A 144,179-nucleotide genomic window follows, 5' to 3' on the forward strand; every position below is an offset into this window, starting at 1 on the left:
CCCTCCCGTATATTTACCTTTCCACAGTCTGTTGCCCTCTAAAGCCTGAAGTCATTTCCCTTTGTCCTGTCATTTCTCTGCAAATGTACTGTTCTTGTAGAAGATGCTGTCTGGGTTGGAATTCTAAGCTGCCATTTTGAGTGGCTTTTCAGTAGGTTTCTCCAAGTAATGTGTGCTGCATGAATTAATCCAAGTGTTTTCTCTTGTTGATCCAACTTTTGTTAAGAGTCCCAGCTGAAAACCTAAGATGGGTAGCAGTGATGTTTTGCCTCCCCTACAGATGCAAACTACACAATTCTGAAGGAGGGAGGGAAAATGGTCCAGCAGAGATGCTGGATGCAGTCCCTGAGTTCAAATCCTGCCTCCCCCACCTGCTGGCTGAGTGACTTGGAAAGAGTAACCCATGTTTCATGTTTCTCTTTTCTTTCTCCCGAATGGGGTTCATGTGAGGATCACAAATTAACTTTCATCGAGTGCTTAGAACAGTGTCTGGCACATGGTGAGCCCTATTCCTGGAAATGACTTATCAGGTATCTTGGAGAACATCCATTTTCATGCATGGAGAACTCATTCTTTACAAATGGCTGCACTGAATTTACTATGTGACTGTATCCAGAATTTACTTAACCATCTGGGTGAATGGACATTTAAAATTCATTTGGAAATGTCTTATATTACAAAGACTGATCCAAAGCCATTCATTCATTCATGTGTGCATGTCTCACTCCCAGAATGCACCACACTCTTTTGAGCTAACCGGCCTTTGTGCCTTCTGTCCACCTCTTCCCAGAACATTCTCCACCTACTCTCTGACCACTTGGTTGGTATCTGCAACATCTAGTTTTTGGCTCCAAAATTCCCTCCTTGGAGAAGGCTCCCTGGCCCCCTGATATGGGGCCCGTGAGAAGCTCCCAGGGTTGGTCTCTCCCCTACCATCCTTGCTGTCCTTTCGTTACCACCCTTCTCTACAGACTCTACATGGGGTGGGACATTGGACAAACCTGGTGGCTCACCATGAACCCCGGGGTCTGGCACCAAGCAGGTGCTTACCAACCCTTGTTGGTTACATGGGCTACAATTCCTTTCACTTGTTTAACTTTTTAAAAATTTTTATTTATTTTTTAAAAAGATTTTATCTATTTTTTAAAAGATCTTATTTTTTTTAAGGATTTTATTTGTTTATTTGACAGAGACCGACATAAAAGAGAGAGAGAACACAAGCAGGGGGAGCAGGAGAGGGAGAAGTAGGCTTCCTGGCGAGCAGGGAGCCCGATGCGGGGCTCGATTCCAGGACCCTGGGATCATGACCTGAGCCGAAGGCAGACGCTCAAGGACTAAGCCACCCAGGCACCCCTAAAGATTTTATTGATTTGATAGAACACAACCAGGCAGAGTGGCAGGCAGGAGAGGGAGAGGGAGAAACAGACTTCCCACTGACCAAGGAGCCTGTTGCGGGGCTTGATCCTAGAACCCCGGGATCATGACCTGAGCGGAAGGCAGACGCTTAACTGACTGAGCCACCCAGGCACCCCTCTCTCACTTGTTTTCATATTCTAAATCTTTGAGAGACCTGGATTTTACAAAGTGCACTTTCTTGTGCTCAAGATCTCAGCTGCAAACAGAGAGCTCAAGACAGATAGCAGTTAGCAAGCTCACTTGTCTACCTCTTGCCCTGACCAAGTAACACCAGATGCTCGAGTGTGAACCTCTATGGATTACTTCACTTCATTCACTGTCTTCCTTTAGAAATGAGGGCATTAAGGCTCAGAGAGGGGGAGCAGCTGGTCCAAGGACACACAGTCAGTTAAGGGGTGGGGTGAAATTCAAATTCAGGTCCAGCTCAGGGACCTGGGAAAATTGTCTCTTGGTTACTTCTACGTGGGCCTTTGGGGCTTCAAGGACTTGGTTTGGATAATTGTGAGGCCTCCATGACAGCTCTTGTCCCCAGAAAACCTCCCCCCACCCCAGCCCCGCAACTATAGATCTCTGTCATCTGGCTGGAGAGCTGAGAGTGTTTGGAGTTCAAAGTCTTTTTTGAAATCTGGCCACCAGTGGGGATTTGGGCACCTGTCTGGTCTGCCTGGAGGGGAAGCGGTCTCATCTTCTTGGGACCGAGGATCACTGATAAGCCGCCTGGTCAAAGCATTCTGGGTCTCAGCTGATTGGGACCTTGACTTTCAGGTTCTTGGCTGAAAACCAAGCGGGAAAGGGCAAACCCTGGGCCCAGCAAGAGACAGTGCAAAGGTCACTCAAGCTGACCAGCCACATTATCAGTCTGAAATCTTCCGATAAGCCCTATCACCTGTGGGGAGTTAGTTGTCCCAAACCTGCCCTGGAGGCTGAAGTGTGGTTTTCAAAATCAACAGTACTGGCTGATCTGGGCACACAGGAACTCAGAGAACTGGGAAACTGTTATGAAAACTCAGGGCACTGGGCTAAGAGCATTCGGTGTGTTGATTCCTTTAATTCTGCAGACAAACCACTTTACAAATAGGAAAACTGCAGAGCAGAGAGAGGGGAGTTGAGGAGGAAGGGCTTGGACCCCAGGTTCTGGGGTCCATTTCTGATTTCATCAGTTTGCTCCCATCTCACAAGTCTGATGGGGGACTTACTCTTGTCCCTCAGTGAGGGAGCCAATGCCAGGGACAGCATCTGGTCCCTTACCAGTTGCTGTCCCTGGCAATGGCTCCCTCTCAGAGCCCAGAGGTCCCCCAGATCTGCTTGCCCCACACCTTCATACATCCTCTGGGTTTGTCTATTAAGGAAGGGATATCTTCTTGCCTCTTTCTCAAAGAACTAACCCTTGATCATCTTTCATAGTCCATAGTGCCCTCTTCTGAGAAGCCCTCCCTGATTTCTCCCTGACCCAGTCACCTCTCCTGCCTCTGTCCTTGGGCTGCCTTTTTCACAGCAATAGTTTGGTGGTCAAGGGCTCTGGCTTCGGTCAGGCGGTTCTTGGTTCTTTTTCTCAGTGTGGGACTTCAGGTTAGTCCCCTTTCCATGCCAAGACTCAGTGTCTTTCTCCATTAAACGACCATAGTACCTCTGGTTGCCGTCAGCCTGCAGGAGGTAAGGTACATACAGGGCCTACACAAAGTATTGCATGCCAGAGTTAGCATCAGTCATAGCTGAAGACCTGGTCTTGACATCGAAGGTGTCAGGTGCTCAAGACAGAGGGTAACTGGCCCTTAATAAGCATCCTTGTCCAGCTCAGTCAGGGCCAGGAAAGGCCTGCAGGGCATTCTCTTCACACCCTGCTCCCCCTCCCTAATACACCCGGTTTTTAGCTCCACCTTCTCAGTGCCTTTGCTGGAAGCAACAGGTGCCCTTTGGGATGATGACCCCCTGTGGCTGAATGAGCACCTGCTTTGGGGAGAAGGCAGGGCCTGCAGTTACCATAGCACGACCACATGGGGCATGTGCTGAGCATGTGCTGGGCATGGGGTCGTCACCCTTGAGTTGAGAGAGGGAGGTCTTTTCTCTTTCGAAGGTTCATCCTACCAGTTATTGGTGGAGGACCTGCCAAGTCAGGCACTGTGCCGGGGGATCAGGGTACAAGAGTGAAGAACACAAAAGCCCTGTCTTCATGGAGCTTATCATCTAGTGGAGGGATGAAGGAAACAGACACACAGAATATGTAACACACCAGAGGGAGGTCAGAGGAGAAGGGAAATAAAGGACAAAGGGATATGAGTGACAGGCAGGGCCCAGAGCTCTCCAGACCTCAATGAGCGGTTTCCAGGGGTAAAGGGGAGGGGCACACCTGAGGGCTTTAAAGGAAGTGATGGGTGTGGTCCCTGTTTGTGAACGGACAGTCGCGGCAAGGGCAGAAGCAGGGATCAGCGAGGTTAGTGCGGTGGTCGCCAGCAGAGACATGGAGGCTGGGTTGAGAGACCACAGGGGAGGGACCAGTGGCTTGATCTGGGATGCACGTGCAGCTGAGTCCAGAGGACTCACTGATGGACCGGATGTGGGGGGAGGCTTGGGGCCATTGAGGGGGGGGGAGAGAAGTCCCAGGTGCACGAGCTGCTCAGCTGGGCAACAGGTTCGATGGCTGAGGTGGATGGTGTGGTATCTGCTCTGCTTCCCAGTCCTGGCCCGAGAAGAGTGGACCCAGAAGGGGGGCCACAGCTACCGCCCAGGAACAGGAGCAAAACCCATTTAAGGAAGGAAGACCTCCCTTAATTTGGCCCTGGGAGGGAGAAGTCCTGAAGCAGTGCCCCCCAAACATGCTGGTGGCTAGGGCAGAGAGTGCAAAGCAGCGAACCACCTTTCTGCACCAGCTGCTTCCCCCCGTGAGCTCCAAGTTGGCTTTAAGGGGCTCCCGGTGGGCATGGGAAGGGGCGCTGTGGCCCTGGAGGGCACTTTGGCAATGCCAGCCGAAGCCCTAGAGCTATGCTCCACTGCCACTCCACATGCTTGCTTCTTCCTGTGGCCACCTCCTGAGGAAGTGACCAGATAGACCCCAGACCGTACCTACAGGGTTTGGCACAGTATAGTTTGCAAGACCAAACAAAAACAATACACGTGTGGCCTGGGAGAGAAGAGTTTAAACTGAACTTGGTGAGGCATCATCACCATCACAGTTAACTTGTGTTGTTCACTCAGTGACATATCGTTCCATCAGGGAAGGTCCCATGTTTTCCAATATATCTTTGGCCCACGCAATGCCAGGAGGGTCCCTTACCAACCAACCAATTCTGGGGATGACTCAAAATCCTCCTCCCAGATGAACTGAATGTTTGGTTGGGAACAACTGCCCTGAATTCAGAAGCCCCAGAACCAGCGACTGTAGTTTTTTCTTAAAAAACCTGTGATGGACTTTTCCATCTGAGCCACCCAGAGCAGAAAGCTGGGGCTGAAGACATCCTTGCCTGGGCTGGATCCAGACCAGTGTGAGCTCTGGCTCAGCGGCTGGCAATCCCTCTGACCTTGGGCTAGACACCCGCTGTCTGAACTGCCGTGGCTGACGACAATCAGACCCGCTGCCTTACCTACTTCCCTAGGCGAGGTGGGAATGTGAAGAGCCCTTTGTAAATTCTTCCAGATGATGCAGGTTCTAAGTGGCATTTTTATGATCTCTCTGGGTACGTACTAATTAATGCAGAATGAACGTAAGCAGAGTGTATGCAAACAGGGCCAGGGGTTGGGGGATGGAGTGTACACAGACCCAGGGCACAGAGGTTAAGGGTGCAAGCTCTGGAGGCAGGCAGACAGCACCTCATCACTTACCAGCCATGACCTGGGCTTTAGGGTTTGCATTGCAGTAGCTACTGTTATTATACTCCTTCAGAGCAGCCCATTAAAAAGTACAAAACTCTGCTGTCCTCGTTTTGGTTTTTAATGGTCAAGGTGACAACAATTTACAAAGTTTTTCCAGACCCGCATTTCGTTTCCGTGGTCACCTCTGCCTGCCAGACGTGCCGAGGACCCTGCTGCCCTGGCAGGCCCCTGCCAGTTTGGGATCAGAAACACCAAGCCACATCCCCGTCTCAGGATGGGTACTGGGGGAAACCCCAAGCCCTTCCCTAGCTCTGGGGTTGGGAAGCCGTATTCCTGTCTCACCGCAGGGGTGAAGCAGGAAAGAGCAAGTGTGTGGTGACGAGTGTCTGGGAAGGGGGCTGAGGCACATTATGATTCAAAACCAGGAGACTCTGAGTCAGTGCTGATTCAGTCTGTGGTTCAGCTATTAGGGCGGTGGAAGGACTTCCATCTGAGACCCCTGTGACCCTCCTCTGCCAAACTTGCACAGGAAGCACGCTGCTGGGAGGAGGCCTTTATCAGGGGGAGCTTGTGCCTGTGCTGTGACAGTCGGAGGGCGGCAGGGCAGAGAACTACACACAGGACCTGCACACTAGAGCTGGGGATGCTGCACTTGCCCTCGAAACGGACTCAGCAGGAGCCTCTTGCAAACGCTCACACAGTGGAAGGGGCTCGTGGCACAGGGAAGGCGTCCCTTTGTCACCATCTTATTTGCCCTGTGCCGTGAGTGGAGAGAGTAGGGACATTCGAATTCCCTTCCTCTCCTAGGCCAAGAGCTCTACTCTGCACTCACTTGGGTTGGCAGGAGCTGCTTCCCAATGAGAAAACACCCTATCTTGTCTCCCAGGTACAGATCTATGCACGCGGAGTAAATAAGGCAATGGCAGAACGGCTGAGAGAATCAGGGTGCGAGTAGCCCAGACAGGGGAGGAAAGGGCTGGGGCAGGTGGAGGGCAACAAAATCCCAATTGTCCCAGGTCCAGGGAGCTCGAATTTCCCAGGATTTGAGTGAAAAGAGCACAGGGAAGTATTTATTTTCACCTGAAGGGCTCATGGGCATCTAGATCTAACCTCACACTTCATGCACTCCTGCTGCTGCCCAGCTTGATCCAGTCAAGAGGTTTGTTCTCGTGGGAGCAAGTGGCTACAAAGCCTCTTTCTTCAAGTGCCGGACTCCCTTCCCAACAAAGGGGAACACTCCACTAGTCATCTCAGGGACGGTGGGTGGATGCTAGCGGATGCAGTTGTGGGCCACAAGCCATTTTTAAGCAGCAATCATGGAAGGGAGGCTCCTCCCCACACACCCTGGAAATTAATGTGATTTTTAAAGCAATCAAAGGCGGCTTCAGTGGGAGAGGTTCCGTACAACATGCTGGTGATATTCCTTCAATTTTTTTGGTTATTTTTATTTTTTTCTTTAAAGTCCATTGATCGTTCACAAAAACCCAGGAAATGCAACTAAGGAGAAAACAAATGTCCAACCGAGATCTAAGAACCCAGAGCTACGGAGGAGACGTGGCACTGGACTGCTGGGTGTGTGGGATGGGGGTGGGAGGGGTGGTCCCCGCGGGGCAGCTGGCCGTGGAGGACGCAGGAGGGAGATGAGGCTGCCAGCCAGGCGGGCGGCTATGTTAACCGCTGCACGATGACGGCGTTGAGGAGGTTGGCTTCCTTCAGGGTCTGGCTCTCATCAGCCAGCTCTTTGTTCGGGAAGGTAGTCATGAGGACAAAGCTGGTGGCAGCCATGGCCGGCCGGGCATCCACAATGAAGAGTCGGATGTCGCTGATCCTGGTGGAGCGGGGGTGAGTGGGGAGGTGGGTGAGCAGGGCCCTTCTCTGCTGTCCACAACCCCCGGCCATCCTTCTCCACAGGGCAGCCAAAATACTCACTTGGAAGCACATCAGATCATGTCACTCCCTTGCTTAAAACCTTCACGGCTGCTCCCCGTTTCTTGGGATAAATACCGACCACCTTACTGTGATCCCTGCCTACTTTGATACCACCCTCCTTCCCTTCGTTCTCTATCTTCCTCCTTCTAGATTTTCATCATGCCCGGCTTCCAGCCCACATTCAGGTCCCTCCTCCTAGAGGCTCCTCTTCCTGACCCACCTCCTGTAATCCTAATCACACTCGTGTCACAACTTAGCCCACATGAGACCCCTGTCAGCATGCAAGGACTGTCAAGCCATTCCCTGGGCCCCACATGTGCTTCTGGTTTAGTTGGCCTACGGCTAATGAAATTCAGATAGGACTATTCCAGAAAAAGGAGTTGCCAAATACCTATAATACTAGTTAACAGTCCTTCCCTGCTAATCTCTTCAATCTTTCTGTGCCTCAGTTTCCCCATCTTTAAAATGGGGTTGGCACAGTTTGCTTTAATCCAGCCCAGATGATCTGAAACAGTAGAGCAGGTATTCTAGTATTCTCAAAGGGTGTATCTAGAAGAGACTTTGACAGCCCAGTGGTTTTCAGAGATCCCCTGGAGGTGGGTGGGTAGAGGAAGCCAATTGGAGGGGATGATGGCCCTGTGCCCTCCCCTCCCCCCATCAACCACAGTACTTTTTATTCTTCTGTACTTGGGCTTTACCATGAAATCTTCTGTGAACAAATGCTGTGTGTGCTAAAAAGACCCTGAGAATTCCAATCCCCTAATTTTACAGGCAAGGAATGAGACCCACAGCAGGGAAAAAGCAGTTACTGGCCACACTTAATGCAAGAGCAGGGACTAGAACCAAAGGCTTTTGACCTGCAGACCTTCCCATCCCACTATCGCCTTCGGGGTGGCATGGAGTGCCTGCTGGTGTTCAGGGGGCCCTCCCAGGATAAGCAAGGCCAGACGGCGCAAGGCACCTGTGGCTGTGGTTGAACTTCTGCACCAGCCTCCCGCCGTCGGCGAGCCGTATTTGGATGTTTGTGGTGGGCTGTGACTCGTCAATTGAGACGGAAGAGCTGGCTTTGGCTTCGTTTTCTGCCTGTTGGGCTGGAGAGCTGGTATTCAACACCTGGGGGGCCGTGCTGAGGAAAGAGGAGCATGTCAGGCCGCACACAGGAACAAGGCCCCTGGAGGAAGCAATCCCGCCTCAGAGTTGGCCTGAGCACTTGCTGTATCCAGGACTAGGCTTGCTGCTGCCACCACAGGGAGCGACGGAGACAAGTCTGCCTTCGTGGAACCTACCTACAGGCCCAGCAGGATGCGCTCAAGCCCTGACTCGCTGCTATCTTCCTCACTCCTGAGTAACTGGGGCAAGTGACTCAACCCCTTCTTCCTTGCTGTCCTCAAAGCAGTATGCAAGACAGCCCACAGCAGGACCGGACCGGGCTGAGTTTAAGCCTCAACGAGAGAGGGCAGTCTGCAGTAGAGGGGGCCTGACACAGCCTGGCAGGTGACTGCTGGGATGTAGGGACCAGTCCAGACTCCTTCTCTGTCACAGAATTTTCTGGCCTGCATTCCCTAGACAACCTTACTCGTGTGCATATTTATTCTCCTGTGTCAACTATCAGAAGGGGGCAGAGATTTCCCACAGGCCAACCAAGTACCCCATACCATAGGGATTAGTTACACATTACAAACAGGACGTGGTATCTGCTGCAGTGTTTAGAGCTCAGATCTTAGATCAGCTGGACTGGGGTCTGAATTCACCCATTAGCTATGTGGTGCTGGGCAAGTTACTCAAACTCCTTTAGTTTCAAGAAGGGTAGTAACAAGGATCTTGAACAAGGGTTAAGGCTATGTGCCTTACTCTGTTTTTGTTAGGGATAAAGGGGACAATTACATACAGCACAGACAGATACAAAATGACATATACAATTCTCAGGGTGCCTGAGGGGCTCAGTCAGTTCAGTGTCCTAATTCCTGATTTCTGCTCAGGTCATATCTCAGGGTTGTGGGACTGAGCCTCACGTTGGGTTCCGTGCTCAGTGTGGAGTCTGCTTGTCCCTCTCCCTCTGTTCCTCTCTGATAGTGTGCATGTTCACTCTCAAACAAAATCTTAAAAAACAAAACACCTCCCAATTCTTGACAACTGTTGGGAGGTTTCACTTCTCTTCTGTAAACACCTGTGCATCTCATTTCCCAGACTTTCTCTTAGCAGACACCCTAGCCCAGACCCATGCAGAGAAAAGGCCATGAGATGTCCGCTTGCTTGCTTTCCTAAGTCTCTAATGACATCAGTTTTTAAACCTCTCCTTTCGCCCTGGATCTTTATAAGCTTAAAATAGTACCCATAGCAAATCTAACAGAAAGTGCTTTCCCAAGTGTGTTTTCTGAGATCCAGTCCCTCCATCACCCAGGAAGGTTATAGAGATGCCACATAACAAACTGGCAGCATTGGAAGCCACTTGCATATTAAACGTCTTAAGAGACTGTTCAGTTAAGGCAAACTTACTTGACCACCACATGTTTTGCATGTGGGACTCAAATGTGAGCCAGGGCATACAGAGAAACCACAACACCCCAGACTTCAAGAGATGCTCATGAAGTTCAACATAACCCCTGTAAATGCCTAAGGCTGACTCTGTTTTGCTCGGGATTTCCATGGGCATTAGGCCAACGTCTAATTAGACTGTAGGTGGCCTGTCCCTCAACTGTTCATGTAATAATTCCAAGGACAGAATAGGTACTCAGTGAAGCTACTGCCTGCCAGAAAGGGAACTCTCACATCTTCAGTCATGCCTACAATGAGAGAAGCTATTCCAAGAGAGCCCAGAGTATCCGTATGGGCAAGGGTGGGGAACGCAGGGAAATGGGAATGGTGTTCACTTTGCACATGTGCTGTCTTCGGGGTGGGGTTTGATAGTCACAGCCTCATGACTCATCACAACTGTCCTCTGAGACGGTATGGTCTCCATTTCATGAGTGGGAAAATAGAAGTGCATGCTGTAGGGCAGTTTTTCAACTTTTAAAAACTTACATAACGAACAAGTTTTCTCTCCCTACATTCTGTGTGTTCCTACCAGCCAGGACTTGGTCAAGCTTCACATTCTATGGTTTACTTTAAGAAACAAATACCTACATTAAAATTGCTTTCTCAAACCTGTCCCCTGCTCCCAGAGAATCTGATACACCTCTCACTCATGAGCTAGGGGACCCTCAGCAATTAGTGAACATCTGGGCTCCTACATTCCTTTTCTGTAAAAGGGGAATACTATCCCTATCCCACCTCCATACCTCTTAGGGCAGGCAGTCCACTACATGGCAGCCGTTCCCATGAAGGAGAGTCAGCGTGATGCTGGAGAAACAGCACAGGACCAGCCATCAGCAAGCTGGGCCGAGGTGGAGTATTTCACGCACAGCAGTTCTTTTAATCCTCAACGGTGTATGAGGTAGGAATTCATCATTACTTTTTAGGTGAGGAAACTGAGGCACAATGGGATTAAGTAATGTACACCAGGTCCCAGGGTGATTTTGAGGTGAAGCTAGGACACAAGCCAAGCTACCTGGCTCTTGTCCTGTGCTCTAACACCTGCCATACTCTCCCACCAAGCCCTGGAGTCAGGCAGACCTAGACCTGGACTTATGGAACACTGTCCCAAGACAGTTTGCTCATCAATAACATGGGAGTTAAATGAAATTTCTGGCTGAGATAACAGCTAAAAATAATGCAATGTATCCAGCATAGACTACGAACACAAACAAAGACCTATGTCTATGTAAGAATATCTCAGATGCAATACAGCATGGGAGGTTAAGAGCAGAGACTGGAGGGAACCCATCTCTGCACTAACCAGCAGTGTGACCTTGGGTGCGACCTGACCTCTGCAAGGCTCAGAGTCTTCATCTGTAGCCTAGGGATTGAAACAGGATTAAAGGTGGTAACACATACGAAATGCTTACTCCAATGCTTTGCTAACAGCAGAAAAACACTCTAAAAGCTGATTACTACCATTCCTCAAGGTCCTGCCCCACTTATATTTGTCTACATTCTGGACCCAAATCAGCTGGAGATGCTACTGCCTGGCCATGGGCTGTAACTGAAGGTCACCTAAGGGACACTCCCAACCTACACAGCCCTCAAGGAGGGTGAGGACTGGAGTACGAGGAACCTCCATACCAGATCTTACGGTTCTTATTTGTAGCAAGACACTCAAAAAGTAGTAGGTCCAAATTGCTCTAGTTGTTTACGATAGCCACATGCATTGGTTCAAGGGAATGAAGCCTTGGGTCTGGTGTTTCTGGAGAACTGCTGGCACTTGAGCCATACATCACAAGAAGTGGCTGGGTCATCTGAGGCAGAGAAGGCACTTCACCCAGGGATGGGAATGGTCAGATCAGACATCCGGAAGTTTCTTTACTATCTCCCTGCAAATACCATACAACTCACAGGGCAATAGTGCCTCACCCAGATCGAGAGCCTGAATCACCCAACTGCTCATTTCCTTTGTAGTCAGGAATTACCTGGACACTAAGGTGCTTTGTTGTCACAATTATAAGCGCTGACAACCTTGCCGTCTCTTTACAAAATGACCACTGCAGAAAGAATGGTGAGCAGCAGAAACCCAATCCGGATAGCAGCAAACCCACACCCTCCCAGGGCATTCTTGGTGTTTGCTATTCATAATCAAATAGAGGCAGTCTTTCCTGGACCTTCAGATTAGTTCCCATCCAAACAAACAGACGTAAAACCTAAAACAATGAAGTTTAATACAACTTTAAGAGTTTTCTCAAGTTTTGAACTGAGAACAAGTTATTCATTCAGATAACTGGAGAAAAAACCCAGGACTGACTGAAATTTTTTTTTTTTAATTTGACAGAGAGAGATCACAAATAGGCAGAGAGGCAGGCAGAAAGAGAGAGAGAGACAGAGAGAGAGGAGAAAGCAGGCTCCCTGCGGAGCAGAGAGCCCGACGAGGGACTCGATCCCAGGACCTTGAGATCATGACCTGAGCTGAGGGCAGAGGCTCAACCCACTGCGCCACCCAGGCGCCCTGACTGATTTTTTAGGCAAACCTGAGAACATTTTCTTACTTTTGGCTCTTGATCATTTTAGTTGACAAGATGACAATGTAAAATGATGCGAAATTTATGGGAAAAACTAGAAAAAGCTGTCCATCTGGTTTAGACTGAAAAGCTAAAACCTTACTTAGCTTACAAAACGTCATTTAGCTGTATAAAACATGTCTTTTGCTCATTTTTCATAGAAAGCCAAACTGAAATAAAATGAAAGTGGCACTGGCAAAGAGTATTTATTTAGGCAAAATCAAGCTCTGTCAAACACCTGATTATCAAAATCTGTCTCAACTTGTTGGATTCATCCTCCACACTAATAAAATTATTTATTCCCCTCTTGCTAAAAGAGACATTTTAATTTTGGGGGGCACCTGGGTGGCTTAGCAATCTGCATTCAGCTCAGGTCATTACCTCAGAGTCCTGGGATCGAGCCCCACATCAGGCTCTCTGCTCAGCAGGGAGTCTGCTTCTCCCTTTGACCCTCACCCTGCTCAAGCTCTCTCTCTCTCCTTCAAGTAAATAAAATCTTAAAAAAAAATTTCTAAAAATTTTTTGAGATGTGGAGTCTTGCACAAATAATACAGACTTTCCAGTATTAGCACTTCCCATCAATATCATGAAGACAAACAAGCCCAACTGTACGGTGTTCTGGGTCCTTCCTTACAATAGCTGGTGGGCAAAAATGGATACATCCTTTCTAGAGGTCAATTTGACACCATCTTAAAAATATGAAGACCTTTTGAGCCAGCAATTTTACTTCCAGCCCAAGATTAGAGGGTATACAAAGATTTAATCAGAGATATTCATTGCAATGTGGTTCTTAATACTGGCAACTGCCTAAATGCCTCACAGCGGGGACTGGTTAAACTATAGCACATCCTTAAGATCGGAAGTTATGTTAGCATTAGAAATAAGATTGTAGAAATACATTTACTGGTGTAGGTAGCCATATTAGTTTCATTAAGCAAAACAAGTGATAAAACAGCATTCCCAATTTACACACATACACACCCACACATAATGGACTAGAATGATACTAACTGGATATATCTGGGTATTAGATTGTTTTTATTCTTGATCTGTATTTTCTATTATTTCTTAAAAGATAAATATATTTTATTTTAATAATTAAAAAAGAATTATCTAGTGCTCTACAAAGTTTACAACAGCTGGCAGGGAAGCCACAGACAGGACCACTCCGAGGACAGCTATCTTGGGACTAACCCACAGGCCCAATGTGGTGGACGAAATGAGAGCAGGGTACACTTCCTATTTTGGTCTTGGGAGATTAGCCCATTGGTCTCTAATGTCCTGAGCTATCACCTTAGCTCCTGATAAGACAAAATAGCCAACAGGGAAGCAGGGGAGTCTAGGAGGGCCCAGCTGAAGCTCAAAGGGCACAGCTGCTGGCAGACCACACTCCGATCCCTACAAATGGTGATGAGGTGAGCACGGGCAGTGCCTAGCTCAAGAGCTGTCACGTCTAGATCAGAGAGGGTGCTCACTGTACAGGTGTGGGAAGAAATGCCAGTCAGAAGGCCTGGGTTCCAATCCTGGTTCCACCACATACCAGTCATGCCTCCAAGGATAACCATTAGAGTCCAAGAATCTCAGCACTCCTTCTGTAAAATAATGCTCTAATACTAGCAGGGAGGCTCACTATTCCAAGTGCCTCTTCTGGGCACACCTCTCTCTGAGGAACACTGACTAAGTGACTCCATGGACAGAGCTGAATGGGCCTCTGAGGGAAGGCAGCCCGAGTATGGGTTGGCCAAGGTCTGGTGGGAGAACTCTACCTATCAAAGGCAACAGTGATTTTGACCAATCAGATCCTATCAGGGGTCTGAATGCAAGATGGAGGCAGTGGCAGAGGACACAAGGCTGAAAAAGTCACAGGAAGTGACAGTGAGTATCAGGCAGGGCCAAAGGAGAGATAAGGGCCGCCACAATGGTGGAGCAGCCACCTGCACAGGGCAATAATGTCTCTGAGCTTCCCTGGATCCTGAACAAAGCTGTTGTAATGTTGGCTGGGTGGGAGAGTCCAGGATTTCTCATCCCTCCAAACCCCCATTTCCGGTGACCCAAGAAAACGTGTGTCTGCTTCAGCCAAAAGCCATGAAGGAGATTACTACTGCTGTGAACAGGTTAGATTACTCAATCAAAGCAGCAACATACTGCCCTTCCTGCTTACTGACTGACTGCTCACTGTGGGGCAGCGCTCTGGGCTCCTCAGTTGCTAAGGAAGTAAGGACTCTGATCAGTCCCATTTCATACTTGGGCAAACTGAGATTATACAGTCGAAGGTCCTATGGCTAGAAAGTGAAGAAGAGATTTTAAACTCAGGTCTTTTAACACCAAAGCCCACGGTCTCCATACTCTTCCTCCCATACAAATGAAATGTGCAATGATCTTAATGGTGAAGAGCTGCATGTCAAGTGAGTGAGATGCAGGGTCTGCAGGGGCGGGGAGAGTGACTGGCACGTCCTACTTCTGCCTGTGCTGCTCTTACCTGCCCAGTTTCTGACCCTCTCCAGTGAAGGCTTTGAAGGCTCCCTTTGGCTTCACAAAATCCTCATCTCGATGGTCTTCCATGTCCAAATTCACCTGCCCACCGTGAGCTAACCTCCGCAGCTCTGCTGGCACCTCCCTGCAGGAGAAAAGGCAATGCTGGGGTCCACAGGGAGCAGCATGGGAATGGCAGTGATGCGTGCAAAAGGAGGAGAAACATCCTAGTTCCAAATGTGAAAGTAGCTGGGTCCCACAGGGAGTGGCTACTTCAGTGGCTATTGTCTGCCTCCCACGTGTCTCTCACTTGCTCAAAGTCACAACTGAGACCTCTATCTTATTTGGTCACTTGGTTCTGTCCCAGGCCCAGAAGGGAAAAACAGATACTCAAGGTTTTAGATCTGTAAATCTGTATTTTAACCATGTTAAATCTGCTTAAATATTTTTTTTACTGCTTGGGGCACTTGGGTAGCTCAGTCAGTTGAGAGTCCAACTCTTGATTTTGGACTCATGACCTCAGGGACATGAGAACGAACCCTTCATTGGGCTCTGCACTGAGTGTGAACCTGCTTGAGGTTCTCTCTCCCTCTGCCCCTCCCCATGCTCAGATATGCACACATGTGCGTTCTCTCAAAATAAATAAAATTTTTTAAATATGGGGGAGAGGGCCGCTGGGGTGGCCCTGCCAGTTAAGCATCCAACTCTTGGCTGCAGCTTGGGTTGTGATCTCAGGGTCACGGGATCGAGCCCCACATCAGGATTCGTGCTCAGCGCAGAGTCTGCCTGAGATTCTCTCTGTCTCACTGTCCCTCCCCAATGCACTGCCCCACTCTAAAATCAATCAATCAATCAATCAATCTTTTTACTTCTGAAATAATAAACATTTCGATCAGCCCCTTCTTTTCCATCTCCACAGGGTCCACTCACTGACATGGAACCCAGAGGAGGGCTTCTCTTCTCACCCTCTGCGGATAGACTCCAGAAACTGGGCATTGGATGGGTCTTGGTAGCTTCTGAGTTCACCATTGTCCAGGCTGAACCCACTCTTCCAGAGCTTCAATACTACATGAACCTGTGACAAAAGAAGGTAAGCAGTCCATACCCTATCAGGAAACTGACAAGCATACCAATGCGACCCTGCAAATTAGCAGGTTCTTACTATTTTCCTGTGTCATTATCAAAACACAGACATGCCACACACATGCATGCATGAGAAAATCCAATCAACCACCAAGTATTAACCTAAAAGAAGGTGATATAGCAACAGATTAAGAGCATGGACTTTGATTTAAGCAGCCCTGGGTCTGCATCTCGGTTTTGCACTCACTAGCTAAGTGGTTCTGAGCAAGTGACTAAGTCGAAGCTGTGGCTTATCCATAGGGTTGCCAGTGTGCTTGGCCTGTAGCTCGTGCTCAACTCAACTGCCGCGGCAAATTTACTCATGGGACTATTTTGCAGTTATTACAAAGGCTATCTACAATCTCTGTTAATTCCCCATACATATTCACAGTAAAGGGTCAAGGCTACAAACCAACATATTAGCAGCTGCTGCCTCAGGTGCATACGGTTTTTATTTTCCTCTTGCTTGACTTTATTTTGGAATAAAACCCAAAAATGATTAAAAACAAATACATTATAGAAACTAATGGTTACAAGGCCAAACATCTGTTTACGGCACAATATTAAATTCACAAACCTCACAATTACTGATATAGTATGAGACACTTATTGGAGAGGGGACCCTAAACACAGAGAGAAAAGGACTGAACAGTAGTAAGGAAAATTTTTTCAAAGTTGTGTTCTAGGCCTCCTTGGGTGGACTGAAGCCGAAGTTCTTTAGCCATGTCCACACCACCAGAAAACCCTAGAATCATCCCTCTGCCCAAGGTTCACAGAATGCTCAGGAAACTCCTTCATTTATCCATCTCCTCTGCTCACCCCTTCTCATGAGTGCCCCTGCCCGTCAGATAATCCTCTCCATTCAAGGACCACAGTAACGGCACTGCCTCTTTCCTTTCAGAGGCTGCTGGTACAAATAACATGTGACCAACTGCCTCTGAAAAATGGCAGACTGTCTATGAGCTGCCCCAAGAATGTAAATGCACTCACATCCTGGCCGGAATGCCGCCTCCTTTCTCCTGCCACGTAGGCAGACTCTTCCTCCGGTGCTGCCCCCAGGCGATAGCCACCCCCTGCAAATGGCTACAGAACACAAGTTCATAAACACTTGAGGAGAGGGGCAATGGTGATGGGTCACTCAGATACAATGACATACTTCAAGCTTCTTAACCTACTAAGTGCACTTGCTCTGGTACTGAACTCAGGGCCACAGGGCTAGGCAGTATGGTAGATGAATGAAGTGACCAGGATTGGTGGGAGCGGGGAGGCACTGCTTGGCTAAAGGGAAGAGCTGCTACTAAGCTCTAGTTAATTATGGTCATGCAGGAATCTGGGTGCAAGATAATACCGAAGACTTTCTGACTTTTCCAAAGACGACAGAAATCTAGAATTTATGTAACACAGGTGCTACTAATTTAATTAAAACAAAAAAGGTAAAACACTGAGTAAATCAAGTTGGCCAAATAAAACATGTATATAGGACCTGTTCTAGCCCATAGGCCGAGATTTGAAAACTGCCTCAAATCTTGATTTCATGTTAAAAGGTGAGAGAAACTACACTGCTCTTGCACATGTAAGAGCAAGTGAGCAGTGAAAGACAAAACAAAACAAATTCAGTCACTACTGGAGTGAGAAAGGGCTCCCCCCATCCCCCAAAACCAGAGGCCTATGGCCACAGACAACAACCCTTATGCTCACTCTTGGTTTACTGGTTTCTCCAGGGCTCTTGGTCACTCGCTCCACAGCTACAGCTCCATGTTCCTTGGCACCTTTAAAGAGATCATCCACCAGCTCGTTGGGACTTTTCTTCCTGGGAGGTCCGACAATCTGCTGTCCACTTCTCTCTGAGCCCCCAGCATAAAACCTGCGCAGAAAATACATGTCTAACACTAAACACACTTGGAAAACATGAATAGAGCAGGTGTCAGGCTCTGGGCTAGGTGCTAGGCACACTGAATTAAAGGGTGCAATGTCCATCTTTAAGGAATTTACTGTCTAATTGGGGAAACAGGTTAAGTAGGCAGGCAGGCATAATGCAGTGTGAACAGCAATGCAGGTCAGTAAGGGGTGCTCTGGAGCACTGAGCTGGGGAGGATAATCACGGCTTCCTAGAATATCTTCTGGGCTGAGTCCTGAGGATGAGGATACATTTTATCAGGTGAAGAAACCAGGGAAGGGCATTCCAGGCATGCATGACAACATGCCAGGTCCAAAAATAGTCCCAACTGGGAATTATCCATCCAGTGGCTAGCACCTCTCTAGGAGACAGCAGCTATGGTCACAGGCAGAAGCAGCTACCACTAGCAGCTCTAGGTTAACAGAGGCAGCGGTGTGGTTAGCACGAGCAGCTAGGCTCCGGTGCTGGCTCTGCCGCTGAGTGACCCTGGGCAAACCAGTGCATTGCCCTGTATCTCATTTTCCTTATCTCTGAAATGGGAGGGAAGGACCACATGCCCTACCTACCTGCTCCTTAAGTCAGGGCCATGAGGTTCAAATCAGCAGATGTATGCAAAAGAACAAGCACAGAGTAATGCACACATGTAAGGTGGTGTGATACAGCACCGAGAGCTCACCCAAGCTTCACCTCACCTCGCTATTCTGGTGATACCCTCTGGGGCATTGAGAAGAGGGTACTGAAGAAGGTCAGGGAAAGCCAAATACAAGCCCCAAGATACCCACACCAGGCTCTGCAATGGGCCAAACGTGGCTTGAGATGAAGCTAGCAGTTTTTAATCTGGTTCTAAAAACCAGTACTCATGTAGCCTGGCTAGCCACCTGCTTGTTGCTCCTATTCACTGCTAGGTCAACAGTGTGTCTCCCAGTGGGGAGAGCTGAGAACCTATAAAATTCGTCCCAGCTTTCTATTTCCTGACATTCCCCACTGAATGCAAGGCAAGCCACAGGCCTTGACAAGGACGACAGCACCAATGTCATCAGGTCTGAAATGCTGAGGGGCTGAGGATGTAATCAGGATGTGAAATAAAGGAAGGTCATCACCTGGAGGATGTGACAGGACAGGAAAAGGAGGCAGCGGCCATTTAGAAGTTGGGCATTCACATACTTGATGGCATTGCCTTTCACTCAAGGAATGTAAAACTCTGAACCTTGAATGTATCTAAAAAGAAGGCTGTGAGGCAGTGTAAAGGTCACTATATGGATGAAAACAGAGAACAGAACACATGTAATTTCTCAGCCCGCTTCCCAAAGAGTGACCATCATGAGATAATTAAATTTCCGTAAGGGTTACTATAATGATCGTTAAGAACGTCTGACAGACCGAGGCAGGGCTCGTGGGGAACTCAAAGCTGTGAAATGAGGCTGCAGATGAAGTTCTGCTCAGCGGACTGAAAAGTCTTTATAATGGACTCTCAAAGCCTTGGCTTGTGAACTAAGAGCCTGTGATCAAGTGATTAAAAATATTCATTCCTTCGACCTGCACTTTCATTTCTAGAAACTACCCTAAGAAAATAATCTGAAATGTAACCTAAGATTAATACACAGAGATGTTCACAACAATGATATTTACAGTGGTAAAAAGCCATCAAAAACTTAAATGTTGGACAACCCGTATGATGAATTATTACTGTAGTTGTTGAAAACACTAATGAATCTCAATGGTACAGAGAAATACTGAATAAATAGCATTAATCCAACAAAAACAAGAACAAAATTATTTGACTATCACCATGTAAAATATAATACCAAAGTACATTTATATACAGAGCAAAGACTGAATAGAAATATGCCAAAACATTAACTCTAGTTACTAAAGGGTGTATAACTGTTACATTTTCTCAGTATACTATTCCATCTTCCACAGTGGACACTATTTTTATTATACCATTCCTAATGGTTAAAAACAGACAGACAAATAGTATGTATGTGTTTGCATTGGGGGAATACACACTGATAAGCCTTTAATTGTGTTTATTATGTGATATATTGCCTTTCCAATTAAAAAGAAAAACCTGAAAAAAAAAAACCCTGGAAAGATACACACCCAAAATAACTGATACCTGGTGACCATTGGAAGACCAGGTATTATGAATAACTTTTTTCCTTCTTATTGATTTGTTTCCCTTCCCAAACACTCCTCAACAAATACATCTTATTTTAATAATTAAAAAAAGAAAAACCCAGAATACCCCAAAAGAAAAAAAACAGTAACAGGGGAAAGGGATGACTTCTAAGCTAGAGGGACTGGGAGACTGTTTCTAGAATATAACCCACCCAGACTAGGCCACAGTAGTAATGGCTAATGATAACTGAGCACATTATCCTTCTAGGTCCTTCCAGATGGCTTACACATTATCAAGGACATTCCAGAGACTCACCTCTGGCCCTCTTCCTCTTCCTCCTCCTCGTCTTGGTCATGAATGAGGTCTCTGAAGGATGTCACCCTATTATCGCTGGAGACACAGAAAGGAGCAAAAAGATATCGGGAAGAGTTAAGCAAAAGTAGCCCCATTATCAGCTGCTAAGGAGTTGAGGACACAGGGGTTTAATTTTTTTGGTGGGGTAGAAGAGGATCTACATGAAAGAGGGCTAACCTTTCTATCAAAATAATGTGGAATTTTTCTTCAAGGTAACACAGGACTGCAAAAAATTAGAAAGGGCTATTGTGAAATAAAATGGAGTCTATTTAAGCTCTCCTAGAGGGAGGAAAGAGGAACAGTATGGTGTGTGTACTACTTTAAAAACTGACGGCTGGATAGCTATTTTTATCACTTAATTCTTATTACTTTTTCTTTAACAGATTTTTATTATTTTTAGATAATCTCCACACCCAACATGGGGCTCGAACCTACAATCCTGAGATCAAGAGTTGCATGCTCCACTGACCGAGTCAGTCAGGCATTCCTCTTCATTTAATTTTTAAGTACTGAACTGGACACTAGGTCTAAAAGGTGACCAGACACAGTTCTTATTCTTCAGTTGCTATAGGCTCATGGCCCCTGTTAAATACTGTGCAGTATGGGTTGTGGCAGAGGGAAGCACATGGCACATGTGGGTACAGAATGTCTTGTCCTTTGCGGGGTGGGGATGGGGGAACATCGAGAAAGTTTTCCCAGGAAAATGCAACAGTTGGACTGTGTGCCAAAGAATGAGTGGACTGCCAGTCGTAGAGAAAGGGCGGGAGGCTGGTGGGGGTAAGGGAGCAGCAGGGCACAGCAGGAAAGGGGTATACACACAAACACAAAGTAACACATTCCAGGAAGGGCAAACTATCAACAAGTGAAAATGAAATGAGTATGTGGCTGAGGATATCTCTGCTTCTGCTGCCCATCAGTCAAGAGCAAGTCTTTATTGGCGTTTAGGAAGAAAGCAGAGCTGTGTGGGGGGCTGGAGAGGGCACAGAAGAGTCACCTCTGACATGAAGAGTCACCTTCCTCCTCCGACACTGTTTTAAACTGTCACTTTTTTTCTAGTTTAGATTGTCTTCAAGGAATTCAGAAATCATGAGACATTTTATAAAATGTATTTCTTTTTTTTTTTTTTTTTTTTTAAATGGCTTTATTTTTTTTTTTTAAAGATTTTATTTATTTATTTGTCAGAGAGAGAGAGAGAGCGAGGAGCGATAGAGTGAGCACAGGCAGACAGAGTGGCAGGCAGAGGCAGAGGGAGAAGCAGGCTCCCCGCTGAGCAAGGAGCCCGATGTGGGACTCGATCCCAGGACGCCGGGATCATGACCTGAGCCGAAGGCAGTCGCTTAACCAACTGAGCCACCCAGGCGCCCCATATAAAATGTATTTCTTAGGAGAACAAGTAAGTTCTCTACAATATGGTCGGGGCGGGGGAGAAGAGGATAATATAGGTTTACAGGGGCTAGACTGAGAAGGCTCAAGGAATTATTATTCAAGGAATTATTTTTTACGGAGAAAGCTGCACTTCAATCTTAAAGATTTATATCAAGGAGACAATCAGAGGATGGAACAGGCTTTGAAGTGCCATCAACTAGAAAGGAGAGAACAAAGACCAATTAATGTAGCAAATGCACTGCCTGCTTGAGTTAGCAGAGAGCAACGACCTGGGCATTCCAGATCTCTATGCGACACAGCTCAAAAGGATCCAAGTGACAGATGTGCACTCTGGCCCTGAAAGGCTAATTTCACTCATTCATCTTCCCAGGGGGAGTTTTCCACAGATGTTCAGCCTCGCATCCATGGGTAAAAAGCCCTCTCTCTGTTGTTAAACACCTTTAAATACCATGTGCTTGAACAAACCACTTGTTCTGGCTGCAGATTTGAGTCTTTCTCCAGAAGTTCTCCCATCCAGACTCTGACACTATCTGACACAGACTCTGGTGTCCATATACCTGGTTCTAATTCGGAGTGAGACCACCCGGGGACCTGGGGTATGCTAATGACGTTCTCGAAGTCTTTGTGTTCTTAGGTGCCACTGGGACAATCACAGCACCAACCCCTCAGGCTTCTGTGAGCTGTTGGGGCTCTGATGCCTGGTGCAGCACATTACAAGTGCTTCTCAAAGTGCTAGTCCTCAGACCAAGAGCATCAGCAGTATCTGTGAGACTGAGAAATGCCAGTCCCCAGGCCTGCCTTAGACTCCTGAGTCAGAAACTCTGGGAGGAATGCCCAGCACCCTGCACTTGAGAAGCTCTCCAAGTAATTCTGACACATGGTCAGATCTGAGAGCTGCTCTGGGGCAGTGCTCTGAGATTACCTTATGGCACGGATGACCAGGGGACATCACCAATTTTAGAACACTTTGTCCTTTGTCCTCCACAAAGAGGCAAAATGTCTCAGAAATTTCCATTTTTTCAGCATCGAAACTATCTCCCAGGTACCCTGGCACCCTGAAGTGCACAAAAGTCCTTTGTCAGATCCATTTTTCATAGTGATGGATATGTTGTTCCTGTGCTGTCCAGTATGGAAGTCATAGTCACACGTGACTACTGAGTTTCTGAAATGTGCTTAGGATGAATAACTGAAGGTTTGTTTTATTTAATTTTAACTAATTTAAACAGCCACATGAGGCTATAGGCTCCTACACTGAATAGTACAGTTTTAGAGAATCAGAAAACGGCAGTCCCTGACATCCTAAGAAAGTATAGTTAAGCTGGATGAAAGAAGAAAAGGAAGAAACTCACCGCTACCTCCGGCTCTACCCTGTGCTAGGTACAGGGTGGGAGGTGCTGGACAGGGCGGGTAGCACGTGGCAGAAGCAGCTCTTTATATACAGAGACTTGGGCTTGAATCTGCCATAACAGCAGCTGTGAGTCCCTCAATCTTTCTAAGACCCAGCACCCTACCTACTTCCCAAGTTGTTGAGGCATAACAACCTAGGTAAGAGTATCTGGCAGAACCAGGCAGATGGTGGGTGCTCCTGAAATCCGAGCCCTTCCACTTCCAGGAACTTACAATTTATTGAGGGAGAAAAAATGAAGTTAAGTATCAGAGGAGTTCAAGACAACCCACAAGAGATGTCACCAAGTAGTATGTGGACATGGGTCAAGAAGCAAACGAATTATAGGTGACTAGATTTCTGAGTAACAAGACCATGGCATGCTGCCTATGGGTTGGGGACAACACACTCAAAAGAGAAGGTAGAGACTGAGCTAAACCTGGAAGGACCCATGGGAACTGGACAGAAAAGAGAGCAGGCATGGCCAGTTAGGTGAGAGGCTCAAACAAAAGCAGGAAAACCAAAAATGAGGCAAAATTGAGATATCAACGAAATCAGTTTGGTGGGACTAAAGATCTGAGAGACAAGGAAAAGGGGGTAAGATTAGGATGGCTGGTTCAGGGCCAGCTCTGGAGGACCCTGTATGTCCACGAAGGGAGGCAGTACATCATTCTGGCTGAGAGTTGAATGCTGGAAACAGAAACAGAGCTGCATTTAAATCCCTGTTTTACCAGCTGTGTACCACGGGAAGACACCCAGCTTCAGTATCTTCATCTGTAAAATGGGTAGAGTAACAGTATGCATACATAGGGTTGTAGTGACGACTAAAGACATTTACATGTAAAGGTTTAACCCAGGGTCTGCCACCTGGCAAGTGCTCAATAAATGACAGCTGCAATGACTGAGGAGTTTAGACTATCTTTTAGCAATGGTTAACTTCTTTATGTTCCAAAGACCTTGGAAAATCTGATAAAAGCTATGTATTTTCTTGCCAGAAAAGAAAACATACACACAAAATTCTGCCCACAACTTTAGGTCATTTATAAACCTTCTCCCATCATTCCAGATTCTAGAATCAACGGAGGACCTCACTAACAGAGTGCTGCCCCGCAGCAACAGTAAGGACACGAAACAGCAGTCAAGGACAGGACAGCAGGGGCAGGGTGGGGTGCGAGGCAGTAGGCTAGGTGTCCTGCATGTGGCAGTCCAGTCCCTCAGGGTGGCGGCAGAGACAGGTCGCACACGCAACTCCTCTGAGGGGCTAGTACAAGCGTGGCCTCTCCTGAGAATGCACTCCGTCTTTTCCTTCCGGGCAAGGCCAATGATGTAACAGACTGTGTCCTCCCTCTTCATTTTTCTTGGCTTCACCCAAGCTGAGTACCAGGTCTGAGGCTTACCCGAAGCAACAAAGCAAGGCCTTTAGGCCTGCACATGTGTTCAGTCCTGTTGGCCTTAACAATGAACTCTATTTCCTCGATTCTTTTACTTATAGGTCTATAAGAATGGGGATGATGAAAACCAATGCTGATAACAATAAAAGGACAACGGCTAACATGTGCTGTGTTCTACATGCTTTATAAGTTATAGTCTTTTAATCTTTCATGTTATAGGCACTGCCCATTTACCAGGTGAGGAAAACCGAGGCACTGAGATGTTCAGTAAGCCATTCAAGGACACAGAGCTCCCAAGTAGCAGAGCTGGGATTTGAATGTAGGCAGTTGGGCTCGTAGGCCTACGCTCCAATAAACCACTGCCTTGATAGGGCTTTAAGGCTACTAGTGGAGAGAAGTGCAAACTTGTGACTGATATCAGGCTACATTTCAACTCCCCCCTGCCCCCTCATGTCTGACACACCAATATCCATCCCCACAGTAACCTGGGGTACCTATTAAAGACTCACCCAGGAAATCAGATGGAACATCTCCCTAATAACCATGTTCCCAGTAGTAACAACCAGATGAGCCATCACCCATACCTCGCAGGTCAGTCCCTAATTAATAATTAAAAGATCAACTGCCAACTACCTCTTTTCTCTGGACATGGGAGACAGGGAAAGAAGTTAGGGAGGAACAAAATCTGCGGTTAGTGCTCCTTCTTCAAAGGGCGGAAATGTAATTTAAAGCTTGGATGCCCTTAGAGAGAAACATAATTTACACTCCACTGGCAAAGAAACACTTTATCTGTATTCTGAGGTTGATTTAAAAAACAAACAATTTTTTCTGATGAAAACATAAACCAGAGGGTAGAAAACAAATCAGGCTAGAGCAGAGGGGAGTTGTAGTTCAGACAACTTTGCAGGAAGAGGCCCTGCCTGTCTCCTGGAGGATCAGCACTGTCTCACTTTGCAGATCACAGCAGTGACCTGCCATGGGAACCTTAGGTGGCTGTGACAGGGGATGTAAATTGGATCATAAAGGTTAACTCTGTTTCACCTAATCAATCTGGGGAAGAGTGGGTTACACAGGTTTATTTTCTCTAAGACTATACAGGGTATAAGACTATACAGGCATCCTAAAATATCAATAGAGCCTTTCTAAAGTCATCTAGTCCAATCTTTTACATCTATAGCCGCCAGAAAGGAAGTCCTTTGGTTTCTACTTAAAAACTTCTAGAGACAGAGAGATCACTCCTCACATTCATAAATAAAAGACCCTCAGACATCTTAAAAGCAGGTTCTGTGGTTCCCCCTAGGACAGGGCCGTAAACCACAGTCAGGTAAGAGTCTCCACCGCAGTGTGCTGTGCCTCTCTCTACAGGAGAGGAATATGTCATGCAAGGAACTAGTATCCACCAGTTAATGTAACTTTCTTACTCCAATCCACTGGTCTGTATCCCCACGATTAATCCTCCATTAGGTCAGGAAACTGGTCCTCATCACTGCTGATAGCACACCCAAGTAGCAATAATTGAAGTTGGCCCTTACCTGGGGGCTGTGCCTCTGGACACTGAACTGGGGGTTGCCTGCGAAATGGTCACAATGTCTTCGTCCCCTCCATCCTCATAAAAGCTCGCTAGGGCGATCTGCAACAGAGACGTAGGAGATTCTTAAACAGACTTGGGATTCTTAAATAGGCCTTCATTTAACACATATTGCCTTTGAGTGCAAAAAAGCAAAGTCACGAAGATATGGCTCACACTTAGAAGGTGGTCTCTATCTGGGGACCACAGAAAATGAGATAAAAAGATAGCAAGCATCTCTCTTTTTATCACCTCAAACAAATTCCATCCACTAAGGGAAATAATAGAAGGCAAGAAGGCAGGCTAGGATGGAGACACTCCTCATTCTCATTTTACTAGGAAACGTGATCCAGTAAAAGCAGTGTACATTTATTGAGCATTTATTTATGTGCTACGTTGTTCTGAACATAAATCTACATGTGTTAACTCATTTAATCCTCGAAGAACCACATGTAATTGGTGTTATTGTCTCATTCTATAGCTGATACAGAAACACGGAGAAATTAAGAAAATTCCCAAAGTTAAGCAGATGGTAAAGACTAGAGCCAGGTTCCATCCCAGGCAGTCTGCTCAGGCCCTTACTCTCAGCTTTTATGAGACATCCAGGAGTAAGGAACAGGGAGACTGGTCCAAATTGCTTTGTTTACTTTCTCACTAAGGCCCAGTTTCCTCATCTATGCAACGCAGACACCTGTCCCACCAACCCTGTGCAATGAATGAGAGGATCCAATAACATTCCTGCACAGTCATGCCTCAGCTCTCTACATACAGCAGGTGTACGGGAGTCTTTTGGCCATTTGCGTTTGGTGGTTCTCTCACTGACTTAACAGTTAGGTATTTACAAATCACTTTAAACAAAGAAGTAAGAAGAGCACTAAGGTCTACGGATGAAAAAGATATGGTTCCTGTCCTCAGGATCACCAGCCTTAGAGTAGGCAATGAGCCCCCGAGGGACATAATCAGCCAGTCAGGTATGCCTTCGTGGGATATAAGCAGTCAGCTGGAGGCAGTGTGCTGTCATAGGACACGCACTGAAATCGAGGGGGGCCTACATTCCAGTCCTGGTCCTGGCAGGCAAGTCATGTCACATGCACGAGCCTCAGTTTCCCTACTTGTAGAGTGAAGAGACTGGGACTGAATATCTGGCAACTGTGTAATACTGTGAGCTCCTAGGTTTTCCAGGGCGTGGCTGCATTTTGTATTTCTGCCCTGCACAGGGCTGCACGCTGTGTGTACAGGCATGACACTATACCTCTTTTGCTCTGCGGAAGCAATTTAAATGGTGGAGTCAGCAGACCCAGTTCAAATCCCAACCTCACTATTTACTGGCTGTGGGATCTGGGACACATCACTTGCCTTCTCAGCATCTAACTGCTCACCTATACAGAGGAGCTAGTTTTCTTTACTTCACCGTTGTTAGGATTAAACAAATCATCACCTGGAAAGTGCCTGGCACTTGGTGCTTCAGTGCTCTGGAATCAGAACTGAGTTCTAAGGCTATCTTTTCCAGTCTATAGCTAGTGATGCCTTGAGCAAGTTACTTAACCTCCCTAAACTTCAACGGCAAATTGCAAAGATTAAATAATTTTAAGACACGTAAAGGAGTTAGAATAGCACCTGGCTCATGGGAGGGAATCAAGAAATACTAATCATTGTCATCCACTTAAGACGCAGGCAGACCAAGACCATTTACACAATTCTTTCTACAATTAATTACTGAGTACCCATTATGAGCAGGGAGCTGTTCTGGGCACGGGAGATTCAACAATTTACAAAAATCCCTCCCTCGTGTAGCTCATGTTAATGCCTTAATTAACAAATATTTAATGAATACGTAATACGTGCCAGTACATTGGACGATAAATTCCACGAGCCTCCCATTTTACAGAAGACTTAACCAGGAAAGACGAATAGGCTCCAAGGTTGCGCCACCACCCTGGAGGGAGTCTCCCCCAGGAACAGGGTAGGAGGGGGCGTGGGCCAATGCCTGGGCCGGGGTGCTCCCTCAACCCGCGGCAGGGGCTGCGTGAAGGGAAATAAAGGATCACCTCCTCCCCCGCGCGACTCAACCTTGGACCTGGTCATTCCCGTCGGCCTGGCCCCAGCCGAGCCTCGGCGCGGTCGCCACGCCCCCCCGCTTCCCTCTCCACGCGGGTCGCGGCAGTGCCCAAAGTCTCGCTGGCCCCGCGAGCGGACAAGGCGGAGAGGGGACCCGAAACCCAGCAGAGGAGGGCCCGGCCGGGGCCGGCCCGCGTTTTCCCACGCCCAGCCGAGTTGGCGACGCGTGGCAAGGGGCCTCAGGACCCTGAGGCCTGGGTCGGGCCGCAGCCCGGCGGGATGACTGTGCGCTTCAGCCACCGCGGGCTTGATGCGCCGGACGCCCGCCTCCCGCAGCCCCCGGCCGGCCCGACGCAGCCTGCCCCGCGCCGCTACCTGCAGGTCCCAGCCGGCCGACTCGAGGAAGAAGCGGGCCCGGTCCTCTTCGGCCCCAGTCACCGCCACGAACTCCCTCAGCGCGTCCTGTCGCTCCGCCGCCATCTTCGCTCTGTGCGCCGGCCGAACCGCTCCGGCCACTGCCGCACAGCCTCAGCCCCGCAGCCGCGTTCCGCCCGCCGGTCGACCAGACCCAGCCGAGAGGCGCCCGCCCGCAGGCCCCGCCCCATGCGGTGCCTCACGCAAAGCCCTCCGTGCGGGAAACTCCCCCTGCTCCGCGCCCTCTGGCGGCCACGGTGCGGATCTGCAGCCTAAGGGCGGGGGTGGAAGCCGGGCGGTGGAGAGGCGGAGCCGGTCTTCCTGGCACCTGTGGGATGAAGGATCTCTGGAGGAGTCAGATACGTAATTATTCATTGACTTAGTCCTTCATTTCATTCATTTATTTATTCGTCCATTCACTTCCTTGTTCACAGATTTACTGAATGCGATCAAAGAACCTGGTGCTCTTCCAGGGATGGGGACAGGCAAAGAGCAAAACAAATTCCCTGCCCTCTTGCTCACATTCTAGGGTAAGAAATAGACCTGGAACAACAGGTCCCTCCTCTGCTCTCAACACGAACCCCCGTAGCAGACAAAATCTCCTGGCCTGCAAGACCGATGTGAAATACGCCCGCCCCTCCATCTCATCGCCTAGGCTTCCCTAGGCTTCCCTAAATTCCTCTGCTGCTCCCTACTTGCTGCCAAGCGTGCATTTGCATCAGAGCCTTGCCAGCGGCGGCAATTCCCTTTTTCTTTACCAGTGGGCAAGGTGTTCCCCGGCTTTCTTCAGGCTCCTGCTCCAAGGACACCTTCTGAGACCCAATCCTGTCATTTAGGTCCTCAGCTTCTTTGCTCTCTTGTCTCTTGCCATCCTGCCTGGGATTCTTTTCTCTTCCTCTTCCCTTTGTCAGCTCCTGCACATGCCCTCCCTTCAGTTTAGGTATTCCCTCTTCAAGGAGGCCTTTCTGCATCCCTGGGCTCTCCATCAGATATCCTGTGCATGCCCTGTGACGCCATGTTAAGTGTCACCCTTCCCCAAGGGCCACCATCCCCGTGATAGCAGAGGCTGTGGCTGTCTCCGGCACAATATGGCTTATCAGCACTCACTCTGGACTCAGCCTGGGGTTGGAACCCAAACATGAAGCCGATTACCTTTAGCCTCAGTGTCCTGATGGGTAAATGGAGCCCCTTATAGTACTTCAGAGGGAGGTGTGAGGATCCAGTGTGAACTGTTCAGAGTTACACTTGACACTTACTAAGCCCTCTGCAAATGTTAGTTATCATTTTATCTCCTAGAACCTGCAGTCACTGGTATAAAATATTCACTTAATGATCTTTTGCTGAATTAATGAAGGAGTGAATGGATGAGACCAAGTATCTGAGCAGCCAGATGAGAAATTCAAGGTCACAATCTGAGGACAAGGATACAGGGCAGGTACCTGGCCCCCTGATGAGTGGTGAGCTGACTCTGGGATGTGATCCAATTTCAATAAATAAAACTTGTCCTTTTCCATAAAACAGGTGCCTTCGTGGTGGGGAGAAATGGCCTGAGTCCTCCGACCCATAAACATGCCTTCCCCAAGTGAGGTGGCTGCAGAGACACTGTCCTCAGTATTCATTGTGGATGCAGGCTGGGCTCTCAGGGACAAGCTGGGTGGCGAGGGCGGGCCTCTGCCATCTCTGGGCCTCAGGGCCTGCTTTTCAACAAGGAGGGGAGATGGAAGCTGGGCCAGTCCAGTGTTCACAGCTTCCTCAGATCCACATCCCCCTTTTCATAAAAAACACTTCTATAACCCCTTTGGGACCTTAAATGGAATTCAGATATAATAAAACTGACCTACACATGTTGAAAAAATCCTCATCATGCCCTAACTGGAGAAATAATTTGGGATAAAATGATCTGTATTTCAATTCTCAGGGATAAATATAATGCAAGACGAAATGAGCCATTTAGGGGCTTGCTTCTATGTACAGGCTGTTTTTTGTTTGTTTGTTTGTTTAAGTACGTTCCACACCCAGTGTGGAGCCTAACGTGGGACTTGAACTCACAAACCCTGAGATCAATACCTGAGCTGAGATGAAGAGTCGGACACTTAATTGGACTGAGCCACACAAGCGCCCTTGTACAGGGCTGTTTGATGCATGATTAAAATATTATAAGTGTGTTGCTGTGGGTGACATAATTTTTCAAAATGGTAAGAAAAAAAATCTTGTTAAGTTGTGAACAACACAAAGTTCAGTCTTCCCTCTGGTGACAGTAGTTTCATTCCTGGGAAACTTGGTATATCTTTAAAACCATGCAAAAAAGTACTTTTAGTTCATACGTCAAATGAGTTAGGGTCTAAGTTCGGGTTATTAAAAGCGGGTTTTCAGCTCTGTGAGGTCCTGGAAGGACATGTGGGTGGAGGGATCTTCCTTTGTGATGCTAAGGCGTCAGAACACAACTTGGCAAACCTGGTGGAGTGGAAGAATCACGAAACCTAGATCCCCCGCCAACTCCACTTGTGGGTGTTCACCCCACGTAAATGCTGGCATGCACACACCAGAAGACACGATGACATTGTTTCTGTGGGCGATAGTGAGAGAATGGAACAAGTCAGGTCTCCAGCATCAAGAGAATCACAAATGTGATGGATTGCTACAGGGGCGTTGCCATATGACCATGAAGATGCATGACTTAGAGTTACAGGTAATCAACCTGGAGAAATCTTGAATGTTGAGCCAAAGAACAAGGCAGGCAATGACATGTGGGATAAAGTGCCATTATATAGTACCATCTAGATGGTTTAGAAACGTGTAATATCGTGCTTGACTTAGGCCTGGCACCCCCTCCCCCCACTGCCCCACTCCTGGCCCAGTGACCCAGATGCATTCTGGGCTGTGTGTGTTTTATGGGTCATAGTGGGGTGTACTTGATCAGACCTGGTACCCCCTCTTGCTCCACTCCAACACAGAACCCTCAAGGCTGCCATCGTCAGGGTGGTGGGGTACAGGAAGCCTCTGTCTATCCCTCCCCTTCCTCTTGCTCTAGGCCTTCTCTGCAGGAGCAAGTGGGGGGCCCTGGAGGCCTGAGCAGAGCAATGTGAACAGACCCATCTCTCTCATTAGGAGCTGCCACAGAGGCCAAGCCTGGGGAGGTTCGATGGGGTTTTTCAGGGAAGACGGAGGAGAGGGCAAGAACCATTGGTGGGAAAGGAAGGAGAGAAAGAAGAGGAGCAGGAAAGGAGAAAACAGAACAGGTGGGAAGAAACAGATGCTCTGATTCAGAGAGACTTGGAGGACAGCCACTGACCTCCACAGGTCCAGATCCTAAGACTCAAGCAGGATGAGCCTGTGTTGGGAGCTGTGGCCCAGGGCCCACCCCCTTCTCTGTCTTTGGTGGGTCATCTTGCCTGTGCAGGGCTCTGGGCCTTAAAGCAGGGGAGGGGCTGGACTGAGCAGCTCTGACTCCAGTTCCTCCCCCACTCTTTCAGTCTGTCAATGGCAGGTTTTCCCAAGTGCCCACCAAGGTTCCCTGAGTTACCCATGGTTTGTTTTATCTGCTAGCACCTTCTCCACCTCTTCTGGAGTCTGCTCCCACCTGCACACCCACTGGGGCTGGCACAGTTAATGTCTTACATGTACCAATGCATTCCAGCCTCAAAATGACCTAAGAAGGGAAATGATAATGTCATTACCAGTTTATGGATAAGAAAACCAAGACACTTGGAGAGAACTCACCCAAGAGATGAATAGAGAACAGGAATTTGAGTAGATTCCCAAGATTGTGGATTTTTACCTCTACCATCTATACCCTCTATAGGGGTCTAATATGTGGCAAGCACCTGCTTGGTACTGACACTTCCTGTGCCATGCCAGGCATACTCCTGCCCCAGGGCCTTTGCACTTGCTGTTCATTTTGCCTATTACACTACCTCCCCCCCACCCCGCCGCCATAGCTACAAGTCTCTCTATTCACTCCATTCAGGTCTCTGCTCAAATGTCACTTTACCTGTAAGGACCCTCCTGACCTCCCTAAATAAAATGTATCTCCTCTCCCTTGCTCTGGTAAGTACCCCACTCCCACCCCTTATTATTCCTTTAGCACTCACCACCATGTGACGTGTTACTTATCTATATTTACTGGCTCATTGTCTGTCTTCCCCCAGTAGTAGGGATGCCCTGAGAGAACAGACTTTTCTCTTTAATTCTCAGCACACTGATTAGTGCCTGGCTTATTGTCCGCCTTGAACTACTTTTTATGACTGAGTGGCAGCGGCCAGAATGGTGAAAAGTGAGGCTCCTGCCCTCAGTAAGCTCAAATTCTGGAGGAGACAACTAGCCCTCATGAAGGAAATACCCCATGTTTATTTCAGGTAGCGGTGAGTGCCGGGAAGAACACGTCCGCTGCGTGAGGGCAATGACAGGGATGGAGATGTCATGGTGGACGGAGCCGTCTGGGAGCCCTCATGAAGGACCCAGTTGAGCAGGGACACTTGGATGAGTTAAGGAGTGTGGTGTGGCTAATGCCCAGGTGGGTGTCAGGGCGGAGTCAGTTTACGGGGTGGTAATGGGATATATAATTGGGGAGGGGGTTGGTTTGCAGCGACTGGATTGTGCAAGGCCCTGCAAAGTCCAGGAGGTTTGGGGGGCAAAACAGTTCTTCCAGAGGCTCGGTTCCATATTTCCTTCCCTGCTGTTCATTTCCTGGGGCTGCTGTGACAAACACGCACACACCTGGTGCTTTAGAGCAGCAGAAACTTATTGTCTCATCATTCCAAAGACGAAAAGTCTGAAATCAATATCACTGGGCAGGAGTCAAGATGTCAGGGGGCCCTGCTCCCTCCAGAGGCTCTGTGGAGAAGCTGTTCTGGCTTCTTCCAGCTTCTGGGCGCTCCTGGCTTTCTTTAACTTGTGGCCATATCACTCCCATCTCTGCCTCTGTGGTCATGTTGCTGTCTTTTCCTCCGTGTCAAATCTCCTTCCTGTCTCTTCCTTATCAGGATAATCATGACTGCATTTTGAGCCCACCTGGATAATCCGGGACCCACTCCCATCTCAAGGTCTTTAATTCCAGCTGCAAAGTCCCTTTAGGCCATGTGAGGTCCTGGTCACAGGTTCCAGATATTACGGCGTGGATGTCTTCTGGCAGGAGGCTATCATTCTGATGGCCATTCAATGCTTTAGGCAATTCTCAGGCTAAACTACTGTCCCCCTTGGCTGAGGTTTTGCAAGCTGTTTTTACTGTTGTCGTCATGAAAAACAGCAAGGCTAATGCAGTTCCCCACAGAGCAGGTGCTAGTAAATGATCACATGGAAAGCAAAAAGGGAGCTCACAGATACTGAGTGTACATGGTGCACACAGCACATATGAAGCCCACAGTAAATGAATTGAATTAGTTTTTAGACAATGCAGAGAAGTCCACATTATGATCTGTGTCTGCATTATTATCCATCAGCGTCCAAGACGTGAAGTGACTGACTAGTCACTAGGGGCACACAGGGAGGGAATGGGGACTTCGGGATTGAGAACCAGGCATGTCACATTTCCCCCTGGCTTCTTGGCCCCGGCGCTACTGATGCTTTGGACCAGACAACTCTTTGTTGTGCGGGCTGCCCTGTGCATTTTAGGATGTCTATCTAGCAACATCCCTGACCTCTACTCACTAGACAGTGATAGCCAGTTGTGACACCCCCAAGTTGTGACAACCCCAAAACTGTGACAACCAGAAGTGTCTCTAGACATTACCAAATGTACACTGGGGAGAAAACATCCTCTTCTTGAGCACTACTGTTCTCGCTTATACTCCCTATGGCAGGTGGTGGTACAAAGAGGTGCTCTTTCAGCTGGGAATTGAACTCAGAGCAAGGAAGCAGCTGCCTCTTGCCACCAAGGTAGACATTACTGGTTATCTACTGACATTTGCTCTCTGGTTCCTTTAGTGAAGAATGATGGATGGGCACAGGGCTGCCAGAATAAAGACTACATTTCCCAGCCCTCCTTGCAGCTAGTTGTGACCATGTGACCACATTCCAGCCAATTAGAGGTGATATGGGCAAGCACCCAGCTGTGCCCTTGAAGGGGAGGGTCATACTCCCCTTCCCTGCCTTCCTCCCTAGACTTGCTGCCTGGGATGTGGACCTGGTAGCCACAAGAGGAAGGAATCCCCTATTGCCTGGTCTGTCTATGCTTGATTATTACTAGAGAAATCAATTTTCTTCTGGCTTAAGCCACTGTGATTTAAGAGTTTTGTAAAAGTTGCCAAACCTGTGTTTAACTATTATAGCCACCTAAGTCAGCCATGGTGGGGAAGGAAAGAAGGTGGGAAACGGAGAGAGCAGGATGTAAATGGGGGGGCCTGGGCAGTCTGGCACTGCAAGCTCAGAGATGCTTAGGAGAAACTTCCAGAAAGTTTCTGAGTTGGATCTTGCAGCATGAGAAAATGTGGAGAGGGGAAGACGGGAGCAGCCACTCCAGAAGGGGCTGTAGCAGGAGCAAGGGCCCCGGGAAGAGAGCCAGGCAAAGCCCTGAAGGGCAAGGAGGGCTTGCATGGGCTGCGAAGGGAGACACACACACTAGAAGGGAGCCCAGTCAGTGCCCAGTGGGGAACTTCACCAGGTGAGTGGAAACCAGATGTGGGGATCCTGGAGTTTGGCACGAGACCTGGGGAACATCTGGAGGTTGAGATCAGAGGCAGAGAAATGGCTGGGGAGCTCTAGCCTCTCTCTGACTCAGAGGAGCCACTCTGGGGGTGACCTCTCACCCATGGCCCACGCCCCATGCTAAGGGGGGCCCTTTCCTGCTGGGCCTGGGGTTTTGATGTCTTCTTGCCTGGGCCTCCTCCGGCAGGCAGCCAGAGCCAGCAGGAATGCAGCCAAGATCACTGTCTTCAGCTGTAGGACCACAAGTGTGAGCATAGACAGGAGGTCTGGAGGACACAGGGGAGAGCTCAGGAAGGAGCCTGGGTGAAGCCCCAATAATCCAGACCTCAGTGTCCACACAAGGAAATCTGGCCCAACTGCTATAAACCACGGACCCACATTCTCTCTACACTGAGTGAGGAGATCTAAGACCTCCCCTCCCTCTGTCCCGGATCTGAAGAGGCTTTGACCAATATCCTACCTGTACGCTTAATCATCTTGACAGCATTCCTGACCTCCGACAGTCATAGAAAACTGTGTTCATTTATTGGTTGCTCAGCTCCTCTCCCGAAGAACTTGAGCTAAGCATTTCCTAATTGCCTAATATAATCCTTAAACTTATCTTGCAAGGTAGGATAATAATGTATTGGTACAGATAAGGAGGCAGACTTGGAGAGGGCATATGATTTGCTTAGGGACATGTATGTCAGAGAAGTGTTGGGACCAGGTGGTCTGGCTCCCAAGAATGGCAGGAACAGGGCTAAGCAATAGGGAGCATCCGGGGCTGCTACCCCAAGTCTCACCCCCCAACCCCACCCCAGTCCCAAGCGCCCCTGAGTGTTAAGAGGTGATGTGACATGCATGGCTCTGGGCACTTGGCATGTGTAAATCTTATCAGATCTACATACAACCTTGTGAGGTGGGCTCTCTGATTCTTATCCTTTCTTCCCTCTAGTTCACAGAGCAGGACAATAGCCATTTAAGGATCGAGGCAACCTGCCCACAATCACACAGCTAGAAAGAGGCTCAACCCAGGATGCTTGTCTACAAAGCCATGTTCTCCAGTGCTGTGTTGTGTAGTTTCATGCTGTATCCTTTGCCCTGGCTCACAGGGAGCTCACTTCCTCTCAAGCAAGACTGCCCTCTGAACAGCCAGCACTGGTAGTTAGAGAGTTCTTTCTTTGACTGAGCTTCAACATGGATCTCTGGTTTCCTGGTTCTGCAGTTGAGAAGAAGTCCTGGGACTATTTTCTTGGTGGCAGATGACCCTAGAAGTCAGGGACTTCTATCTACATGCTACATCCTATCTACATGCTCATTGGTGAATTCTGTCTCTTGGGGAGAAGTGCAGTTTGCTGCAAGGAAGGGAGACAGTCTCTCATTCCCATTTCTTTTCTGTCCTGCCACTTCCCGAGCCCCTCTGCTATGACTTGGGGTAATCGAGATGAATCTGCTTGGGATTGAGGGCTAGAAGTCAAACCCTGCAACTATGAGGGACTATAGTTAGACCTGTGGGAGCATCTTTGGGGTAGGGACAATGTCTGATTCATTGCAGGATCTATAAAACCTTGTACAGTGCAAGACAGTGAAGAGAGGAAGTTAAATCATTGATGGTCTATATACAAAGTTTTGTGGAGCCCAGAATGGCAAGAAATTAACTCTGCCTGGGAGAAACAGAAGGTTTCACAGAGGAGGGGCTATTTGTGCTGGGCCTTGAAGGACGAGTAGGAGTTCTCCAGAGAGAGGGAGAAAGAATTCCAGGCAGAGGAAATGGCTTGTGTAAAGGTTGGAGGCTGAGAACAGCTGGCTTATTTGGGATGTGATGGAAAGTTCCTTGTGGAACACCTCCCCCTCACCCCTGATGCCTCCTAAACCACCTGTCTCACCTTTTACTCTTAGCCTGGTGCCCTGTCCAGACAGGTATTGTCCATTGAGTTTCCTCTGAAACTTGACACAGTAGTAGTTGCCTACCTGCTCAGCGGAGGCACCTTGCAGAAGAATGCTAAAATCCCTCCTGGAGGCCTGGACTGCTGTCGTGTTGGGGTGGAAGATACCTTCAAGGTTGTAAATGGCCTCCCGGCTCAGGCCAGCCCCCCGAAACCACCTGATGGGTTCTGGGGGACTATCTCCAAGCACTGCGCTGTTCAGGAATACAGTGTCTCTAGTGGTTGCCAATACCAACCCCTGGGGCTGGATGATCCAGAGGTCTGGGTCTGGGTCCCCGGCTCCTGAAACCAAAGAGAGGGGCCTTGCTGTGTTCTGTTTCTTCCTCCGCTGTCCACTCATGACCTCCCTCATATCTTCCCTCTCTCCCCTCTTCCTTGATTTCTTGACTCAGCGACTCCCTCTGTATCCCGCCATTACTCTCAAGTAGATTCACTCAGTAGAGAAGTTCTCAGTACCTCTTATGTGCTGATGTTAAGACCGGGAAAAATGAAGCTCAGCAGGGCACACAGATACCCTGCTAGGAGGAACAGATACCCTGCTAGGAGGAACAGATACCCTGCTAGGAGGAAGTTCTCAGTCTGGTGGTGGAGATGGTCCAGAAAATCCCCCTGAGGTCGGAAACCCAGATGACTGTAGGACCAAGAGAAGGCTCCTGTCTCAGCTTGGAAGGAGCCCAGGAAGCCCTTCGGACATGCTTGCACCAAGTTAAAATGCACTTTTCCCCTGCCCCCAGCCACCTGCGACAGGTATTCTGCCTGTCAGCAGTCTAGAGTGTAGTTCAGGGTAGTTCCACAAACATCCATTCTTCTAGTTCATCACCCAAATGACCTTCAGCATAGGGATGTCACTTATTCTGCAAGTTAAGCAGTTGAACTATATAGAATTGAAGTGATCGATTTAAGAATATACTCTCATTGAATGGCAGACCCAGGATTTGAGTACCCAGGTCACCGCTGCTGGACTTAGAGATATCATGACTGATAACGTGGGGAGTGCAGTAAATGAAATTATCAGCCCTAGTTCTTGACTGTCCTGGCGGTATGGTGCATTCCTACTCTTGCCAGGGTCTTGAGGTGGGAAGGTTATATATCATGATCTCTTGACTTTGAGCTTAGCCACGTGACTTGCTTTAGCCAATGGGCTGTTAGCGGACATGATGCGATTAGAAGCTAGAAACATGCTTGGGGTGTTAGGACTTGTCCTCTTTGCTCCTGCCATCTCTATGACACAGATGTACTCTGGATAGCTGCAAAAAGACATGGCCCTGGAATGACACGTGGGGCAGAACCCCTCCCACTGCCTGTACACATGTGAGTGCAACACACTTATTTCATGTGCCGCTGGGATTCGTGTGCACAGCATGGCTGTGGGTAAAGGGACGCAGATCAGAACCGGGTGCTTGGACCTGCAGAGCCTGCTACTCAACATTCACAAGCATGGAGGTGCCCTCCTCTGGGACTTTTTCTGATTTCTCACTCAAGTCACTAACCCCTACACAGTGGTAGCTTCCAGCATGCTTGCTGGGGACATTGTGGATATAGATGGAATAGTCACAACCAAGTGGCTCCAGTGTCTGCTGGATCACTGGTGTCACCCCAGGAAAGCAGCCATGTTTGAAGTTACAAATCTCCTGCCGGTGCTGAGGGCTCACCTTGACCCATTTAAGGATGTCATCAGTGTCGGAGTCATCCACCATCCACCACAGTAGGAGTGCCTTACCTTCTGCACCAGCATGGGGCCCTTTGGCTGTAACACCTGCCGCTCACTCCCGTTGCTCCTACAACAGAAGAAGAAAGTCTTTGTGCTGAGCAGGAAGGACCTGGAGCCCTCAGAGCCATTGACCCCATCTAGGCATTAGCTGACCAGGAACAATTGATCAGGATGCTGGAGGGATGTTGTCAGGGGAGGAAAGTGCAAAAGATGGGGAGGTTGGTTGGAGAGACAGAACGGAAGTATTAGATGGAGAACATAAAAATTATAGATGGCACTTAAGTGCCCACCATGTGCCAAGCCCTACATGTATTACCATTTATTCTTCCCAATGCTCCTGTGATGTGGGCAGCCATATTACTATCCTCCCAGATGGTTAGGTAAGTTTCCCAGGATCACTACTTATGGGCTGAATGGCCAAATTCACGGTGGAGTCCTAATCCCCAGTACCTCTGAATGTGGTTGCATTTGCAGACAGGGTCTTTAAAGAGGTAATTCAGTTAAAATGAGAGCACGAGGGTGGACCCCTAATCCGATATGATGGGTATCCTTATAAGTAGAGGAGATGAGGACACAGATACACATAGAGGGAGGCCTGCGTGGAGGCACAGAGAGAAGATAGCAGATGGCTGCCAACCCAGCTGATACCTTCACCTAGACTCCTAGCCTCCAGAAGGAAGAGAAAATACATTCTTGTTGTTCAAACCACTAGTCTGTGGCCCTTTGTTATGGTCACCCAAACTAACACTTTATCCAATAAGAACGGGACAGTCTGTTTCTGGAGCCCCTGCTCTCAGCCCTCAAATATATCACACAAAATGCGTGTGCTGTGGTATTCGGTGTAAACATCCTCCCTGCTTCCTGTGACTTCCTTTTAAAATTTGTAATTTTTGGATTTTCTTGTTTTTTATTTTATTTTTTTTAAAGATTTTATTTATTTATTTGACAGACAGAGATCACAAGTAGGCAGAGAGGCAGGCAGAGAGAGAGAGAGGAGGAAGCAGGCTCCCTGCTGAGCAGAGAGCCCGATGTGGGGCTCGATCCCAGGAACTGGGATCATGAGCGGAGCTGAAGGCAGAGGCTTTAACCCACTGAGCCACCCAGGTGCCCCGGATTTTCTTATTTTTAAGTAATCTCTATGCCCAACATGGGGCTTGAACTCACAACCCTGAGACCAAGAGCCACATGTTCTACAGACTGAGCCACTTAGGTGCCTCCCCCCCCAGCTCCATGAATTCATTTCTTTTAAAGATTTTATTTATTTATTTGACAGACAGAGATCACAGGTGGGCAGGGAGGCAGGCAGAGAGAGAGGGGAAGCAGATAAAAACAGATAACATCCTATTGTGAGGCTTTGACATGTGTTTAAGTAACTTCTGACAACAGTAGAATAAAGACTGGGCGGTGGGGGAGACACTAGAATCCCTTGGAAGGTTTCCTATCCTGTGTGCTTAGCGGTGTGCTGTCATTTAAAGGTAGATGGTGATAAATTATAGACGAATACTGTAAACCTTAAAGCAACCACTAAACAACAAAATGAAGAGTTATAGCTAATAAGCCAATGAAGGAGACAAAATAGCATTATAAAAATATTTGTCAATCAGAAGAAGACAGAAAAAGAGAAGAAAGGGAACAAAGGACAAATAGGAAGGTAATAAGATCTAAACCTAATCCTGTAAAAAGTCATCTCTAATGTAAATGGTTTAAATACACCAAGTAAAAATGAGAGATTGTTGGATTGGATTAAAAAAAGTAAAACCTAACTATCTGTTGCCTACAAGAAAGCACTTTAAATATTGAAGGTGCATGTATGTTAAAAGGTAAATGATGGGAAAAGATATAGCCTATGAATACTAATCAAAGGAAAGCCGGAGTGTCTATCTTAATATCAGGTAAAGTAGATGTCAGAGCAAAGAATATCTCTAGGAAGAAAGAAGTTATTTCACAATGATAAAGGAGCAAATTAATCAAGAAGACTTACAAATCCCAAACATTGTGCACCAGATAACAGGACTTCAAAGTATATGAAACAAAACCCAGAATGGCAGGGGGAATCAGACAAATCCACAGCTATACTTTGAGATATCAATATCCTTCTTTTCACAGTTGATAGAACATGTAGGCAGAAAGTCAGAAAGAACACAGAAGACTTGAAAAGCACTGTCAACTAACTTAGTCTAATTGACATTTGTCGAACACTATGACCCCCAAATAGGAGGACATACAGTTCTTTTCAAGTGCACAAAGAACATTTGCCAACGTGGAGCATATTCTGAGTCATAAAAATGATCTCAACAAGTTAAGAAGAATTCAAGCATACTCTTTAACCACAGTGTAATTAAATTAGGATCAGTAACAGATGCCTAGGAAACCCTGAGATATTCACAAGCTGAATAATATACTTTCCAATAACACATGCATTATAGACAGAATGAAAGGGAAATTAGAAGGTATTTTTATCCAAATGAAAATGAAAACACAATATTAAAATTTGTGGGATGCATCAGGAAATTTATAGCATTTAATGACTATATTAAGAAAAAAGAAAAGACTTAAATAAATGACCATAGTTACTATCTTAAGAAACAAGGAGGGGTACCTGGTTGACTTAGTTGGTTGGGTGCCCAACTCCTGATCTGGGCTTGGGTCGTGATCTCAGGGCCTGGGGGTGGAGTCCTGCATTAGACTCTGTGCTCAGTGTGGGCCTGCCTGGGATTTTCTCTGTCCCTCTCACTCTGCCCCTCCCCAACCACCCACGCTCTTGACTCTTAAAAAAAAAAATAGAAAAGGGAAGAAACAGGAAGAAAAGAGCAAATTAAATTCAAAATAAGTAGAAGAAAGGAAGCCATAAATATCTGTATGAACATCAATAAAGTAAAAAACAAAACAATAGAGAAAAATCAATAAAAATGAAATCTTTGAGAAGATCATTATAATTGATAAACCTGTAGCCATACTGGAAAGAGAGAAAGAGAGACTCAGATTACTAATCAGGAATGAGAGAGGTGACACCAGTACAGACTTCACAGATAAAACCACAATGAGCTATTTCTACACGCCTGTGAGAATGACTAAAATGAAAAAGATTGACCATACCAATGTTGGCGATCATGTAGAGGAAATATCATCTCCATACATAATGACTCATTAATACTGAAGCCTCTGAGGTCCTTGAACCTGACTTTCTGCTATTTGCAACGTGTCCTGTCCTGTGGCTTGGTTGGCCTTTCTCGTTTCCTTTTCCTATTTTATGTCAAATCCCATGACATGCTGGTTGGTGTTGTTTGAAGGTTTTTTTTTGATGTATGACACACATAGGCAAGTGCACAAGTATTACCTGGGGCTCACTGAATTTTTAGACTTTTGGTATCTGTATACACCTGTATAATCACCACCATGAGCCATAGAAGGATCCTTCTTGTTCCTTCCCATTCAATCTCTGTGTAAGGCCTTGACAGTTGTGTGGGGGAAGCAAACTGTGTCCTGCCTCATCTCACAAGGGCACTAATCCCATTCCTCAGGACTACCCCCTCATGACCTTGTTACCTCCCAAAGGCTCCACCTCCTAACACCATCACGCTGAGGGGGGCGTGTATGCTTCAACATAAGAAGTTGAGGGGTACATAGACATTGTGTCCATGGCCAATGGCAGTGCAGTGGGGGTGTGAGCCATCCATGCAGACAGTGGGTGTGTTTTTCCAAGATGTTGGGAGAGGTCATGGAAAAGCTGTGACCACCCATTGACCTGTTAGCTGAGCCTGGGGACTGGGAAGCTACACACCTCCTCCTGTCCTCCAAATAGGAGCTCCATGTGCCTTTCCCACACCCGAAGTCTGCTCCAGGGACATGGCCTGGAAATAGTGATGTGGTGTTAACATTTAGACGGTATATATGACTGAACCCAGTTAAGGGCACTATAGAAATGTTTAAACTTTGGCAGTGGAGGGGGGGATCCATTCCTCTTGCTGCCACCCAAAACAAACCTTGTATGTAAGTTCCTTTTGATTTAGCACGGGGATCCTGCTTAAGATTCTCTCTCCCTCTGCCCCATCCCCTGCCTTTTGTTCTCTCTCTCTCTCTAAATAAATAAATAAATAAATACACAAATAAAACTGCTGTCTATCAGACTGGAGTGGCTGACCTGTTTCTTTGATCTCTCCAGGAGTGGCGGGAGCGGGGGGCAGTGCCTTAGGGAGCCAGTTTTAGATTACATGCAGAAGTTCCCCAGGAGGGCTGTGAACTGACAGTTGTTGCCCCCCCCCCCTTTTTTTTCTGTAATGCAAGTGCCTGACTTAAGCTTTGATGGCCAAGGCATGCATTCCAAGGAGGCATCCACTTCTCAAATAAACACCAGGAGAGCTCCCAGCCCAGTTAAAGAGCCAGGCTTGCCCTGCTGCTGCTCCTTTGTTTCAGAGATCTTGGTTAATTTCTGTAACTGACCATTTGGTCCTCTTGCCTTTTTCTCTTCCCAAGCTTTAAATTTCTGCTACCCTGTTTTAAATTCAGCAATGAAGAGTGAGCCCAGGAAACCCTAGCCCCCTACCTTTGACTCCAATAAAAACAGAACCCCATGCTCATGCACACTCACTCTCTTCCTGTGACCTTGCTGTGTGGACCCAGGTTTCCTGTGTGATTTCCAGGTCTCATAAGTAATAATCCTTTATTTCTTTTTAAAGTTTCCTGATGGTTGTTGCTGAAGGGCATCTTGGAATCATAAGAAGAACCACAGGGCAGGTCCTACCTCAATTGTGGTTATTAATAGGCTCCACCACCAATCCGATTTCTATTACCGTAGACCAGTTTTGCTCGTTCTTGAATTTCATATAAATAGAGTCATACAGTGACTGGTGGTGTCTGGCTTCTTTCATTCATCTCAAAGCTTTGTATGTGTACGTGTGTTCTTTTTTCCGTATTGTGGTAAAAAACAAAACCAAAACTGTAACATTAAGTTCACTTTCTTAACCATTTTTAGGTGTACAGTTCAGTAGTGTTAAGCATATTTAAGTGGTTGTGCAACAGATGACTAGAACTTTTTCATCTTGCAAAACTGAAATTCTATACCTTCAAACACTAATTCCCCCTCCCTTCTCCCTTCAGCCCTTGGCAACTATCTTTCCACTTTCTATCTCTATGATTTTGACTATTTTAGAATACTTAATATAAATGGAATCATATAATATTTGTCCGTTTGTGGCTGGTTTATTTTGCTTAGCGTGATTTCCTCGAGGTTCATGCATATTGTAGCATGTGATGGGATTGCATTCTTCTTAAAGGCTGAATGGGGCGTCCTGGTGGCCCAGTTGGTTAAGCATCTGACTCTTTTTTTTTTAATGATTTCATTTATTTATTTGACAGAGAGAGAGAGAGAGAGAGTGAGAGAGATTACAAGTAGGCAGAGAGGCAGACAGAGAGAGAGGGGGAAGCAGGCTCCCTGCTGAGCAGAGAGCCTGATGTGGGGCTTGATTCCAGGACTCTGAGATCATGACCTGAGCAGAAGATAGAGCCTTAACCCACTGAGTCACCTAGGTGCCCCTGACTCTTTTTTTTTTTTTTTAAGATTTTTATTTATTTATTCGACAGAGAGAGAGCACAAGCAGGGGGAGCAGCAGGCAGAGGGAGAAGCAGGCTCCCCGCTGAGCAAGGAGCCCACAGGACTCAGTCCCAGGACCCTGGAATCATGACCTGAGCCAAAGACAGATGCTTAACTGTCTAAGCTACCCAGGTGTTCCTTTTTTGTTTTTTTGTTTTTTTTTAAGATAGATAGATAGATAGAGCGAGCTCAACAAGCAGGGGGGAGGCGCAGAGGAAGAGGGAGAGAGAGAATTTTAAGCAGGTTCCATGCTCACTGTAGCACCCTATGCAGGGCTCCATCTCAGGACCCTGAGATCATGACCTAAGCTGAAATCAATACCCAACTTTTGTATCAACATGGACAGAACTGGAGGAGATTATGCTGAGTGAAATAAGTCAAGCAGAGAGAGTCAATTATCATATGGTTTCACTTACTTGTGAAACATAAGGAATAACATGGAGGACATTAGGAGAAGGAAAGGAAAAGTAAATTGGGGGAAATCAGAGGGGGAGGTGAAGCATGAGAGACTGTGGACTCTGAGAAACAAACTGAAGGTTTTGGAAGGAGGGGGGTGGGGGGTTGGGTGAGCCTGGTGGTGGGTATTAAGGAGGGCACTGCAAGGAGCACTGGGTGTGGTGCATAAACAATGAATCTTGGAACACTGAAAGAATAAAAAGATTAAAAAAAAAAGTTGGAAACTTAACTGACGGATCCAACCAGGCACCCCAGCATCTGACTCTTGATTTTGCATTTTTTTTCTTTTCTTTTTTTTTAAATTACTTTATTTATTTTTTAAATTAAATTTAATTTTTTCAGTGTTGATTTTGCATTTCTGCTTGGAGGGGCTGACCATCTCTTTTCATATGCTTGTTGGCTATTTGTAGGTCTTCTTCAGAGAGGTGTTTATTTATTCAAATCCTTGCCCATTTTTGATCAGGTTATTTTTGTTGTTGTTGATTTGTGGAGGTTTCTTGTGTGTTCTAGATATTAACCCCTTATAGATACATGACTTGCAAGTATTTTCTCCCATTCCATAGGTCGTCTTTTCTTCATGTTGATGCTTTCTTTGATGCAGTTTTTTTTTTCTTAATGTTAAATAATGTTTTTCTCTAGTAGAAGTTTCTAGTTTTAAGTCATATAGTTAGGTCTTAAATCTATTTTTGGTTAATTTTTGTTATATCTGCCTGATGATTTGATTCTTTTGTCACTGTATAATGACCTTCTTTGTTTCTTGTGACTTTTTTTTTTCCCCTGAAAGTCTATTTTATCTGATATGAGTATGGCCACCCCTTACTGTCTTTAAGTTCCCATTTGCATGGAATATCTTTTTTCTATCCTGTCACTTTAAGCCACCTATATCCTTAGAATTAAAGTGAGTTTTTTTTTTTTAACAACATATAGTTGGAGGGGGTGTGTGGGGGAGAAAGGCAATATATAATAAATAAAGTAAATAAGTAAATCATGCAGTATGTTAGAAAAGTGATCATTCTTATGAAAAAAAAAAAAAAAGGAGGATGAGGAGAGAGGGTGGTGAGAAGGCACGAGGGCCAAGGTAAGGACTTTGGCGTTTTCTGTCAGTGATATGACCACCTATTGCAAGGTTTTGGAGCAGAGGAAGAACAAGATCTGACTATTGTTTTGAAGGGCTCCTCTGCTGGCTACATCGAGAATGGATGGGCTAGGCGAGGGCAGAAGCAGGGAGATCAGTGAGGAGCTAATTGCAGCAATCCAGGAAAGAGGACTGAGGGTGAATTCAGGGAGTGGAGATGGAGAAATGTGGTCGTTTCTGGATACATTTCAAAGCACAGATAACACGGTTTCCTGATAGAAAGGATGTGAGATGAGAGAGGAGAGTCAAGGATGCCTCTTGGATATTTGGCTCAAACACCTGGAGGAGTGAAGTTCCCGTGAACTGAAATAGGGAAGTCTGTGGGTGGGGCAGGCTTTGGGGGGATGAGTAGAAGGTCAGTTTTTAAAAAGGTAAGTGTGAGATGTTTTTGTGTATCCAAGTAGAGCTACAGAGGAAGCAGTTAGATATAATATCTAAGGGAGAGGTCCCAGTTGGAGAATAAAATTTGGGAGATTCAGCTCCGGGAGCTGGATCTTCATTGGACGACATCAGTTATGGAGTCCCACCTCCTGGCCAGTAATTGGCTGAGTAACTGGTCGAGGGACAGACGTTGAGATTTTGACCAATCGGATGTGAAGGGAAGAGTATGGCCGCCTGGGGGTTGGGGGCAGAATTCTTCTAGATTTCTCTGTGCACAGATAGTGGATTTTTAAGAAACCTGTATGGACGAGTCTAATACTTACCGTTATTAAAGCATTGTAGAAAGTATCGGCAGGATATTCAGAGCTCTAGGTTCCGAGAACTGGTTAATATATCCCACTGTCTGAATTTGCCTTCCACATGACTTTTTTTTTTTTTTCCTGCCAAGCCTGAAATCAATTCCATCCGGGAATCTGGGGAAAAATGAGATTTCCAAATGATTTTCATGAAACTCATTATTTTCTCTCTTCCCACTTTTTAATAATGGAGGAGTGTTGGAAAGTTGAGAACAAGGCACACACAGATTTGATGTTTTGTGTAGTTGAGAGAATTAGTGTTTTATGTGTTGGATGCATTAGATATTCTCCTCCAAAATCAAATTGATGTTTATTAAGAAAAGAAATGAAACTAAATAACTTTATATAATACCCCCACGTTGTTGTAGCCTTTTAATCTTTTTTATAGATTTATTAAGATACAACTCACCGGGCCTAAAATTCACTGTTTAAAGTGTGCAGTTCAATGGTACATTCAGAGTTGAGATGCATTGGGCTTTAGAAAGCATAGACTTCTGACAGGTAATTATAAAATGTGCCTGCTGGTGTCACTGCCCAGCTCTGCAGCCCAGTTTTTACAGATGCCTTTCTCTCCAGTGTTCTGTGCTTTGCCGTGGCCAGGTTAGGGAGAAGATAAATGTAATGCATCTGTCCCAGAGGAGATTGTATAGAGTATAAATGAATCTTTGAGTTTCAAAGGCTGAGCTCCAGATGAAAGATGTGGAAGTTTGGAAAAAGAGTCTCCTGTAAAGGCAGTTTCTCTCTCTCTTTTCCCTCCCATCCCCTTAAACACACTTCTGAGACTAGGCAACATTGCCCCATCTGTGGGTAGAAAGGGAACTAGAGGGAACCAGCACTGCTGGGGCCCTGGGAAGGGTCCTGCAACTTGCTCCTCCTGCAAACCCTAGCTCCCATTTGGAGGGATTGGAGAGTCAGGACTTGCGCCTTCCTTCTTCGTGACATGACTGTGGAGTTCCTGCCCCCAGTTTGGCCCAGCAATAGAACAGATCTGGATATGGGCTCTGCCTGGGTGGAGAGGACCTGAGACCACCCTGCAGAGTTTCCTGGGGTCCCAGAGTAGTCAGATTTTCCAATGTGCTTAGGAAGATTGTGGGCAAAGCTGAAAGTGAGCAAATGGAGGGAACGTTTGAGATCAGGAAGAAGTTAATTCTAACACCACTGGTGTGGATCTGAAGTTAAAGGCAACACAGGGTGATGGACATGCTAGCTCATACCTGCAGAGACTGATGTCACAGAGACAACTTGGACACTACTGGGGGTGGAGAGACTGGGGGAGCCCTGATTTGACTGAGGATAACCTGAATGTCAAGTTTAAGTTCCTGAAAGGGTACTTAAAATAAAAATTATGTTAAGTCATGGAAAAGTAAAAAAAAAAAATGTAATACTTAAAAAAAAGATTTTTTTTTATTTGAGAGAGAGATGGAAAGATCATGAGAGGGAGAGGGGCAAGCAGATTCCCTGCTGAGCATGGAGCCTGAGGTGGGGCTCAATTCTAGGACCCTGAGGTCATGACCTGAGCCAAAGTCATGGTTAATCAGCTGAGCCACCAAGGCATCCCCCAAAATGTAATACTTTTGGCATACCTGGAATGGTGGCTTGAGAGTTGCATCAAGGTTTGGTTGCATTAGGTTAATCATGTCACCTAATTTCTCCAAGATACAACTTCGCTATTTGTCAGCAGGGGCTGGGAAAGCAGGGTTGGACTAGGTGTATCAGGTGCTTTTCCAGCTCAACTTGACCAGGACGTGAAAGTGTCAGTATTTCTCAGGTGTTTAACTGCCCACTTGTGAACATTTTTCTTAAACGTCACTCTCTTTGCAGTCCTCTCCCCAGTGTCCAGTGAGACTATGGAGAATCACCAGGATAGCCCAGGGTGACAGGGGAGAAGGGGGACATTATCAGTCCCTGCAGAGATCATATGAATATGCAAGAGAAAAAATATATACACTCATGCCGTCATGATAGATGGAAACGTTTTGTCCTTCTGCTTCCCTTTCCAAGCCATGCCTACAGAAATACCCCTTTGGTACCAGAGCCAGAGTCTGCATTGTGTCCAAGGGCTTTTGGAAGGCAAGAAGGATGAAGAAGGAAAAACTGCCCTAGCCACCAGCTTTCCAGACCCTATGACTCTAAAAATCTCTCTCCAGCTCTGACCCTTCTCCTGAACTCCAGTCCTGTATGTTCATCAGCCTACTCAACATTGGCACTTGGATGATGAACTAACATTATATATATCATGTTCAAAACTGAACCCTTAGTTCCCTCCACCAAACCTATTCTTCCACCTGTCTTTCCCATCTCATCCATTGCTTAGCCTAGCCAGGAAGCCATCCCCAATGACTTCCTCTTCATTATATTCCACCTTCAGTCTTCAAACACGTACCCCTCACATTAGTCAACTTCCCTTCTTTCCATTGGCACTGCCATAACTCAGCCACCCTCCTTGTCCCCGGTTTACTGCAGTAACCTTACAACTGAATTTTCCGATTACTTGCTTTCCTCTAATCTACTTACCTCCTAGGAGTCATGGTGATTTCTAAAAATGTATATCTGATTTTGTAATTTATTCTGTGGATTCAAACTCTCTACTGTCTTTCCATCCTTCTTTGAGTGAAATCCAAACTCCCTACCATGGCCAACAGCCCTCCACGATTGTCTCCTGCCCATCTCTTCAGCACTGTTCCATTTCTACTATTTTCCAGTGCCAGCCCCAATGCCCCCCTTCCTCTTCCTCGAAGGTTCCAAATTCCATCATACCTTAGGTCTTGGCTCATTGGGTTCATGTAACAGGAGTATCTTTCCCCAGGCTCTCGCAGCTTTCAGATGGCAGCGCAAATACTCCCTTTTCAGAAAGGCTTTCTCTACTGTTCTTTCTAGATAGCTGCCATTTAATTCCTGATTCCACGGAACTCTCTGTCATTGCAATCTGCAGTATCTTGCGTCTTTTATTTTCTTCAGGACACGTATCACTTTCTTCTTTCTTCCTCCCTCCCTCCCTGTCTCCTTCCCTCTTTTCTTTCTTAAGCATCTGTCCTCATCAGACTGTAAACTCCACAAGGGTAAGGACCATCCCTACCAGTGTTTACCAGTGTTTCCTTGGTGTCTAAACAACGCCTGTTACAGAGTATAAACTCAGTAAATGGAATAAATGAAGGCATTAACTTCTTTGCAATGAACCATTATTTGTGTGGAAGGTTTGGGCTTGATCAGAATATGAGCTTTCTCCTAAAGGGAGGAGACATCTTTATGTCCAAGCTGGGACTCTTCTGACTGTTTTGTTTTCCCTCTGGTGTCAAGGTATGGGACACCTGGGGATAGTCACTATCATCTTCTTGAGTATGACTTAGGGACTGAGAAACTACCTGAAGTTTTTTTGTTTTGTTTTGTTTTGTTTTTACTGAAGTATAGTTGAGCAGATGTTTGGAAAAGACCATTCTGAGGTCTGTGTCGTGTATGGGTTAGAGACTCCAGAGTGAGAATCATGAGGAGGCTATTAGTGTGATGGAGGAACATGCTGATCAGGGTCTGAGTGACCATGAAGATGAACAGGAGGGAGCAGCAAAGTCAGGGGACTTGGACACCTAGGACGTCTAGGACACAAAATATGATGTGGCAAGTCCATGTTGTACTTGCTCAACCTGGAGAGAGTTTCTGTCTAAATTTTCTCCCTAGGCATTTTGCTGGCCTCATCCCTCTCCTTGCCCTGCTTCTGGGGGGAATCATGGGGGAGGGAGGCCAGGCAACCCCAGGCTCCCAGCATGGGAGGCTGGGGACGGGAATGTTGAAATGGAAGCCGCTCTACTGCGAGTAGAAAATGTTGAAGAGGAGATTCATATCTGAGGGGGTAATGGAGGTTGTACTCAGTACCCCCATCTTTGTGACTACAAAGGTTCAAGGCCACAGTGAGACAAACACAGTAGGATGCCTGTTTCCCCTAGGCATATTTTTACTTCTACAGAGAACCCTTCTCCAGAACTTGGCCTACACTACCTCCCCCAAATCTTTACCACTGCTATTTTGGGTTCAGGACTAATCCTAGATCTACTCCACGACTAGAAAAGTGCATGTGTTCTTCTCTTCTGCTCCCCATTCAGAGGCACAGAGTAGGCTTTCATGTAGAACAAAAGGCCTGAGACATTGGGAAGCAGTAGAATGAGGATTAGTCAAGTTATCCCCATCTGTCCATAGGCAGTAGGCCATGTGACTCCCTGGAAAGCACTGAGCAGAACTGGGTTTGAATCTGGGTTTTTTTTTTTTGGTTCCACCACTTGTTATCTGAGTGACACTGAGTAGGTTCCTTCAGATTCCTCACCTGTAAAGTGGGGAATGGTGCTCACCTTGTGGGATTGGTATGAGGATGAAATAAGATACTGCTTGCAAAGTGCTAGACCCATGGTGATACCCATTAACTATGCGTTCCTTCTAATGTGGATTTGTAAATGTCATCATAGGAAGGGAACTTGGTGGTTCCTTAGGGATTGTCCTTCTATTTATTTTTCCTTGGATCTTAAGTATGCAGAATTGTACCTATCACAATTCTTGCTTCATCGCACCCTCATCATTGATCCATGCATGGCCCTCTTTTATTAATCTACTTATCCATCCATCCATTCATCCATCCATCCATCCATCCATCCATCCATCCATCCATCCACCTTCCCTCTTTTCCTCCTTCCCTTCCAATAATCTGCCCATCTATCTACCTATCTATCGACATATCTATTTATCAGTCTTATATTGTTATTCTTTCTATTTTTAATTTATAATGATAAAAACATTCATGAAACCACCACCCAGCATGGAAGCTAGAATCCTGATACTAACTTCCATCTACCTATACATGCCTATCCTTCTCATCTTTTTCCCTTCACCCACCTCAGGCAACCACCATTTAAAATCTTGAGTTCATCCTTTCAGAAAATATATGGGTTTATCATATTTATATGTATCCCTAAAACCCATTTGTTAGCTGTTTTTAGCTTTATGAACATGATATCATGCTGTATGATGGGGGCTTATTCACTCCTAGTATCTTTTTTTGCTAAGATTTATCCATATTATTGTGTATAGCTATAGTTCACCCATTTTTATTGCTCTATAACACTCCATTCTGGGATTGTACTAAATTATTTGCCCATAACCCTGTGGCTGTGTATTTGGATTTTCTCTCAGGTTTTTCTAATTTGAAACCATGCTACCATGGGTATACTTGACTATATCTCCTGGAGCACATGTGAAGAGTTTCTTTGGGGTATATATAACTCAAAGGCAGAAATAACAGGTTATGAAGTACATTAATTTTCAAGTTCAAAGTTTCCAAACAGTCTTCCGAAGTAGCTGTGCCAAGTTACATACCTATCAGCAACATAAGAGGGAGCCAATTGCTTCTTTATTTTTTCTGTTGGAATAGGGACAAAATGGCACCTCAGTGTGGTTCTGCTTTGGCTTTTCCTGATTACTGATGAGATTAAACATTTCTTCATATGTTTATTGGCCATAAGAGTTTCTTTTAATCCCATTTTAATGATGGTGCTGTCAAGGTTTCATGAGAGTTTGGGTGCCCACCGTGGGCTTTCCTTGAGGAGTCGGGAGGAGCCTTCAGAATTGCAGGTCTATGTTCCTCTTTGGGTAGGAGCTTGTTTTGCTCTGCTGAGTTTCTTTCTTTCTTTCTTTCTTTTTTTTTTTTAAAGATGTTATTTATTCATTTGACAGACAGAGATCACAAGTAGGCAGAGAGGCAGGCAGAGAGAGAGGAGGAAGCAAGCTCCCCACTGAGCAGAGAGTCCGATGCAGGGCTCGATCCCAGGACCCTGAGATCATGACCTGAGCCGAAGGCAGAGGTTTTAACCCACTGAGCCACCCAGGTGCCCCCTCTGCTGAGTTTCTTGCTCAGGGTCATGAACTTCATGTCCAGAATCCCCAGAGAAGCTTCTTTCTTTCATACGATGTGAGAGCCTACCTCTCCCGACTGACCCTCAAGGTCCAGGTTCTCAGTTTCTCTGGGGGCTGCAGGAGACAGCGAGGGACAGCCAGTGCAGAAGGTCTCAGAAGGCTCACAAGGCAGGAGAAGCTTTGGGAGTCGCTGCAGACTTCATGGCCAGTGCCTCTCCTGGATCAGTCCTCCTATATAAAACAGGAGGGGACTGTGGGTTCTGTGTCCCTGAGGAGGGCCTTGTGGTGCCTGTGACCTGCAGGGGAAGCAGGAAGCTGGGGCAAAGCCCTTGTTCTCAGACTTCTCCTCACAGACCACCTCAAGAGTGCTGTCTCCATATTAACTTTCCCCCCTTCGGTGCTCCCCCTGCCTAGACCAGGGAGCCTGCATCTTTGTGTATCTTCAGACTGGAGCTGTGAGGGGCAGAAGGGAAGGCTGAAGGGATTGGGGTGTGGATCTTAGGGACCCTTTGGTTTCCACATGCCTTCAAGGTCAGTGGGAAATGGGAGTGAAGCATGGCTTCTCCTCACAGTGCCCCCTGTTGGCCTGGAGTCTCCCTGCCCCTGGGGAAGCCCAACCCCTCTCTGAGGTCCCCCTTACTGGGAAGGGAATCTCCTCTTGAGGACATAGATGATGCAAAGTGCCGTCAGGGGAAACAACTTCCAGCCAAGCAGGATGAAGGTCCCAGAGAAGGAGCTGGATGCTCTGGCATCTGGAAAGATATTAGGATGGATGTGGCTTCCATTTCCCACCATTCAGCCCCTAGGCAGGCCCAGCCTCCCTCCTGACTCAGGTACCAAGACTAAGCTTGGACTGAGAGGGAATCCCCTCACCTCTCTAAGCCTCAGTTTCCTGATCTTTAAAATGGGGATGATAACGTATACCTTAGAACGTTTCTGTATCACATGGGAACACCTCAATGACGTACCTAATGGGTACTCAGTAACTGTTGAATCTGCGGGGCTTTGTGGGGGGGGGTGTGGATGGGGGATCATAGCTCATATAAACTTAGTTATTCGCTGGAAGAGCTGGTGGCGTGGGTGTGTGGTCTGGATCCCGCTGTGTGACAGAAGCGGTACTTCCTGCTTTTTGGTCCCTAAGGCAGCACACTCTGCAGAGGTGGCTCTAATTGCTGTCCCATTTTATAGATGAAGGAACTGAGGTGCAGAAAGGGGAAGTGACTTCCTCAAGGTCACACATGACAAACATGGCAGAGCCAGCATGTGAACCTGGCCTGTCTGTGTCCAGGTCTGAACCTTTACTGGCTTCCCCCCACCGGTTATTACACCCCCCCCACCCCACTCCCCCAGTCACCCAAACATGCTGGCTCTTCTCTGAACTCACTCAGCTGCACGCTGGCCTGGATCAGTGGCTGGGCCTCTTGCCCCACTTGGCAGGTGAATGGTGCTCTGTCCTCTGAGACGTAAACCAGGATACGACTGTCTTGGTTGAATGTGCCATCGGGGTCCTTGGTGGGGGTGGAAGTCTCATAGGCCTTAACACTTCTGTTCATCTCCAGCCAGGTGATTCGTATGACTTCAGGGTAGAACCTTTGCACGTGGCAGATGAGGATGGCCAACTGGAGGCTTGGGACCCGGTGGATGGATATGGTCACTGTGGGTATAACTGAAACAATAGCCCTTCCTTTGTTCCTTCCTTCCCTCCAGCAAAAGATGCTCAGGGAGCCTCCTTACATTCCTAGGCCCTGCCCTTGGTTCTGGGGTAGAGCAGTGAGCAAGACAGACAGAGTCCCTGCCTAACAAAGCTCCTGCTCTGGCGGAGAGGACAGGGCAGAAGAAGAGAAGTCACGTGATCCTCATAGGGGTTCTGAGAACCTACACGGGGGCACCTGACCTGGTCTGGAGTTGGGGCAGGTTAGGGAAGAGTTTCTGGAAGAAGTGACCTTTCAGCAGAAGTATGACACATGAATAGGAGTTAACTGTGTGTGGCGGATTGTATTTTCTAAAAATGACCACAGCAAGTTCCCAGATGTCTTCCAGAACCTTGCCTCTCCCCACCAGAAGGGGAGTGGACTTCTCTGGAACCTGGTTGGGACTTTGTGACTGCCTGGTGAAGAGAGTACAGCAGAGGTGACACTGTACCTTCCAAAGGTTGGTCATCAAAGTTCATGAGACTTCCCCTTGGGATATTCACTTTTGGAACATAGCCTCCAAGCTACAAGGATGCTCAGACTAGCCCATGGGGAAAGATGATCGTCAAGAAGAACTGAAGCCCCAAGCCCATAGCCAGCACCATTGGCTAGACAGGTTGTGAGGCAGTTTTGTGATAACCTCAGCCTTGGAGTCCTTCAGGTGAGGTGTCAGACATCATGGGGCAGAGACAGGCCATCCCTGCCAGGCCCTATCCAAATCCCTGCCCTACAGAATATGTGAGCATAATAATTTGGGAGATTTGGAGTAAGTTTAGAGCATTGGAATATGTTTGGGGAAAATTTGTTATGCAGTCCTGGTCACTGGAACACTAAGCAAAGGGGTTGGTGGAGGGCCAGAGGAAGGAAGGCTCTGGGAGAGGCCAGGTAGGTGTGGGGAAGGGTGTCTCAGGCAGAGGGAAGGGCATGCGTAGAGGTCCTGAGGTGAAGCCTAGCGTATCCTAGGACAGAAAGATGATCAGAGTGAGTGAGGGGGAGCATGGGCAAGATGAAGCCAAATTCATAGCCAGTGGCCATGAAGACTGTCTGTATTTATGGTGCTACACTTATTCCTGGGGGCACATACCGACACCCTAAGGAATCCATACATTGGTAGTTTAATACAGTTAATTTCCAGATCCTGAGCCCTCATATGATTCTTTCCTGAAACAGATCTGCCTGAGGATGCCTACTCCTTCCTCCTGCTCCTCAGTCCTTCTCCCAACCTTATAGAGGGAAGGTCTTCCTCCCACACATCCCGAATCTAGTTATGGTGCAGTGCCCTTGGTGTAAAGACTCTGGGACGCAAAATAAAAGGACAGTTCAAAATTGGATTACATTTTAGTGGTTATTTTGATAATTATTTATCAGAATTTTTCAGATATTTAGATTGTTTTGATCAATTGTGTAATTCAATCCAAATGAAATTTTCTTAACACTTAGAGCCTATGGTCATAACAAAAAGTTTTAAAAATCCAATTTATGTGTATTGAATATTATATATAAGTTATATATAATATAAAATTCAATATATATATATTTACTGTAGTTCTCTGTTTTCTCATAGTTCTCTATGAATGTGTGATGATGTGGTCAGTAAGGGCTTTCTTAAGATTTTATTTATTTATTTGACAGGCAGAGATCACAAGCAGGCAGAAAGGCAGGCAGAGAGAGAGGAAGGGAAGCAGGCTCCCCTCTGAGCAGAGAGCCTGATGCGGGGCTTGATCCCAGGACCCCGGGATCATGATCTGAGCTGAAGGCAGAGGTTTTAACCCACTGAGCCACCCAGGTGCCCCAGGATTTTCAAATATAAAATAAATTTACAGTAGGATAAAGTTCTCCCCAGGAAATCAGAATGGAAATGCAAATTTAAGAGGAAAAAGGAATGTTATAAAATTTCTGTTTATTTAGGAAGAGCTTATTTATGTCTGTTGTAATGGATGATGGTGGAAATCAAATCAGTATGACCTTATTTTTCCTCTGAACATTTCAGAGAGATGTAACATTTATTATGTTCCAGGGGTTCTGGCCTGTGCAACCATTTAAGTCTTTGATGAACAATACTGGATGTTAATTTTTAAATATACGAGGAACCACATAGTTCTTCACAATTATGAACAAAAATGTTTGAAGATTGCTGTTGAACGCCCTGATAAGGATTTTATTTTGTTTTGTTTTTTGAAAGAGCAGCGGTAAGCCACCGAAAAGTTTTTAAAGAAAGGAGACGGAGCCCTGTGTTGGGCTCCATTCTCGGTGGGGAGTCTTCTTGGGATCTCCTTCTCCCTCTCCCTGTGCTCCTCCTCCCTGCACTCTCTTTCTCTCTCTCTGTCTCTCTCAAATAAATAAATCTTTTAAAAAACTAGAACTGTATAGTTGGTTTTTTAAAAAATATTTTATTTATTTATTTGACAGAGATCACAAGAAGCAGTTAGAGAGAGAGGGGGAAGCAGGCTCCCCACTGAGCAGAGAGCCTGATGCGGGGCTTGATCCCAGGACCCTGAGATCATGACCTGAGCCAAAGGCAGAGGCTTAACCCGCTGAGCCACCCAGGCACCCCTAGAACTGTATAGCTTTTGCATCTTGTTGATGGGGTTCATGTGACTGTGAGCTCAGTGGAGCACAACTGGGTCTGTTCCGTTTACCACAGAATCCCCAGCACCTAGAATAATGCTGCCACATATGACTGGCTCAATAAACACTTGTTGAATGAATGAATGAACTTCTACCTCCCAAATACAAGAGAGCGAAGGGAACTCTGAATGCCAAGTGGCATCTTGTAAGAAGAGGATGGTCGGATAAGATAGGGAACTTTGCACCCATCTCACAGGGGATTTAAGGAAGAATAAATGGGAGGAGGCAGGTGAAGTCCTCCAAATAGGGAACCAGTGGTGGTCACCAAGTGTTGGCCACTTGGCTGGGGAGGGCCCTTACCTTGGAAGAATCTGGAGACGTTCACGTGCCTACTGAGGGGGCTCTGCAATGTACTGTGAGTCACTTGGCAGGTGACCTGGGAGTGGAGTAAGGATAAGTCAAGGGTCACCAGCACTGTGCTGAAGATGGTGTAGGATCTGGCATCTCCAGGTGGGAAGACGAGGGTCTGAAAGGCTGGAAGCTCCACATCCTTTTCAAACCATTTCAGCTGTATCTTTTTGGGAAAGAAGCCAGTTGATGTGCAGGTGAGATTCACTATCTGGCCTGGGCTGGCCCTGTTGGAGGGGCCATAAATCTCTGGAAGAGAGGGCTTAGCTTTGGCCAAAGTGAAGTTGAGAGAGGAGATAGAAAAATGAAGATGGCAAGTTAGTTTCCAGTGCAATATCCGCCCTTATGTTTCCCCCAGCTAGACTTACCCAATCTCTCATCTCCAGTTTTCTCCTCTGTGTAATTTTTATTATGACCCTTCTTACCGTAACAGCTTGCCAACTGGCCTCATAGACTGCTTCTCAACACTAGCCATCGGCACTCGACACCAGACCATGGTGATCATGTTAAAACACAGATTAGAGTTGAGGGAAATTGGAAGGGGAGGTGAACCATGAGAGACTATGGACTCTGAAAAACAACCTGAGGGTTTTGAAGGGGCGGGGGGGGTGGGAGGGTGGGGGAACCAGGTGGTGGGTATTGGGGAGGGCACAGATTGCATGGAGCACTGGGTGTGGCGAAAAAACAATGAATACTGTTACGCTGAAAATAAATAAAAAATTTAATTTAAAAAAAACCCACAGATTAGAATTTGTCATTCCCCTTCCCTCTCTCCCCTCCTTCCTGAAATACATTGTTTAAAAAGTCATATAACTTATGGAACTAAAAACATCACGTCCCTTGTTTCCTCTCCTAGGAAAAAATTATGGACCAACCACTTTTAATTATTTTAGCTGATTCATTGGACATTTCTCGTCATGTTTCTATCTTCTTTTTTCTTTTCTCTCTCTTTTTTTTTTTTTTTTTTGAGAGAGAGTGCATGAGCATGAGCAGGGAGGGACAGAGGGAGGAGAGAAGCAGGCTCCAAACTGAGCATGGAGCCCAAAGTGGGGTTCGATCCCACAACCCTGAGATCATGACCTGAGCTGAAATCAAGAATTGGATGCTTAACCAACTGAGTTACCCAGGTGCCCCCCTCTTCGTGTTTCTAAATAAGGTGCCTATATAATTCTCTTTTTTTTTCAGTTTTATATATTTTGAATAGACCTACTACTATGGAAGATGATGACTTAACTCTCATCTTCCTTCACATGCCATTGACACTTCCTTTCCTTACATCCTCTTATCATAGACACATCAGAGTCTTTTATTTTTTTAGTATTCAGCATTTATATTATAATGACCAACGAAACATTGTTCACAACTGGGCCATGCAATATATCATGCTTACATTTCCTTTTTTGTACACTTTTTGTTTTCCCAGTTTTTAATTGTCTCTCTCTCTCTTTTAAAGTTTTTATTTATTTAAGTAATTTCCACACCCAATGTGGGGCTAGAACTCATGACCCTGAGATCAAGAGTCACATGCTCTTTTGACTGAGCCGGCTGGGTGCCCCTAATTCCCTTATTCTTTTTATTTGCTTAGTTTTTATGCTTAGTTTTGCTTAGTTTTTATATCCTAGGACAAATTCACTCCTAAACTTTCTGCCAATGGGTATAACTCCTCCCAGATTGCTGGTACTGCTAAGTACTGTAATGACTTCAATTTAGGGTACCTGAACCCCCTGGGAATGCAGAAAGACTTTTCTGGAAGTATATAGGCTTGGGTTAAGACAAACCCTTTATAACACACCTTAAAAATACGGAATACACAGGTACCTGGGTGACTCAGTCAGTTAAGCATCCAGCTCTTGATTTTGGCTCAGTTCGTGATCTCAGGGTGATGAGATCAAGCCCCAGGTCCGGCCTCCATGCTGGGTGTGGATCCTGCTTAACACTCTCTCTTCCTTCCCCTCCCCCTCCCCGGCTGCTCATACCTGTTTGCTCTCTCTTTCAAAAGAAAAATACAAAGTACTCATCCTTGGACTTTGGCAATTATCAACAAATGTTTCATTTATATGTCTACCATCCACTGTGTTATTTTAAAGCAATACTAGACACTGTCATTTCATTCACAACTACCTCAGCATGTATATGTTAAGAATTAAGAATTAACTATAATCCTCTGTGCTTTTATTCCTCTTTTAAAATAAGATAACCAAATATGGACATGCTTGTATTTCCCGCTCTTCTTAAAGATTGTCTGCTCCACCCACTCTCCTTCACATTACTTTTCTTCTTTAATGATATCCTGTGGGTCATGCTGAAGCCAAGTGCTGACTTCTCGTGCTTTTTTATTTTTATTTTTTTTAAGATTTTATTTATTTATTTGACAGAGAGAGAGAGAGAGAGATCACAAGCAGGCAGAGCAGCAGGCAGAGAGAGGGAGAAGCAGGCTCCCCGCCGAGCAGAGAGCCCGATGTGGGGCTCGATCCCAGGACCCTGAGATCATGACCCGAGCCAAAGTCAGAGGCTTAGACCACTGAGCCACCCAGGTGCCCCTCTCATGCTTTTTTAAAGTTACAGAACTCCATTGTGTGATTCTACCATAATTTGTGTAACCCCTCCCTTGTCTTTTATTCTTACACATAGTGTTGTAATCAAGAGCCTAATCATAAATCATCTTGCACTTATGTTAGTATATCTTTAGGATAAGTTTCTAGAAGTAAGATTGTTAGGTCACAGGGTAATGTATATATATCTATATAATATGTAATTTGGCTAAATATTGCCAAATCCACTTCCTTACGACTTCCGTGATTTTGAATTTCTACATACAAAATATGGAAGTATCAATTTCCCCACAGCTCCTCCAACATAGAGTGTGTCAAACTTTTGGATTTTTGGCCAAGCAGATAGGTGAGAGGTTGTGTCCCAGTGTAGTTTTAAATTGCATATCCTTTCACGTGAGTGTGATTGAACATACTCATATATTTAGACGATGTTTCTATTTCACTTTCTATAAATTGCCTTCTCATATTTACTGCCCATAGTTCTATGAAATTGCTTGTTGTAAAATTTTAGAAGCTCTCTTTGTACGTTAGGTGAATCTTTGTATTATAAGTCGCAAAATAGTGTATGCACACACACTTCCATACACAAGTTTCTTTTTGTACAATATGATCAAACTGTCATTTTTTTCTCTTTTTGTTTCTGCATTTTGAATTATAGTTGGGAAGGTTTTCCCTACTTCCGGGTTACAAGAGAATCCAGACATGATTGCTTCTCATATTTACACAGTTTCATTATTTAAATATCTGATCCATGTGGGATTACTTTTGGCATGTGGTGGGAGGAGTGGTTCTGGATTTTTTTTTTTCTGTTCCATTGGTTTGCTTACTAATGTTCCAATTGATCCTCCACTATTGTTGAAGACTCCTTTCTCCATGAGATGGCCTTTAGTTTTTTTTTTTAAAGAAGTCAATTGACTGCATGTATAGTATTGTTTCTGGAATCCATTCTTTTTCATTGATCTATTTGTTTATCTTTTGTTTAAGTTTATTTATTTTTAGTAATCTCTATATCCAATGTGGGGCTCAAACTCATGACCCCAAGATCAAGAGTTGCACGCTCCTCTGACTGAGCAGGCCAGGCTCCCCATCTACTAGTCTATCTTGATGCCAATACTACACTGTATGATTTTTGTAGCTTTATAATAACTCTATGTTTATGAGGGATATTAGCCTCAAGTTTTCTTTATCTGGTTTTAGTATCACAGTAATGCTGGTTTTAAGGATTGATTGGGAAGCATCACTCCAATTTTCTGCAATAATTTGTGTAGAATTGTTAGCATTTCTTTCTTCAGTTCTTGGTAGAGTTCTCAGTGAAGTCGTCTGAGCCTGCACTATTGTTGGTGGGAGACTTTTTAAACTATCAAATTCAATTTCTTTAATAAATATAGAAATAATCAGGCTATTGACATCTGGAGGGAGCTTTGGAAGCCCGTGCCTTCCAAGGAATTTGTGCATTTCATCTAAGTTGTTGAGTTTATAGATATAAAATTTTTCACCAAGTTTCCTTATAGTCTTTTTAATATCTGTGGAAAATGTGGGGATGTTACCTCTCTCATTTTTTTAAAGTTTATTTTATTTTTTTAAAGTTTATTTATTTATTTTTAAGTTTATTTATTTTTTTTAAAGTTTATTTATTTATTTATTTATAATCTCTACACATCCAAGGTGGGGCTCAAACTCATGACCCGGAACTCAAAAGTCACATGCTCTTCCAACTGAGCCAGCCTAGTGCCCCATCTCTCAGTTTTGATATTGGTAATTTGTGCACTCTTTCTTTTTTCTTGACTGACTGCGATCCCACAATTCTATATATTATTCTGTGCTCATCGTGATAACTGTAGTTACCATCTGTCAGCTTGGTAGCTATAAGCTGTGAATTTTCCTTTGTTTGGTGTTGGATATTTTGTAATCCTCTAAATATGCTTGAACTTGTTTTGGGACCTGGTTAAATTACCTGGAAACAGTTTGATGGTTCTGCTTCAGTAAGAGGTAAAAAAGAATAAAAGGGGCTCCAGGGTGGCTCAGTCAGTTATGCGGCTGCCTTCAGCTCAGGTCGTGATCTCAGAGTCCTGGGACCAGCCGCATCAGGCTCCCTGCTCAGCAGGAAGCCTACTTCTCCCTTTCCCTCTGCTTGCTGCTCTGTCTACTAGCTCTCTCCCTAGCTCTCTCAAATAAATAAATAAAATCTTTTAAAAAATTGTTAAAAAAGAAAAAAAAATTAACCCTCGACCAAATGATGCTCCTGTCCTGCATTGCAAAGCTTAAATACAACACATGAAAACATCAAACTGTTTCCGGTTCACTATATCGTCACAGTGATGATATGTGCTAACACAATAATTATGTTACAGATGCTCTTCTAAGTGTTTCACATTTATAAACTTATTTACATTTGTACTCCTCATAACAAGTCTATGAGGTGAGTACTATTATTATCCCTACCTCACAGATGAGAAAATGGAGGCACTGAGAATTTAATTAAGAAAGTCGCTAAAGCCACACAGCTTGAAAATGGCAGAATTAGATGTTGAATCCAGGCCATTTGGTCCTGTTGTCTGCAATTTTACTCACTCTGCTTTCCGATCTATTTTGTGGCCTTTGAAAATGTAAGATTCTAAAGGGTAGGACTCTATTACTAGGGGCCCTGGGATTATGTTTCACCCTGCTCCCGTGCTATGATTTCTCACTATCCCCATCTTCTATCCTCAACTTTAACACAAACGCTGACAAAGAGGGAGCCTTGGGCTGAGAACCTGAAGCTTGTGATCTGTCTTTAGAACAATCAGGCTGGGTTTTTCAGGGATCTGGACTTACCATATACAAACATCCTGGTGCCTGGTCCAGATTTAAACTCCACATCATCAGGAGTCCCTTTCTGGAACTTCACACAGTAGTAGGTACCAGCGTCTGCGGGGGTGACTTTACTGATGCTGATGGAAAAGTCTGTGTTGTTTCTCCTTGTGGCGTCTGAAATATTTGTCACTCGGGGGAAGTGGCCTCCTTTGAAACTGAAGATTAACTCCCGGCCTGGCCCTGTCCCCCTGAACCACTGAGTCGGCCCTATGGGGCTCAGGGAGGTCACGGTGCAGCGCAGAGTGGCTGTCTGTCCGGCTGCGACAGACACTGGCTTGTCAGGCTGGATCACCTGCAGCCCCGCCTCACCGGCCACTCCTGGAGGGAAATACAAGTGAGCTCCACGTGTCCCCTGCCTGGCCCAGGGGGCTTCTCTTATGGCTTTGTTGTGAGACTGAATCTAAAAACCACTGAAAAACACTCAGGGGGCTGTGCCCAAGGACTTGGAATGTGTGGACCTGGAGTCAGGCTGATGTGGGCTCAAAGCCCGACTCCAGCTCCGACAAGCCTGCTGCTGTTTGGGCCAAGCCCCTCCCTCCCTCCGCTTTTGGTGGTTTTCTTGGTCAAGCAGGATGGATCAAGCCTTTCTCCATCAGTGTTGTGAATTTTCAAGGAAGACATGGGTTGTCAAGGACATGAGTGAGTGCTGTAATGGCCAGAATCAGCAGGACCGTTCTGAGGTGTTTGCATTTGCATTTGCATTCACTAAACACTACAAGGATTTGGCAACGAGTTTCCATAGATGTTAACTGACTCGTTCAATTCCCACCACTACTCTGTGAGAACGGCATTATTATTATTCATCCCTGTTTCCAGACAAAAAAATGAGACACAGAGAAATTCATAACTTGTTCCAAGCCAAATAAAGTATAAGTGATGAAGTTGGATTTGAACTCTGGATTTTCAAAAAATATCTGTCCTTTTTTTTTTTTAAGATTTTTATTTATTTATTTGACAGACAGAGACCACAAGTAGGCAGCGAGAGAGAGAGAGAGAGAGAGAGAGAGAGAGAAGGAATCAGGCTCCCCGCTGAACAGAGAGCCCGACACATGGCTTGATCCCAGGACCTGAGATCATGACCTGAGCTGAAGACAGAGGCTTTAACCCACTGAGCCACCCAGGCACCCCCCCCTTTTTTTTTTTTTAGATATCTGTGATTTTAACCACTTTCCTGGACAGCCTCTCAACTGAGATGTCAACCCGCTGGGAAGGAGAGGGGGCACTTCATCTGTCTGTGGGTCCAGGGTCAGCTCTGGGGAGAAGGGAGCAGACAGGCAGGGCTAACTCCCAATCAAGAATAAATAAATTAAAAAAAAAGATAAGTCAAAAAATGGGCGGAAGACATGAGCAGATACTTCTCCAAAGAAGACATACAAATGGCTAACAGACACATGAAAAAGTGCTCATCATCATCTGCCATCAGGGAAATTCAACCCAAAACCAAACTTAGATACCACCTTACATCAGTTAGAATGGCCAAAATTAACAAGGTGAGAAATAACAAGTGTTAGAGAGGATGTGGAGAAAGGGGAACCCTCTTACAGTGTTGGTGGGAATGCAAGTGGGTGCAGCCACTTTGGAGAACAGTGTGGAGATTCCTCAGGAAGTTAAAAATAGAGCTTCCCTATGACCCTGCAATTGCACTACTGGGTATTTACCCCAAAGATACAGATGCAGTGAAAAGAAAGGCCATCTGTACCCCAATGTTCACAGCAGCAATGGCCACGGTCGCCAAACTGTGGAAAGAACCAAGATGCCCTTCAACGGACGAATGGATAAGGAAGATGTGGTCCATATACACTATGGAGTATTATGCCTCCATCAGAAAGGACGAATACCCAACTTTTGTAGCAACATGGACAGGACTGGAAGAGATTATGCTGAGTGAAATAAGTCAAACAGAGAGAGTCAAGTATCATATGGTTTCACTTATTTGTGGAGCATAACAAATAATATAGAGGACAAGGGTAGATGGAGAGGAGAAGGGAGTTGAGGGAAATTGGAAGGGGAGGTGAACCATGAGAGACTATGGACTCTGAAAAACAACCTGAGGGTTTTGAAGGGGCGGGGGGTGGGAGGTTGGGGGAACCGGGTGGTGGGTATTAGGGAGGGCACAGATTGCATGGAGCACTGGGTGTGGTGAAAAAACAATGAATACTGTTACGCTGAAAAGAAATAAAAAATTTTAAAAAAAAGAAATTAAAAATAGAGCTACCCTATGACTCTGCAATTGCACTACTGGGTATTTACCCCAAAGATACAGATGTAGTGAAAAGAAGGGCCATCTGTACCCCAATGTTCATAGCAGCATTGGCCACAATCGCCAAACTGTGGAAAGAGCCAAAGTGCCCTTCAATAGATGAATGGATAAAGAGGATATGGTCCATATATGCAATGGAATATTACTCAACCATCAGAAAGGATGAGCACCCAACTTTTGCATCAATACGGATGGGACGGGAGGAGATTATGCTGAGTGAAATAAGTCAAACAGAGAAAGACAGTTGTCATATGGTTTCACTTATTTGTGGAACATAAGGAATAACATGGAGGACATTAAGAGAGGGAAGGGAAAAATGAAAGGGGAGAAATCAGAGGGGGAGAGGAACCATGAGAGACTGTGGACTCTGGGAATGAAACGGAGAGTTTTAGAGGGGAGGAGGGAGGGGAGATGGGTGAGCCCAGTGATGGGTATTAAGGAGGGCACAGATAGCACGGAGCACTGTGGTTAGATGCAAACGAGTCACGGAACACTCCATCAAAACTAATGATGTACTGTATGGTGACTAACGTAACACAATAATAAAAAAAAAGAATATAATTTTAGAATGCTAAGATTTGGGGGGACTTCATAGTCTACAAAGAACCACTTATCAGTTTTCTAATCTCTCTGCATGGCAGGTGGAGTACTTGCGATCTATCTATCTACCCACCTATCGAGATCTCCATCTGAATTAGGGCAGCTCTGACTCCCAGACTCTAGGGTTTCCAGCAGGAGTCCGACACTGCACCCCCACCTCCTCTCTGAGGATGGGCCCAGGACCTGCAGGTCAAACCACAGGGGATCATGGAGGCTTCACAGGGTGACAGGAGGGTGGGAAGTGAGGCAGGACTGGGAGCCTCCAGCGCTGAGAAAGGCCTGGTGGGGTGAATCCTGTCTGGACCTGAGTGGGAGAGGAAAGGAGCCCTCTGAGGAATAAGCTCTGGGAGCATTTGTTTGGGAGGGCCTTTTTGTAAAAGAAAACATTTAGAGAAGTGTCTTCAAGAGGAAGCCACAGTGAAGAAAGAGGACTTGGAACCGAGATCCCTCCTCTCTACTGCCAGTGGGGAAGCCCTGCCCTTGGGCCACACTCAGGTGAGTTCCTTGCACGGGGCTCCTGGAGGGAGGGCAGCACTCACCTGTGAGGCCCAGCAGCAGAGGCAGCAGCAGGGATGGCCCGGGCAGCTGGGGTGGGGAGGCAGGTGCAGGCATCCTGGTGGCCCGGAGCCCCGCTCTGGGTGAATGTTGCCCGGAAGAGGCCTTGGGACTCCGCTCTGCGATGAGAGAGGAAGTCTTCTGTCCCTCACATAAGAGGAAGTCACTGTGATGGGTGGAACGAGCTATGGGGTTTTCACAGTTTCTGCTTCTAGATTGTGAAATAGGAATCAGAACCAGCTGGGAAATTACCGACAGAAGGCTCCCAAGATGCTTGGAGAGTTGTGGCAGGCCCCCTTAGGCCTGGGGCTGTGTCCCCGGACCCTTTGGCTCCAGGTCTGAGGCCCCGCTGTCCCTTCCCTTCCTCACCCTGAAGCACAAAGGTACACAGCCCGTCAGAGTGGAGGGTGTGTTCTGTCTTTGGGAACCATGCAACACCCCGGGCTCAGTGAACCGCCGGCAGTCCAGGAGGAAGGCTCCTGGGAATAAGGCCTCCAGGGAGGGGAAGCCCTGTTTTCCCCACTCCAGAGGGATCAGTGGTAAACATGAGCCATGTCTGATGGGCGCCCCTGGGTTTGAGGGTACACTTGCAGGGGAAGGGGCTTCCGGTGAACGAAGAGTTCGGTCTTTGGAGGGGGAGGATGGCTTCTGTTTTAGAGGCTGAAGGAGGCCTGCGTGGGGAAGGGATGTCAGCATGTTCATCCTGCAGGGACAACAACACACCCCATGCCCAGGAGGAGGAGGAGGGGTGCCTCTTCTCTTTCCCCAGCTCTGGGGCCAGCTCTGGGCAGAGGGGGTGCATGAGGAGGAGAAACCCGATATCAAAAGCGCACTCCCTCTTTTGTCCTGAGCACCAACAGCCAGCACACAAGACTGCATCCCGAGCCCGAGAAGCTGGGAGCTCCTCACTCCTGTGGGGCCCACGCACTTCGGATCCTGCCTTCTGTGACTTAGTTTCCCCACAGTTCCCAGCCCTCACCTCCATCCCAGCCTCTGACTTGAATGTTAATGACGCTAAATGGCAGAACTCAAAAGGGAGTCAGAGATGGGATTTGATTGTTCTGTCATAGAACATGTTTCCTCTTCCCCTGAGATGCTGTTATTATTCTATTTTATTTATTCCTCCCTCAGAGAGATCAACTGTGGGACCCTTGAGAAGGCACTGGCCCGAGTGCTCCTTTTGGCTCCATTATTCCAAACCAGTGGTGACAGATTGTATTTTCCAGAGCTGACTGCAGCCATAGCCTTTCTCATGCTCTTTGACATGCCTCCCATTGAGAAGTGGGTAAATATTCCTTCCGCCTAGGCAGGCTTGTGATAACACAGGTAGTGAGGTAACTTCCAAAGCCTGACCATAAAGCTTCCCTGTACTTTTTCCCTGCTCTCCTGGGCAGCTCCTTTTTGGAATCTTGCTGCAGGGCTAGGAGGAAGCCCAAACTAGCTCACACACAAAGACCACACTGTAGGGATGCATGTAGGAGTCCTAGCTAAAAGCCCAGCACAGAGTCCAGCCAGTAGCCAGCATCAATCATGAGACATGTAAATGAAGAAGCTTCTGGATGGTTCCAGACCCTAGAAGTTGTCACCCCTAGCCAAGGCCCCAGACATCATACAGAGGAGACAAACCATTCTTATGCCCTGTCTGAATTTCTGATCGCAGGATCACTGATCAGAATGAAATCATTGTTGTGGCACCTGGGGGCTCAGTCAGTTAAGCATCTGCCTTTGGCCTGGGTCATGATCTCAGCGTCCTGGGATCCAGCCCCTGTGTCAGGTTCCCTGCTTAGTGGAGAGCCTGCTTCTCCCTTTCTCTTTCCTTCTGCCTCTCTCCCTGCTCGTGCTCTCTCTCCCTCTCTCTCAACTAAATAAATAAAATATTTAAAAAATAATGAAATGGTTGTTTACCACCCCTAAGTTTTGGGGTGTTTTGTTACACAGCAAAAGTGACTCCAACGCTGCCCTTGGCAACCTTGTTCCCTATCCCCACTCATTAGTGTCTACCTTCTTCACTGGGCTTGGTGCCCTTGCTGGCAGGGACCATTGAACCTGACCTTAGGAGACAGGCTTAGGGGTCCAAAGGACCTTGGTTGGAATCCTGGGCCCACCTGGTCTCTGCACGACTGTGGCCAAGTCACCTCCACGCCCATATCGTACTGTTTGCTCGGCACCTGCAAACCGTTCTCATCACTCACCTCCCCATCGGGCTCTCTGTGTCCCCATTTCAGTGTCTGATACCCACTGTGAGCCACTTAGTCCAGCTGGAGACATTGGTGTCATTTTGGGTGACACCCCTCTCCCGCTCCCGCCACATGCTTTCATCTAAACCCGTCCTAAATCCTCCCGTGTGTGTCTCTCCACGGTCACATCTGCCTGTCAGTTTGCCTCCTTCTCTGTTCCCCTGTTGCATGCGGTCTTCTCCTCACACTGGAGCCAGAGTGCTGCTTTTAAATGAGACATCTGAGCTTGTCACTCTCTTTAAATGGCTTCTCAGGACTCTTCGGGTCACCTGGGATTCTCCTCATGTGCCTGACTGATCTAACTGCTCTGTCAGACTCACTTCCTAGCTCTTCCCTCATGTTTGGGCTCCGCTGCACTGGCTTTTCACAGGGACTCAGGCCCCTTGCTCCTCCCTCTGTTCTGTGTTCTGGGGATGCCCACCCACTTCTCCTCTTCATTGTGGACAAACCCAGAGCACCCTTAATTACCTCTCAGAATTTGTAATCATGTAGTTATTTTCACTGTTTGTCTTGCCCACTAGAGCATATGCGTCAGAGAGAGCAGGGGCTGGGTCTGCTCTGTCTCCTGTTGAGGACACTCAACAGGTGTTTTTAAACTCAGGAAGGAATGGCCGATTCATGGTAAGCATGTATGCGGTGACCCCAGATGGTGGCCTCTTGTCTGGTTCTTCCCAGAAGCAGTAGAGCCACAGGACCCTGGCCTTCTCTGGCATCTTACAGCTGCTTTCTCCTCCCTTCGTTCCTTCTTGGTCTCCTCCATCCCTGGAAACCCTTGGAGCCCGACACTCATGGAGTAAATCACAGTGGTGGCTTCACAGCTATTTCATTCTGGACCCCACTTAGTCAAGGCTGGGCTCTCCTCTTCATGTTGGAAGCTCCCCTGGGTGGATGTTATCAGGGAACAAAGAGGCAGACTTCTTGGGTCTCTATTTTGGTACCTAGCTCTCCTGGTAGGTATCACAGAAAGGAAAGGGGGGTAAGCCTTATGCCTGTGGGGTGGCATAAATCTTGGGATGTTAACACAGAAGACCCCCACCCAAAATTTCCATGCAACGTGTATATAGACCATTCCCCCAAGCTCCCACTAGGATTAGCCTATGAGACTCAGGCCCCATAAGTAAGGGTGTTAAGAACCAAGAGTTGGTTGAGTTCCTGGATGGGTCTTTTAAACTCAAAGCCAAGACAGTAGAATGTAGAGCTAAGGCTTTTGAGTGTGAGAAACAAGTGACTTGTGGAGAACACCATTTGGTTTCCAGCAATTTTACATTGAAAAAAGTAACCGAAGTTCCTTGAAAAAATTTTTTTTAATTAAGTAAACTCTGCCCCCAACATGGCACTCAAACTCATGACCCCGAGACCAAGAATCGCATCTTCTCTTGACTGAGCCAAACAGGCACCGCCCCCAAATAACCAAAGCTCTTAAGCAAGCACCCAGTCATCGACGCAACAAGTCTTTATTGAGCATCTTGTTGGGTCTAGCCACTGTTCTAGGCACTGGAGATAGAACAGTGAGAAAGAACAAAGGCGACACCCTTGTCCCCAAGGAGCTCACATGCTCACATGTGAGTGGGTCACGTAGTAACCACCAACTGCATGCATAGATTGTCGGATGGTAAGAGTGCTACCTGAGGTATGTGATTGTGTATTGAGGAACGGGATGCTTGGCTTACAAGAAGATGGTTTATATAGGGCAGTCAGAGTCTTCTATTTTTTTGTTTTTAAATTATCATCATTTTCAAGACTTCATTTTTAAGCAACCTCTACACCCAGTGTGGGGCTTGAACTCACAACCCTGAGATCAAGTGTTGCAAGCTCCACTGACTAAACCAGCCAGGCAAGTTTAGGACAGTCAGAATCTTTTTAAAAAATAACATGATGGGACACCTGGGTGGCTCAGTTGGTTAAGCAGCTGCCTTTGGCTCAGGTCATGATCTCAGCGTCCTGGGATCGAGTCCCACATCGGGCTCCTTGCTCGGCGGGGAGCCTGCTTCTCTCTCTGCCTCTGCCTGCCACTCTGTCTGCCTGTGCTCATTCTCTCTGACAAATAAATAAATAAAATCTTTTAAAAAAATAACATGATGTTTGGGAGAGATTTGAAAGAAGTGAAGGAGTGGCTACGAAGATACCTGGAGAAGAGTGTTCCATGAAGACAGGAGAACAAAGGCAAAGCTCTTGAGGAGGACTGTGAAGGTCAAGGGTCTGCTGTGGCAAGAGCCCAGTGTGTAAATGGGAACATGACAGGAGTTGGGTGGGGAAGCTTGGACAGGGGCCGGTAGGCCATCATGGACTCCCCTTGGCTTTCTTTCAGATCAGCAGGCACTGACGGGTTGGAGGAATGATGGGATCCCTTGCTGCTCTGAGGGGAAGAGGTTGAGGTATGCAAAGGTAGGAGCAGGGAGACCAGAGTTGGCAATAATTATAATAATAATAAAATAATATAATAACAATAAAAAATATAATAATGATAATAATTATAGCAATAATCCAGGTGGGTAGACACTGGCATGGACCAAGGCGGTACCTTGTAGGTGGTGGGGGTGACTGGATTCTGGGTCTCTTTTGAACATAGAGATCGTAAGATGTGGAGTGTGACTTGGACATGAGGTATGAGGGAAAAGAAGATCAAGAATCATTCCAGGATTTTTGACATATGTGGTGGACAGCCTGTAAAATGGCTCCCAGTGATCCCCGCCTTCTGGAATTCATAACTAAGTGCAGTATCTTTCCCTTGGGTGCAGGCTGCACCCAGTGACTCAGTTCTCAATGAAGAGAATACGGCAAAAGTGATGGGATGTCACTTCCAAAATTAGGTCTCAAACAGTCTGTGACTCCTGTCTTGCTTATCCTCTCTCTCTCACTACCCTAAGGAAAATCAGCTGTCCTGTTGTAAGCTGCCCGAAGGGGAGATCCATGAGGCAATGGATCAGTCTTCAGTCAGGGTCTTTTTTTTTTTAAATTTATTTATTTTATATCTTTTCAGTGTAACAGTATTCATTGTTTTTGCACCACACCCAGTGCTCCATGCAATCCGTGCCCTCCCTAATACCCACCACCTGGTTCCCCCAACCTCCCACCCCCCTGCCCCTTTGAAACCCTTAGGTTGTTTTCCAGAGTCCACAGTCTTTCATGGTTCAACTCCCCCTCCAATTTCCCTCAACTCCCTTCTCCTCTCCATCTCCCCATGTCCTCCATGTTATTCCTTATGCTCCACAAATAAGTGAAACCATATGATAATTGACTTTCTCTGCTTGACTCATTTCACTCAGCATAATCTCTTCAGTCAGGGTCTTTAGTCGGTGGCCAGCAAGAGTGTGAGCCGTGTTCAATAGGAAGTGAGCTTGGAAGCACTACCCCCCCCACCCCGCCCCACCCCAGTCAAGCCTTGAGTTGACAGTAGCTCCTGACTTCACCTGAGCCAGAGGACCCAGTTACGCTGCACTCAGATTCCTGACCCAGATAAACTGTCAGACAATGTTTGTTGTTTTAAGCCCTGAGTTGTGGAGTATCTTTTTTTTTTTTTTTAATGCAGCAATGGAAAACTAATACAGCATGCAAGAGCATTTATACTTTAAAAACAGTGTTAGGGGGCGCCTAGGTGGCTCAGTCGTTAAGCGTCTGCCTTCGGCTCAGGTCATGATCCCAGGGGCCTGGGATCGAGCCCCACATCAGGCTTCCTGCTCAGCTGGAAGCCTGCTTCTCCCTCTCCCACTCCCCCTGCTTCTGTTCCCTCTCTAGCTGTCTGTCTCTCTGTCAAATAAATAAAAAATCTAAAATAAAAATAAAAATAAAAATGGGGTTAGAAAGAATGCCGTAAAATGTTTCTGCCCTTTATACAGATTTAACCCCCCTCCCTGCCAAGGTGTAGAAGTTGGAGCTGGGCTGAGAAGGAAATGAGCAGAGTTCAGGAGAACTTAGATAGGAGAGTGGGACTCAGGAACCCTCGTTCTCCCTCCCTAGGGAGGTGGGATGAGTGCCCCCCAGGTCTCCTGCTCAGCTGTTCCAGCTCTTGTCCTGAGACCCCTCCCTGGGGGCTGTGAGGTGGACAGGTGCGTGGAGGGTAGGTGCCCAGGGAGTGGAGGTATGTGTCGTTCCTCAGACCTCCATGGCTTCTCCCGGGGCAGTTCTTCCGGAGGGGAGGGGACAACAGAGACTGAAGTTCCCCCAGTGTCCGGAAGGGGGCAGCTGTGGGAAGCACATCCACGTATCTGTTCAGTCAGTCAGTGCAGGTTTTCCGAGTGTCTACTTGTCCCAGCATCTGTGCTCTGCCTGAGGAGGAGCAGGGGGCCTCGACAGTCCACCCTGTGAGATCAGACACGGCCCTCTTCCCTGGGCCTTTATCTCCTACACTGTTCCTCAGACATCTTTTGCAAACCTCCAGTTTTATATTTTTCATTTCATGGAGCCATGCTTTCTTGGTTCTTTGTATGCTTTTTGCTTTTTTTTTTTTTTTAATTTTATTTTAGATTTGGGCATTTGAAAAAAACATGTTTGCATCCTACCCCAGATTCATTTGTTGAACTCCCCAAAGATCATGGTCTTAGTAGGTGGAAATTTTAGGAGGTGCTCAGGTCATGAGAATGGATCCGTTATGAATGAGATTAATGCCTTATAAGAGAGACCCCAGAGAGCTCTGCAGACCCTTTTTTAAAATAAACATATAATGTATTATTTGTTTCAGGGGTACACAATTCACAGTGCTCACCATAGCATATATCCTCCCCCATGTCCATCCCCCAGCCACCCCATCCCTCCGACCCCCCTCCCCTCCAGCAACTCTCAGTTTGTTTCCTGAGATGAAGAGTCTCTCATGGTTTGTCTCCCTCTCTGGTTTCATCTTGTTTCATTTTTCCCTCCTCCCCTATGATCCTCTGTCTTATGTCTCAAATTCCTCAGATCAGTGAGATAATATGATAATTGTCTTTCTCTGATTGACTTATTTCACTTACTTAGCATAATACCCTCTAGTTCCATCCACATCATGGCAAATGGTAAGATTTCGCGTTTTTTGATGGCTGCATAGTATTCCATTGCATGTATGTATGTATATACATACATATATTTATATACACAAACCACATCTTATCCATTCATCTGTTGATGGACATCTAGGTTCTTTCGATAGTTTGGCTATGGTGGACATTGCTGCTATAAACATTGGGGTGCTCGTGCCCCTTTGGATCACTACATTTGTATCTGGGGTAAATACCCAGTAGTGCAATTGCTGGGTGTTAGGGTAGCTCTATTTGCAACTTTTTGAGGAACCTCCATGCTATTTTCCAGAGTGGCTGCACCAGCTTGCATCCCCACCAACAGTGTAAGAGGGTTCCCCTTTCTCCGCATCCTTGCCAATGTTTGTTGTTCCCTGTCTTGTTAATTTTAGCCATTCTGACTGGTGTGAGGTGGTATCTCAATGTAGTTTTGATTTGAATCTCCCTGATGGCTACTGATGTTAAATATTTTTCATGTGTCTGTTGGCCATTTGTATGTCTTCTTTGGAGAAGTGTCTGCTCAGGTTTTCTGCCAATTTCTTGACTGGAGTATTTGTTTTTTGGGTGTTGAGAGTTTGAGAAGTTCTTTATAGATCTTGGATACCAGCCCTTTGTCTGTAGTGCCATTTGAAAATATCTTCTCCCATCCCACGGGTTGTCTTTTAGTTTTGTTGACCGTTTCCTAAAATTCAAGTTAGTTAACATATAGTCTAGTATTGGTTTTACAAGTAGAATTTAGTGATTCATCAATTACATATAACACCGACTGCTCATCCCAAGAAATGCCCTCCTTAATGCCCACAATCCATTTAACCCATCCTCCCATTCACCTCCCCTCCAGCAATCCTCAGTTTGTGCTCTATAGCTAAGAGTCTCTTATGGTTTGCCTCCCTCTCTGTTTTTATCTTACTTTATTTTTCCTTCCCTTCCTGTGTTCATCTGTTTTTTTTTTCTTAAATTCCACATGAGTGAAGTAATATGATATTTGTCTTTCTCTGACTTATTTCGCTTAGCATAATACCCTCTAGGTATTACCTCTCCCATTCTATCGGTTGCTTTTTAGGTTTGTTGATTGTTTACTTCACTGTGCAGAAGCTTTTTATCTTAATAATGTCTCAATAGTTCGTTTTTGCTCTTTTTTTCCTTGCCTCCAGAGACATGTCTAGTAAGAAGTTGCTGCAGCTGAGGTCAAAGAGGTGGCTAGCTTGTTTTCTCCCCTAGGATTTTGATGGTTTCCTGGCTTACATTTAGGTCTTTCATCCATTTTGAATTTATTTTTGTGTATGGTGTAAGATGGTGGTCCAGTTTCATTCTTCTGCATGTTGCTGTCCAGTTTTCCCTACACCAATTGTTGAAGATATTGTCTTTGTGTGTATTTTAAATTTTTAATTTAAATTCCATTAGCCAAGGTATTGTACAGCATTAGTTTTTGATATAATGTTCAATGTGTATTTTTTTTTTTAGCTGTCTCGAATTCCCTAAGCTTGCTTTTTCTTCTCAGGAGATCGCAATCTCTTATGCTCCCTGGTGCCATTTTGTGGAACAGCATTTTTAAAAATTCTTTTTTTTTTATTAGAGTACATCATTAGTCTTTGATGTAGTGTTCCATGATTCATTATTTGCACTTCTAACCTTCTCTGCTGTTCCCACTAGTGCTGTGAATCATGAGACAGAAACCATCCCCTCAGGCAGTCCCCAGACAATCCAGATTGATGCACTGTATGTTCTGCTTCTATCTTGAGGAGGGAGCAGGTATGGGAGGTTTCCTCCTAATTGTGCCAGTACACCAGGCTGGGGGTGACATATGAGTGTACAAAGCTCTGCAAACTTTCCTGCAGCTTTCACTGGAATCCCTGCCTAGTTTTCCATCGGCCTGGGTACCATTGCTTCTCAGTTGGTTTCTAGCATTCTTACAAAGGTATTTTGGTCCACAGATGGTTGTTATTTGGTTGTCTCCATGGAAGAAGGGTTGGGGACTTCTTAGTCTGTCATTTTACTGATGTCACTACTCTAAGTGATATAAAAACAATAATTTTTGCCAGTATCTGGGAGTAGACACATGGAAGTTCTCCCACTGTCATGCCATCTGCATAGGACTATTCCAGTTATAAACCCCAAAGTTTGTGACAATTAGTTATAGCAACCATAGCAAACACACTTAACTCAGTATTTTAAACTATATGTATATATGCCTTTTATTCATTATGTAGAAATGGTATAAATTTAATACATTTCTTACTCTTTGGCTTTTAACAGGGAAATGGAACTTATTCACAATATTTTTCCTCTAAATCATCTTCATGTACCTCCACACCTCCAACTCTAACTAGAGTCTTCTCATTAGGAGGACAAAGCCATAAACCCAAGGATTATGGGAGTAAGAGATCTGAGTTCTATTATCCAGTCCCTGTGTAACTGGAGGCAAAGCCAATTTCTGGGTCTCAACTTCCTCATATGTTACCTGAAGGGTTGGACCGTGGGGTGGACACCATATTGTTCTTAGTCTGTTGAACATTTGTGTCATTGGGTTGGTGGATCCCCTACCAAGCACTTCCTCTCCCTTATAATAGTGAGTAAGTGAAAGGCATAGGAAAGGCAATTTCAAATGGCTCCCTGGGATTCATTTGTGGAGGCTGGGAATAAGAAGCTCTCTCTCCATTCTGACTGCTAAGATGAGGTAATGAATGTCAACATTTCTTGTACTTACCTCTTCCATTATATGAATGAGGCCTATATGCAGCAAACACCAGGCAGAGATAAATAGAGATGAGAGAATTTCAAAGAATAAGAGTCTTGGTGGCCCTGAGACCTTAGTCCTAAAACTCTGCGTTGGATGCTGTGAGGAACATAGAATCCTCCTCAGCTACAGGATCCCATTATACTAATATTTTTCATTTTTATCCCTTGTAAGGAAATGTTCTTCACTAATATATAGAGCCTGCTGGAGAGAGTCCAGATCAACTTTACCACTTTCTCCTACTATCTGTCCCCCTAAATTCCCTTGAGGCTTATTTTCTTCATTCATGTGATAAGGATAATCATTCTTATACTCAAGTTGCCGTGCCAGTAAATACAATAATATGGGAGAAGGAGATGCTTCATGTACAGGAGATGCCCAACAAATAGTAGTATTGTAGTATCATGAATTTAATCATTTCTCAAGCTGGGTATTACTCAGAATTCAGAAGTTATAACAAAATAGAAAAATTGAATAAGTAAGGCTTTAGGAACAGAAAAAAAAATGGTTGGAAATTGTACTTCAGTGCTCTGTGGATGTGGGAACTTTATCACCTGGCATCCCTTAGGACAATGCTGACTTTAAGAAAACTGGCTTGACAAGGAGATGTTTTCTCTCCTATTATTGGAGCTCCAGAAGTGGGGCGGGAACCAGGAACAATATGGCCGTGTAATGTTGTCAACCCACATTCTCTACATCTTTGCACTTCTCTACAGCAGATTTTTCCTCAGCTTGGTTCCCCTCATGGTCATTAGATGTTTCTCTGGAGCACCTGGGGCAAACTGATTGCCTGTTCCTAGCCAACAGGAGAGAGAATTGCATTAGTTTCCCAGATTTTTCTGCAAGTCTGTCCTTTTCATTTACGGACACAAATTGGCTTAAGCCAGTCTCCTATTTGAGTTAACCATAAGTAGGGAGTCATGAAATGATCTTAATTGGTTTCATCTAGCTCTTGGGGGCTGGTTATTGAATATTGGGATGTCAACCAAAATATCCCTCATCATTCAATTGACCTTTCTGAGTTTGTTTCTCCTCCTGTAAATCACTTAACTCACAGGTTGCTGAGAGATCAAAGGTACAACGCACCTTCAATAATAGTTAGCCTAATCTAGTAATTCAGTGAGTAGAGGATTGGTTAACTGAAATGATAGCCCGTAGTAGGGGGTGGAGGAGACAAACTCACTAGTCACAAACACTTTGGTGCCCGGACCTGACTGGAACTCCGTGTCAGGTTTCCCCTCCTTGAACTTCACGCAGTAGTAAGTGCCAGCGTCTGCAAGAGAGATTTCACTGATGCGGATGGAAAAGTCTGTGTTGCCAACTTTGGTGGGGTGTCCAATTTCTTTTACTCTGGGAAAGAAACCTTCTTTGAAATTGTAGATTAATTCCCGGTTTGGCCCATTTCCCTTGAACCATAAGACGGGTCCTTTTGGGAATGAATCTGGTACATTGCAACTCAAGGTGATTGTCTCTCCAACTGATACAGTCTGTGTCATCTCAGCTTGTTGCACCTGGAATATCTCATGTGTGGTTCCTGCAAAGAAATGCAAAATCATTTCCCATTTCCCATGCTCTAGCCCAGGCAGGACTGAAGAACTTGGATCCAGATCGTGGGTGGGCCTCATTCATTATTTATTTTAATGATGTGTGTGAGTCAGTGCAGAGGACTAAATGTATTACCTCTCCCATTCCATGTCCCAGCCCCTAACCAGGGAAAGAAGAGGACAGGGAGGGAGAGGACTGGGATTATGCATTGATAGTGTTTATATAGAGAGATTAGTCCCTCTCCCATCTAAATGCCAAAAATCACTCAACACATTTGGAGATGGGTCCAAGTGTCCTCTGCTGACCTCATAGCTATAGGGAGTTTGGGATGGACCTTCATCTCTTTTCTGAAGGGTGAGCAGCCACTGAGTTTATGGGGATATTAGTGCTGAGAGGTGTGGAGAAAGGGCAAGTCAAGAGATAGCAAACCTAGAGAATGGGGAGCCATTTAGGACTACTGTGTTCATGCAGGCAGAGTGCGGCTCCTCTGCTTCTCTGTCAAGGGAGGGAAGAAAGAGACAGTTTCCTCTTCTAAACGAAAGATAATAGAACCTCAAGGGACCTTATCAATTTTGGAGGGCCCACAACTGATCTCCAACACCCACTACCACCAACATCACTACCCCATATTAGTCAGGTCCTGGTAATCTCTCCCCTTTCCAGGCAAACCGTCAAAAGCAAAGATGGGCTAAGGTGTGGGTTAGAGAGACAAATCTTGGCTGGTGAGGTTGGGAGAAAATGGAGGGTAAGCTGCCTATGCTCATACTTTTTAGCTTGAGGGATCTTATGTAAATTTTCCGTGGCCCATTGGGTATGATGGAATGTGGCTGGACTTGAAGAGAACATCACAGAGGAAGACTAGTTTTCCCAGAAGAACAGATAGACACACTAATCTCACATATTGAATGTCATTAATCCAGAGAGTGGCAAGAAGTAGCAAACACTGGTTGTCCTCAGAGAAGAGAACAACAGAGCTGGGGTTAGACTAGGGCAGGTCAGGGAAAGATCAAGAGCCAGGAGAGTGACTGAACTCCTCCAGGACAGCTTTTCCAAACAAGATCTGGGAGTGGGTGATATCAATCCCCATCCTTCTGATGTCCTGGCTCCCTAGAATCCATAGTAGGAGACCACACTCACTCATTGATTTCCTGTGGGGAATGGGGTCCCTGAGTGCCCTGTGGTGGCTCTTCAGGGACCTGCCACCAGGACTCAATCACGTTCCAGTTAGAAATGGCTGAGTGGATTTGGGCAGGTTTGTAGAGATTCTGCTTACCTGTGGATCCCTTCACTTTGGCTCAGGAAGTATTGGGTTTAGGGGGCAAACTCTAACCTGTGTTACGATTTCATCCTGAACCTGTAAGATCAGATGAGGCCACAGGGGTCAGTGAATGGAAATTGGGTCTCAGAACATAGCTTAGAAGATACTCAATGGAGAGCTCTTATTCCAGGATTGTCCGCCAGACCTTAGAAAAGCCAGTGGGCCACATAGGTCTCAGTATTCTCACTTTTTGGATCATAAAGTGCACACTTGTAGTTGTATTATATCTACTTGGTACCTTTTCATGTGAGAGTTTCCCTTGCCATATGTCATCACTGGCTTGGTGGAGTTGGCCGTCAGGGCAGGGCATGGCCTGTCAACATGGCTTAATTCAGTAGTAGGCATGGGACCACAGAATGGTTAATTAATAGGGCCATCTGCAGAACCTAACTTATAGGGTGGTTTGTGATTGAAGGGGCACAGAATCTAGTGTGTAGTGATGATTTGGTACGTGCTTCAGATTTTAAAAAATTTATTTTTACAGACCAAGGGGATGGAGTTTGTCAGGCTGTACTCACCATTCACAGATACAACGGTGCCTGAACCAGATACATACGACATGTCAGGGTGCGCTATGGTTAGTTTCACACAGTAGTAGGTGCCCACATCTTTGGGCGACACGTTACTGATGCGGATGGAATAGTCTGTCTGGTTGAACTCTGTGTTTTCCACTTGGGTTACTCGGGGGAATTGGCCTCCATTGAAATTGTAAATTAACTTTCGTTCTTGCCCATTCTCCCTGAACCACAAGACAGGCCCTGCTGGGGAATGAGCAGACACGTTGCAGCCCAGTGTCAAGATCTCTCCAGCTCTGACTGAAACTGAACTCTCAGGCTGGGTCACCTGGAATTCTTGATCCGAAGTTCCTGGAAAGAAAATTGGCTTCATTTCTCATGTTCTTTGTCTTGGCCTAGGATGTTCTGAGAGTCTGGTTCTAGGTCAAAGTGGAGACTCATTACACACTCTTTTAGCAACATGTACTGGTGTGAAGGTATGAAAATTACAAACTGGGTTGTCATAGGGGATGAGGGGAAGGGGACTCCATGGCTTGGAGCATAGTAGAAACTGTATAAACAGGGGAACTTGCTGCATAACAAATTACTACAAACTTACTAGTTTAAGAAAACACATATTATTTCATAGTTCCTGTGGACCAGGAGTTCAGGCACAGCTCAGCTTAGCTGTCATACACAGAGGGAAGATGATGTGAAGACACAGGGGGAATGCTGTGTACAATCTGAGGATGGTCTGAGGCTACCAGAAGCTAGGAGAGAGGCCTGGAACAGATTTCTCCTCATAGTTTATACCAGCTTCAGTTATAATTGCCAAGCTTGAAAGCAACCAAGATGACCTTCAGTAGGTGAATGGATATAGAAATTGTGGTACATCCAGACAGTGGAATATTATCCAGGGCTAAAAGAAATGAGCTAGTAAGCCCTGAAAAGATATGGAAGAACCTTAGTCAAAAGGAGACACTTGCATCAGAATATGATATTCTGGGAAAGGCAAAACTATGGATACAGAGAATATATCAGCTATTGCCAGTGTTAGGTGGAAAGAGATAAATAAGCAGACTACAGAGGATTTTTAGGGCAGTGAAGCTACTCTGTATAATGCTATAAAAGTGGATATCACTATACATTTGTCCAACCCCATAGACTATACAATACCAAGGGTAAAACAGAACGTGAATTATGGACTTTGGGTGTTAATGACGTACTAGTGTAGGTTCATCATTTGTAATAAATGTACCACTCTGGTGGAGGATATTGGTAAGGGGAGAGACTGATGCGTGGGGACAGGGAGTGGTATGGGAAATCTCTGCACCTTCTGCTCCATTCTGGTGTGAACCTAAAACAGCTTTAAAATTACACCAGTTAGAATGGCCAAAATTAGCAAGACAGGAAACAACATGTGTTGGAGAGGATGTGGAGAAAGGGGAACCCTCTTACACTGTTGGTGGGAATGGAAGTTCGGTGCAGCCACTTTGGAGAAGTGTGGAGATTCCTCAAGAAATTAAAAATAGAGCTTCCCTATGACCCTGCTATTGCACTACTGGGTATTTACCCCAAAGATACAGATATAGTGAAAAGAAGGGCCATCTGTACCCCAATGTTTATAGCAGCAATGGCCACGGTCGCCAAACTGTGGAAAGAACTAAGATGCCCTTCAACGGACGAATGGATAAGGAAGATGTGGTCCATATACACTATGGAGTATTATGCCTACATCAGAAAGGACGAATACCCAACTTTTGTAGCAACATGGACAGGACTAGAAGAGATTATGCTGAGTGAAATAAGGCAAGCAGAGAGAGTCAAGTATCATATGGTTTCACTTATTTGTGGAGCATAACAAATAACATGGAGGACAAGGGGAGATGGAGAGGAGAAGGGAGTTGAGGGAAATTGGAAGGGGAGGTGAACCATGAGAGACTATGGACTCTGAAAAACAACCTGAGGGTTTTGAAGGGGCGGGGGGTGGGAGGTTGGGGGAACCGGGTGGTGGGTATTAGGGAGGGCACGGATTGCATGGAGCACTGGGTGTGGTGCCAACAATGAATACTGTTACGCTGAAAAGAAATAAAAAATTTAAAAAAAATCTAAAAAAAAAAAAGAAAAGAAAAATGAGAAACTTATATAGGGTGATTTCCAGGGCATACTGCTAAATGAAAAAGCCAAAGCGCAAAGGGTACCTGTAGTGTGCTACCTTTCATGTAAGAAAGAGTAGGATATTGGGAAATATGCACGTATCTGCTCATCTGTGCCAAAAAGAGATATAGGAAGGATAAACCAGGGGGAGAAAAAGGCCAGTTACCTATGATGTGTGCATGTGTCCATGAAAGGAGTAAAGAAAATGGGACAGTACAGATGGTAAGTGAGTGATACTTCTCCATTTATCTTGTTGTATAGCTCTGACTCTTTGAACCGTGATAGTGATTGTGTGATCAAAAATAAATGAATAATTGCAATTGTTAATTTAAAAAATATGAAGTCTATTTATAAAAAGTCATTTCCATATCAAAGGTCGTCTAGACTTTCTCCTATGATATCTTGAAGGAATTTTATAGTTTTGTGTTTTACATTTGAGTTATTTTTATGAAAGTTGTTAGGTCTGTGTCTAGAATCTTTTTTTTTTTTTTTTTTTTGCACATGGATGTCAGGATGTCCAATTGATCCAGGAACTCTGTGAAAAGACTCTGTTGCTCCTATCCCAAAGATCAGTTGGCTGTATTTATGTGCATGTATTTCTGGACTTTCTATTCTGTTGCATTGATCTGCGCCTATTCTTTCATCAATGCCACTGTTTCAATTACTGTAGCTTTCTAGTAAGTCTTGTTCTCCTCCAACATTGAGTTGGCTATTCTGGATCTTTAACTTCTCCATATGAACTTTAGAATCAGTTTGTCAATATCCATCAAATACTTTGTTCTTACATTGATTGGGATTGCATTTAATCCTTAGATGAAGTTGGGCAGAATGGGTATCCTGACAATATTGAGTCCTCCCATCCATGAACATGGGATGTATCTTTATTTGTTTAGTTCTTCTTTGATTTAAAACTGATTGCTTTAATCAGTTTTATAGCTTTATTTATATAGATCTTATACATATAATAGGAGATTTATACCTATTTTTCTTTTTTGAGGGGCGATAATGTACTTGGTCACATGTGTTTTTAGTATATAGAAAAATAATTGATTTTTTTAAAGAAAAGTGTGGAATTTAATCTTTATTTACAGGACACTGCAAAATAGGAGATTCCACATAGAAATAAGAAACCCACTGAGAGGAGGAGCTTCATACAGTTTGTACAGTTTGGAACTGGTGAAGTAGAGTTTTGTTGTAAAAAGTGCTACGATAAAAAAAAACACATTTAAAAAGTGTTCTTAGTAGAGAAACAGTAAGACAAACTTCTACCAGAGTACACAACAAACAACTTTCTGCCTAAGCTGTATAATCTAAAAGTTAAAGGTCCCAGGAGTGCCATCCTGAACCTGGAATGTATAGCCTTCAGAGGTAGTTTCTGGACAACATTTTGATCTTCCTCTTCCTCTACAGAGAAATATTTCTCAATCAAGTTTAATGAAGCTTTGTATACAGACTCATTTTCATGGTTTTGTAGAGCCTTGATTTTGTCCAAACCTTCACATTCTTCAATCATTATACTAAGTTTCTCAGTTTTACCTAGTTTCTCAGCAGCCTAAATGATGTTTGAAACAGCATCCAGAATAATCAGAATAATTTTGGTATCCTTTGCAGTTAAGAGGTTCATCAATGGTTCTATTATGCCACAATGAACGAGGTATACAATCTGTTCAACTGTCCCACCACTTGTATAGTACAGCCCAGACAGCTTCCTTTTGTGTCTTAAAGTCTGCATTAGAGAGAATACCAATGAAGAATGGGACTAATCCATGAATCACAACTTGCTGTATCTCGTCCTGGCGGCCAACTGTGATGTTTGACATTGTCCACGTGGCTTCCTTCTGAATATTAGTTTTGGGGTTCGTTAGCAGACTGGGAAAGACAGCAAGTGCTCCTGCATCTATTCAACCTGAGTCTGTTCATCTGTCCCAGTGACAACATTTCCTATGGCTCTTAGTGCAGGAGTCACAAAGGGCAATTCAGTAGCTCCTAGAAGATTCACGAGCTGGGGCAAAACTCCTATTTTCACAACCATTTCAGTCCGTTCATTTGGACCATCAGTAAGGTAGGAAATGGCCCAGCAGGTATATGCCAAGACTTCTGGATCATCGTGATGCAGGAGACAAACTAAGGTAGGAAGAATCTGCTCAACAGCATCTAACGGGGGTGCAGGATTCTTGTTGCGACAAAGGTTTGAAAGTGTCCAAGTAAGGTTACGTGAGTAGCCACATGCTAATGATGACATATCAGGAACTGCAAGGAGACCCAAAAGCGGATCAACTGCACCATACTTGATAACCAAGTCTCGAAAAACTGAACCGTCACCTGCAATGTTTCCTAGAGCCCATACAGCTTGTTCACTGATGTAGGCATGGGAAGATGCCAACAGAGAAATGAATGCTGGGCTAACACCTCCATCTACCACAGCCTTGGTCTGTTCTGATGTCCCAGAAGCAATGTTAGTGAGAGCCCAAGCAGATTCAAACTGAATGGGACTACAGTCAGTTTTGCCCAAGAAGGACACAAATTTTGGAATCAAACCAGCCCAGATTATGCTGTCTATGGGGGGGCTGCTTTTCCCGAGAAAGCAGTTTCCTAGCAGTTTGAGTAGCCTGGAGCTGGCTTTCCAAATTGTTGCTATTTATGCCTTTGACAATGTCATCAACAGACCAATTTACAGTGCCCTGGTTGTTGTGGGTTTTCCTGCAGTGGAGCGGTAACATCATCGGGAAATGAGCTTATGTTTCTCCTTTTCAGCAAGTGGTCATCCTTCTTAGCTTTCCTCAGCTCCACATTAACTTCTATTCAACGCAGCCTCATTTCTGTACTGTCTTTCCCCTTGTTCTTGAATCTGTTGAGGCGGGCAGCTGGTGAATTAGCATTCTCATTGGTGGACATGGTTATGAGACAAAGGGAGAAAGCTACACGGCCAGCTCAGGCTTCCACGGGAGGCGGTCTGGGACGCACAGGCTGCGGGTCAGCTGCCCTCAAATCGTCCACCATGGGTAACCCATAATTGATTTTTTTATGTTGATCTTGTATCCTTGCTGAATGTGCTTATTAACCCAGAGTTCTTTTTTTTTTTAAAGTAGATTCTTTGTGATTTTCTATGTAGACAATCACATCATCTGCAAATAAGGGAAGTTCTTTTTCTTCCTTTTTAACTTCCTTCCCTTCCCTTTTCTTTCCTTCCTTCCCTTCCCTTCCCTTCCCTCCCCTTTCTCCTTCTGTTCCTTCCATTCCATTCCTTTCTTCCTGTCCCTCTCTCTCCCACAATTTCTAGTACTATGTTGAATAAGAGTTTTGAGTAGGGACATCCTGCCTCAGTCCTTACCTTACGAAAAAAAAAATCAGTCTTTCACCATTAAGTATAATGATAGCTACAGGGTTTTTTGTAAATGTTCTTCATCAAATTGAAGAAGTTGCCTCCTATTTCTAGTTTGCTATGAGTTTGCATCATGAATGGGTGTTAGATTTGTCAAATGAGTCTTCTGCATCACTTGATATGATCATGCAATTTTTCTTCTTTAATTTGTTGATGTGATGGATTACAGTGATTGTTTTTCAAATGTTGAAACAGCTTTGCATGCCTGGAATAAACCCTTATTAGTCATGGTATATAACTTTACACATTTGAAATTCTATTTGCCAAATTTTGCTCAGGTTCTTGCATTTAGATTCATGAGACATATTGGTCTGTAGTTTTTTTTTTAATGTACAATCTATCTGGTTTTGTTACCAAGGTAATAATGGCCTCATCAAATGAGTAGGGAAGTGTTTCTTCCACTTCTATTTTCTAGAAGAGATTTTTATGAACTTGGTATTCCCATTAAAATGTGTTTGCTAACGTTCTCTAGTGGGTGTGTTACTCATATATTTTACCCTTTCCTAAAACATCCAAGCTTTCTTCCTCCTTGCTTTTACTCAGATAAAGGTCTTGGGTTCCTCTTTCATCTGATCTAAATCCCTTGAGCCATCTCCTGTGGCAATTGGGACTCAAATCCTCTGCCAACATGGACCAATGGCCTTGGGAAAGAGATTCCACATGCTTCTTTAGCTTTTTCAGCAAGCAGAGGCAGAACTGCCTAGCTCTCTTAGAGACCCTACAGGGTTCATCTTCCCTCACTGACACGGAGAGATCTCTAGTGACCGCTTCTGGTCAATATTCCATGAGCACGCAAACCTCTGCAAATTTTTAACAGTGATTATCTTAGGATGGAAACATTGTGAATTATTTTCTTGCTTTATAATTTCATGTTCTCCAACATGCTTTTCTTCATTGAGAAGTTGTATCTTTGTGGTGGCAATAAGTTGGAATGATAGGTTCTCTGTTCCTAAGGGATGGGGGAGGAGAGCTCTAATGTGTGCTGTGCTCAGCCCTGTGACTATCAGAGTGTGCCCATTCCCCGAACAAAAGGGTGTGGAACAGACTTGGCCATTGGGAGATTTTGGGAACTGGGAACTGGGAACCATTCCAATCTAGTTCTATAAATTCTGGATGGGATAGAGAAAACCCTCCCCCAGGAAATTCTAGGTAAACGGGTGAGGTCAACACAGTAAACAAGCATAGGGGAGTCCTCATCACACATCCTTGAGCCCCAGCTCACCTGTGAATTTCAGTAGCAGAGTCAGCAGCAGGGATGGCAGTGGTGGGCAGGATCGGGAGGCAGGGACAGACATCATGGTGGCCCTGGAGCCTTCTCTGTCCAAGAGTTGTCCTGGAGAGGCCCAGGACACTCTGCTCTGAGGAGAGAAGACACTCCCTGCCTCCATGATGCCAGAGGAAGGGGATTATGATGAGAGGAAAGACCATGGGACTTTAACAGTTTTTTTTTTTTTTGAGATTATCAAATAGACAGAGAAGGTGAACACAAGCTGAGAAGTTGCTGGTAGAAATGATTGGTTTTCCAGAGTTAAGGGCATGTCATAGACTTGTGCTCATTCCTGAGCCTCATCCCAACTGCGGACTCACCAGGCTGCACCCCTGCTGATGTAGAGGCCCAGAGACATGGTGTGGGAAAGAGGTTAGAATTTTGGAGGTGGTGATGATTTGTGTCTTAGAGGATGGAAGGGGCTACAGGGAAGGTGGGGCTGGGAGAACACACTGCAAGAAGGAAAGTAACACACCTAGAAACACCTGGAAGGTGAGGGCTGCCTCTGTTGTCTGTGCTGGGTCTGGGGCCAGCTCTGGGGGAAAAGAGTAGAGGGACAGAAGAAATACTCTTAGAAAGAGAAAGGAACCAGTATGCTGGCTTCTTTCTTTCTCACCTCTGCAATGGGCTCTACCCGAGCACAAAGGCTGTGTTGGGACTCTCAGTCCATAATCAGCTGGTGACCCTTCAGTGTCTCTGAGTCCATAGTCGGGCACTGACTGTTAGGGTGATTTTCCTGTTGCTTCCTTGTGAGCTGTGCCTCCTCAGGGATCAATAGGATGTTAAGGCCAGGAGAGGTGTTAGAACAAGAGGAGAGTCCACAGCAGGCCCAGACTGCGTATAGGAGATGAGAAGACTCCTTTCCCCTTGTGATGTCACCATCCTATTACATTGTTCTGGAATGATGAATTCCATGCAGAGGTGCCATCCATGGCCTCTGCTGAGGGCTGTACAGGAACTTTCCTCCAGGTTCAGTATGCTATACTTCCTCTCACCTTCAGCAGACTTCACGTCTCCCATCAGACTCTAAACTCTACAGAGCCTGAGATTTTTAGTGCCTTGATGGTCAAGAACATTGGCTTTGCAACCAGATGTAGTTTAGGTTCCAATCCTGAATCCACTTCTTGGTGGCTGACCTACATATCCTTTGACCATGAAATTTTCATTTGTATAGCTGAAATACTTACAAGTGAGTTCATAGTCTGCCCTTGGACATTTTCTTCTCCCCTTCAGTATGTGGCACACCCTCTACCCATTTGGCCAAACCAAGAAGGACCCATGTTCTACATCCTCTCTTGTTCACTCATGTCTACACATTCCCAGACCCTGTTAGTTTTACCTCCTAAACACTTCTTGAATCTATTTCTCCATCTCCATTGTCATCTCTGTGTGAATGAAAACTATTAATTCCTAATATGCTATCTCCAAATCTTCTGCCCACTGTTAAGCTCTACCTTCTACTTTAACTAGGGTCTTCTACAACACAGATCTGAATAAACTCCATTTTTGTGTAAATCATTTTGTAGATTCTCATTGCCCTCATATATTAAGACTGCTGTATGGTATTTGGTCTGTGGCATATACTATGTGGTATATCTTATGTTGTATGTGGTATATGATGTATGGTGTATGGTATGTGGTATTTGGCAATGGCATATTGTATATGCCATGTGGTATATGATATATGGTATACAGTATATTGTATATGGCATATGGTGTGGTACATGGTATGTGGTATATGGTATATTACGTGGGCATATGTGTCTGGTATGTGGTATATAATATACGGTAAGTATAGTGTAAACAATCCACCCTTCCTTGACTTGCTTGGCCCTTAGAGACAAAAGAGTCCCCACCTTTTCTGGTCCCCCCACAGCCTCTCCCCTTCACATCGAGTTCCCTGGGAAACAGGTGCTGAGATGAATATTAAGCAGGTCATTTCCAGGGAGTTCTTTAGGATCCAACAGTGGCTAGGAGAAGGGAGTGGAATTGTATAGAAGAAGTTGAGCTGCAGTGAGGTCCCAAAGAAGACCTCAATTGATCTCCCATGGAGCTCTGGTGCTAGGATGTTCCTTCAGAGTTCTCCTGAGCTGGGTTGAGAGGTTGGACCTTTACATCCCTGTTGACGAGCCACTGGATGTGGCAAGGTCCCACGCTTGATCTTGGGCATGGTGGTTTTCTTCTGCTGAGGCCATCTCAAAGAGGGATGACAACTGAGGGCCATCTCCTCAGGCCTGGTGTATCACAGCACCCACCACCCTCTGCAGAGCCCCTTCCACCTCAATTCCTCAGGCTCAGGACATGGATTAACTGCATCCTCCACTGAGGTCTTACAGCTACCCTACCTCACCCAAGCGCCCAGAGTTCCCTGACCCCACTTTGTCTAAAATGGGTTTTACTAATTGGAAACATTTAGGGTGAATATCTTGGAGGACTGAGAAGCAGGTTCTTTTGGGATCTCTGAGTGCCAGGCTTTGGAGTGAGCTCTAGCAGAAGACAGAGGGCAGAGAAAGGAAGAGGAACCTTAGACCTGTGAAGTAAGATAAAATCTGGGTATAGAAAGACAGAAGTCTCCCCATGCCACAGTTCCTCACCTTGTCCCCCAACAAGGTGCAAGAGGCAGAGATCCAGCTGAGAACATGATGTTGACGTATTTAATAGACTTGATTTTTGAAACAGTTTTACATTTAGAGTAAAATTGTGACAATAGTACAGAGTTCCAATATACAGCTACACACAATTTCCCCTCTTATTAGTATCTGACAGTAGCATGGTGTATCTGTGATAATGAACCATTATTATTAACCAAAGTCCATAGTGTATTTAGATTTTTGTCTTATCTTGGGTCCCTATAACAAAACAGCATAAACTGGATGCCTTCAAACAACAGGAACTTATTTCTCACAGTCGTAGAGGCTGGAAGTCTGAGATCAGGGTGCCATGATAGTTGGATTGTGATGAGAAGTCTCTTTGTGGTTGTGGACTGCAGACAACTTGCATTCTCACGTGGTGGGTGGGGTGATCTGGCTGTCTGGCCCCTTTTCACAAGGGCATTGATCCCATTCATGAGGACTCCACCCTCAAGACCTCATTACTTGTCAAAGATCCCACTTCCAAATCCCATCACAGTGGGAATCAGATTTCAACACATGAACTTTGGAGAAACAGAAACATTCACTCCAAAAGAGATTTCCTTGATTTTTACACTTTCTGTTCTGGAATTCCACGCAGGATACCACATTACATTTATTTGTCATGTCTTGTTAGGCTTTTCTCATCTGTTACAACTTCTACAACTTTCCTTGATGGTGATGGCCTGACAGTTTTGAGGAGTGTTGCTCGGGTATATGGTGGAATGTCCCTCTTTGCAATTTGCTGGATGCTTTTCTCACAAGCAGACAGGAATGGTGGGCTTGGGGAGGAAGGTCACAGAAGAAAAGTGCCACTCTTATCACATTATATCATGGAGAACAAACCACAGTGACGTCATGGCGAACTCATGATCACCCGGCTGAACTGTATTTGTCAGATGTCCCCTCCGTAGTTACTCCTTTTTCCTCCTTTCCATTCTGTCCTCTTTGGAAGGGAGTCACAACAAGCAGCCTGTCCTTCATGGGTGGGCAGTTAGGGTCCCCCTCCTGAAGGTGAAGTATCTAGTTGAATCATTTGGGACTTTATGCACAGGCTATTTTTTCTTCTCCTCAATTTACTAATTTATTCAATTACTTATATATATCAATATGGGCTCAAAGATTTATATATGGGGTTATAATCAGTTTTAGTCATTCAGGCAGCTATAACAAAACATCCCAGACTGGGTGGCTAGTAAACAAAAGAAAGCTCTTGCTCATAATTGAGGAGGCTGGAGTCTGAGATCATGGAGCCAGCGTGGTTGGGAACAGGCCCTCACAGATTTCTCCCTTTGTCCTCACATGGCCGAAGTGACTGGGGAGCCCTGGGGTGGGGGGCTCTTCTGTAAGGGCTAATTCCACTCATGAGGATGAAGCACTCATGACCTGCTCACCTTCCAGAGGCTTCCCCTGCCAACACCCATCACATAGGCTTGAGGATTCCAACACTCAAATTTTGCGGGGACTTGAACATTCAGACCAGAGCAGAATCAGATGTACTACTTTACTTATTTGTTGCTCAAACTGTTACACTTTGACCATTGGGAGCTCTTCCAGAAGGTTCCTGTACCTGTTTGACAGACTCCAATCAGTGGGCTATCCGTTTGTTTTTTGCAAATCCACTTGCTCTCTTTCCGAAGGATATGAAGTTCTGATAGAACTTCTAAACGCAAAGAGGAGAGAGCCGTATTTAGTGAAATGGTTTTAGGTACATGTACCAGTGCTGAATGAAGTGAAATGGTATTTTAAAATCCAAAATCTGACAGAAACTAGTGTTTTCAAAGATGTATTCCCCAACTTATGTTTTAAAAATGCAGTGGCCTAACACATGGCTGTAGTTCTGACAACTGAGGACACAGATAGTCCCTTCTCTGTCAGAGTCCACATCCTATTTGAGGATGAGACAAGCACACACAGGAGGTTCTCAGTTTGCGTGGTGCTGACATGCATGAATGTCAGTTGCCACAAGTCTGTTAAGTACCATCAGTCCCCCAAAACATGGTTTCAGTTTCATTTGCCATGGAGGAATTTTCCATGAGCAATTGCATGAGGTATAAACTTTGCCGCCAGCTCTTCCTCAGGCCACAAATATCTATGTAACTAACAGGTCCTCATCATGGTAAGTAAGAATCATGTCTTTCAAAGCTGGTAGTGGTGGTTCTCTGTGATTCTGTTACTCACTTTACCACAGATAGCAATGTAGGTGGTTGTGTTGTCTCCTGGTCTTCCAGTGAGGAACCCTGGTGACATTGTACAAAAGTGAATAGTGGCCAAAGGGAATTGGCACAAAGCTGAAAGTGTGATGGAGAAATGAGAAGAGATAGGACTTTAGGTGAAGTTCAAATTGAATGCGAGTGAGGCTCATGAAGGCATAGCTACCAGGGGAATGGTGACAGGGGTGCTGGTCCTCAGAGTGTGGATATGCAGCCAGAGTGAAGGCAAACTTACAAGGTCACTGAGGTGGTGGTGGTGGTTGGGGGAGGGAGGCAAAGGGTGAAAATGTCCCAGAGGTAATGATGCCAGCAAATATTCAAAATAATGATGTGAAGTTTTCACGACATTGAAAGTGTAAGGGATGGAATTTTGGAAGCTGATCCATTCGAGACTGGAGTGAGGTAATTCAGAAGCTGGCTCTATATGGTCAACCATGCGATCAGAAGGCCAAGTACTGTGCAAACTACTCTTGATGTGTCTTTATAACAACAAATGTTGGAGAGGATGTGGAGAAAGGGGGACCCTCTTACACTGTTGGTGGGAATGCAAGTTGGTAAGTCCACTTTGGAAAACAGTATGGAGGGTCCTCAAAAAGTTAAAAATAGAGCTACCCTATGACCCAGCAACTGCACTCCTGGGTATTTACTCCAGAGATACAGATGTAGTGAAAGGAAGGACCACAGGCACCCCAATGTTCATAACAGCAATGTCCACAATAGTCAAACAGTGGAAGGAGCTGAGATACCCTTCAACAAATGAATGGATAAAGAAGATGTGGTCCATATATCCACCAATGGGGGCACCAATGATTGTGAGAAGGAGCAGCAGGAACTGTGGGCAGGTGGGTCTCTGGGGAAGCAAGGCATTTGGGCAGAGTTGTGGAAGCTTCTAGTTGTTCCTTGTTATAAGTTGGGCCCCTCAGGGAAGGAAGGAGGCAGCAGAGACTGAGGGTGGCATGTAGTAGAGGAGGAAGGAAGGAGCTTTGGGACCCATGTTCACAGTTAATTATCTGTTCATCATTCTAGAAAAGTTCCCCATGTGTCTCCTATGTCATCGGTGCTATTTTCTTCCTGGGACATCTGTTTTGAGAGGACTGGCAACATGATGTAGGACTCTGCCACCTCAGCCTTCCTCCGTAAGTCCTGATCCCCCTTCCCCATACACTCTTGTCTGTCCCACAGAGGGTCAGGCAGGAACCATCCTCAGAGTAGCCATCTGGCACCTGTCAGCATTCTATTAGATGTGGAGTCCTTACTCAAATAATTTAAAGATGGTCTCCAAGAGTTCTTCCCACCCAGCTGCCTCTTATTCAGCCTCTCCATCCACTTCCTTCCCAGAAGCCCTAGGACTCTGTGTGCATTTTCTGACAGTCTTTGATGCCACCCATCTCCTACAGGCCCCCACATACTTCTTGGGAGCTGGACACTTCTCAGAGAGATCCCAGAGATTCCTGAGGGTGTGGAGAGAGGTGTACTACCTACTCTTTACTCCAGGTGGTGCTGACCCTCTGTGACCTGTGGGGTGCCCCCCTTCCTGACCTGGCTCCTCTGGGACTGAAATTTGCTTGCCCTCCCTGTCCCACAACTTATAGTCAGGCCCTCACTTCCTGTGGGCATAGATAGCAGAGACAGTGATGAGCAGCAGCAGCTTTGGGCCCAGGGTGAGAGCCACCAGGAGTAGAGTAGACAGCTCTGGGTCTGGAAATGAAGGAACAGGAGGCACCATCAGGGTAGGCATCTAGGTTCTATTCCCAGGGACCTCCATTTACATCATTCAAGGTGACTCAAACTTATTAATGTTCTGGAGGTCATTAATATCCTCCCCTATGATCAGACTCAAGGCAGAATTTGGGGTAAGAACTTCATCTCACTCACTCTTTCCTCACTGCCAGGTGTCCCTCTTGAGGGCAAAGGTGGGGAGAACGAGCACTCAGGAACATGTAAGTTTGGTTTACTGAATTGGTCCTCACACCCAGTAGGGCAGGTCATAGAACCTCTTTCTGATGAGCCAACAGGCTCACAGTTTACGAACGGTGGACAGATGAGGTGGTTCAGACCCAGGAAAACCCCTCACTGCTGGCCTGCAGGATGACTCTGAAACCTTGTCTTAGGACCAGGACAAAGCCAAACTCTCTGGGCCATAGGGACAAATGTCTGCCTGGCCTCACGTGGAGTGAGAACAGATGTCACGGTCAGTGAGGGGCAAGGCTGCCCTGCTTTGCTCCATGCACACGATTTGACAACTCCCATGTACAGAGGTGAGGAGAGAGTCCTCAGGCTGACCTGACCTCAGGAAACCTGCTGGCTGGACAATACCCTGGGGAGGCAAGGGAATGGGGTCTAGTGCTCAGGAAAGTTTCAAACACCATCCAGCCCACCTGGACTCCAATGCCACTGTCAGTTGATGTCTTTCTGTTAGACACAGAGGTTGGATCTGTAAAGACAGTTTCAGATTCTTTGCCTTTTTACAATGACTGGTTTTTTTTATATTTACACAAAGAAATTGAAATGATTTTTGAAATATGTGGAATAATTTTAAAGGAAGGAGCAGAGAGCTCACCATATTTGCCCCTGGCATGTTAAGAAGATGGCAGGTCTCAGCTAGGGGTTGGGGGTGCTGGACTTTTTCTCTGTTGAAAGGGCTGTATTGTCCATGTTTGTAACTGCTTCTAGAGGGCAGTCTCTTACAGAGGACTGGAGGAAGTGGGGATACAGAGACTTAGCCAATCCTCTCCATTTAATACACTCAAAAAGAGCATCCAGCATGCCAGCTTTCTGTCTGAGGCTGAGTCTTGCTGTGTACTGCATTATTTTTAACATCTCCCTTTGCCAGTCCTGCCTCCTTCCCTTTCTCGCAAACGTGGATTGGCAGCACTCCACAGTGAACTTTCTCTCTTCTCATATCATCTTAGAGTCTGCTTCCCAGGGCAGCTGGCAGGCAGAGTTTATCTGGGAGGGGTCTGGATTGGCAGCTCTAATGAGCACAGTTAGACATGGGTCCCTACCAGCTGGCTGGACAAGAAGTCCCCAGTCCTGATGAGCGGTAGAGCAGGATAAGTCCCAGTTTGCCCTGGCTGGAACCTCACTGTGGTGACCTGGGCTGGTATAAGCAGAGGAGGGGTGTACTCTGGCAATCTGGAAATGAGTCGATCATTATAAGAACTGGTTGGGTGGCTATTGCTGGGCATCAGTCCTTTGCAGGAAGACAATACAATGTGAAGACCAGTTGATCACACATGAAAAGTTCTTCGTGAATGTCAGAGGACTTCCAGGCAACACTGTAGACTCTTAACTCCTAGAGCTGAAGGGCAGAAAAAGCTTGAGGACATAATTGGGTCCAACATAATCATAAAAGCATCAGTGCTACAGAGAGGATTGAATTCTCAGCTACAGTGCACCTGTTCTGTCAAAATAGGGCTGTGATGGGAAATATGAGAGAGAGAGAGATACTGAATTGTGGGATAGGGACATTGGGGCCAAGGCATTCAAAGCCCACAAGGCACTATTTGGCTGGTGAAGACAAGGCAACAGCTTAGTTACTCATCTTGGAATATAACCTCTTAAAGAAAAAACAATAAAAGGACAGTAAATTCCATGGAAAACTGGTTCTCAGTAGTCCTTGGAGAGCAATGCCCAAACTGTGAAATTTCTTGGAGACTTAAGAGAAAAATCATAAAATTCAAATGCACAGTTTCCTATGCCATTGCCCTTCCACCTTCATCAGCCACAGGAAAGGGCAGGAGAAACAGACAAGGGCAGGTAGCCAAGGAGTCTGAGAATCCCAACAGCAATATTAAATCCAGCTTAAATTAGAAAATATTGGAAATGTGTCCCGTGGTCATGACACAGATCGTAGGAAGGGATTTCAAAGTACGCCTGACCCAAGAGGGTTGACGCAGAACCCCCAGAGTCTGTAAATATGGTATCTTACACTGAAAGGGGGACTGTGTGGTAATTAGCTAGGGTCTTGAGTGAATCATTATCTTGGACTATGGGAATTGAAGGCAACTTAATCACAGAGACACTTACAAGTGAAGGAGGGAGGCAGGAGAATGGGAGCAAGAGGCGTGATGACCACAGCAGAGGTCATGCATCCGGAGGCCTTGGCAGAGGAGTGGGGCTGCTTCTAGGAGTTGGAACAATAAGGACACAGACTCTCTCCCAGTGCCCCCAGAAGGAATGCAGTTCTGCCATCCTGTTTTAGACTTTCCGCCTCTAGAAATGGGAGATAATGAATGTGTATTGTTTTAAGCTACTAAGTGTGTGCTAATTATTATAGCAAAAATAAAAACCCAATACAGGGAGGCATGGACATTTTAAAAGGATAGATGTGAATAAAAGGGTCAGGCACAATTTAAAATGCATTACTTTGGGGGGAAGGTAAAAAGGAAGGAAGAGGTGCTGTTTCAAAATAGAGTGGTGAAGAGACAAAGAAAAAATGGGGATGGCAAACTTGGGGTCCTGAAAGAAGAACCAGAAAGATCACAGGACTTGGAACCTCTCCCCCACTGTCCAAGCCAACCAACCAATCTCGAGGCCCAGTAACATATGTGGTCACGCTATACTGAGAGAAGGGAAGTCCATTAAGCTAGAAGTATTGTGAAATAACCTCAATATCATAAACATGAACAAAAAGATGTACTTCATTATACCACACCCCTATAGACCCAGGATGGCAGTGGCTGGAGTCTTGGGATGCCCAGGGGAGGTGGCATCTTGGTGCAGCAGTGTCACATAGACATCTTACTCTTGACTCTAGCCTACCAACCCAGACAATCCTCGTATCCATTTCCAGCCTTAAGACATTAGCAAGGTTACTAGTACAGGCACACTGGAAACACCAGACATAATGGCCATAGCTTGAGCCCCAGTGCACAACCAAAGACTAAAAACAAACCCTAGCTGATCCAGACAAGATGGTGTGTACTCATCTCTTCCCGCTCTCCTAATTCAGTGTAAGCCTGATCCCTGGAAATCATATAATTCAAGCAGAGGAGGACTCTGAAAGGTGGAAGAGGAAGCCAGGTGGGCTAGATATCTGTGAACTGGAGGAGGAACACAGCACCAGGCATCCTGGCTCCATATTCCCGTGTCCCCAGGCACAGAAGGAGGCCCAGGTGTGTCATTCGAACAAAGAAAAATCTAGACTCAATAATCTCAGTTCTCATTTCAAGAAATGTGGAGGAACAAAATAAGCAGAAGGGGGAAAAAAGAGAAGAAAAAGCAATAAAATAGAAAAGAAAAGCAATGGAGAAAATCACTGAAACAAAAGTGGATTCTTTGAAAAGACTGGCAAAATCGAAATACTTTTAGCATTTCCACCAACAAACACTATGAGAAATGACGCATTTCCCATATGAAGAATGAAATGGGATATCACTACAGATCTTACAAACATCCAGGATAGCAAGGTAATATCATGAGCAACTCTATGGGCAGAAATTTGGACCAAAGAAAAGAAATGGACCAAATTCCTCAAAAGCACAGCTTGCCATGAGCATCCAATATGAAGTGAAGAATTTGAGTAGCCATTCAGATTCTTTTCAGATCAACAAAAAAACCTGTGGAGTCGCAGGTGTTTCATCGGAAAATTCTTTCAAGTGTTTACAGATGAATGAAAACCAAGTCAGGTGAACAAAATAAAGTTATTGTAGAAGTTTTGGGAACTCTGAATATATATGCCATTTATTCCATAGTCCATGAGGGAATTATTGTTAATTTTATGAAATGTATAATTGTATTGATTTTGTGGAAAAATCAATGTCATTAATCACATGGCCACACAATTATGGACTCCATTTGCAGCTGGATGTGCATGGGTGACTAAGTCATCAGTGGACACAATGATGCAACTTTTGCATACTTCTAGTTTTAAGAGATATTTGCTGCCATGATGATGAAAATGTCTACAAGAGATAAAAACCACAACTAGGTAAGAAAGAACAAGAGGAGGGGGGTGGCTGGTCTGGCCTGGTGATGTAATCACTGTCAGGTGAAGAAGCAGGAGGCAGGACCCTAACAATAAGATCATCTCCCTCCCTCTCTTCTTTCTTTCTCTAATGCATATTTATGTCAAAAGATCTATAAATATAAGTACCAAGTCTTACTATTGATCATCTTGGAGTGTGGGTTTTGGGTGAAGGAAGCTCACACCAAAATTTTAGTTTGTATCTATAGACTTCTGGATTATTCTATTATAAGCATGAATTACTACTTTTCACATAATAAAGGGTAAAATTTAAATGCCATATCACGTGGCACAAGGCTCACCAGAGTTTCCATCTGTGCACTGGTCTTTTCGGTGGGCAGAAGTCTCCAGCATATGGCTTTTGCTGACCACCCACTGGCCATCGTGCTTCACCTTGCACGTGAGCACCATCTCTTCTGTGTGGGCAGAGAAATTGACCAGGAGCCAGCTCATCCAGTTAAAGGTCCCATCCTTGTTCTCTATGATGCTTAAGGCTGTTTCTGTTCTGGACATGTTTCCATTCTCCAGCCAGGTCAGTTGTAGGCGCTGAGGGTAGAACTTCTTTGCTTGGCAGGTGACCTTTACCTGGTCCTCTGCAATGCATTGCTGGGAAACCACCAAGGTGGGTGGAACTGAAACAGCACAGGGCAGAAGCTCTCACCTTATGGAACAGATGGACCACGGGGAGGGGAACTTAGCTCCCCCCACACAGCAAGGGAGTCACCCAGAACAGGGCTAGGTATACAGCTGGTGCTCAAACACTGAGGGTAGTCTTTGCATATGAATGAAATCCCTCAGCACAGTGTCCAGCACACAGTAGGTGCTCAAGGATTGATGGCTCCTGATAAGCTAAGAATGAGTGAGATCAAGATACTCAGCCCCACGCATACAGTTGGAATAGAATAACTGTAGCAAAACAAATGACCTCACCAAGCATATGGTGGTGTGGAGTACAGCAGGTGCTCAATAATTGGAATTGCTACTGTAAAGTAAAGGAAACTACCGAGTGCAGTGCTTGGTACATGGTAGGTGTTCACCCCGCAGCGGCCATGGAAACAGTAGGAGGTGACAACACATCTAGGTTCAGGTGACCTGGAGGGTCTGCCAGGGGTCAGACTCCAGAGAATGGAGGGCTTGGGGCAGGGAGTGGGGGAGGAGCAGGCTCAGAGACTTGGGGGCCAGACCTGGGCTGGGGCTGGGGGGGAGGGGCATCTACCTCGGAGGACCTCAGACGGGGTGGCAGTCCCACCAAGAGGAGGGCCCCCTTGCAGGGTCATGTGGGTCACCTCACAGATGACCTGGGAGCAAACATCCCCCAGGGCCAGCATCAGCCTGGTTGTGCTGGAGATGCTGTAGGACGTTCTGTCTCCCTCTGGGTCCACGCTGGTCTGGGAGGCTGCCAGCTCATTTCCGTTTCTGAACCATCTCAGGGTGATGTTTCTGGGGGAGAAGCCGTGGGACTTGCAGGTGTCTGTCCCGGCAAGGCCCTGACCACCGGGCCCGACACCGCAGGGAGAGAGGGTTTGGCTATAAGAAGAGCAGTTGTGAACAGTAAGCATGACTGTGGTCATCAGCGCTCAGGATACATGTGAGTCGCTGTGGAGAACCCGCCACCCTCTGATAGCGTGCGGAGTGCGGTGTCCTTTCCTCCTCGCACAGAGGAGGCCCTGAGGTTCCAGAGCTGAACTCTGAGTCAGGGGCAGGGCCCAGGTGCAGTTCCAGACCTGAGTTCAAGTCCCCCTCTCTCTTCTCTGCCAGGCGACTTCCCACCAATCTGGGCACAGGAAGGACGTTTCTAATGGGTCTGACTGTTGGCATCAACTGTTCCTATCTGCCTCCCTGCAAACCTCACTGAAGTCAGAGAGCGTGTGCAACAGTCCGTGCAGGGAAACAGGGGCAGAGCTGGACCCCCATGGAAGCCAGAACCAGGCTGGCCAGCTGACTGCAGGTGTGGCCGGGTCACAGCCCGGCTCCCCCTCCGTGAAATGGGATACCAAGCATTTCTCCTTCCTGGGTTGCAGGGAGGGGCAAGTAAAGGAATGCTAGCAGTTTTGTTTGGAATTTATCACTGAAAACGCATATCGAAAGGAGGAGATAACTCAGAAGGTGGCTGACAGTAACCCCAGCCTCATTATAACATTAAGATCCCCTTCTGAATATTCATCCAAAACCCTCATAAGTGTTAGCCTTCTTGCCCCTGTTTGGGGTCAAAGGTTTGGAAATTATTCCCCAACATCTTACCTGCACAAATAAAGACAACTTTGTGAGGAAACTCCCCCTGGGTGGTCTCTGTCTCTCCCTCACCAAGGAGCTAACCTACTTTGGTTCAGGTACAAAGGGGCTGCTCCTTACCCCTCATTGCATCCCAGGGGGACTTCTGTGGCCTCCAGCCTTCTCTTCCACAAAAGAGCAAGAGTGCCACCCTCTTGAGCCCAACAGTGACCGTCCCCCACCTCTTCCCTTGGAGATTCTCCACTGCAAGTGGTTATGGGGAGAGAAGTCCCTCTGGGTGTCCAGACCTGGTAACTATTTAACAACAGAGGGAAGATGTGGGTTCCCAAAGCTGAGTTTAGAACATGAACTCTTGCTCATGGAGCTGAAACATCCTCCAGGAAAGCGCCTCCCCTGCACCTTCATTCTGCAGAGCCAGGAATGGGGTGCCCTGTGAGGCTGGCACTCTCCAGCCCCTCTGTTCTGTCCAGGTCATTGCCCCAGGCTGCTCAGTGAAGGAGCAAATTCACACAACTGGGGATGGTCTTAAATGTGAGAAGACGTGTCTCCAGGAACAGACTCCACACTTCATGAGATGTTTGTGTATCTGTCTGATCTGGTGGTGCAAAGTAACACCCTCTCTCATAACTTTTTAAAATGCTTACTACTGAAAAAGACAACAAAAGATTTTCAAGGAGAAGGTCCGAACTTTCTCCTACTTTGACCAGCACAGTGAGTGTGCAGAGAACAGGGCTGTGAGTCCCGATGCTTGGGTTCAGTCTTGGCTCCTGTGCCTGCTTAGGTCAGGTCCCCTGAGCCTCAGTGTCCTCATCTGGAAAAGGGCAGAGATGGGTCCTCCTTGTTACCTCTGGTAAGAGGAGTACCTGCCACAATGAAGACATGGGGTTGGCCTGCCACCTGCCCTTTCCCCTCTGTCTTTACCCATTCTCAACCAGGGCGCCACCTGGGTGGGCAGCTTGGGGAAGAGGAAGGAGTGCTCTTCCAGGAGGAACAGATCTGCCCGGTGCTAGTGCTGGTGCCCAGGCAAGGGACGTATGACTGGGAAGTCCTATAATGTCTGCACCGTCATAATAAAGCCACCTGCCCAAGTCCAGGGGGTGTGGGGAGACTCAGTCACTATGAAGTCAGTCCCTGAATTGCATGAAGCTTTTCTGGACAGACCCACAACAAATGCCCAGCCTCTGGCATCTTCCCCTGCCGGGGTTGTCAGAGGAGACAGTGAGCCTGTGCCTCTTCTCACTGTGATTTTGCTGAAGCTGAAAGAAAGCAAGTCATTGTCCCACCTCCCTACCCTGGGTGCATATGTCCATACTGGAAGGGAAGGGAGTGTAAGCCTCATGATAGAGGAGACTTTGCCTGTTTTGTTCCCTGCTGCTCCAGGGCATCTGAAACAAAGTCAGCACAGCAGGTGCTCAGTAAGTGCTGAGTGCAGAGAAGCCTGCCACTTGGGAGGGAGTGCTCTCTGGAGACAGGGTGAGCTTGGGCCTTATGACTGGGAAAGCCCCTCAGACTCTCAGTCTCTCATCCCTGGAACCAGAGGGCTGGTCAGGATTGGAAAAGGGAGCTATGGAGTCTGTAGATAAGAGATGTAGATTTTCCTACCATTTCCAGCCATGTGGCCTTGAGCAAATAGCATGACCTCTCCAGGCCTCAGCTTCCCTGATCCGTGGAAGGGGCTGAAGTCAGGGGCACTCACCACAATGCCTGATTGTTAGTTGTCAGACAATCTTATTGACCTATTGTCACAATCAAGGGATGGCAGAGGCCCATGTTATACTCACTGCTCACGGTGACCTGAGTGCCTGGTCCTGACTTAATCTCTACATCAGGGTACCCTTTCTGGAACTTCACACAGTAGTAAGTTCCGGTGTCTGCTGGGGTGATGTTACTGATGCGGTTGGAAAAGTCCGTATTGTTTCTCCTTGTGGCGTCTGAAATATTTGTCACTCAGGGGAAGTGGCCTCCTTTGAAACTGAAGATTAACTCCCGGCCTGGCTCTGTCCCCCTGAACCACTCAACCTTCCCCAAGGGGAGCAGGGAAGTCATGGTGCAGTGCACAGTGGCTGTATGTCTGGCTGTGATAGACACTAACTTCTCAGGCTGGATTACCTGCAGCTCTGCCTCACCGGCCACACCTGGATGGAGAACAGAGCAGTCATTTACTCATCCTTATGTGATCCTGTGTGTTTTCTCAAGTGTTGATCCACAACAGCTCATTGACTGAGTGTACACTGTGAGCGGACCTTGAGATGTACGTGGCGTGTAGCCCTCACCACAAGCCTGTAAGATGAAACTCTATCACAAATGAGGAAATAAGACATAGAGACTCAGTGATGTCACACACCACAGGTTGGGGTGCCCTGATTGGAGTTGGAGCCCCTCTCTGAAACTGTCATGCTTCACCAAATGTTTCTGGTTGTCCACTTTCTGGTCTCATGGAGTGTTGCTCTTTCTGGACCCTTGTATTCAGTGGGACCATGAGACTTCTTTAGACCACTGTGTGTGAGCTAAAGGAAGGGATGTGTTTTCTGGGCTGTGCATTTAACTTCAGGAACCTCTGTGGATCAACTTCCTTCTTCCACATGCATGTGCCCATGCTGGAGTCTGTTGATTGGTCTGGATAGTTGAGTGACAGTGATGACAGAGCTTTTGACAAAAAATGAACAGGTAGTTTAAATGAGCAGTAAAAGAGAGTTTCAAATCCCCGTGGCTCCCCCCCCACAAACTGCAATCATATTATATCAGCTTCTAAATGCTGCTATAGCAAATTATTATAAATGTAATGTCTGAAAACTGTGTAAATGTACTGTTTTATAATTCTGGATCAGGAATCCAAAATTGCTGTTGCTAGACTAAGACCAAGGGTCAGCCAAGCAGCATTTCCTCTGGAGGTCTGTCCCTTGCCTTTCCAAATTCTAGAAGCTACTGACATTCCTTTTCTCATGGTTCCCATCTTCCCATCACTCCAAATTCTCACCTCTATTATCACTTATCCTTTTCTAACTTTGACTTTCCTGCCTCCTTCTTATAAGGATCCTTGTGAACATATTGAGACCACTTTGATAATCTAGGATAATCTTTAGGTCAAGAGTCTTAAGTCAGCCATTTTTGCAAAATCTCTTTTGTCGTGTAAGAGAAGACTGTTCCAAGGTTCTGGGTATTAGGATATGGACCTCTTGGGGGGGGGCATTGTTTCATTGACTGGATGTCTCCCTAGACATTACAGAAACCAGTTACTGTAAAACAAACAAACAAACAAACAAATCCTTTGTCTAGGCCATTATCACAGAGGCTGATTGAGCAGGTAACTTACTGGAATCTCTAAGAAGAAATATTGAAGAAGTGAACTAGTGAAGGAGTTTGTGAAATTAAACTAGAAATCAATAACAGAAGAATAAATTGAATATTCTCAAATATATTGACATAAAACAGCACACTCTTAAAAATATCAAAAGGCCCAAGAAAGAATCACAGGGGAAATTAGAGAACATACTGATTTGAATGAAAATGGAAACACAACATGCCCAAATCTGCAGTCTGTGGTGAAAGCAGTGCTAGAGTTAAATTTATAGCTGTAATGCCTACATTAAAGAAAGATCACAAATCTATTAACAACCATACACATTAAGAAATCAGACAAAGAAGAGAAAATAAATAAATAAATAAATAATAAATCCCAATCCCAAAGCTAGCAGAATGAAGGAAATAAAGACTAGTACAGAGTGAAATAAAATGTTAATAGAAAAACAACAGAGATTATAAAAAAGCCCAAGAATAGTTCTTCAGAAAAAACAATATGATTCACAAAACTTTAGCTAGATTGACTAACAGAAAAAAAAAAGACAGAGAGAGAAGACTTCATTAACTAATATCAGAAACAAGAGAAAGACATTACTAGCCATTTATATAGCAATAAAGGGGATTCTAAAAGAGTACCTCAAAAATTGCACACCAATAAATCAAATAACCTAGATTAAATGGACAAATTTCTACACACACACAATTTGTGAAGACTGAATCATAAAGACAGAAAATATGAATAGAATATAACTGGTAAGATCATTGAATCAATAATAAAAAATTTCCCAACAAAGGAAAGTCCAGGACTATGTAGCTTTACTGGTGAATTCTTAAAACTTTCAGTTTTTAAAAAAAACTTCATTTATTTATTTTAGAGAGACAGAAAGAGAGAGGGAGTTCGGGGGGTGAAAGCAGAGGGAGAGGGAAAGCTAACTCTGTGCTGAGCATGGAACCTGACTTGGGGTTCAATTCCACAACCCTGAGATCAGCCAAAATCAAGAATCAGATCCTCAACTGAGGATATCTGAATGACTGAGTCATTCGGTATCACCCTGCCAAACTTTTAAAGAAAAACTAACACTAATCCTCTCCAAACTACTCCAAAAAATTAAAAAGTTAGGAAGACTCCTAGGTCATTTCGAGTCTTTCTGAGATGCATTCCAGGGCAGCAAAGAATACCAAGAATACCAGCAAAGATACCACAGGCAACAAAGAAACTACAAGAAAACTTCACACCAGTATCTTATCTGAATACTGATGCAAAAATGTTCAACAAAACATCAGCTAACCAAACTCCACAGCATATTAAAAGAATTATACACAATAATCAAGTGGGATTTCTTCCTGGAATGCAAGAATATTCAACATAAGAAAACCAGATAGGGTAATAGGACACATTTATAGAACGAAGAAAAAAATTACCATGGTCATCTCATTTGATGCAGAAAAATCACTTGACAAAAGTCAACATTTTTCATGATTAAAAACAATAAACTAGGAAAAGATGGAAACTTACACAAAATGAGAAAGTCATATGAAAAAACTAGAACTACCTCATCCTTGATGATGAAAGTCTGAAGGTTTTTTCTCTAAGATCAGGAACAAGTCAAGGATGCCCACTTTGACCACTTCTATTCAACACAATACTGGAAAGTCTAGAAAATGCAATAGTCAAGAAAAATAAATAAATAGCACTCAAGTTGCAAAGGAATAAATAAAACTATCTCTCTTTGCACATGACATGATTTCATGGGTAGCAATCCTAAAGATTTCACACATAAAAGTAAACTGTTAGAGTTAGTAATAAATTCAGTTAGTTTGTGTTATATAAAATCAACAGTCAAAATCAGATTCATTTCTACACAGTAGTGATGAACAACTCAAAAAGGAAATTCAGCAAGCAATTCCACTTACACTAACATAAAAAAGTATAAAGCACTTAGGAGTAAATTTCTTCATGGAAATGAAAGACTTGTACACTAGAAAGTGCAAAACATTACTGAAAGAAATGAAAGAAGACATAAATAAATGGAAAAACATCCCCCATTAGTGATTGGAAGATTTTATATTGTTGACTTGTCAATGCTACCTAAAGCAACCTACACATTCATTGCAAGCACTTCCAAAATACCCAGGGCATTTTTAAAAAATAAATAGAAAAGTCCACTTTAAAATTCATATGCAATCTCAAGGGACCCCAAATCACCAAACAATCTTGGAAAGAACATATTTGGAGAATTCACGCTTCTTGATTTGAAAACCTACTACCGAGTATAATAATCAATACTGTGAAATGACAATAAAATAGAGATATAGAGCAATGGAATAGAATAAGAGAGCCTAGCAATAAACCCTCAAATATAAGATCAAAAGATTTTCAACAAAGGTGCTTACTAATACCTTTCAATGGGGGCGGGAGGAAGAACAGTCTTTTCAACATAAAGTGCTGGGAAAACTGAATATCTACATGCAAAGAATAAAGTTGAACCCTCACTTTATATTCATCATCACTAGCCATCAGGGAGATTCAAATCAAAACCACATTGAGATACCACCTTACACCAGTTAGGATGGCCAAAATTAGCAAGACAGGAAACAACGTGTGTTGGAGAGGATGTGGAGAAAGGGGAACCCTCTTACACTGTTGGTGGGAATGCAAACTGGTGCAGCCACTTTGGAGAACAGTGTGGAGATTCCTCAGGAAATTAAAAATAGAGCTTCCCTATGACCCTGCAATTGCACTGCTGGGTATTTACCCCAAAGATACAGATGTAGTGAAAAGAAGGGCCATCTGTACCCCAATGTTTATAGCAGCAATGGCCACGGTCGCCAAACTGTGGAAAGAACCAAGATGCCCTTCAACGGATGAATGGATAAGGAAGATGTGGTCCATATACACTATGGAGTATTATGCCTCCATCAGAAAGGACGAATACCCAGCTTTTGTAGCAACATGGACAGGACTGGAAGAGATTATGCTGAGTGAAATAAGTCAAACAGAGAAAGTCAAATATCATATGGTTTCACTTATTGGTGGAGCATAACAAATAATATAGAGGACAAGGGGAGATGGAGAGGAGAAGGGAGTTGAGGGAAATTGGAAGGGGAGGTGAACCATGAGAGACTATGGACTCTGAAAAACAACCTGAGGGTTTTGAAGGGGCGGGGTGGGAGGGTGGGGGAACCAGGTGGTGGGTATTAGGGAGGGCACAGATTGCATGGAGCACTGGGTGTGGTGAAAAAACAATGAATACTGTTACGCTGAAAATAAATAAAAAATTAAAAAAAAAACTAAAAAAAAAAAAAAAAAAAAAAAAAGAAACATGAACTCAAATTGGATGAAGGGACCTAAATGTAAAAGTTAAACTATAAAATTCTGAGGAAAATAAGTGTAGACAAAACTCATGATACTGGATTTGACAAAGACTTCTTGGACATCACACCAAGAGCATACATAACAAAATAAAAATATAGAAATCGGACTTCATCAAAATTAAAGACTTTTGTGCAGAAGAGGGCAATAACAAAAGTGAAAAGGCAACTCAGAGAATGGGAGAAAATATTTGCAAATCATATGTCTCATAAAGGATTATTAACCAGCATATAAAAAGAACTCCTACAATTCAACAAGAAAATAACAAAAGGCCCAATTAAAAAATGGACCAAGGACTAGAGTAAACATTTGTCCAAAGAAGGTATTCAAATAGTGAAAAAGTACATGAAAATATATTGAACATCTCTACTCATTAGGAAAATGAAAATTAGAACCACAATGAGATACCCCTTCATCCCTTAGAATGGCTTTGTCAAAAGCAAAATACAAAAACAAATCAGAAAATAATGCAAACTGGTGCAGCCACTTTGGAGAACAGTGTGGAGATTCCTCAGGAAATTAAAAATAGATCTTCCCTATGACCCTGCAATTGCACTGCTGGGTATTTACCCCAAAGATACAGATGTAGTGAAAAGAAGGGCCATCTGTACCCCAATGTTTATAGCAGCAATGGCCACGGTCGCCAAACTGTGGAAAGAACCAAGATGCCCTTCAACGGATGAATGGATAAGGAAGATGTGGTCCATATACACTATGGAGTATTATGCCTCCATCAGAAAGGACGAATACCCAACTTTTGTAGCAACATGGACAGGACTGGAAGAGATTATGCTGAGTGAAATAAGTCAAACAGAGAAAGTCAAGTATCATATGGTTTCACTTATTGGTGGAGCATAACAAATAATATAGAGGACAAGGGTAGATGGAGAGGAGAAGGGAGTTGAGGGAAATTGGAAGGGGAGGTGAACCATGAGAGACTATGGACTCTGAAAAACAACCTGAGGGTTTTGAAGGGGCGGGGTGGGAGGGTGGGGGAACCAGGTGGTGGGTATTAGGGAGGGCACAGATTGCATGGAGCACTGGGTGTGGTGAAAAAACAATGAATACTGTTACGCTGAAAATAAATAAAAAATTTAATTAAAAAAAAAAGAAAATAAGTGTTGAGTAAGTTGTGGATAAATTGAAATTCTTGGACATTGTTGGTAGGAATATAAAATGACGTGACCACTGTGGAAACAGGGATATTTTCTTTAAAATTTAATTATATATAATTTACCATATGATTCAACAATTCTATTCTTAAATATGCCCCAAATTATAAGAAGGTACTGAGATAATTGTACATCAATGTTCATAGCAGCATTATCCATGATAACTAAATAACAGAAAAAAATTCATTTCTATCAGTAGATAAATGGATAAACAAACTGTTGTATATAGATATATGCAATGGAATATTATTTAGCCTTAATAAGCAATGACAATCTGATATGTTCTATAATGTGAATGAACCTAAAAAAATATCCTAAGTGAAAAAAGCCAGACACAAAAGGACAGATAATATGATTCCACTTATATGAAGTGCCTAGAAGAGACAAATCCATAGATAGAGAAAAGTAGACTAGGGCACCTGGGTGGCTCAATTGGTTAAGCGTCTGCCTTCCATTCAGTTCCTATCCTAGGGTCCTGGGATGGAGCCCCATGTCTTGCTTCCTGCTCAGCGAGGAGACTGCTTATCCCTTTCCCTCTGCCTCTGTCCCCTGCTTATGCTCTTTGTCTCTCAAATAAATAAATAAAATCTTAAAAAATACAACAACTAGAATAGAGATTACCAGTGGCCGTGGTGGGAAGAAGGAATGGGGAATTCTTGTTTAATGTGTGCAGAGTATCTGCTTAGGATACTGCTTAGGGTTGAAAAAAATCCCTGAAATGTACAGTGGTTCTGGTTTCACAACAATGTGAATGTACTTAAGGCCACTGTATTGTAACCATAAAAATGGTTGAAACAGTAGATTTTACACTACGTATGTTTTACACAGTAAGAATTATGTACTCAAAGAAGGTGATGGGCCCATGTAGAGCCTTCGAGTGGACTAAATGGCTCAAGGGAAAAGAGAAAATGTATTGTTCTAGGGGGTGGTAGATTTGAGAAACCTGCCCTTGAATGGGCAGATAGAACCATGAGAGCAACCAAGCAAGGGTACCAGGAAGCTTCAAACTCGTGTTCTGAAAAGAATTGTGGGTAGTTCTATATCTAGACAATGAGTTACGCATTGAAGGGACACGAGTCACCTTCAGGCAATCATTCAGCTGCAAGGGCAAGACTTTGCAGTTTGATTTCCCTGCCTTAGTGACAAGCCAGTCCCTGGAGACTGACATCAAGAAATACAAAATCATATTAAAAAATGGGCAGAAGATATGAACAGACACTTCTCCAATGAAGACATACAAATGGCTACCAGACACATGAAAAAATGTTCATCATCACTAGCCATCAGGGAGATTCAAATCAAAACCACATTGAGATACCACCTTACACCAGTTAGAATGGCCAAAATTAGCAAGACAGGAAACAACGTGTGTTGGAGCGGATGTGGAGAAAGGGGAACCCTCTTACATTGTTGGTGGGAATGCAAACTGGTGCAGCCACTTTGGAGAACAGTGTGGAGATTCCTCAGGAAATTAAAAATAGGGCTTCCCTATGACCCTGCTATTGCACTACTGGGTATTTACCCCAAAGATACAGATGTAGTGAAAAGAAGGGCCATCTGTACCCCAATGTTTATAGCAGCAATGGCCACGGTCGCCAAACTGTGGAAAGAACCAAGATGCCCTTCAACAGATGAATGGATAAGGAAGATGTGGTCCATATATACTATGGAGTATTATGCCTCCATCAGAAAGGATGAATACCCAACTTTTGTAGCAACATGGTTGGGACTGGAAGAGATTATGCTGAGTGAAATAACTCAAACAGAGAGAGTCAATTATCATATAGTTTCACTTATTTGTGGAGCATAACAAATAACATGGAGGACAAGGGGAGATGGAGAGGAGAAGGGAGTTGAGGGAAATTGGAAGGGGAGGTGAACCATGAGAGACTATGGACTCTGAAAAACAACCTGAGGGTTTAGAAGGGGTGGGGGGGGTGAGAGGTTGGGGGAACCAGGTGGTGGGTATTAGGGAGGGCATGGATTGCATGGAGCACTGGGTGTGGTGCAAAAACAATGAATACTGTTACGCTGAAAAGAAATAAAAAATTTAAAAAAAAATTTAAAAAAAGGATTACTAGGTAATACTATGTGAAGCTCTATGTGCAGAAATTTGACAACTTAGAGAAAAAGACCAAATTTCTCAAAAGCACAACCTACCACAAACATCCAATGTGAAATGAAGAATTTGTACAGCCCTAGCTATTCAGATTCTTTTCAGAGAAAAAAAGGAATTGGGTGCCTGGGTGGCTCAGTAGGTTAAGCCTCTGCCTTAGGGTCAGGTCATGATCTCAGGATCCAGGGATCAAGGCCTGCATTGGGCTCTCTGCTCAGTAGGGAGCCTGCTTCCCCCTCTTTCTCTGCCTCCCTCTCTGCCCACTGGTGATCTCTCTCTCTCTCTCTCTCTCTCTTTCTGTGAAATAAATAAATAAAATATTTAAAAAAAAAGAATCATGGAGACTCAGGTATTTCACAGGCAAATTGTTTAAAGCATTTACAGGTGAATTAAAACCAAGTTAGGTCCACAAAATAAAGTTAATAGAAGAAGCTACGGAAAATTGGAATATATACTCCATTTTAGATGAATCTAGGAATTATTGCTAATTTTACTAAGAGTGTAATAGTATTGGTTTTATAGAAAGAACCATGTCATTAATCACATGACCACACAAGTGTGGATTCCTTTTGGAGCTGGATGTGGATCCGTGACTAAGTCATTAGTGGACACAATTAAGCAACATCTGCATAACTCTAGTTTTAAGGGAAATTGTTCCTTTTCCCCTTCCTATCTCTAGTCTCCTGGCCAGCAGTGACATGAACACTCAGTGGCCCAGTATTGACCCAGGCAAGAGGACACTGTCATTGGGCACATTAGAAGGAACATGGGCCTTTGCAAGATCTTCTGGAACAAAGACTCCTGGAAAACTGGCTTGACCTCCCCTGATGTTACATGAGAGAGAAATAAGGAATGTTTTAGTTGTAGAAAGGGGACACCGTAGTTCTTTGGAACAATGCCCCCCTGCTATAATTAATCCTCTTTTTTGTTTGTACAGGTTGCTGGTCTGTCTTCAGGGACTCAGGTTTCCCTTGACTAGTTTAGCTCCTCAGCCGGCCTACGGGCAGGAAATGTTCGCCATCTGTCCCTCACTGCTCCCTGAGTCCCTTCTGTAAAATTCCAGGTCACAGGGTTGGTTAATCAGGAAAGTAGATCAGAAATGAGTTGGAATTGGCATAAAGTAGATGTGCTGTGAGCGATCATGACTATTGGTGGTCTGCTGTCACAAATAAAGGGAGAGAGGAGACCCCAGGCGTGACCACAAACGGTCACCCGGGGCCCTCGTCAAGATTCAAAACTCGAGGTCCTCAGGGTCCCTTCTGGAATTTCAGAATGCCAAGTGCCGACATTTTCCGTGGTGATGATGGAAAAGCATAGAAGGGATAGAGACCATGCTAGGTGGGAACGAACAGAGGGAGGGGTGGCTGGACAGACATGGTGACTTAATTATTGTCAGGTGAAGGAACAGGGAGCAGGATGCAAGAAACAGGATCACTGAGGCTTCACCCTGGGTTTTATGGGTTTCCTGGTCCTTCTGGTGGGCTGAGACCACAAGGGTATGGTTTCTGGTGACCGTGGGCTGCCCGTCATGCTGCACCAGGCAGGTGAACACCATGTCTTCCCTGTGGGCAGATGAGTTCACCAGGAGTCAGCTGGTCCAGTTAAAGGTCCCATACTTGTTCTCTATGAGGTTTGAGGCCCTTAAGGCCTTTTCTGTACCGGGCATGTTGCCATTCTCCAACCAGGACAGCTGGAGGCACTGGGGTTAGAACTTCTTCACTTGGCAAGTGACCTTCACCTGGTCCCCTGACAGGGGCTGCTGGGAAACTTCCAAGGTGGGCAGAACTGAAACAGCACAGGGCAGAAGCTCTCACCTCACGGAACAGACAGAACACAGGGGGAGGGGCTCGAGAACTTATCTCCCCCCACACAGCAAGGAAATCACCCAGAACAGAGCTAGGCATGCAGCTGGTGCTCAAACACTGAGTCTTTGCATATGAATGAAATCCCTAAGCATAGTACCCAACACACAGTAGGTGCTCAATGTTTGATGGCTTTTCATAGGCTAAGACTGACTGAAATCAAGATTCTCATCCCCATGCATACAGTTGGAATAGAATAACTGTAGGAAAACAAATGACCCCACCAAGCACACAGTGGCCTAGAGCATAGCAGGTGCTCAATAATTGGAATTGCTACTGTAAAGTAAAGGAAACTACTGAGCCGCAGTGCTTGGTACATGGTAGGTGTTCACCCTGCAGTGGCCATGGAAATAGTAGGAGGTGACGGCACATCTAGGTGCAGGTGACCTGGAGGGTCTGCCAGGGGGCCGTCCTGGGAACGGAGGGCCTGGGGCAGGGAGTGGGGGAGGGGCAGGCTCAGAGACTTGGGGGCCAGACCTGGGCTGGGACTGGGGGGGAGGGGCTTCTACCTTGGAGGACCCCAGACAGGTTGGCAGTCCCACGAAGAGGAAGGCCCCCCTGCAGGGTCACGTGGGTCACCTCTCGGATGACCTGGGTGCGAACGTCCCCCGGGGCCAGCACCAGCCTGGTTGTGCTGGAGATGCTGTAGGACATTCTGTCTCCCTCTGGGTCCACGCTGGTCTGGGGGGCTGCCAGCTCATTCCCGTTTCTGAACCATCTCAAGGTGATGTTTCTCGGGTAGAAGCCGTGGGACTTGCAGGTGAAGTTCACTGTCTGCTCCGGCGAGGCCCTGGCCGCGGGCCCAACACCACAGTGGGAGAGGGTTTGGCTACAAGAGGAGCATTTGTGAACAGTGAGCATGACTGCGGTCATTAGCGCTCAGGATATGTGTGAGGCGCTGTGGAAAACCTGCTGCCCTTCTGAGAGTGTGTGGAGGGTGTTGTCCTCTCCTACTGCCACAGAGAAGGCCTGAGCTTCCAGAACTGAACTCTGACTTGAAGTCAGGGCCGGATGCAGTTCCAGGCTTGAGTTCAAGTTGCCCCTTCTCTTCTCTGCCAGGTGACTTCCCACCAATCTGGGCACAGGAAGGATGTTTCTGATGGGTCTGACTATTGGCATCAACCGTTCCTAGCTGCCTCCCTGCAAACCTCACTGAGGTCACAGAGCGTGTGCAGCAGTCCGTGCAGGGGACAGGGAACCCCCAAGAAAGCTGGAACCAGGCTGACCAGCTGACCCCAGGCATGGCTGGTGCACAGTGTGGCTCCTCTCTGACATGGGACAGGAGGCATTTCTCTTTTCCAGGATTGCAGGAAGGGGCAAGTAAGGGAATGGAAGCAGTTGTGCTTGAAATTTATCAGTGGAAACTCAGATGGAAAAGAGCAGATGAATCAGAAAGTGGCTGACAGTGGGGCGCCTGGGTGGCTCAGTGGGTTAAAGCCGCTGCCTTCGGCTCAGGTCATGATCCCGGCGTCCTGGGATCGAGCCCCGCATCGGGCTCTCTGCTCAGCAGGGAGCCTGCTTCCTCCCTTCTCTCTCTGCCTGCCTCTCTGCCTACTTGTGATCTGTCTGTCAAATAAATAAATAAAATCTTTAAAGAAAGTGGCTGACAGTAACCTCAGTCTCATTATAGTGTTAAAATTCCCCTCTGAATATTCGTCTCCAGCCCTAATATATGTGCTTGGCCCTGTTCAGTATCATGGCTTCGGAAATTACTCCCTGTGATCCCTTACCTGTAAAATAAAGACAACTTTGTGAGGAAACTCCCCCTGGGTGGTCTCTGTCTCTCCATCACCAAGGAGCCAAGCTACTTTGGTCCGAGCACAACAGGGCTGCTCCTCACTCCTTATTGCATCCCAGGGGACTTCCTGCGACCTCCAGCTGTTTCATCCACAACAGAATAAATGTCCCACCTTCTCCAGCCCTACAGTGACATACACCTTCCTTTTGCATCTGACATTCTCACTACTAGCGGTTATGAGGAGGGGTCCCTCTGGGTGTCCAGACATGGTGACTCGACAACAAGAAAAGGGAAGATGTGGGGTCCCAACAGCTGAGTCTAGAATGTGAAATCTCGCTCACGAGCCAAACACCCTCCAGGATGTGCCTCCCAGTCATTCTTAGTGGGCAGAGCCAGGAATGGGGCGCCTGGTGTTGCTGGGATTTTGGGGGTCCCTCTACTCTGTCCAGGCTGGTGCCCCAGGCTGCTCAGTGAAGGAGAAACACAACCCAACAGGGGAAAGGCTCTGGATGCTCTTACACGTGAGATGCGGTGTTCTCCAGGAACAGGCTCGACACTTCACGAGATGTTTGCATACTTGTCTGATCTGGGGGTGTAAAGCAAGCCCACCTCTTCCCGTGTTTTCTTAATGTTTACTGCTGAAAAAGAGAACCATACAAGATTTACAAGAGTTTCAAGGAGAGGGTTGGCACTTTCTCCCACTTTGGCCAGCACAGTGAGTGTGCAGAGAGCAGGGCTGTGAGTCAGGCTGTGGCTCACTTCCCTGCTCAGGCCAGATCTGCTGAGCTTCAGTGTCCTCATCTGTAAATGGGCTGAGATGGTCCCTCCAGCTTCATTCATTCTCAACCAGGGCATTCCCTGTGTGGGCAGCTTGGGTAAGAGGAGGGAGAGCTCTCCCAGGAAGAACAGATCTACCCGGTGGTAGAGCCACGTACTAGCACTGGTTCCCTGGCAAGGGACATACCACTGGGAACTCCTGTAACACCTGCACAATCAGGATAAAACCACCCGCATGCCTATGTCCAGGAGCTGAGGCGAGACTCAGTGCTCTTATGGGAGTCAGTCCCTGAATTGCATGATGCTTTTTGGACAGACCCACAACAAATGCCCAGTCTCTGGCATCTTCTCCATCCTGGGATCTCAGTGTAAACAGTGAGTTTATACCTCTTCTCACTCTGATTCTTCTACGTTGAAAGAAAGACATATCCCACCTCCCTGCCCTGGGTGCATTTTTCCACAGGAAGGGAAGGGAATGTGAGCTTCATGAGAAAGGAGCCCTTCCCTGTTTTGTTCCCTGTTTTCTCAGCACGCAGACTAGAGCCTGCACACAGCAGGTGCTCAGTAAGTGTTGAGTAGAGAAGAGTCAGCCACTTGGAGGGGACACTCTCTGGAGGCAGAAGTAAGATTGGGTCATGTGACTGTACAAGTCACTCGGAGTGTAGTCCCTCATCCCTGGAACCAGAGGACTGGTCAGGATTGGAAAAGGCGAGAACTGTGGATCCACCGACGGGGGTTCAAGACTTTCCCACCATTTATCAGGGCCCTTGAACAAGCATCAGGACCTCTCCAGGCCTCCACTTCCCCGATCCGAGGAAGGGGTTGATGTCGGGGACACCCACCCCAAGGCCTGATTCTTAGATGTTGTTCAGACAATGGAGGGCATTCTTATTGACTTGTCACAACCAGGGGACAAAGGAGACTCAGACCACACTCACTGCTCACAGTGACCAGAGTGCCTGGTCCAGACTTATAATCCACATCATCAAGGATCCTTTTCTGGAACTTCACACAGTAGTAGGTTCCGGTGTCTGTTGGGGTGATGTTACTGATGCGGATGGAAAAGTCCGTGTTGCTTCTCCTTGTGCGGTCAGAAACCTCTGTTACTCGGGGCAAGTGGCCTCCTTTGAAACTGAAGATTAACTCCCGGCCTGGCCCTGTCCCCTTGAACCATTGAACGGGCCCTGTGGGGATCATGGAGGTCACGGTGCAGCGCAGAGTGGCTGTCTGTCCGACTGTGACAGACACTGACTTGTCAGGCTGGATCACCTGCAGCCCCGCCTCACCTGCCACACCTGGAGGGAAAACAGAGCAGTCGTCTACTCATCCTGCCGTGATCCTGCACATCTCCTCACGTGTTTATGCACAACAGCTCCCTGCCTGAGTGCACACCAGGAGCGGCCCTCCCCACGAGCCTGTAACCGGACACCCCATCACAATCAAGGAAACAAAGACACAGAGAGGCTCAGTGATGTGGCACAGAGCAGGTTTGACTTCGCAGCTGGATTTCCTGCTTTGATGACTAGTCAGTCTCTGGAGACATGGAGAAACAGAAACTCTTTCCTTCTTACGTGAAGTGTCCTCAAAACCAGGCAGGGACAGAAATCAGAGAAGCAGGCTGCTGGTGCATCCCACATACACCCAGTGTTCTTTTCCATTTCTTAGCTACTCTTCAGGAAGGAAATTTGTGGTTCACCCTTGCAGTGTGTGAGCTGATAAAACCCATGCACTTAGCGGTATTTGCAACCAAACATGCCTCCTAAGGAGGGAAGGTATTACAGGCAGGTCCTGGGTGTGCCAAGAACAATACATACTTTGGTTTCAAGTCTGGAAAAGACTGGGGTCAGGATGCTGCACTGCTAGGACGAAAATGGGAAGAAACAGGAACGTACCATGGAGGGAGACATGGAGGGAGTATGGAAGGGAAGAGGATCAGGTGGTCACGAGGAGCCAAGGAAAGGTGAAAATTCTACCATTTGTGTATCTATATTCCTTCTCTTTCTATTTTTGGCCCACGCCTTGCCTCTCAGCTATGCTATGTATGTACAAACACCGTTCGAACTTTTTCTTAGCTAGAAGTAAACCTCTCACAGCTAACATGTCCTAAACTGAACTCAGTTTCCCACATATCCTTGCGCATCTCAGCGGAGGCACCTTTATTTTCCCAGGTGCTTATGGTCCCGACCCTTGGGTGCCTTTTTTTCCCACCTCAATTCCTATGCTAATGGCTAAAGACTCCCCTACTGCAGGCACCCACAGTCTGACCTCTTTCCCCTTTCTCTCCTGGCTGCTGTCTTGCCGCAAACCAGTTTACCTTGTTCACATGGAAGCACTGAGCACTGAGGGCTCTAGCTACTTCTCTCTATGCTTCTCAACCAAATGCTAGAATGAAACTCCTGTCAGATTGTGTCATTTCTATCTTCAAAACCTTGCAATAGCTACCATTTCATTCAGAATAAAAACCCGAATCCTTGAACAGAGCAAGAGGATTCTGCTCTCATGCTGTTCCCAATGCTGTTCAGGAAGGCTCTTCCCCCAGAAAATCACATAGCTCACTCCACCGCCTTCTAGCAATCTTTGCTCCAGGGTACCTGTTTAAATACATCCCACCCTAGCACTTCTCCCATTGTCGTATCCAGCTGTACTGTCATGTTTTTTCCCTAATGTTCATTACTCTCTGTACCTCTGTTATTTACTGATTTATTGTGTCTATTGTTTCCTGTCCTTTCATCCACTATGATACAACTTCTACAAGGTCAACTACTTTGTTTCTTTTATTCATCAACATGCCCTATGTTAATATAACTGTTCTTGTCGCCTAGTAGGTATATAGTTAATATTTGTATAATGTGTGAATTGCCCAATGTGGTCCCTTTTGGAGACCATGAAGTCTATTTTCAGTGGAGAATTTCTCAGAACATTATATCAGAAGTTGAGTTTCCCACATAGATGACTTGGAGGAAACAAACACTTGTATATACCCAGAATACAGAAGCACTTGAGAGAAGTGAACCACAAATGCTCCTCACCACACCACCCCCTCCTCCACAGTGATTGGAAGATCTGCAGAAATGTCATGGGATCGACGTGGGGTCATAGGGTTTGAAAAGAGCAATGGTTAGACCTGTGAGATCTAGAATCAGACTGCCTAGGTTCCAATCCTACCTTCCCACTTATACTCAGTGACCTTGGCCCTTTCTGTGCCTTCTTTTCTTATCTGCAAGGTAGGGGTAACAAGAATGTCTACCTTGGATACAAAGATCACGTGACATAATGGACATAGGCATTTCCAGGTATGTGTGCGGCACATGGTGAATGCTCAGGAATTTAGAAAGTTATCACTCATGAGATTTCCTGAGGCACGGCGGCATCAGTGGACACCAGATAATTGGGATCGTGATATGAAAATGGAAATAATTACAGATGCAGTTCACACAGGCAGGAGTCTCTGAATTTGTGTCCCCTTCTTTCCTCTGCCACTTGAATCCAGCATGGAGGCATTTCCAAGGTTGTAATGCACAAGGTTCTACTCATTTTACCAAGAGAGAAGTTTGTTTTTGATTTAAGAGCTTGGTGAGGGGTGAGAGGTAGGTTTAGAGAATTAAAGAAGAGGGTGAGTAGTTCAGAGACAGGGATCCAAACATCGTTCTAATGTGCATTTCACATAGACTGGCTGCATTATGAGGAGAAAAAGCAAAACGTTTTCAAAAATCCCATATATGTGTGCACATGCATGTGTGTACCTTTCCCTATGCCCATTCCTATGCATGCATGTACATGCACACACACACAGAGGTAAGAACATTCCCTTTATATGTACAGTGTGGCCCACCATGCTAGTATAGAGATTTTTTTTTGAGGATTAAGTGAAATTATAGTACATGTTAAACTTCAGTAACAATTTGGCATCTTGAAAACATGCAGCACATCATTAGCAAGGGTTTGTGAGTACACGCAGCACAGTGGAACTCTGGAGACCTCTGCGTGTGATGCGTGATGGCTCTTCTACTGTTTGCCTCTCTGTGTTTCTGATGTTTCTGCACTTGGCCTCCACTGAGGAGCCAGGCAGCATAACATGGTTAACAAGATGAACTGTGGAGCTGAGTGGGCTGGACATGAACTTGAGCTGCTCCAGGGACTTAAGTAGGTGACTCTGGGATGGTTACTCTCTCTGCCTCCCTATCTGCAATCAGGAGTACAGTCATAGCTGTCAGGCACGGATGTTGTGAGGATTAGAGCAATGAACATACACAAAGCTGTCATTGTGACCCATTGAAACATTGATTCTTTGGATGCTGGTGGTAACCAGCTACAAGTGAAGGATCCCCAGAGGAAATGCTCAGATCCCTGACTTCAAGCTCAGATGAGACTCAGTCCTTGGCTTCTGTGGAGGGTGCGGGTTGCACACCTGTGTTTACATGGAGGCCCTAAATGCCCAGGGACAGGGAGTGGTTGAGGAGGCAGGGAAAGAGGACTCTCCCTCAAGGCAATGCTCACCTGTGAGTCCCAACAGCAGAGCCAGCAGCAGGTGAGGAGGAGGGCAGGGGCCGGAGGCAGGGGCCCACATGGTGGAGGCCTGAGGATCCTGCTCTCTGCAAATGTGTGTGCTGGGACGATGGGGCCTCTGTTCTGTGGGGAGGAACAGCCCGCCCCTCTGGTGATGGAAGAGGAAGGAAGCATCCATAATGCAGTCACACGACTGTGAGGCTGAGATCTACTTTTGGGTTGTGAAACAGAGGTCAGGCAGAGAGGCCTCACATGGTGAGAGGGACCTCTTCTTATGTTTTGGTGGGGTTTTTGTGTGCTTTTTAAAAGTTATTATCATGTTATGTTAGTCACCATACAGTACATCATTAGTTTTTGATGTACTGTTCCATGATCCACCATTTGCGTATAACACCCAGTGCCCCATGCAATCTGTCCCCTCCTTAATACCCATCTCTGGGCTCACCCATCCCCCTACTCCCCTCCCCTCTAAAACCCTCTGTTTCTTTCCCGGCATCTATGGTCTCTCATTGTTGGTCTCCTGCTCTGATTCCCTCCACCTTTATTTTTCCCTTCCATCTCCTAATGCCTTCCATGCTATTCCTTATGTTCCACAAATAAGGGAAACCATATGATAGTTAACTTTCTCTGACTTATTTCATTCAGCATAATCTCCACCAGTCCCATCCATGTTGATACAAATGTTGGGTATTCATCCTTTCTGATGGTTGAGTAATATTCCATTGTACATATCAACTGCATCTTCTTTATCCATTCATCTATTGAAGGGCATTTCAGCTCTTTCCACAGTTTGGCTATTGTGGACATTGCTGCTATGAACATTGGGGTGCATATGGTCCTTCTTTTTTTTTATTAAATTTTTAATTTATTTTCAGCGTAACAGTATTCATTGTTTTTTCACCACACCCAGTGCTCCATGCAATCTGTGCCCTCCCTAATACCCACCACCTGGTTCCCCCAACCTCCCACCCCCGCCCCTTCAAAACCCTCAGGTTGTTTTTCAGAGCATATGGTCCTTCTTTTCACTACTTTTGTATCTTTGAGCTAAATGCCCAGTAGAGCGATTACTGGACCGTAGGGTAGCTCTATTTTCTACTTTTTGAGGAACCTCCACACTGTCTTCCACAGTGGCTGTACCAACTTGCATTCCCGCCAACAGTGTAAGAGGGTTTCCCTTTTTCCACAACCACTTCAGCATTTGTTGATTCTTGTCTTGTCAATTTTTGCCATTCTAACTGGTGTAAGGTGGTATCTCAATAACGGTTTTGAATTGAATCTCCCTGATGGCTAATGATGATGAATATTTTTTTCTTGTGTTTGTTAGTCATTTGTATGTCTCCTTTGGAGAGTGTCTGTTCATGTCTTCTGCCCATTTTTTGATGTGATGATTTGTTCATTGAGGATTAAGTTTGAAAAGTTCTTTATAGATCTTAGATACCAGCCCTTTATCTGTAGTGTCATTTGCAAATATCTTCCCCTATTCTGTGGGTTGTCTCTTTTTTTGGTGTTGTTGAGTGTTTCCTTTGCTATCCAGAAACCTTTTATCTTGATGAAGTCCTAAAAGTTTATTTTTGCTCTTGTTTCCCTTGCCTTTAGAGACGTGTCTTCACAGAAGTTGCTGTGGCTGATGTTGAAGAGGTTACTGCCTATGTTTCCTCTAGGATTTTGACAGACTCCTGTCTCACATTGAGGTCTGTCATCCATTAGATCTTAAGCTAAAGACCATAGTCAGAGAGACAGAAGGACACTATATGATTCTTAAAGTGTCTATCCAACAAGAGGATCTAACAATTGTAAATATCTATGCTCCTAACATGGGAGCAATCAAATATTAAGGCAACTGTTAACCAAAATAAAGAGACATATTGATAATAAAACATTAATAGTAGGAGACCTCAACACTCCACTCTCAGCAACAGACAGATGCATCTAAGCAGAAAATTGACAAAGACACAAGAGTTTTGAATGACACACTGAACTAGATGGACTTCATAGATACATACAGAACATTCCACCCTAAAAACAACAGAATACTCATTCTTCTCAAGTGCACATGGAACTTTCTCCAGAATAGACCAGATTTTGGGTCACAAATTAGGTCTCAACCAATATCAAGAGACTGAGATTATTCCCTGCAATTTCTCAGACCACAGTACTTTGAAACTGGAACTCGATCACAAGAAAAATTTGGAAGGAATTCCTCTTCTGTTTCAGAGAGAGTGGACAGGCCCAGCAGAAATGATGCTTCCTGCCTGCCTGGGGCCTCTGTTTTCTGCACTGGACCCCTCCCCCCATCTTGAGGTCTTCATGGTGATTCTCCACTTGGGAGCCCCAGGCCAAGAAGGATCTGCAGTTGGGGGCTGTGTCCTATCTCCTCAGCTCTGGACACCTGGGGGTGGTTGGCTTGTGGCCTCATTCTGCACCAGCTTTCACTAAGAGCTACTGAGCTGGAGAAAGAAATGGGTTCATCAGGACCTAAGAAATTTTGGGGTCAAATGAGGTCGGCTCCAGAAATGACACCCTATTCCAATCCTTTATTGATGGAATAGTAAACTTAGCCCAAATGCACAGTGCAGTGTGGACTTCAGAAGTTGTATTTGCTTAGGGTATGTGGTTGGCTCAGTTGGTGAAGCGAGCAACTCTTGATCATGGGGTTGTGAGTTTGGGTCCCAAGTTTGGTGTAGAGATTACTTAAAAAAGAAATAAAATCTTTTAACAAAAGAAGTTGTATGTGCTTACCTCCAACAAAAAGCACCATTTCTTCCTCTTTCTGGAGAGGAAGTGGGTTTTATGTCCCAGAGATCACTCTTCCAGGCATTTATCTGAGCAAAATGAAGACCATAGCTTTACACAGTCTCTGCGTGAATGTTTAGAGCAGTTTTTTCATAATGGAAAAAATTGGAAACATGCAAAATGCCCAGTGATAAGTGAATCGTTGAATAAACTGTGGTGCATTCCTATCAGGATACACTATACAGCAATAAAAAGGAATAACTTATTTACATGTGCACAACTTGTGAGATTCCAAAGGCATTATATGGAGTGAAAAAAATCACTCTCAAAATGTCCATAGTGTGGGACTCCACTTCCACAACATTCTCAAAGTTATAGAGAATAGTTTGACATGGGCCAGAGGTTTGGGTGGTGGGCTGGATGTCACTAAGAGAGACTAGGACAAGGATAAGCTTTGGAGCCATGGAATTGTTCTGTACCCTGAATATGGTGGTGGTTATCCAAAATACACATGAGCAGATCAATGTAAACAAAAGCTAAGAATGTTACAAGATTGAGACACTTGATGTAATAACCACTGGGTATCATATATTACTGGTGAATCACTAAATTCTACCCCTGAAACCAGCACTACACTATAAGTAAACTAACTTTAATTTAAATAAAATCTTGAAGGAAAAAAAAAAGATTGAGTATAAAACACAGTGTCATTGCCATTATAATGTGGATACTGACTATGACATTATCTAAAATTAAAATGTAAAGGTGGTGGGGTAGAAATATGCACATGTGGTGTGGTTTCCATAGTAACAGAGCATTGCATCCCCATCATCCAGAGTGGGAAGTCAGTGAACAATGCCCACAAGTGAGAAGTGAAGAAGAGACAATATATGCACGCTCTATGAGATCTGGGTATAGAAACTAGAAAAATCAGTTAAAAATTATCAATTAAAGGAGTGGAAAATGATTGTCTCTGGCAGGTGGATAATAGCGGGAGGTCAGGAGACTCCAGTTTTCATACGTAGAAAATATAGAACTATTTGCCTGTTGAAGCGTGTGCATGTGTAACTTTAATGAAGGTAAAAACTAACCTAGGTGAGATGATTGATGTTGTATGAGTTACACAGAACAGAATGTCTGTACATTAGTCTGAGTGTGATAAGCTTGATGGATAGAAGATCAATGTTCAAAACTCAATTACATACTTATACAGCAGTCCCAAACCCATAATAATAATTTTTAAATATTCCATACACTAGAAAGTATTAAAGATATCTCTAAGTAGGGATGTATAAGACCCTCATGGGACTAAAAAGCCCTGTAAACTGATGAACTGAAAGTCATCAAAGTAAACCTAAAATACCTCATGTTCATGAGTGGTAAAACTCAGTATCAGAAAGATGTCGATTTGCCCACATGAATATATAAAGTGAAAGCAATCAAATCATAATTGTAAGAGGGTTTAATGAAAGTTGACAAAGTGATTCTAAAATGCATCTGGGCCAAGAAGAGCCATAGCGGTTCTGAGCAACAAGACGAGGTGGGAAGTTTTGCCCAAAAGAGGGATTGAAACGTATAATAAAGTTGTTCTAACTGGGACAGAGCAATCTTTTTTTTTTTTTAATTAAATTTTTTATTTATTTTCAGCGTAACAGTATTCATTGTTTTTTCACCACACCCAGTGCTCCATGCAATCTGTGCCCTCCCTAATACCCACCACCTGGTTCCCCCACCCTCCCACCCCGCCCCTTCAAAACCCTCAGGTTGTTTTTCAGAGTCCATAGTCTCTCATGGTTCACCTCCCCTTCCAATTTCCCTCAACTCCCTTCTCCTCTCCATCTACCCTTGTCCTCCATGTTATTTGTTATGCTCCACAAATAAGTGAAACCATATGATAATTGACTCTCTCTGCTTGACTTATTTCACTCAGCATAATCTCTTCCAGTCCCGTCCATGTTGCTACAAAAGTTGGGTATTCATCCTTTCTGATGGAGGCATAATACTCCATAGTGTATATGGACCACATCTTCCTTATCCATTCATCCGTTGAAGGGCATCTTGGTTCTTTCCACAGTTTGGCGACCGTGGCCATTGCTGCTATAAACATTGGGGTACAGATGGCCCTTCTTTTCACTACATCTGTATCTTTGGGGTAAATACCCAGCAGTGCAATTGCAGGGTCATAGGGAAGATCTATTTTTAATTTCCTGAGGAATCTCCACACTGTTCTCCAAAGTGGCTGCACCAGTTTGCATTCCCACCAACAGTGTAAGAGGGTTCCCCTTTCTCCACATCCTCTCCAACACACGTTGTTTCCTGTCTTGCTAATTTTGGCCATTCTAACTGGTGTAAGGTGGTATCTCAATGTGGTTTTGATTTGAATCTCCCTGATGGCTAGTGATGATGAACATTTTTTCATGTGTCTGGTAGCCATTTGTATGTCTTCATTGGAGAAGTGTCTGTTCATATCTTCTGCCCATTTTTTAATATGATTATCTGTTTTGTGTGTGTTGAGTTTGAGGAGTTCTTTATAGACCCTGGATATCAACCTTTTATCTGTACTGTCATTTGCAAATATCTTCTCCCATTCTGTGGGTTGCCTCTTTGTTTTCTTCTAGAAGTTTTACCATTTCAGATTTTATATTTAGGTATGATCCATCTGATCATATTAATTTGTTCTCAGTACTTTTATGTGTGTTGTTCAGTAATATTGATATTAGGTAATATTATTTTAGGAAGGAGATTATGCTGAGTGAAATAAGTCGAACAGAGAAGGTCGATATGGTTTCACTTATTTATGGAACATAAGGAATAGCATGGAGGACATTAAGAGAAGGAAGGGAAAAGTGAAGGGGGTGGGGAATCAGCTGGGGAGATGACTATGGACTCCGGGAAGCAAACTGAGGGTTATAGAAGGGAGGAGGGTGTGGGGATGAGTGAGCCCAGTGATGGGTATTAAGGAGGGCATGGATTGCATGGAGCACTGGGTGTTATATGCAAAGAATGAATCATGGAACACTACATCAAAAACCAATGATGTACTGTATGGTGACTAACATAACACAATTAAAAAAAGACAATATTAAATTTTTTGTATAAAGAAATACTTAAGAGTCTTCTTTTTTTAACATACAAGTATCTAATTGATTTATGTCCATTTGTTGAAAAGATGATCCTTTCCACATTGAATTGTTTTGGAACCTTTGTCAAAAATCACTTGGTCAACTATGTATTATGTATGGGTCTTTTTCTTTTTCCAAGCAAAGGCAAATTTTATTTTTAAAATATTTTTGGGGGTGCCTGGGTGGCTCAGTGGGTTAAAGCCTCTGTCTTCAGCTTGGGTCATGGTCCTGGGGTCCTGGGATCGAGCCCCACATCTCTGCTCAGCAGAGCCTGCTTTGCCCTCTCTCTCTCTGCCTGCTCTCTGCCTACTTGTGATCTCTGTCTGTCAAATAAATAAGTAAAATCTTAAAAAAATATATAAAAATAAAATATTTATTAAAGATTTTATTATTAAAGTTGTCATACAGTGCTGTATTAGTTTTTAATGCACAACATAGTAACTTGAAAGTTCTATGCATTGGACAATGTTCACCACAGTAAGTGTAATCACCCTCTGTCACCACACAGCGTTATTCCAGAACTGTTGACTGTATTCCCCTGTGCTGTACTCTCATCCCCATGACTTATAGGGTGAGGAAGGCTTTTTAAAATAATTTTTATAATGTTATGTTAGTCATCACACAGTACATCATTAGTTTTTGATGTAGTGTTCCATGATTCATTGTTTGCTTATAGCAAACAATGTGTTTCATGAAAATCATGCCCTCCTTAATACCTATTACCGGGCTCACCCATCCCCCCACCTGCCTCTCCTCAGTTTGATTGATTAGAGTACATAGTCTCTCATTGTTCATCTCTCCCTCTGATTCTCCACCCCCTTCATTTTCCCCTTCCTTCTCTTAATGTCCTCCATGCTGTTCCTTATGTTCCACAAATAAGTGAAACCACATGAATTTGTCTTTCTCTGTTTGACTTATTTCACTTAGCATAGCTCCTCCAGTTCCATCCATGTTGATGCAAAACTTCGGTATTCATCCTTTCTGATGGCTGAGTAATATTCCATTGTATATATGGACTACATCTTCTTTACCCATTCATCTGTTGAATGGCATCTTGGATCCTTCCACAGTTTGCCAAAATTCTCAACAAGATCCTAGCTAATACGATCCAACAGTACATTAAAAGGATTATCCATTAATACCAGATGGGATTTGTCCCTGGGAGGCAAAGGTGGTTCAACATTTGCAAATCAATGTGAAGAACACATAAGTAAGAGAAGAAACAAGAAACACACAGTCCTCTCAATTGATTCAGAAAAAGCTTTTGACAAAATACAGCATCCTTTCCTGTTTAAAACCTTCAGAATATAGGGATAGAGGCAACATTTATCAATTTCATAAAAACCATCTATGAAAAGCCTACACTGAATATCATTCTCAATGGGAAAAGCTGAGAGCCTTTCCCTTAAGATCAGGAACATGACAAGGATGCCCACTCTTGCTACTATTGTTCAACATAGTACTGGAATTCCTAGCAACCGCAGTCACTCTGTGGTCAAATAATCTTCAACAAAGCAAGAAAAAATATCCAATGGAAAAAATACAGTCTCTTCAATAAATGGTGCTGGGAAAATTGCACAGCCATATACAGAAAAATGAAACTCAGCCATTCTCTTACACCATAAACAAAGATAAACTCTAAATGGATGAAAGACCATGGTGTGAGACAGGAATCCATCAAAATCCTACAGGAAAGCATAGGCAGTAACCTCTTCAACATCAGCCACAGCAACTTCTTTCAAGACACCTCTCTAAAGGCAAGGGAAACAAGAACAAAATAAACTTTAAGACCTTCATCAAGATAAAATGTTTCTGCACAGCAAAGGAAACAGTCAACAATAAAAGAGACAACCCATGGAATGGCAGAAGATATTTGTAAATGACACTACAAATAAAGGGCTGGTATCCAAGATCTATAAAGAACTTATCAAACTCAATCCTCAATGAACAAATAATCAAGTCAAAAAATGGGCACAAGACATGAACAGACACTTCTCCAAAGAAGACATACAAGTGGCTAACAGAAAAAATGTTCATCCTCATTACCCATCAGGGGAGACTCAAATCAAAACCTCATTGAGGTACTGTCTTACATCAGTTAAAATGACAAAAACTGACAAGACAAAAAACAACAAATGCTGGAGTGGTTGTGGAGAAAGTGGAACCCTCATACACTGCTGGTGGGAATCCAAATTGGAGCAACCATTTTGGGAAAAGTATGGAGCTTCCTCAGAAAGTTGAAAAAAGAGCTACCCTATGACCCAGCAATCACACTACTGGGTATTTACTCCGAAGATACAGATAGAGTGAAAAGAAGGGCCATATGCACCCCAATGTTCAAGGCAGGAAAGTTTTGACAGAGATAGAGAAGTAGTTCAATGGCAATAAGACCTCTAAAAAGAACCACACATTTATGGAGTGGTCTGCTCTATGGCAAAGTCAGCTGTCTGATCAGTAAGTTCTGGACAATTTATCTCAATGGGAGAAAAAAAAATAACATCCCTCCCATCTCTAACACACACAAGCACAGAGCTCAGAAGAATAAAGCTAGATCAAGGGTATAAACAGAAAGAGCCAAACTTCATCAAAAATAGAAAGTTCTTTTTATATTACAAAAGCTCCCAGACGATACTAAAACGGTTGCTGTGTGGACCACAGCAGAGGAGCTGGAGGGACGCTCCCATGTGAGCCCATGGACACAGAGACAGAAATGCTTGTTGCAAAGCTGTATTACCTAAAGAGCAGACAGAGCTTTCATACGATCCTGAGAAGAATTTCTAAGTTGTAGCATATTCTTATAACAGAGAGCTACAGGGTCATGGAAAATTGACAAAATGGAGCTATGTGCAGCAACATGAAAAATCCCACAAACTGTGTTGAGCATAAAACAATAGAAGTTCCAGAATAGTGTATACATATCACAACATTTATATAAAATTTAAAACATGCAAAGTAGTACTGCATATTGCTTAAGGACTTATGGTAGGTGATAAAATTATAAAACTTAATTTGAGAATAATAACACCAAATTCACAACGGTGTTTTTAAAAGAAACAGAGGATCATAATAGCAAAATGTTAATATTGTGCAAAATTTGAGCACATACTATGTGTCAGGCCCTCTCAAGATGAGATTGATGGTGCAAATCAGAAAAAAGACCCCTACTCACTACAGCCCAGCCCCTCTGTCTGAGTTCTGAACTCTCCCATACCCACGATCATCTTTGCCACTAGTTAAAGACTTCCAATCCTTCATCAGCTCCATTAGTAAAGTTTACCATTATTTTTCTTATTTATTCAAAAATAACTCTTATGAAATTTGACATATATAACAGTATATGGGGGCACTCTTTGGAGTTTGGAGCTCAAAGCTTTGACCTTCTTCCTACCTTCACACCTTGGATCTCCACCAAGGATTCAAGGGATGTCATTGAAAAACCTTCAAACCCCAGGCCACTGCAAGATTCATGAGAGCTGGAAGCCTCTGAGATCTCCTTCAGACATTTAGGGAAAACAAGACTGTTCTCAACATTTTCTTGAGGCTGGATCTCCCCTGATTGTGCTGTGTGAAATAGTGGTCTCATCTTGGACTCTTCTGTTCAGTCTATCATAGTGACCACGACCCTCTCCTTGTGAAATAAGGCCTGTCCTTAGCTCACCTGTTATAGTTCTGCCACATGCAGATGTAGGTGACTGTGAAACTCATCACCAGCATCTTGGAGCCCAGAAGAAAAGCCACAAACATAAGGACAGGCATCTCTGGACTTACCAATAGGCAGAAGGAGACAGCAAATGGGACTCTGTGACTTTAAATACCTCATGCCACTACTGAGTGGCAAGGGTGACCCAGTAGCTCAGAGCAGTAGAGGTGAGCTTACCTGAGCTTCCAATGACCTGTATATGTGGAGGGCTGCTGTGGACAGTAGGAGGCTGGCCTAGGTGGGAGGTTGTGCCTCATGCTGCACCTTATAGATGAGGGTCCACTCGGACTCCTGCCCCAACACATTCACCAAATGCAAGCTTTCCAAAGTGTAGGTCCCATCACTATTCTGCTTGGATTTGAGTTGCTTGGCTCCCTTGAACATAGGACACTTCTCTACCTATGTGAGATGCACACTCTGTGGATAGAATCTCTGCACATGGTAGGTAATAGCCACCAGGTCCAAGGGGAGTGAAGACTGGCACACTGTCACTTTAGAGGGAACTGACACATTGCACAAAAAGCAGAGAATTACTATAGGAAATCCACCATGGGTGCCAAGGACCTCTTGGAAGATGGGCCATCTGCTCAGGGCCTTCTCCAGAGGAGGGTGCAGGTACCGATTAACAGGTGCATGCATAAGTAAATGCATTGCTGACTGAGAGAGTGCATTGAATGAATGCATGCTTGATGTGTGGGTGGATGGGGAATGTATGCATGAAAGAATGATGGGATTGAGGAAAGCCATCCAGATCTCTCCATTTTTTCCCCCACTTTGGCTATGAAAGATGCAAAGATGAACATTCCATTCCATTTAAGAATGTGTAAGTCAGAACATTCCATTTAAGAATCTATCACTCAATTTGTAACCTGATAGTTCTAAAATTTGAAGATTCACAGACACTACATGGTTCTGAGTCCAAGATATGAGATTTTACACAGGAAGGAACTAGGGTTTCGAGAAGTTCAGTGAGTAGCCCAAGGTTACGAGTGGCAAACCTCAGATTAGGCCAGATGCAGCATGTTTTACCATCATGCTGGTCTTACAACTTTAAGGCTATATGCATTTGTGATTCCTGGTTTCTGCAGTCATTACCTATACTTGTAGAAGTCTTTTCAACTGGATTTTCAGCTGTGCAGTAGAATGTATTCAGAATGAGGAAAATCTGGAAGATATTTAGATATTTAGATACCATAAAATATTATATATTTCAGTAGATTTCATACAGATACACAGCATAGTACAGTGTAACGCTAAACCAAGGGCAAGGAGATCTAGATTGTGGTCCCCACGCTAACCACAGTCAAATGCAAGAGAATGGCAGGTAAGCCACCTATACTATATCTTTCAGCATGGGGGAAATATGTAACTTTTTGATGGCCAGTTGGATGGCATGGAATGTGGCTGGACTTGAAGAGAACATTACTGAGGAAGACTAGTTTTCCCAGCAGAACAGATGGACACGCTGATCTCACTGTATTTAATGTAATTAATTCAGGGAGTGGCAAGGAGCAGAAAACACTGGTGGATCCCAGAGAATAAGAGAACAGCAGAGCTGGGTGTAGACAAGGGCAGACCAGCGAAAGATTAAGTGCCAGGAGAGTGACTCTGCCCTGGAAGGACAGCTATTCCAAACAAGACCTGGGAGTGGATGACACACAAGACCCCTCCTTCTAGTCTCCTGGCTCCGCAGAAGCCATAGTAGGAAACCACACTCACTCATTGACTTTCTGTATGAAGAATAGGTCCCTGACTGTATTGTGGTGGCCCCTAGTGACTGGGCTCAAATAAAATGGGTGAGTGGAATTGTGAAGGCTTGTAGAGGTTCTGTCTGCCTGTGGATCCCTTTGTTTTGATTCAGGAGATACTAGGCTTGGTGGCTAACTACACCCAAGTTGAGATTTCATCCAAATCCAGAAGCTAACTTGTGGCTACAAGGGTCTGTGAGTGAAGGGTAGAGAGTCAGGAAACAGGCTACAATAGACACAATGCATATTCTATTTTTTTTTAATTTTTTATTTCTTTTCAGTGTAACAGTATTCATTGTTTTTGCACCACACCCAGTGCTCCATGCAATCCATGCCCTCCCTAAGACCCACCACCTGGTTCCCCCAACCTCCCACCCTCCCACCCCTTCTAAACCCTCAGGTTGTTTTTCAGAGTCCATAGTCTCTCATGGTTCACCTCCCCTTCCAATTTCCCTCAACTCCCTTCTCCTCTCCATCTCCCCTTGTCCTCCATGTTATTTGTTATGCTCCACAAATAAGTGAAACTATATGATAATTGACTCTCTCTGCTTGACTTATTTCATTCAGCATAATCTCTTCCAGTCCCACCCATGTTGCTACAAAAGTTGGGTATTCGTCCTTTCTGATGGAGGCATAATACTTCATAGTGTATATGGACCACATCTTCCTTATCCATTCATCTGTTGAAGGGCATCTTGGTTCTTTCCATAGTTTGGCGACCATGGCCATTGCTGCTATAAACATTGGGGTACAGATGGCCCTTCTTTTCACTACATCTGTATCTTTGGGGTAAATACCCAGTAGTGCAATTGCAGGGTCATAGGGAAGCTCTATTTTTAATTTCTTCAGGAATCTCCACACTGTTCTCCAAAGTGGCTGCACAAACTTGCATTCCCACCAATGGTGTAAGAGGGTTCCCCTTTCTCCATATCCTCTCCAACACACGTTGTTTCCTGTCTTGCTAATTTAGGCCATTCTAACTGGTGTAAGGTGGTATATCAATGTGGTTTTGATTTGAATCTCCCTGATGGCTAGTGATGATGAACATTTTTTCATGTGTCTGGTAGCCATTTGTATGTCTTCATTGGAGAAGTGTCTGTTCATCTCTTCTGCCCATTTTTTGATATGATTATCTGTTTTGTGTGTGTTGAGTTTGAGGAGTTCTTTATAGATCCTGGATATCAACCTTTTGTCTGTACTGTCATTTGCAAATATCTTCTCCCATAACTCCACACGTAAGAAGGGAAATAATCAAGATTAGAGCAGAGATCAATGAGGTAGAAACTAGAGATACAGTAGAACGTATCAATGAAACTAGAAGCTGGTTTTTGAAAGAATCAATAAGATCGATAAACCATTGGCCACACTAACCCAAAAGAAAAGAGAGAAAGCCCAAATTAATAAAATTATGAATGAAAAGGGAGAGATCACAACTAACACCAAGGAAGTAGAAACAATCATCAGAAGTTATTATCAACAGTTATATGCCAATAAGCTAAGCAACCTAGATGAAATGGATGCATTCCTAGAAAACTATGAACTCCCAAAATTGAACCAGGAAGAAATTGACAACCTGAACAGACTGATATCTAGTAACGAGATTGAAGCAGTGATCAAAAACCTCCCAAAAAACAAGAGCCCAGGACCTGACGGATTCCCTTGGGAATTCTACCAAACTTTCAAAGAAGAAACAACACCTATTCTCCTGAAGCTGTTTCAAAAAATTGAAGCAGAAGGAAAACTTCCAGACTCTTTTTATGAAGCCAGCATTACCCTGATCCCCAAACCAGGCAAAGACCCTACCAAAAAAGAGAATTTCAGACCAATATCACTAATATGTTTTTAAATATGTTTAAGGTTTAAAAAGTGTTTAAAGTTTGTAGTTCCTACTAGGAAAACATTATCTGAATGAATACCCTAATGGCAAACCATTGTAGAATGTTTCAGTTGCATGGGGAGCAGAGGGGTAAGAATTCTCTTCACAGCACCCCAGCTTTCTTCTTGAGAAGGTCAGAGGTACACTGGTTTGTATTATTGTGACATCCATTACATGGTCAAAGTTGCTTTTCCTTCAGCAAGGGCTTTATTTGTCAGAAGGGTATTATGCTTGACCTCCAAATTTGGCTGACAATTTACTGATGAGATTCATAACCTTTGGGTTGCTCTGATATTTGATGTATTCACTGGGTTCTGGGCCACATCCTGGAAGGCCACCATAACTTCCAGATCCTGCATGGCTGCAAGAACTTCCGGATCACTAAGAATTTCATTGAGCCTAGGCATTCCTGCCATTCCAGGCATCCCCCCTGCCATTCCAGGCATTCCTCCAGGAAAATTACCAGGCATTCCCCCAGGAAAGCCACCTGGGAAAGAGCCATACTGATCCTCTGATTGTCGTCTGGCTTCTTCCTCCCTCTGGGCTCTCTCATGTTCTTCCTGAGCCTTCTTAACCCTTTCTATTCTTTCTTTGATCTCTCGCTCTTCACGTTTTTGCTCATACTTTCTCCAATGTTCAGCAATTTTCTGGGCCCTCGGTTGAACTTCTTTCAGCATTGCACTAGCATCTTCATCATAATCCAGGTTACAAGCAAGGGCATGATCATGTGCTGCTTCTTCCCAATGGCCCAGAAGTCTATGTGCTTTCCCTCGCTACTTATAAGGCTGAGCTGAATCAGGATTTATTTCAATAGCTCTGTCACAGTCTCGAATGGCAGCATTTGGCTTCTGTAATTTGATGAAGACACCGGCTCTCTTGGCATACAGAATGGCCAAGCGAGGATTCAGTTTGATGGCATCTGTGAACGAGTCAATGGCTTTCTGTAGTTCACCATCATTTAGGGCATCAATGGCAGCCACTTTTTTATCATTTGCCTGATCCATCGTTTCCTCAGTTATCTCTACATTTTCATCTCCCATTTCTTGAGGGGCATCAGTATCTGGTTCAATCACACCTTCATGGTCAATTTCTAATTAGTTTCCTCACTTGATGGTTCATCTGTCTTTATGTTTTCCTCCGCCTTCTTACTATCCGGTTTTTCTTCCTTGGTACTGTCTTCTGATTTAGTTTTATTAGTGGCAGGTGGTATTTTACCCCCATGCTCTCCACCCACTCCTGCAGGAAACGCATTTCCTCGGTGTGCCGAACGCTCAGATCCTGCTTACACATTATCACGAAGGCCCAAAGCTTGCTCACTTTGCGGGGGTCCATGGTCCAGAGGCAGTGGCAGGCAGCAGGCACAGCTGAGGTTGTGACCCGATTCCAGGCGCGGGTATGAGCTCAGCTTGACCATGTGGAAGGGGCGATTGATTGATTTTAGAGCGAGAGAGAGAGCCTGACCTGGGGCTCAGTCTCATGACCCTGAGATCATAAGCTGAGCCAAAACCAAGAGCTTGATGCTATACTGACAGAGCCACCAGACACCCCCAGATGCCCTCTTGTTCATGTCACACAGTAACAGGTGCCCACATCTTTGGGTTACATGTCACTGATGCAGATGGAATAGAGTGTGTGGTTGACCTCTGTATTTTCTACTTGGTTTATTCAGGGGCAGTGGTTTCCATTGAAACTGTAGATTAATTGCTGTTCTTGCCCATTTTCCCAGAACCACAAGACAGGCCCTGCTGGGGAGTGAGCAGACACGTTGCAGCCCAGGGTCAAGGTCAGCCTTGACTGAAACTGAACTCTCAGGCTGGGTCACCTGGAAGTCTTGATCCAAAGATCCTGGAAAGAAAATTGGCTTCATTTCTCATGTTCTTTGTCTTGGCCAAGATGATGTGAGGGTCTGGTTCTAGGTCAAGGTGGAGACTCATTACACCATTTTTTAGCAACATGTACTGACACAGATGTGTGAAAATTACAAATAGTGTTGCTATATGGGATAAGGGGAGAGGGACCCATGTACAGAAAGGGGAAGTGTACCTTCCTTCTGCATCATGATAGGAGAATGGCCTTGAGCATAATAGATGCTGAATAAACAGGGGAACTTGGTGCATAACAAATTACCACAAACTTAATAGTTTAAGAAAACATACATTATTTCATAGTTCCTGTGGACCAGGAATTCAGGCACAGCTCAGCTTAGCTGTCATACACAGAGGGAAGATGATGCGAAGACACAGGGGGAATGCTGTGTACAATCTGAGGATGGTCTGAGGCTACCAGAAGCTGTGAGAGAGGCCTGGAACAGATTCCTCCTCACACTTTAGCAGCTTTAGTTATAATTCAAGCTTGAAGGCAACCAAGATGACCTCCAGTTGGTATATGAATATAGAAATTGTGGTACAACCAGACAGTGGAATATTATCCAGTGCTAAAAGAAATGAGCTAACAAGTTGAGAGGATATGGAAGAAACTTAAATGCTTAGTACTAATTGAAACGAAAAGCCTGCATACTGCATGATTCCAACTATATGACACTCTGAAAAAGGCAAAACTATGGTGAATGTAAATATATCAGTGATTGCCAGGGTTTAGGGTGGAAAGAGGTAAAAAGACAGAGCAGAGAGGATTTTCAGGGCAATGAAACTACTCTGCATAGTACTATAAAAGTTGATATCAAACCCATAGACTATGCAATACTCAGAGTGAACCACAATGTGAAGTATGGACTTTGGATGTTAATGACATTTCAGTGTAGGTTCATATTTGTAATAAATATATCAGTCTGGGTGTGGTGCGAAAACAATGAATACTGTTACACTGAAAAGAAATAAAAAATTTTAAAAAAACAAAAAAAAATAGATGTATCAGTCTGGTGGAGGATATTGATAATGCCAGCAGCTGTGATGTGTGGGGACAGGGAGTCCCATGGGAAATCTTTGCACCTTCTGCTCAATTCTTGTGTGAACCTAAAACTGCTTTAAGATATGAAGTCAATCTATTACAAAAAGTAATCCATATCAAAGATCATCTAGATTTTATTCTATGATATCTACTAGTAATTTTATAGTTTTGTGTATTATGTATAAGTTATTTTTATGAAGGCTGTTAGGTCTGTATGTAGAAGCAATTTTTTTTTATTTGGATGGCCCGATGTCCAGATGTTCACCATTTGCTGGAAAGACTATCTTGGTCATTCTCAAAGATCAGTTGGCTGTATTTATGTGGGTGTATTTCTGGACTTTCTATTCTGTTGCATTGATCTGTGTGTCGGTTCTTTCATCAAAGTCACTGTTTCAATTACTGTAGCTTTCTTGGAAGTCTTATAGTCCAATGGTGTCAATCTTGAGTTGGCTATTCTAGGTATTTGGACCAATGGCCTTGGGGAAGAGACTCCACAAGCTCGTTAATTTTTCAGCAAGTAGAGACAGAAATATTTAGTTCTCTGGAGAGCCTGTAGGGTTCAGCTTCCATCACTGTCCCAGGGAGACCTCTAGTGACCACTTCTGGCCAATATTCCATGAGCACAAAACCTCTGCAAATTTTTAACAGCGGTCATCTTTGGATGGAAGCATTGTAGATTCTTGTCCTGCTTTATAATTTCATGTTCTCCAACATTTGTTTTCCATTAAGAGGTAACATCTGTGTGGTGGTAGTAAATTGAAAAGACAGGTTCTTTGTTCCTAGGGCCTGGGGCATGATAACTCTGATGTCTGTGCTGTGCTCAGCCCTGTGACCATTAGCGCGTGACAAAAATGTGTGGGACAGACACAGTCACTGGGAGTTTTTGTGAGCTAGGAACCCTTCCAGTTTAGTTCTGTAAATTCTAAGGAGGACAGAAAAATTCTCTCCCCAAGAAATTCTAGATAAACAGGTGAAAAGAACACAGTACACAGGCATAAGAGTGTCCCCAGCACATATACCTGAGGATCCATTCCCCTGTAAATGCCAGCAGCAGTGTCAGAAGTAGGGATGGCAGAGGTGGGCACAGTGGGGAGGCAGGGACAAGCATTGTGGTGGCCCCTGGAGCCTTCTCTGTCTGAATGCTGTCCTAGAGAGGCCAAGGACTCCATGCTCTGAGGAGAGAAGACACTCCCTGCCTCCATGATGTCAGAGGAAGGGGATTATGATGAAGGAATGACCATGGGACTTTTAACACTTTTTATTTGAGATTATGAAATGGAAAGGCAAGGGGGCCACCAGTTGAGGTCCTACTGGGCCAGTTGTTGGGATTTCCAGAGGTTATGGAATCCACAAGCTTGTGCTCATTCCTAAGCCTCATCCCATCCCAGGCTCACCAGGCTGCAGCCCTGCTGATGTAGAGGCTCAAAGACATGGTGTGGAAAGAGGTTAGAGCTTTGGAGATGGTGATGATTTTTGTCTTCAAGGATGGAAGGGGCTCCATCCCCATGTTGATGAGACACTGGATGTGGCAAGGTCCCAGGCCTGACCTTGGGCATGGTGGTTTTCCTCAACTGAGGCCATCTCAAAGAGGGCTGACAGCTAAGGGCCATTTCCTCAGGCCTGGTGCATTCCAGGATCCACCACCCTCTGCAGAACCCTTTCTACCTCAATTGCTTGGGCACAGGACATGGATTAAGTGCATCCACCACTGAGGTCTTAAAGCTACCCTACTTCACCCAAGCACCCAGAGTTCTCTGACTTCACCTGATCGAACGTGGGCTTTACTAATTGGAAACATTTAGAGTGAATATCATGGGGGACTGAGAAGAAGGTTCTTCAGGGATCTCTGAGTGACAGGCTTTGGAGTGAACTCTAGCAGAGGACAGAGGACAGAGAAAGGAAGAGGAACCTTAGACTTGGGAAGTCAGATAAAATCTGGGTATAGAAACGCAGACATCTCCCCACCACACATTTCCTCGAATTGCCCTCCAACGTGCGCAAGAGGCAGAGATCCAGCTGAGGACAAGATGTTGACATTATTTTTTTTAGAATAGAGTTACATTTTTGGAATAGTTTTACATTAGAGAAAAATGGCAACAATCACACAGAGTCCAATATTTAGGTGCATACACTATCCTCTCTTTATAGCATTTTACAATAATTTGTTTCTTCTGCTATAATTAGTGAACCAATATTGGTGCACTGTTATTAACCAAAATCCATAGTTTGACTTTGTCTTAGCTTGGGCCGCTATAACAAAATAGCATAAGCTGGATGCCTTGAAACAACAGGAACTTATTTCTCACAGTCCTAGAGGCTGGAAGTCTGTTGTCAGGGTGCTATGATAGTTGGGTTGTGATGAGATCTCTCTTTGAAGTTGCAGAATGCCAACTACTTGTGTTTTCACCTGGTGGATGGAGTGAGCTGGCTGTCTGGCCCCTTTTCATGAAGGCAATGATCCCATTCATGAGGACTCCACCCTCATGACCTCATTATCTGCAAAGTCCCACCTCCAAATCCCATGAGAGTTGGAGAGATACAACTATTCAGTCCAGAAGAGATTTCCTTAGTTTTCACTCTGTCCCTTTCTGTCCCAGAATTCCATGCAGGATACCACATTACATTTTCTTGTCATGTCTCTCTAGGCTCCTCTCAGCTGTGAGAACTTCTTGGACTTTCCTTGATAACAATGGCCTGACAGTTTGGCGTGCTGCTCTGGTATATTGTGGAATGTCCCTCATTGCAATTTTTTGGATGCTTTTCTCATACACAGACTGGGGGAGTGGGTTTGGGGAGGAAGGTCACAGCGGAAAAGTGTTCTTTGCAACACATCATATCTGGGAGCACACTGTGGCCGTGGTTTATGAGTATTGGTGAACTCGTGATGATGTGGCTGGACTTCATTTGTCAGGTGTTCCCTCTGTAGTTACTCCCTATTTCTCTGTGCCATCCTGTCACCTTTGGAGGAGAGTCACACCAGTGACTGCGCTGCAGGAGTAAGTAGTTAAGCTCCCTTCTGAACTTGAAGTGTCTAGATAAATCATTTGGAGCTCATGAAGGCTTAGCTACCAGGGGCATGGTGACAGGGCTGCTGGTCCCCAGAGTGTGGATATGCAGCCAGAGGAACAGAGTGAGACATCATTGAAGAAGGTGGTGGGAGGGAAGGTAAAATATCACAAAGATGTGACATCAGAAGTATTCAAATTAATATTGTAAGGATTTCACAACATTGAAAATACAAGGGATTGAATGTTGGAAGATGATCCCAATTGAGACTGAAGTGAGGTAATTCAGATGGTGGCCCTATATGGTCAACTATGCAATCAGAAGAAGGTTAGCACTGTGCAAACTATTCATGATGAGTTTTTACAAAATAACAAAATGCTTCCCTTTTCAGTGTTTCTAATATTTGAAATACAATACACCCAATAAATAATGGTTTTATTGTTTTTTCAGTTTCCTATACATTCGTCATTGACATTTGGAAACTTTCTGTGTTTTAAAACGTTTTTAAAGGTCACATAAAAATCGTTATTCTCCCCAGTTTGTTGAGATCACTTTGCATGGTTTGAGCTGCACCATCATTGTTCTGTCCTGCACCATCGTGCAAAGTGAGCACTGCCTCCACTTATCATGTCAGCTAATCTTAAGTTCTACGAAAACAATTTAATTAGGTTATGAGCTGTGGGAACACAGAGTGAGAGAAAGGAATTGCTATTTCATACAGGGTGGTTTATGGAAGGGACTTTTTAATAAGGTGACCTGTAAACAGAGCTTAAAAGAGGAAGAGAGTGTCATACAGATCTTCAGGAGGAAGAAGCAGAGGAAAGACACAGTTTGACTTCCATTGCCATGGAATCACTGTAGCTGAAACTGGAGAGCCTGTAAGAGAGGAAGAATGGTCCAGGAAGGAGTGTTGGTGGCCAGGACCAGGGAGCAGCCTTGGGGTGAGCATTGTGCGGATTCTGGGTGGAGTTCACTGGTTTTGGGAGGAGGCTTACACTCACTCCTGAAAGCTTCTCAAGAATTTTATAAGCAAGTTGTGAAACACTGTTATCTTGCCATTGGTAACATCGGGAGTGTTGACACCACGGAAGTCCATGAGCACTACAAATCAGGCTTCTTTTCCTTTCCCTGAGTAGACTGCTTCACATTTACCATCTGGCCACTGGATGTAGCATCTGAAGGCAGAACTGAATATGGGATACAAAGTAAGAAAAAAGAGGATGGCTCCAGGCTTCTCAACTGCCAGCTCCTGTACATGAGCAGTGGGGCTGGGAAGGAAGAAGGTGACAGAAGAGCTAGTGTTCCCATCACAGGGAGGAGGCCATCTTGTCCCTGGGAGAGAGGAGTAGGACATGTAGGCAAAGAGGAAGGAGAATCATTTCTCTTCTTCAAACCAGGATGAGATTCATTTTATTTAAGACCCAGTGAAGAACCTCACCAAGTCTGGAATGTCTGGGAGTTAACAAATAACTCCCAAGAATATGGACGTGAGCATGTAGTTCATGGCCATAGTCCCCAGAAGATGAATGAAAGGCACCTGGTATGTGTAGGTGGGACTTGCTTCTCACATTCAGGCAGATATGCATGCATCAGTCCCCAGAACAAGTTCCCATGGTCCCTGCTGAGGAGCTGGTATAAAGACCCAGCTCTAGGGTCATCAAGGATTGTGAGAAGGAGCAGAAGGGACTGTGGGCAGGTGGGTCTCTGAAAGAATCAAGGTATTTGGGGCAGAGTTGGAAAGCTTCTAGTTGTTCCTTTTTTTTTTGGCTGGGCCCCTCAAGGAAGGAAGGAGGCAGCAGAGACTGAGGGTGGCAAGTAGTAGGGGAGGAAGGGAGGAGCTGTGGGAACCATGTTCACAGTTGATTATCTGCTCAGCATTCCAGAAATATTCCCCACGGGTCTCTTATGTCCTCGGTGCTATTTTCCTCCTGGGACATCTATTGTGAAAGGACAGGCAGACCCTGGTAGAGAACTCTGCCACTTTAGCCTTCCTCCCTTAGGGCTTGATCCCCCCTCCCCACCCCTCCAGTATATCCCACAGAGGGTCAGATTGGATGCTGTCCACAGAGCAGCCCTCTGGCACCTGTTAGCATTCCTCTAAATGCAGACATCTTGTGCCCAATGGAGACCCAGTGCTCCATAATCTAGTGATGGTCTCCTAGGGATACTCCCACCTAGCTGCCTCTCATTCAGCCCCTCTGCCCATTTCCTTCCCAGAATCCCTAGGACTCTGTCCACACTCTTTGAACCTGTCCACATTTATAGGCTAAAGTCCTCTCCCCCAACACCTCAGGGAGCCTGGACCCCTGAGACTCCCGAAGGTGTCAAGGGAGGTGTGTCACATGCTCTTTACTGCCGGTCGGCGCTGACCCTATGTGACCTGTGGGCTGCCCCTCTACCTGATCTGGCTCTTTCTGGGACTAACCAGACCCTCCCTGACCCACAACTTACAATCAGGACCTCGCTTCTTGTGGACATAGATGGCAGAGACAGTGATGAGCAGCAGTAGCTTCAGGCCCAGGGTGACAGCCATCAGGATTGGAGTAGATGGACTTGACTCTGGAAACGAAGGGATAGGAGGCACCATCAGAGGGGGCACCCTGGAGTCCATTCCCTGGGTCCTCCACTTACTTTATCTGAAGTGACTGAGGCTTATCAACGCTCTGAAGCTCATGAATTCTTCCCCTGCTCAAGGCAGAATTACGGTAAGTCTATCTTCACCTCACTCACCCCTTCTTCGCTGCCAGGTGTCCTTCTTGAAGGAAGAGGTGGGGAGAACGAGCACTCAGGAACGGGTAAATTTGGTTTACTGAATTGGTCCTTCCACCCACTGGGGCAGGTCATACAGCCTCTTTCTGATGAGCCAACAGGTACAGAGCGTAGACAGATGAGGTGGTTCAGACCCAGGAAACCCCTTACTGCTGGCCTGCAAGATGACTCTGAGACCTTGTCTTTGGACCAGGACAAAGCCAAACTCTCTGGGCTACAGGGACAAATGTCCGCCTGGCCTCAAGTGGAGTGAGAACAGATGTCATGGTCACTGATGTGCAAGGTTGTCCTGCTTTGCTCCATGCACACGGTTTGACGACTCCCATGTACAGAGGTGAGGAGGGAGTCCTCAGGATGACCTGACCTCAGGAGACCTGCTGGCTGGACAATATCCTTGGGAGGCAAGGAAATGGGGTCTAAAGCTCAAGAGAGTTTCAAACACCATCCAACCCACCTGAACCCCAGTGCCACTCACTGTCAGCCGACGTCTTTGTGTCAGACATAGAATGTTGGGTCTGGAAGAACAGCTCCCGATTTTTTTACTTTGTACAATGACCCATTTTTCTTTTTATATTTGAATTTTAAAAATCCAAGTATATTTCTGAAATATATAGAGCAATCTTAAAGGAAGGAGTAGGGCCTCACCATATTTGCCCCTGGCATGTTAGAGAATGGCAGGTCTCTGCTGCGGAGGGTGGGGGGCGCTGGACTTTTTCTGAGTGAAAGAGCTGTACTGTTCATGTTTGTACCTGTTTCTAGAGGAGAGCCTGCAGCAGAAGGCTGGAGGAAGTGGGGGAACAAAGGCTAAGCCAATCCTCTCCATTTAAACAACTCATGAAGAGCATTCAGCTTGCTTACTCTCTGTCCAAGGCTGAGTCTTTCCATGCTGAATTGTGTCAACATCTCCCTTTGCCAGTCCTGCCTCCTTCACTCTCTCACGCAGGTGGATCGGGCAGCAACCCACAGTGAGCTTTCTCTCTTCTCATATCATCCGAGAGTCTCCCTCCCGGGTCACCTGATGTGTGGAGTTTGTCTGGTTGGGGTGTGGAAAGCCAACTCTAATGGGCCCATTTGGAACAAGGTCTCTTTCTGCCAGCTGGTCATGAGGTCCCCAGCCCTGTGGGAGGTAGAGCAGGGTAGGTGTCGGCTTGCCCTGCCCTTGTCACTGCTGAAACCTCACCATGGTGACCTGGACTGGTATAAGCAGAGGAGGGGAGTATCCTGGCGTTCTGGAAATGATGTGATAATTACAAGAACTATGGGTTGGGTGACTGTTGCTGGGCATCAACCCTTCGGAGAAAGACAGTGCAAAGCAAAGACTGATCACATGTGAAAGGTTATGTGTGAATGTCAGGGGACTTCTGCGCAACAGTGCAGACTCTTATTTCCTGGAGCTGGAGGACAGAAAAAGTTGAGGACACAGTTGGGTCCAACATAAACATAAGAGTGTCAGTGCTACAGAGAGGACTGAATTCTCAGCTACACTGCACCTACTGTGCTAGAGTGGGGCCCTGATGGGGAAATATGGGAGATGGATACCGAGATGTGGGATAGGGACACTGGGGCCAAGACTTTCAAAGCCCTCTGGGAACTTTGTAATGGGCTGCTGAGTACAAGACAGAGGCTTGACTACTCATCTCCAAATACAGCCTCTCAACCCAAAGGAAAAACAACAAAAGGACAGTAAATTCTATGGAAAACTGGCTCTCGATAGTCCTTGAAGAGCAATGCCCAAACTGCAGAATCTCTGGAGACTAAAGAGAAAAATCTCCACATCTAAATGCACATCCCCTTATGCCATTCCCCTCCCACCTTCACGAAGCATAGGAAAGGGCAGGAGATGGTGTGGACTCATCTCTCCCACCTCTCCTGGCTCAGTATAAGCCTGTCTCCTGGAAATCTTGTGAGGTCCACGCATGGAGGGCTCTGAAAGGTGGAAGAGGAAGGCAACTGGGCTAGTTGCTTACATTCTGGAGGAGGAACCCACACCAGGTATCCTGAGTCCACACTCCCGATTCCCCAAGGCCAGAAGGAGGCCCAGCTGTGGTATTCCAACAAAGAAAAGTCTAGACTTGATAATTTTTTTCCCATTTCAAAAAAAACGAGGAGGATCAAAATAAGACCAAATTAAGAGAAGGAAATAAAAAAAAAGAGGAGAAAAAGCAGAGAAATTAACAACAAATAATAGAGAATATCACTGAAACGAAAGTGGGTTCTTTGAGAAGACTGATAAATTTGAAAAACTTCTAACCATTGTGACAATGAAAAAAATGATAATTGACACATTTCCAATATCAGGGATGAAATGGGATACCCTACAGACATCACAAGGATTACTAGGTAATACTATGAGAAGCTCTATGTGCAGAAATTTGACAACTCGGAGAAAAAGACCACATTTCTCAAAAGCACAGCCTACCACAAGCATCCAATATGAAATGAAGAATTTCAGTAGCCCTAGCTATTCAGATTCTATTCAGATAAATAAAAGAATCGGGTGCCTGGGTGGCTCAGTGGGTTAAGCCTCTGCCTTAGCCTCAGGTCATGATCCCAGAGTTCTGCGATGGAGTCCTACATTGGGCTCTGTGTTCAGCAGGGACCTTCTTCCACCTCTCTCTCTCTCTGCTTGCCTCTCTGCCTACTTGTGATATCTCTCTCTCTCTCTCTCTCTCTCTCTGTGAAATAAATAAATAAATAAATATTGGGAAAAAAAAGAATCATGGAGACCCAGGTATTTCACAGGAAAATTCTTTTAAGCATTTACAGGTGAATCAAAACCAAGTTAGGCCCACAAAATAAAGTTAATAGAAGAAGATTTGGAAAATTGGAATATATACTCCATTTTAGATGATACTGGAATTATTGTTAATTTTACTAAGAGCGTAATAGTATTGGTTTTATAGTAGAAACCATGTCATTAATCACATGACCACACCAGTGTGGACTCCATTTGGAGCTGGATGTGGATCCATGACTAAGTCATTAGTGGACACAATTATGCAACTTCTGCATACTTCTAGTTTTAAGGGAAATCATTCCTTTCCCCCCTCCTATCTCTACTCCCCTGGCCAGCAGTGACATGAACACTCTGTGGCCCAGTATTGACCCAGGAAAGAGGACAATGTCATTGGGCACGTTAGAAGGAACATGGGCCTTTGAAACATCTTCTAGAACAAAGACTCCTGGAAAACTGGCTTGACCTCCCCTGATGTTATATGAGAAAGAAATAAGGAATGCTTTAGTTGTAGAAAGGGGAACTCTGTAGTTCCTTGGGACAATGCCCCCCTGCTATAATTAATCCCCCCCCTTTTTTTGCACAGGTTGCTTGTCTATCTTCAGGGACTCAGGTTTCCCTCGACTAGCTTAGCTCATGAGCTGTACTAAGGGCATGAAATGTTCATCATCTGTCCCTCATTTCTCCCTGAGTCCCTTCTGTAAAATTCCAGGTCACAGGGTTGATTAAGTAGGAAAGGAGACCAGAAATGAATTGGAATTGGCATAAAGTAAATGTGCTTTGAGTGATCATGACTATTGCTGGTCTGCTGTCACAAATAAAGGGAGAGAAGAGACCCCAGGTGTGACCACACATGGTTACCCGGGAGCCTGGTCAAGACTCAAAACTCCAGGTCCTCAGAGTCCCTTCTGGAATTTCAGAATGCCAAGTGCAGACATTTTCCGTGGTGATGATGGAAAAGTGTAGAAGGGATAGAGACCATGCTAGGTGGGAAATAACAGGGCGAGGGGTGCCTGGCCAGGTATGGTGACTTAATCATGGTCAGATGAGGAAGCAGGGAGCAGGACGCAAAAAACAAGATCATTGAGGTCTCACCCTGGGTTTTATGGGTTCCCTGGTCCTTCTGGTGGGCTGAGGCCACAAGGGTATGGTTTCTGGTGACCGTGGGCTGCCCGTCGTGCTGCACCAGGCAGGTGAACACCACGTCTTCCCTGTGGGCAGATGAGTTCACCAGGAGCCAGCTCATCCAGTTAAAGGTCCCATCCTTGTTCTCTACAAGGTTCGAGGCCCTTGAGGCCATTTCTGTTCGGGACACGTTGCCATTCTCCAACCAGGACAGCTGGAGGCGCTGGGGGTAGAACTTCTTCACTTGGCAAGTGACCTTCACCTGGTCCCTTGACAGGGGCTGCTGGGAAACCTCCACGGTGGGCGGAACTGAAACAGCACAGGGCAGAAGCTCTCACCTCATGGAACAGACAGAACACGGGGAAGGGGCTCGAGAACTTATCTCCCCCCCACACAGCAAGGGAATCACCCAGAACAGGGCTAGGCATGCAGCTGGAGCTCAAACACTGAGGAGAGTCTTTGCGTA

At 45.3% G+C, this 144,179-nt stretch overlaps 5 protein-coding genes and 3 pseudogenes across 8 annotated transcripts in view; all 8 read right to left on the reverse strand.

Annotated features, from left to right (window-relative positions):
* Positions 1-5,321: 5,321 nt before the first annotated feature.
* On the reverse strand, positions 5,322-28,566 carry NSFL1C (NSFL1 cofactor). Its single transcript, XM_080813467.1, has 9 exons — positions 28,368-28,566; positions 25,900-25,997; positions 20,168-20,242; positions 17,532-17,697; positions 16,824-16,916; positions 15,677-15,786; positions 14,719-14,856; positions 8,114-8,278; positions 5,322-7,051 (listed from the first exon to the last, which is right to left on the reverse strand). Exons 1-9 carry the CDS (start codon positions 28,470-28,472, stop codon positions 6,889-6,891), a joined length of 1,113 nt encoding a protein of 370 aa, XP_080669593.1. The 5' UTR covers positions 28,473-28,566; the 3' UTR covers positions 5,322-6,888.
* A 6,602-nt stretch (positions 28,567-35,168) lies between these two features.
* Positions 35,169-49,130, reverse strand: SIRPB2 (signal regulatory protein beta 2; the record flags this gene model as incomplete). The annotated part of the gene is given in 5 exon segments (XM_080813606.1): positions 35,169-35,314; positions 36,914-37,262; positions 38,407-38,702; positions 38,705-38,751; positions 49,117-49,130. Coding segments are annotated over 5 exon segments (852 nt in total).
* A 3,158-nt stretch (positions 49,131-52,288) lies between these two features.
* On the reverse strand, positions 52,289-66,038 carry LOC308348598 (signal-regulatory protein beta-1-like; the record flags this gene model as incomplete). The annotated part of the gene is made up of 6 exons (XM_080812769.1): positions 52,289-52,725; positions 53,135-53,246; positions 53,879-54,160; positions 57,114-57,428; positions 62,528-62,884; positions 65,966-66,038. 6 exons carry the CDS (start codon positions 66,036-66,038, stop codon positions 52,656-52,658), a joined length of 1,209 nt encoding a protein of 402 aa, XP_080668895.1. The 3' UTR covers positions 52,289-52,655.
* An 11,008-nt stretch (positions 66,039-77,046) lies between these two features.
* LOC308349063 (signal-regulatory protein delta-like) lies at positions 77,047-77,499 on the reverse strand (the record flags this gene model as incomplete). Its single annotated transcript, XM_080813607.1, has 1 exon — positions 77,047-77,499. One exon carries the CDS (start codon positions 77,497-77,499, stop codon positions 77,047-77,049), a length of 453 nt encoding a protein of 150 aa, XP_080669733.1.
* A 5,268-nt stretch (positions 77,500-82,767) lies between these two features.
* LOC308349192 (importin subunit alpha-1-like) lies at positions 82,768-84,352 on the reverse strand (annotated as a pseudogene). The gene has a single exon. The product of its transcript is annotated as an importin subunit alpha-1-like (transcript).
* Positions 84,353-92,549: 8,197 nt separating this feature from the next.
* LOC308349064 (immunoglobulin mu heavy chain-like) lies at positions 92,550-118,054 on the reverse strand (annotated as a pseudogene). The gene is made up of 8 exons: positions 117,985-118,054; positions 114,426-114,782; positions 111,482-111,801; positions 110,557-110,895; positions 100,931-101,284; positions 98,134-98,444; positions 97,220-97,549; positions 92,550-92,641 (listed from the first exon to the last, which is right to left on the reverse strand). The product of its transcript is annotated as an immunoglobulin mu heavy chain-like (transcript).
* A 13,343-nt stretch (positions 118,055-131,397) lies between these two features.
* LOC308349269 (hsc70-interacting protein-like) lies at positions 131,398-132,504 on the reverse strand (annotated as a pseudogene). Its single transcript has one exon. The product of its transcript is annotated as a hsc70-interacting protein-like (transcript).
* A 5,350-nt stretch (positions 132,505-137,854) lies between these two features.
* The window catches only part of LOC308349066 (signal-regulatory protein beta-1-like), a gene marked incomplete at both ends in the record, with an annotated part of 11,625 nt that continues 5,300 nt past the window's right edge, over positions 137,855-144,179 (reverse strand). The window contains 3 exons of the mRNA XM_080813609.1: positions 137,855-137,883; positions 139,537-139,644; positions 143,684-144,022. Coding sequence (XP_080669735.1) covers positions 137,855-137,883; positions 139,537-139,644; positions 143,684-144,022 — 476 coding nt within the window. The remainder of the gene's footprint in view (positions 137,884-139,536; positions 139,645-143,683; positions 144,023-144,179) is intronic.

Source organism: Martes martes (assembly GCF_963455335.1).
Source record: "Martes martes genome assembly, chromosome: 9".
Taxonomy (NCBI): domain Eukaryota; kingdom Metazoa; phylum Chordata; class Mammalia; order Carnivora; family Mustelidae; genus Martes; species Martes martes.

Coding starts and splice junctions, on each gene's coding strand:
- NSFL1C (XM_080813467.1), bottom strand. CDS start 28,472: ATGGCGGCGGAGCGACAGGACGCGCTGAGGGAGTTCGTGGCGGTGACT. Junction 20,243..25,899: donor TCCAGAGGCACAGCCCCCAG/GTAAGGGCCAAC, acceptor CTGTGTCTCCAG/CGATAATAGGGTGACATCCT. Junction 7,052..8,113: donor AAGTTCAACCACAGCCACAG/GTGCCTTGCGCC, acceptor CCGCTCCACCAG/GATCAGCGACATCCGACTCT.